The sequence below is a fragment of the Hippopotamus amphibius genome, chromosome 8 (genome assembly GCF_030028045.1).
Source record: "Hippopotamus amphibius kiboko isolate mHipAmp2 chromosome 8, mHipAmp2.hap2, whole genome shotgun sequence".
Lineage (NCBI taxonomy): Eukaryota > Metazoa > Chordata > Mammalia > Artiodactyla > Hippopotamidae > Hippopotamus > Hippopotamus amphibius.
In genome coordinates this window covers 80,389,240-80,533,418 of record NC_080193.1, presented here as the reverse complement: position 1 = coordinate 80,533,418, position 144,179 = coordinate 80,389,240, and the positions used below count along the sequence as shown (strand labels likewise).

Sequence of the window (144,179 nt, the reverse complement as noted above, 5' to 3'; positions counted from 1 at the left end):
AGACCCTGTTAAGAGAATGAAAAGACAAGCAACAGAATGAGGGAAAATATTCACGAACCATATATCTGACAAAGGATTGGTGTCTAGGATATGTAAACAGCTCTCAAAACTCATAAGTAAAACAAACACACAAGCAAAAAGCAATCCAATTGAAGAATAAGCAAAAGACAGGAGGAGACATTTCACACAAGAGGCTATACAGATAGCAAATAAGCATATGCAAAGATGTTCAACATCATTAGTCATTAGTGAAATGCAAATCAAAATCAATGAGAATTAGGAGTTTGGGACTAACATATAGCTCCTACTACACATAAAATAGGTAAACAACAAGGACCTACTGTTATAGCAAAGGGACCTATACTCAATATCTTGTAATCTATAATGGAAAAAAAATCGGAAAAAGAATATATATATTCATGTATAACTGAACCACTTTGCTGTACACTTTAACACAATGTTGTAAATTAGCTATACTTCAATTAAAAAAAACAATGAGATATCACTAAACACCTATAAGTCTAGCTAAACTGCAAAATAGTGACAACTCAAGATGCTGGTGTGAATGCAGAGAAAATTGATCACTCATTCACTAAAGGCAGATATCTAAGATGGTACAGCCTCTCTAGAAAACAATTTGGCAGTTTCTTAAAAAATTAAACATGCAAGTACTATGACCTAGTAATTACAGTCCTGGGCATCTTTCCCCCAAAGAAATAAAGACACATGTTTACACAAAAACCTGTACAAGACTATTTGTAGCAATAATAATAATGTTTATTAGTAATAACCAAAAACTGGGAAAAATCCAGACGTCCTTCAGTGGATGAACGGTTAAGCAAACTGTGGCACGTCCATACCATGGAATACAACTCAGAAATGAAAAGAAATCAACTGCTAACACACACAACAGCTTGGATGAATCTCTGGGGAATTATGCTGAGTGAAAAAGCAAATCCCAAAGACTGCATGCTGTATGATTCAATTTATAAAACATTTATGAAAAAAAAATTTATGAAATGATAGAAGTGTAGAAATGGAGAACAGACTAGTGGTTTCCAGGATTTAATGACAGGGTCCTAGTGGGAGAGAGATTAGTGTGGCTATAATAGGACACTACGAGGGATCCTTGGGGGGATGGAAATGTTCTGTATCTTGGTTGTATGTCAATGTCTTGGTTTGATACTGTATTAGCTACATCTACAAGGTGTTACCATCGGGGAAACTGGGGAAAGACTATAGGGGATCTCTTGGTATTATTACTTTTTAAATTTTGAATTTGTTTTATTTCAGTTAAAGGTATCACATAACTTTAAAACAAGGCATCTTGTAATTTCCAACACTTTCCCTTTACATAGAGACACCCAGCTGGGGGATTGGTATTCTTCACCAATCTTCCTGGTCATTAATATGTAACTTACCCCATCAATCTCTGTATTATTTCTTACAACTGCACATGAATCTACAATTATCTCAAAATTTAAAAATTAATTTTAAAAAATGAGTCTAAAGTAAAAATGGCAACGTTAGTATTTATTTAAAAAGTTTGTTGAGTACACAATGCTTCGTACATAACTTTCTGTATTTTTTAATGTTTGAATTTCCTTTATCAAAAACAAAAAAGCAAAAAAACAAAAACAAAAAACAAAAACGCTTCAAGACTTAGGTCAAATGTCACCTCTGCTCACGGCTATTGTCAGTTAGAATTACATTAACTGCTCTTGCTCCACGATTCTTCGAGGATAGACCCAGAATGAGAACATCTGAAGTGTAGCACCATGTTATTCACCTTTCTTTATACCACTTCCCATAACCCCCATATTTAGTCCAGTGCTTTAAATGCAATTATTATTCTTACTGATACTGATATGTATATACATTTAACTGTGTCCTAGGATTCTAAATTAGAGAGAAACAAAACAAAACCAAGCCACACAACTTGGGTCTTCATTTCATAAAGAAAACAAAACAAAGCAAAGCAGGCCAAAACAAATACATGTTATAGAAATTCAAAAAAACCGTAAGGGTATTAAAAATTACCCACAGTGTGCTTTTATCCAAAGCAGTTACTTTGCCCAAGAGGACAAAATATGGTCTGTGGGGTAGAAATTCTGTTTTTGTTTCTTTGATGCTGGCTTCCCCATTTTTGCATCATTTAGAACACTTTCAGTGTCCGGTAACACATACGGAACTTAACTGGCTTATACAATGAGAAATTGTCTTGGATCGCATAATTGCATCATTGATAGGACCGGTCAGGGCTTACCGAATCCACAGGCTCTAGTTCCGTTCCCCCCCGCTCTGGGCTCCCCTGTGGGCTGAATTCATCTGTAGGCGAATATTGAGAAGTTCTGGAGGAAGAGAAAGACCCTCTATTCCTCTTGCTTTCTCCTTAGAGTGAGGAGACTTTGCAGGATGTTCCAGGAAACCTCTCCTCTCATCTCTTCGGCTCACAAGCCCATCACTGAACCAACTGCTGGCAGAACGGATGGGACTCTGGACAGACCAACCAGGCCCTTCTCCCACCCTGGAGGCTCAGCTGCTCCCAAGGACCTGAGTGTTGTCCTGAGCAAAAGTGGGATCGTTCAGGAGGAGTGATGGGGGCTAATAATAAAGTCCATGCTGATCTCTCTGTCAGCCCTCCCTCATGCTGTGGCTTTTACTTATGCCTCACTCTTTCTGCAAATTTATTGTTTTGTTTCCATTAATGGGGTGGTACCCGGGGTTTAAAATTCTGGGCTGACTTGGATTTAAGCAAAGAAAAGAGAAAAACTTTCTCCCACATGTCTTCTGTCCACAATGATATATACTAAAAGGCCAGATAAGCCAGATGGGACATGTTACCAACTGAAATGTCGCCAGGAGGGATGCACAAGCTTGTGTGGAGATGACCCAGGTGCAGCCCCAATTTCAACGGCAAGGAAAGCCAGAGAGTGCCCTGTAGGTAACAGGAAGACAAGGGTCTGTCACCTTGTGATAGCCCCTTAGTGGCCTGGGGGAAGTTGGTGAGTTTCCCTAAAAGCAGTCTGGAGGCCAGAATGACTCCACAAAGAGGCTGGGGGGCAAACCTAGATACAGTAGTGGTATGTGTTTTAAAAACATGAAAGGTTCAAGATCTATTCAGGGAGAACAGGAAATTAGCCAGGAAGACAGACCAGGGGAGTGATGCATTCCTGTTTTAGGATTTAATAAACGTAGTCAGAGTACAGCATCTTGAAGCAAGATATTTAAGGCTATCAGAGCACCACAGTTGGGTCTGTGGGTCTGCTAATGAATACCCTAGTTCCACACTGTCTTCGTGGACTTGCAGGATCAATGTTAAAGTCTCCACTTAATTTCACTAAATGAGGCCCTTTGTGTAATGAAAAAAAAAGAACAGCTACAAAATTCAAAATGAACTTGGAGACTTGAATTAAAAGCACATAAACAGAGAGAGAAACCATTGAAGGCTGGGGAAAATGTTATTTAATGTCTGCCACTAATATTAAGAAATTATTTTCTTTAATTATATCTCTAATTTATTTAGAATTGCCTGAGATATTTATGGGACTGGCCTAGTAAAGATTTAGTGGTGATATAAAGTGCTGTGAGCTCTGAAAATTTAAAAAAAAAAAAAAAAAAAAGGAATTGGGGCACAGAGAAAAATAATTTTTTCTCTATTCTTTCCTCTGAAAATTTCTAGGAGAGCACATGAGGAACTATTAATAGTGCTTATTTCAGAGCAGTGGTGCTGGAGGTTGGGCAGGTAGAGAAAGGAAATTTTGTTTTCACTACCCTTCTGTGTGGTGGACATTTTTTCATTTATCATAAGCTTATGTGACTATTGTAATTTGTACAAGTTCCATAAAATTAAAGGAAAGGAAAAGAATTTATTAAATGTATTCCTGGTTTATAAAGAAAGTTAGGACTAGATTTACCAGTTCCTAGTTCTGCTATGATCAGTGCTATCCCTGTGAAGAATTCATGTTTGAGATACCCTGGGCGGCCTCATTCAGTAGTGGAGAAGTATGGGTGACTGATTTTAATAACAAGAAAGAATGAAGCTTCTAGACTGCACACTTTGTAAAAATGCTTCAGATACTAAATAGCACCATGCAGTCCCTACTAAACCTTAGCTGCACCATTCTCACAAATACCCCCGGAAATGCCGGAAGATCAGACACAGTTCATTAGGAAATGTAACAGAGTTGAACTGCACACAAGTGACAGATTTTAATTCAAGTTAGCCTAATAGTGCAGAAAGTTTCAACCTTGATTCTGTTTGGGGCAGGGGAGGAGGAAGAATGTCATGGTCAAGGCACAGTTTCAAAAAAGGGATGACTCCACAATAGGCAAAAAGTAAGCGGCTTCCACGTTTCAAATGCACAGGTGGCATTCTGCTATTGAAATTAATGAGCCAAATAAAACCCCATGTACTTAAAAAGGGTTTGCGGTGGATCTGGCTTGCTTCTCACACCTTCAAAGCCTCTGAGCTAACCTGGAATTTGTAACAACTCCTTTGGTCTTTGAAAATATTAACTCTAATTAGATCCTCAAACTAGTAACTCAAAGCAAGCAAAAATATTATGACATGGGATAATCTTAAGCCGATATATTTGTAATACTGCTTATTTTCTTGATGCTAGTATTTTGGTAACAGTTCGTAACTGTTTTAAATGTTTTACCCATTTTTTCCCTTGATAACCTTCCCTGATCTGCAGTATTGAAATCTACATTACAGGTGAGACCAAGACTGGTGCTACATTGCAGAGAAAGTTGGGTGTTGAACAACCCACCTGGAAGTTTCTCTCAGCCAAGGTCTTTTTGAACCTGCAGAAACAAAACCTTGGTTTATCTCTCTCCTTTCTTTTCCTTCCCTTGCCCTTAATCTATCCCTCCATTCTATTTTATATTCTCTCTTCCTTTCTTTACTTCCTAAAAAAGAATGAATTATGGATATGATTTGGGATAAGGGCAGGAGGGTATCTGTTGAGTACTCTGAGATGTTTGTTTGTTACCAAAAGTTTTTCACCTAGGGTTTTGAGTTTAAAGATCTACTCTGCCTATAAAAATTTGAAGAATATGTAGAAACAAAAAATATAAGCTTCTGATGAACAATAAGGCTCTAATGATTTAGGAAAGTGTGATGGTTTCTTTTCCCTAAAGCATGTAATGGTTCCTTTTCCTTAAGTCTCTAGAATGTTATGGAGTGGATCTGGAGTCTTCTGAAATTCAACACAGTCTAACTCCTTTTTTTTTTAAGAACATTATTTTATTTATTATTATTTTTGGCTGCCTTGAGTCGTCGTTGCTGTGCATGGGCTTTCTCTAGTTGTGGTGAGTGGGGACTACTCTTCATTGCAGTGCACACATTGCTATGGCTTCTCTTGTTGCAGAGCACAGGCTCCAGGCGAGTGGGCTTCAATAGTTGTGGCACCTGGGCTCAGTAGTTGTGGCTCACAAGCTCTAGAGTGCAGGCTCAGTAGCTGTGGTGCACATGCTTCGTCACTCCACAGCATGTGGGATCTTCCCTGACCAGTGATGGAACCCGTGTCCCCTGCACTGGCAGGCGGATTCTTAACCACTGCACCACCAGGGGAGTCCCCAGGCTAACTCTTGAGATAACTAGAATAGGTGCTTTTGTTTTCTCTGTATAACTGTTAATACTTGCTTGTGTTCAAAAGAAGCACCAGAATTAGTAGGAATTTTATTTGAAATAGTTTATTTCAGAATAGTGCTCTTTGGTGCCATGTAGTCAAGCGATCGGCTTTGCTTGGAGCTGAGTGGACAGTTAAATTTCAGGAAGAAAGAGTTAGAAAAAGACGTAGGGCTTCCCTGGTGGCACAGTGGTTGAGCATCTGTCGGCCAATGCAGGGGACACTGGTTTGAGCCCTGGTCCAGGAAGAGCCCACATACCATGGAACAACTAAGCCTGTGTGCCACAACTACTGAGCCTGTGCTCTAGAGCCCGCAAGCCACAACTATTGAGCCCATGTGCCACAACTACTGAAGCCTGCATGCCTAGAGCCCATGCTCTGCAACAAGAGAAGCCTCTGCACTGAGAAGCCTGCCAAAAAAAGAAAGAAAGAAAGAAAAAAATACACCTAAACAAGGTTTCTCAACCTGAGTATTATTGACAGTTGAGGCCAGATAATTCTTCATTGTTGGGGGGCTGTATTGTGCAAGGCAGGAAGTTTAGCAGCAATGCTGGCCTCAACCTACTGTATGCCGGCAACAGCCCCCCACCCCCACACGTTGTGACAATGAAAAATTCCTCCAAATATTGCCAAATATCTCCTGGGGGCCACAACTGCCCCCAGTTGAGTGAGAACCACTGACCTAAATTCAGCACAAGCTGCTGTTTGATGAGCAGTCTCTGGGAGTTATTTCAGAAACTTTCAAAAATTAAAAACTGTAGCAGGGTAAAATTTTACATGCCTCTACATTTTCCTTGGTCATCTGCCTAAGATGATGTGTCACAGTCTGTCCCGGGAGACCTAGGCCCGCTGCAGGAATGGACTTTGATGATCTGATAGATCTCTTTCCTGTCGCAGTAATCTGGCTAATGACAGTGTAATCTATGTGCTGATGCCGAAAACATGCTGGGAAAACAGTGGGAACAGGGTCAGATTCTCCTGAAGAAAGACTTGTTTTTTTAGTAGCCTGGGCCACACACAGCATTGCAGTGTACATTTTTCATAAGGTAGAAAATGTTTGAGGTTCAGGATGAAATAAAAAGTCATCTTTTTTATTGTATTCAAGTCCAGTACACGTTTGTGTATAGATGAAGCTAAGATATAGTCACAAAAAGAGAACTCTTGAAATATGTCACCAGGTGGCTTAAAAATCGCAGCCAAATCTATACATTCAATTTGGCAGGAAAACACCTTCTTTCCTTTTTGGGGGAAAGACATCACCCTATGCTTCTTAGATTCAGCTGAATTATGAAATGCAGAAATTGAGACTTGGAGAGAAAAAGGAAACCAATTTTTTTTTCCTCCTCTCTCCCTCTTTATTTCCTTCTTTCCTTCCTTCCTGTTTTTTTTTTTTTTTTTTTTTTTAAATTACAGTGTTCATGCATACTGGAAAAGTTGATTCAACACATCTGGATTGTGAAATCAAGCATGAGGCAGAGATGTGTCAGTACAAGTATTGCACACTGTTAATGTTCAATTGAACATTTAAAAATCAAACAGCTGCCTTAGCAAGTTCTATAAAAAAGGGAGTGTGGGTTTTACAAGCTTCCCTGTAGCTTGCGGAACTTTTCATATTGTAAGAAGCAAGGACAGGTATTTGGTTATAAAAACTAAATATTATTCCATGAAATGCTTCCTAATGGGTGTCTGGCCCACTGGCTGACCCATCCACGTAGCTTTACAGGTCTGAAAACATCTTCTACTAAGGTTGCCAAGAGAGGGTCAAACAAGTGACTGGGCCATTGAGAAGACTTTCACTTTATTGAAAGACAGCCTCATGATGCTTTCTAAGCCTTGTTAGCAGAAATTACTTTTAAAAGAAGTTTGACTTTCATGCATCTTACATCACGGACAAACTAAATTCTCTGTTCTGGGTCTGCCTCTGGTATTTCCTACTTTCAGCCTTAGCCCCTGTTGTTTTCCTCTGCCTGGGATGTCCTTTCTTCCCAGGGCTACGTGTCCTCCATCTCAACTGCCACCTCCTCTGTGAAGTCTCCTTTCCCCTGTCCTCCCAGACGGAGGGAATCACACCTTCCTTTGAACTGCGTTAACACATTATCTCACTGCTCTGGAGACACTTCACTTTCTGTCCTGTTTGGAGGTCATTTATGCTTCCTTTCCTATTATCCAGAAAACCCTGGGAGGGGAGGATCTGCTTCTAGTTTATAGTTGTATTTCCCATACTACGTGGCTTAGGACTTTGTACACTGCGATCGGGTCATGTGTTAAATGCCCTTTTAGATACTGAGTCCACGTCTGATATTTGTTTTACTCCGAGGAAGTCCTTCTGGACAGCAAGATAATGCAGTCAAGCTCCTCTCCAGCCCCATCAGGTTGAAGGAAGCCAAAGTCCAGTTATAGTCCAATTCCCTGGACTAATGTTGCAATCACTCCCTTTGCAAGTGTGTGTCAGCATTTTTGCTTCCATTCTTTCTACCTTTCCGGGGTGCACAAACTCCCTAATAAAACCTGGCGGGCTCCTTGAAATGGGGCACGTTACTAAAGACACAGCCCTTCTTTTTCTTTCACTGTTGTATAACACACCAACCTGCGCTCTCATATTTAGAAGTATAAAAACGGTTACGTCACCGAGCCCAACCCCTTTGTAAGGCTACCACTGCCAGGGACATGTTGAAATGACATGCCTGACCTTCCTGAAAGAAAAGGAAGAATGCTGCATAACTGAATTGTTACCAATGAGAATGTTCAACTTCAGATCTCTTCAAAACCTGCTGGCTTGTTACTTTATATAAATCCATAGCTAGATTAAAGGAGCTATTTGAGCTGAATATTTCTTCCCACAGAATGAAAATTAGAGTTCTTAAATTTGGCCTGGCTCTGGGTCTGCCTGCCTTCTTCCTTCTGAATTATGGCAAAACAGTTTCAGGTTTTCTGCTAATTTGTGGTCATTGCCACTTTTGCAGTATTTGAGATTCATATAAAGTTTCTTTTGCCTCCAAGATCTTGTGCCATTGGTTGGATCTCAGACGGGACTGGGGGGAAGGTAATGGTGTTCTCGTGGACGGCATGTGGACGGACACCTGAACTGGAGTCCTCATTCGGCCACAATCAGCAGTTTGGTTTGAAGAAAGCCAATCAGCTGCTTTGCCTCCCAGTCTTTGACCTGAGAAACGCAGGCAGCAATAACACATATCTTCCAGAATTGTTGTGCGGTCTTGAGGAGATAACGCATGTGAAAATGCACTGGAAAGTGTGCAATGCTATCTAAGTGCCTTTTCTTTTTCTTTCCTTTCTTTTTTTTTTTTTTAACTGCGTCATCAGACTCTGGTATCCAAACCATACGTTCACTTGAAGTCAACAATACTTGGTGATTATGTGCCTCTCCTCCACACGAGGCACAGGGTGAGAAAGTTGAGTAAGAGATGCTGACTTTGCCTTCAGAGAGCATTTAATCTAGAAGTGAAGTTAAGGAGACAAATGAATTTAGTCACATTTGCTTTGTGAATTTGGAAAAATAGCTTATCTTCTGTGAGGGTGGGTTTCCTCATCTGTAAAATACAAGTAGTACTATATACCCTTCAAAAGGAAAGAAGACAATACACATGACAGCCTGAGCTCAGTACCTGACATATCTAGTTACCTAGGAAGTGGAACCTTCCCAAGGGGATAAGAAAAGTGCCAAACTCCTATTACAAGGGTTCAAATAACTAAACAAGAATCACTACATCTGGTTGAAAAAATCTGGAAAGGCTTCACGGAAGATTAAACTCTGGCCTGAGGCTTGAAGGATAAATCAATTTCTGCCTTTGAAGAAAATGGTAGCAAATGGTGAGTACTGAAACCGAGCAGGACCCTGTGGGGCTCCTGGGCACAGAAGCCTTTCTATGCCCCGTTTCTTACAGGCAAGACTCCAGCTCCCATGACCTTGCTTGAGTTCCAAAGGGCAGATTCGAATAGTTGCTAATCAACGGAGGAGCAGCCAAGAATCCACCTGAGGTGAGATTAAAGGGACCAGAGAAGATCATCAAGATCAGGAAACCAACCGCCTGATATGAGATTAAAGGAGTGCAAACCCTGCACATGCCCTAATCTTATCAGCAACGCTGATCTCCAACTATTGCTGTAAAACTCATCAGATCCTCCCGGGTGGGGACACACAGTTTTTCCAGGCAGGAGCCCGCTGTGTCTGCCTTTGCCTGGCAAAGCAAATAAAGCTCTTTTTTTCTCCTTCACCCAAAATTCTGTCTCCAAGATGTGATTCAGTATCAGTGCACAGAAGCAGAGCTTTCAGTACCAGTATGTGTCAATCACTATTCAAAGCACTTGCCATGTATTATCTCATTTAATACCCACCCCGACACGGTTAGTGTTGTCATTTCTATTCTGCAAATGAGAAGATTGAGGCACAGAGGATTGAGGTGATGAACCCAGAATCCCACAGATGGTTGGGGGTGGAGCAGGGACTAGATCCAAGCAGTCTGGTTCCTGAGCTTCAGCTCATAACCTGGGCACACAACAGGTTTTTGTTTGTTTGCTTGTTTGTTTTCCCTGGAGTCAAGAGGTTTTATTGATGCTGATGGGAGTAGAAGGGGCCCGCAGGAGCCGGGAGGTGGTTGGGGGGCTGAGTCACTCAGCAGCTGCATCAGACCTGGGCACATGGTGGTAGGTTAGGGCACATTTATCTTAGGATTCTGTGGCTCCTTCTTTGGGGAAAGGAGAGAGCATCTTGAGGGGGGAGCAGGGTAGGGCGTAAAAGGGATAGGGATGACAGGAAGCATCACAGGAACAGAGAAGTTGAAGGAAAACTTAGGATCTTCCTCTCCTGAGGAGAGGCAGTGTAAAGAAGAGAAAGAGCACAATCAGAGAGAAACCCTGTGTGATGAAAAAGTTTAACAATGAAAGGGCAAGAGGGACAGGTTTGCCCCAGTGGACACAGAGAGGTCACAGAAAACAGCCTGGCACTGAGCCCAGATAATGTCTGTTGATTGTGAAGGCAGCAAGAAGGAAGCTTCCAGATTTTGCAAATCCAGGCTATAATGAAACCCATGGCCTGCATTTAAAACTGAGCAGGACCCTGTGGGGTGTCTGGGCACAGAAGCCTTCCAACAGTTGCTAATCAGGGAAGGGAGGGGACGCAGACACAAGAGAGGAGCGGTCAAGAAACAATAGTGCAGCCTTGGGTCAGGGTCCTGGTTCCGCCACAAGGGATACACATAACAATATCTTTAAGATCTTGGGGACTTGCCTGGTGATGCAGTGGTTAAGACTCTGCACTCCCAGTGCAGAGGGCCCAGGTTCAATCCCTGGTCAGGGAACTAGACTGCACATACATGCCTCAACTAAGAGTTTGCATGCCACAACTAAGGGGCACACATGCCGCAAGTCAGGAGCCTGCCTGCCTGCCTCAACAAAGACCCAGCACAACCAAATAAATTAATTAATTAAATAAATATTAAAAATATATCTTTAAGCTCTTCTGTAGAACTAAAACCCCCTCCAAATGTGCCAGAGAGAAGGGAACAATTTGATGACTTTGAGAAGCTCATTAGGAGACCACCTGATGCCAGGCTAAAGTAGTGTGGGGGCCCTGCACACACCCTGATCCTTATCAAAAACCCTGCATTTGAAACATTGCTATAAAATTCTTCACCAATCCTCTTGGGTTGGGACAGACAGTTTTTTCAGGGCACAAGCCCACTGTATACCCCTTTACCTGGCAAAACAATAAAGCTCTTCTTTTCTACTTCACCCAAAACTCTGTCTCTGAGATTCAATTCAGAACTGGTCCACAGAGACTGAGTTTTCAGCATTAGGTTGTCTTAGGAAGCTATCTTGTCTAAGAAACCAAGGTTAACTCCTTCTCTGTCCACGGAATGCTGGTGACCTTTGAATTCAACCAGAGATTCACCTGAAAAATCTTTCATTTGGTGTCACCTCTCGTTAGGTCTTAGCAATGAAGTGTACTTTTTGGAAATGTTAGCCTTGTAATTTTTCTAAGCTCACACAGTAGAATGTCATTCTATGCATGTCTGATTAATCACATCGGCGTTTAGCTTGTGAAAAGCACTTCTGCAAAATACATTGAAGGAAACAATAAACACCCTTTAGTTTTTAAAACCCAAATTACCATAAAAATGCACATTTTCCTTCTGAAGCATAAAGACTCAGGGTACATTTACTTTGTAATCTTATTTTGCATATTTCCTCTCCTCTCTCAAATTCAGAGTTTTATGGACACAATGTCATTGGGCCTCAAGTGTCAACTTTCTTTTCAATAGAATCAGGCCGTCTTTATACAGCCCAGTATTGTTAACGTTTAGATTCAAGGTTGCTTCCTCTGCAAAAGTTAATTGGATGGGATGATGGTTATTCGATGATGATGCATTATACTGCCTTGGTGTTACCCTTGGGTCTGTCATTTCATTAACAGTCCAGAGAGCATGTCTTACTCAGGCTTTTTGTCTCCTCATCACATGAGCTCACCTCTGCGTGCAAAATTAGAGTCGCTGAAAGGTACTTAGCATAAATTATTCTGTCATTCAACCACAAAAGCATCTTTCTTTTGGCAAAATATTTATGCTTTTTAAGTAACTTCCTTGCACATGCATTTCTACTTTCTGTCCAATGAAGGAAAACCTGAAGTGTTAGTAGAGTCAGTTCGGTCTACCGTTTTTGTTTGTTTATTTTGTTTTGTTTTTTTGCTAGAAAGAACCAGAGAAGTGCTGCAAACTTCTTTTGTAAAGTAAAACAAAACAAAATAAAATATTAAAATTACCACTTTATAAGCAAATTACTGTTAAAATTACCTGCTGGAAGTTGTGTCAGTTTTGCTCCTATAAAAATAAATCAACACCACCAGTGAGTCTGTATTAAGCAGAGAAATAAATGCTCCCGATTATCTGTGCGCAGCCTTTTCCACCATGTTGATTCCACGCACCATCCCCTCCACCTCCCAGTTTAGAAACCTTGTTAGAGGTGGTGTTTCTAAATGTTTGCTGCTAACCAGTAGTCATCCCAGAACAAAGGCTTTATTCATTCATTTATTTATTTATACATTCATTCATTCAACCATTTATTTATCAACTGTAAATTGAGCACCTAAACTACCTAGCACAATTCAAGGCACCTAGAATACACTAGTGAAAAAGAAAATTAATGTAAAACTTTCCTGCCCCCTGGAGCTTACATTCTCATGGGAGATAGATAATAAACAATAAACATGGTGAGGAAGAACAATATAGTATCCAGGAATTTCATAACTGCTCCGGAAAAAATAAAAATAAAGTAATATAAAAATAAAAAGGAGAGCAAGTTTAAGGGGAGGGAGAACTGGGGTGTGTATGTGTGGGAGGCTGGTTGCCACATTATACAGGGGCATCGGGATAGGCCCTGTTGAGAAAATGAAATGGAGAGAGATGAGTGAATTAGGCAAACAAATATCTGGCTTAAAGCAGAGGCAACAGCTAGAGTAAAGGCCCAGGAAGGAGCCCATGTCTTCCAGTGTGGCAAGAAGGTCACAATGGCTGGGCAGAGAGAGGAAGAGAAGGGCCTTATAGAACAGGAGGACAGGGGTGAGGGGGCAGCATTATAGGATTTTGAGTAGCAATGTGATGTGGTACGACTTCCTGTTTAAAAGGACCCCCTCATACCCGGTGGAGAATGGACAGTAGAGGAAGGTGAGTGGAAGTGGGGAGATGAAAGGATTTCTTAAAGTCACATCAGAAAATAGTAAAACCTTCTTGGTTTACATTAGACTTAGAACAAGAAAACCAAACACAGCGCAACACGACCTCCTGTTCAGTCCCTCTCTTGCACAGAGAACTTGACCACCCTCCCATCACAGGCTGCAACATTCCTAGCACGTGGCTTCTTCCACTTCGGAGGAGCATGAGATATAAGCTAACTTGGTCTTTCTCTTTGGGGGCAGTACAGCTGTATCGCAGAAGACAAATCAAGTCAAGGGGCACTGAGATAAACACAAGGTTGGAAAGTTCCAGAAGTAGTTCTGGAATGCTTGGTGATGCAAGCAAAGAACAGAAACAAGAAAGGGTCTCTACCCTCTGTGTATCTAATCAATGTCATGGATACTGTGAGCTCCTATTTGATGTTTAGAGTGACAAGATGTAAAATCCCGCACCACACCTCACTCTGTCGTTATCTTTGAACTTCATCCTGCAGCTTAGATTTGTGTCAGTCTATTTGCTTCTTTTTCAAAATTTGACATTAGGGATGTAGTTGAGAGAGAGAGAGAGAGAGAAAGAGATGGGGGGGAGGTAGAGAGGGAGCATTGATACAAAAGAGGGTTTTGAAATCAAGACACAAGCCCTACGGGCAATAATAATGTTGAACTTGAAACTTTTAAAGAACTGTCTTTGTAGCCTATGTAAACATAAGTAAGTTATAAGCAAGGATTCTTAGGGCGCTCTTAATTATTTCACATGACGGAGAATGTAGGAGTACAGCTATTAGAAGAAATCCCAGGGGAGATTCCTGCCCTAGAACGGGAGGTCCCTAGGCCTCTGCTGAACCAAGTAAAACCATCAGAAAGTTTAAATGGGACTACAGGGAAATCCCTAATCACAAGAGACTAGAAACAACATTGGAAGGTCGTTTAGCCATAGGATGGCATATAGGTCACAGACCTCATTGCCAACTGCGAGGAACGGAGTTATGAAGGATTCCGAGGCCACACCTGGTGTTGGTTTAGAGATAGTATGATGAGGGTGAGTGATGGCCGCTCAGGGCTAAGGAGGAGGAATGGTGTGCCCAGACCACGTGTTTAACATTCCTGACCAGCCTCTCGCCTCCATATCTGTCTACATTCAAATCATCTTAGGTAGATGAGATGCTATTCTATTTTTAAGAGGCCCACAGAGGACATTATATAAACTTCTTTTAGAAATGCAAAGAGAGTTACTTAAAATAAAATTTCCTTGTGTGAGCTAAGGCCTTGGTGCTTTCATGTAAACTTCTTTTCTTTTGTCTTGGCCGTGGTGGAAACTGGAGGAATGCCATGTCCAGGGAACGCACTGGCGTGTCCTGGCCACCATGTGGGAGACCTTGAACTGACTCCCCTGCCTCTGACCATCAGCTCCTTCCATCAGGGTCTTCCCCCCACAATGCCCTCTTCCGCTCCTTTGTTCCCCCTGCTGGCAAACGGATCTTCTGACTGAGATGGAGAATCACAGGGAGATGGTAGTCATGTAGAATCTGGGTTCTTAACCTGGTTCTGCTGCCAGATCCCTCTGAGACCTTTTTTGCTTTATATTTTGGAGGCTGATTTTCTCAGCTGTAAAATGAGGGGAACTTTAATAACCTGGGCACAAGGACTGGCCTGAGATTCTAATTTATACGTTTGGTGCATAGTTCAGGGAAGGGGATTGGCATCTTTATCAGATTCTTAAAAGGGGCTGTAACCCCAAAACTGTTATGAGTTAGGAGATTCCTCATATTCTTTTAACTTGGAACTTTGTATGTGAAGATTCCTTTTTGTGTAATTGATAACTCTGTATCATGCTCACAGCTGGAAAGTGTGGCAAAGCACTCTTCAAATGGCAACTTTCAGTTCTTACAGAGCACAATGGACCCATATTAATCAGATCTGTAGAAGATGACTAAGGGAGAGAAAAATGTAACCTGCATAAGAAAGAGGAAGTAGGGTTGTTAAAATTTTCCCTGAGAGCTCACGTGTTATGAAAAAGGAGACATTGTTCTAGAGGATTCCCTCGTCTTTTAATGATTGTCAGTCAGAGGCAATGCTCGTGGGAGACACAGGAGATGGTCCCTGCGGTCCCCTGGGAGAGGCAGCACAGCAGTCCTCGTCCTGGATGTGGTCCAGCTGCCCGGCTGCAATCAAGACTGTAGAATATAATGAAAATGGTTAGCCACATTTGCCAAATGTCGTTGTCAATTAGATGAGTTATGTTAGTTGTGTGTGTAAGGGCGTGGGAGAAGGTCTGGAAAGGTAACAAAATGATACTCTGCTGGAAGAAGGGACATGGATGGGGGCCGTGTGCCGTTGATGGGGGCCGTGTGCCGTTGATGGGGGAATGCTGGCTTTATCGGCTGTATTCTATTCCTAGCGCTGCTGTAACAGGTGTTCCCAAGCTAGATAGCTGAAAACACCAGGAATTTATTCTCTTACAGCTCTGGAGGCTAAAAGTCCAAAATGGTGGTGTCAGCAGGGCCAGGCTCCCTCCGAAGTCTCTAGAGAAGAATTCTTCCTTGTTCCTTCCATTTCCTGGTGGTCCCAGGTAATCCTTGGCTTGTGGCAGCACCCCTCCAATTTCTGCCACAGTTGTCACATGGCCTTCTTCCCTGTGTGTCTGTGTGTGTCCCCTTGTCTTCTTATAAGGACACCAGTCACTGGACTTAGGGCCCACCATACATTAGGATGATCTCTCCTCGAGATCCTCAACTAATTACATCTTCGAAGACCCTATTTCTAAATAAGGTCACATCTTGAGGTTCTGGGCGAATGGGGGATGTTATTCAACCACAATACTAGCACTGTTTGAAGTACTTTTTTTTAAAAAATGAGGTTATATCTGTGTATTACTTAGGATATTAAAAAACTAAAGAAGGGACTCCCCTAGTGGTTCAGTGGGTAAGACTCCACGCTTCCAATGCAGGAGGCCCAGTTTCAATCCCTGGTCGGGGAATTAGATCCTGCATGCATGCTGCAACTAAAGATCCCATATGCTGCAATGAGGACCTGGCACAGCCTGCCTAAATAAATAAATAAATAAATAAATAAATAAATAAAGTAAAACAAAAGAAAACAACAATAACAAAATGCATTATAAGATATCTCACACACACACACACACACACACACACACACACACTAGCTTGCTTACTCTGGCTGGATTGTAGTGGAGGTGGTTGATGGGAAGAGAGAAGAATATTACCATAGCTAACACGTATAGAGTGCTTACTATCTGCCAGACACTACTTTGAGTGCTTTTTATATACTAAATCACCTAATCCTCATAGAAAACTTATGAAGTAGGTGATACAATTGTTTCCATTTTACAGATGAGAAAACTGAGGCACAGGACACTTAAGTTACTTGCCTAAGCTTCCAGGGGAGATCCAGGACTGGAATCCAAACAGTCTAAAAAAAAAAGGCTCAGAAACTGTGCTCATAACTGCCCTGCTGTACTGTCTCTTCACGTGCAGACAGGCATAGGAGAGAGAGGTCTGATTAAAGACACTTGTCACCATTTCCTAAACACACACAGACCAACATCCTCCCCTCCTTCCTCCGAATACAACAATAATAAAGGACCATGTTGCTTCTATGGTTAGATGCATTTGGAGCACTTCATCTGCAGAATCCACTGAACTGGACACTGTCAGATACATACTTAGAACAAATAAAGACTAGCACGGCCTGAGTGAAATATAGCTGTTCATGAGCATCACTGACTGCCTTGCACATCACTCAGACCACAAGTGCTTTCAACCAATCAGAGTGCAATGTCGCTCTGGTCAAAGTAGTCATGTACCCAAGGGGGTTCACTTACAGTTTTGTAGTATCTTCTAGCAAATTGCAGCTAAACCGCAGTTGCTCGTACATTAGAAGCAATACACACCGAGTGAAGCAAAGGGAATTAGTAGGCATCTTTAAAATAATGATAAGAATGACTGTAATACTTACATTAAAATGTCAGGTGCTGTGCTGAGTATTTTTTCTCATTCTGTCCTTACCATAACCGTCTGAATCATCACCGGCCCCGGGCCTGGGAGGGTGACTGGTAATGAAGTGTAGGTTATCTTTAGGGTAAAAATGGCTACAGGCTTGTTCCTGTAAACGTGCTCCGGGGCTGCCCCACCTCCAAAGTGGACTTTGCTCTGTGGCTCTCTGCACATTCTGCGAGGACAAATCTGTACTGCAACGACTACCTGAATGAATATTTGGGACATTTTCACTGGGAGAAGCTTGACGTGTGTAACTTTTCAGGTAATTTCCCTCATCTGAATACCTTTTGAGTGAAAACAGGTCCTTCAAACGCACAGCCTGAAGCTCTGGGGGCAGGGTTGCATCCTCCCAAAGTAGAAACCTTGGGCTGCACCGTGTCTGGTTGTATTCCACTGTGTTTGTACTCCTGGAGGCCAGATCAAGACCAGGAAAGCACATACCCCTGTCTTTTCCTGCTCTCATGTAGGGCCGAGTTTGACTGACAAGAGCATCTAACAGATAGCGCAGTGCTGACTGTAGACATTAAATGGTGGGCTCTGAAGTCACCCCACTGACCAAATCCCAGGTCCATCACTGCTCAGTCATATGACCCTTGGCAAGGTCCTCAACTCAGGAGCCTTAGTTTCTTTATCTGTAAAATGGGCATATCTGGTAATAAAATCTACTGCTGAAGGCTGGTATGAGGATTAATGGAGTTGCTCTACAGAGGTACTTTGCATAGTGCCTGGTGCTTAGTCCCTGGAAATGTTTGTCATCATTACTGGGCATCAATAGTGGAATCTTGTTTGATCACTTCCCTTCTCAGGGGCTTGGGTGTGATGGCAACGTCAGTCAGCTCAAGAGAGTTGCTCCGTGCTCAGTTCACCCGGTGTCGTGTAGGAGCCATCACCTATCTGCTGGCATTTGGTGAGGAAAAGAAAAGGGGAGGAGATGAGTGTTTTGAGAGACTCACTTTTACAATATCTCCATCTGACCCCTTCAGAAGGGACGGCTGCTGATACTGTCCATTCTCCCCTTGGGCAGCCCCGCAAGCCCTGCTGGTGTTTCTTTTCTGAAACCAGAGCAGGTTTCTCTCCCCACAGGAGCCCCATTCTTTCCCCTGAACCAGAAGGGAAGGTCCCCTTTCTCTTTTCAGTCGTGGGCAAGAACAACGTTCCATTGACGCTGTGAATGGAACGTTTCTTACCCCAGACTCTCTCGCTGCTACAGACGCAGCGACCTTTTCTCTCTCCCTCTGCTTCTTCCGAAGACTCACTTTCTCTATAGGCGACCCGGGCTGCCAGGATTCCTGATTCTGGCACAAACAGACCAAGGTTGGGGGGGGGGGGGAGGGGCGGTGCTCGGTAGCAGGGTCTCGACACCAGGCCATTTGACCTGTGATTTCTTTTTTTTTAATTAATTTTTATTGGAGTACAGTTGATTTACAGTGTTGGGTTCATTTCTGCTGGACAGCAAAGTGAATCAGTTATACACATACGTACATCCACTCGTTTATAGATTCTTTTCCCGTACAGGTCATTACAGAGTATTGAGTAGAGTTCCCTGTGCTACAGTGGATTCTTATGAGTTACCTATTTTATATATAGTAGTGTATGTATGTCAGTCCCAGTCTCTCCATTTATCCCTCTCCTCCCCCTTGGTAACGATAAGTTTGTTTCCTACATCTGTGACTCTAGTTCTGTTTTGTAAATAAGTTCATTTGTACCATTTTTTAAGGTTCCACACATATGATATCTGACCTGTGATTTCTGACAGGGGCACATTCTAGAATCTTCCCTGCTTCCCCGATCTCTCAGCCTGCCCGACCACCTGGCAGCATACGCTCCTTTTACACTTATGTTCCTTTGCCCTGCTGTGTTTTGGGTTAGAGCACATGGCATCATGTGGCCCATTTCTATTAACAGAGATACTGTCTGGTCTCCATCTCACAGGAAAACAAGCTCCAGGAGAGTAGAGACTCTGTCTTAGTCATTACGAAGTCCCCAGTGTCCGGCACTGAGCCTGGCCCACAGTAGGTGCTCAAGAAATGCCCATTGAATGAATGAATGAAGGCTGAAAGCTGCTTCTGGTTTCCCTCTAACATCCAGAAAGCGCCTTTCTGATAAATGGGTAACTGAAGTCTAGTTGCAATTGTTCTGGGCTTCCAGAATGGCCTGAGCTTAGGTCAGTCAGCCAACTGGCACGGTCCTTCTGTGGCTTGGCAAACCAGAGACCCCAAGCTGAGGACCTGGTCCCTGCTCTCTGAGCAGACGCCATTCAGTTGGTGAGACAAAGTTCACAAAGGACAGAGTAAGATGAGTGCAGGCAGAGGAGCGGGGCTTTGATGGCAGTGGGGACAGCTCAGTGGCAGGTCTGTGGGGAGGAAGAGGCCAGGTGGCCGACTGCCTGTCAGCCCCACAGCACTGGCCCTTCAGGTGTGTGGTTTCCCGGGGCTCTGTGCAGAGGGTCCCCGGAAACCACGCTGACATTTCCAGGAAGTACACACCAACTGCTCGTTCTCTGTAGGTTCTTTCCCTCGTCCCTTTCTATCTCGCTGTTTCTTATAAATTAAAAAGCAAGTCAGGAAGCAATGTTAAAAATAATCAAACCACAGCTAAGGGAAGGTGCTCGCAAAAGAAGAAAAGGGGGAAAAATTGAGTTGAGTATTATTCTGCAGTGCTTTATACTCAGGCCCTGTGATTATTCACTCTGTGAAACTGCAGGGGTCTGGGGGAGTTAATGGGCTGAGTGACTTTCCTTTGCCATTACTTTAAATGGACCATAAGAACTAGCATTGGCTCCTTGGCCACAAGACGGAAAAAGTCACGCTCTGGGGAGGGAAGAATGTTAATAAAAGGGGAAAACCCACAGCTCCAGTTTCCTACCTTGGAAATGCTCACGTCTATCAGGTAACTCCTCTCCACAATCAAAATCAGCTTCGGGCATCAAGGGGTCGTGAGGGGAAGGAAGATCTGAAGATCCCAAGCAAGGAGTAATGGGCTCCCCAGCAGCCCATGCTCACTAGCCTAAAACTGGGGGACTTGAGGGAGGACTGTGGAGTTTCTGAGAGTCTCTGTGCTCCAAGGTTTGGGGCTGGGCAGAGGCGGTCGAGGGCCTGGGGGCTTAGAGAGAGAAGGGGGCTTGTTTCAGAGAGGGTTCATGGCCACTTCAAGTTTTTCAAGATTCCCAATATATCGAAACATGGAAAGATGTCAAAACAGGCTCACAAAAACTGTGGCATATTTTTAAATGGTTATACTCAACAAATTAGCCCTTTTAATATACAAGCAAATAAAGCAACTGTGTCATTCACAAGGTAAGTCCAGGACTTATTAAAAGTGTGAATTCAGAGTGCACTGCAGGTGGAGCAGAGGCACACCAGTCATGCGTGTGTCTCTGGCAACATCTTCCTTCTGTTCTGTCAGTGGATCTCCTTGACGTTGCGGGTAACTCAGTGAGGGACATTGTCAATAGTCTAAACTTGAGTCCTTCACATAAAAGTGGTGGGTCTCTGCTTGCCTCACTCCAATCCTCCGAGTGACCAAGCCCCTGTTGTTATGATATTTTTACTGCTTGTCCTGCTTTGCTCCCAAGAAGACTTAGAGGGGCCCTTCTCGGGGCCTCGCCTGCAGGCGCTGAGGGTGGGGCAGCCTAGGATGAGTTGGCAGCTCTGTTGCTGGCTGCGTGGGGCCTCTCCAAACACCAGGGTTTGCTCAGGACATTTTCTCTGAGTCACCCCTGGTGACAAGACAGACAGGAGGCTCTAAGCAAGTCAGGTTTTAGATTCTTACCCTCAGAGGTTTGATTTCAGAATTTGCAAGTTCCTTAACAAAACTATTGTAGCTTTGACAAAACTACAGTCATTCTGGGAGCCAAAGCAGCAGAGACAACAATAAACAGAACATGGAACCCACTGCATAAGAAAGACTGAGGGAAGCTTTATTCTCTGGCTTCCCATTCCTGCATTTATTTATTGATTCAACCAATATTGACTGAGCCCCTTCTAAGTGCCAGGCCCCGTGCTAAGAGCTGGAGAAATAGTGGTGAGCAAACACAGACCTGGTCCCCCTCCTGATGAAGCCCACAGTGTAGTGTGGTGGGAGTGGGCGGGTGGGGTTAGGAAACTTATTTGAAAAACACAAAGCAGCCACAGCAGCCAATGCTCTAAAGGAGAGCACATGGTACTGAAACCGCACAACTCAGATGGGACTTGAACCCAGCCGAAACCTAGACTGGGACTTGAACCCACTGTCTGTTAATTAAAATTGCATACCTGGTCTCAGGATTTAACGAAGCTCGGGTTTTTTATGTCTCAGCACAGAAGGAATGAAGCAAGAGGCAAAGTGACAGGTAAGAAGTGGTATTTAAGAGAGATACATATTCCATAGATAGAATGTGGTCTGTCTCAAAAGGCAAGAGAAAGGACTTCCCTGGTGGTCTAGTGGTTAAGACTTTGCCTTCCAGTGCAGGGCGTGCAGGTTCGATCCCTGGGAGCTAAGATCCCACATGCCTTGTGGCTAAAAGCCAAAACATAAAATAGAAGCAATATTGTAACAAATTCAATAAAGACTGTAAAAGTGGTCCACATCAAAAAGAATCTTTATTTTTTAATTTGTTTTAGATACAGGTATGGTTTTATTTTATTTTATTTTATTTTTGGTTGCGTTGGGTTTTTGTTGCTATGTGCGGGCTTTCTCTAGTTGTGGTGAGCGGGGGCTACTCTTTGTTGTGATGCGTGGGCTTCTCATTGCAGTGGCTTCTCTTCTAGAGCTTGGGCTCTAGGCACGCAGGCTTCAGTGGTTGTGGCATGTGAGCTCAGTAGCTGTGGCACATGGGCTTAGTTGCTCCAAGGCACGTGGGATCTTCCTGGACCAGGGCTCAAACCCTGTCCCTATGTTGGCAGGCAGATTCTTAATCACTGTGCCACCAGGGAAGCCCTCAAAAAGAATCTTAAAAAAAAAAGAAAAAAAAAAGGCAAGAGAGGCCCTGGGAAAAACACACCCCACAGACAGAGTGTGGGTCATCAAAATATGGGGTGGTCAGTTTTTAGGGGCTGGGCAATTTCATAGGCTGATGAGTAGGAGGATTATTCCACCTATTTTGAGGAAGGGGTGGAGATTCCCAGGACTTGGTCCACTGCCCAGTTTCTGACCTTTTATGGTTAGCCTAGGAACTGTCACGGCACCTGTAGGTGTGTCACTTAGATGCTATTGTATAACAGTGAGCGTACAATGAGGCTCATGGTCCACTGGAAGCCAACTCTTCCGCTATCTTGGACCTAGTTAGTTCTAACCAGTTTATGTCATATCCTCAAGGGCTATGTCATTCTTTTAGAGGTTGTGCCCTGCCTCCTTCCCTCCTGTTTCAGTACCATGAGCACATATCATGGGGAATGACTTGGTTAGGCAGGACAGGGAAGGATCTCTGAAAATCAGATATTGAACTGGATCTGAGAAATGAGAAGGGAAAGAAGAGAGGGAAGACTGTTTATGGAAGCATCAATGGCATGTGCAAAGGCCCTGCACTGGGAGAGAATATAAAAAACTGAGAAGGCAGTGAGGCTGGAGCAGACTGGTGGAGACTTAGGCTGATGCTGAGGCATATGGGGCAAGGTGGAGCTGGGGCAGGGTCAGGAAGACTGGCATGGGTGGCAGAAGGAGGCTGCCTGTGCAGGGCTGGAACCGAGTGAGACCCTACGGGGCCCTCCTGGGCACAAAATCCTTTCTTTGTCCCCCATTTCTTGTTTGTAGGAAAAGGGTTTCAGTCTCCTAGACCTTCCCTGAGTTCCAAAGGGCAAATTCGTGCAGGTACTAACTAGAGGAGTGAGGGAATGCAGAAAAAAAGGAAAGGCAGTCAAGAAACAATAGTGCAGTGTTGGGGCAGGGTCCTGATTCCTCCTCAACGGATACACATAACAATCGTATACAAATCTCTGAATTCTTCTACAGGAACTAAGGCCCCCACCCAGGTGAGGATGGTAACTTCAGGCTGAACATAAGCACAGTGGACCCCAGACTGGTAGGAATCAGAAGGCTGATGACTGAGATTCCTGTGACATCACCCTGTTACCTACTCACCAACCAATGAAAGGAAGGTTATGCACCCTGCAGACCTCCCCCCCAAATTTTGCCTGTAAAAACTTTTCCCTGTAAACCATTAGGAGGTCAGGTCTTTTGGGCATGAGCCACCCATTCTCTTTGTGTGGCCCTTGCAATAAACCTTTCTCTGCTCCAAACATCAACTTTTCAGTTTGGCCTTGCTGTGAGTCAGGCACAGGAACTTGGGTTGGGCCACAGGGCTTCTGGGTCTCTTAGGGTCTCTATCTTCCTAGCAGCAATGAGAAGTCTCTGAAAGGCAGGGGGAGGAGACTGAGGATGCTTGAATCATATTTGCATTTGCAAAGAGTACTCTGGCTGCAGAGCTAACTTCTCTGAAGGTAACTTCTGCTTTGCACATCCAATAGGCAGGATCAGTATTCAGTTACTAGAAGCAGAAGCTGGTGCCTTGCTGCCAGATCTGGGTTTGAATTCCAGCTTCATGCTTCATTTCTGGCATGGCCTTGGGCAAGCCAGCACTTCACAGTCTCAGCTTCCTCATATATAAAATGGGGATAATAATACCTCCTCTGTGTTGTCAGGAAGGTTAAGAAAATTCAAGTAAATAAATAGCCTTGCTTGACATACCACAAACTCTCCTTGGGATATGAGAAAGTAGAAAACTACTTTGATATTATATGGGGTGTAAAAAAGCTAAAATTCTGTGCCACAACTACTGAGCCTGTGAGCCATAACTACTGAAGCCCCCATACCCTAGAGCCTGCTTGCCACAACTACTGAGCCTGTGTACTGTAACTACTGAAGCCTTCACATCTAGAGCTCATGCTCTGCAACAAGCCACAACACTGAGAAGCCCGTGTACCTCACCCCGCAAGTAGCCCCCACTTGCCACAACTAGAGAAAGCCTGTGTGCAGCAACAAAGACCCAACACAGCAAAAAATTAAAAATGTAAATAAAAATTAATTAATTAAAAAAAAAGCTAAAATTCAGCAGGTCATATGGACTTTCAGTTTTATTTAGAAAAACATTTTGGACCTCACCTGAACTTCACCTTCCTATAGAATGACAGTCTGGAAATACCTTCTCCTGACTCTTTAAACAACAACGCAATAATATGACAACCATTTATTAAACTGTTTGTACAAGGGGCTGTGGTCACACCTTCTGATTTTGGCATTTATCAGATGATAGACCATGCAGAGATGAACAACCAGAAAGCATACAGGTGACAAGTGAGCATTACAAACATAGAAACAAATAAGCAAGCCATTGGCTGTGGGTTGACTCTATTTGTTGGTGACAAATAAGAGACTGCCGGGTGTCACATTTAGTCAGAGTGGGGCTGAGTAAGCCTTCTGTTTTGATCAGTCCAGGACTGGACATTTCAGTACTCTCCTCTCCTAAACAGTGAGGGACCCTGCTGCAATGACACTAGTTAACGTTAGCTCAAGGGTCTGGTGAAAAAGACTCAGGAGTCAGAGCTTCCCTGGTGGCACAGTGGTTAAGAATCTGCCTGCCAACGCAGGGGACACGGGCTTGATCCCTGGTCCAGAAAGATCCCACATGCCGCAGAGCAACAAAGCCTGTGTGCCACAACTACTGAGCCTGCGCACTAGGGCCTGTGAGCCGCAACTATTGAGCCTGTGTGCCACAACTATTGAAGCCCGTGCACCTACAGCCCATGCTCTGCAATAAGGGAAGCCACTACCATGAGAAGCCAGTGCACCACAACAAAGAGTAGCCCCTGCTCCCCGCAACTAGAGAAAGCTCAAGTGCAGGAATGAAGACCCAATGCAGCCAGAAAATAATAAATAAACAAATAAATTTATATTAAAAGAGAAGACTTGGGAGTCAACCTTAAGAGGCTCCCACTAATGGATGATAAGAAACCGTGAGCACCAAGGATATGAAATACATCACATATATTTTCAAATTCTTGAGTTTGTAATGATGCTGAAAAAATATTGCTCACCATTACAAGGTATTAGGAAACCAATATATTATTTTGAAAATTTGTGAACAAATGAAAGGAATCAAATATTCACCCTGCCTTTCTGATGTGAACTGTGCCAAACAGCAGCTGAGGGCAAGTTTTTCTTTATAGGAAAACTTCTTTCAGCTGATAAATGAAGAAGGAACAATGGAGTTAAAGTATCACCATTTTCTAACCCTTAATGAATGAATGAATCTAGACATTAATCATTAATGGCTGCCAATGTCATAAAAAGACAGAGAGGACGCCCTGTCCTCCCCTCTTCCCCCCCCCCCCCCATTATGTGCCTCCTGATGCAAGAACACAAAGGTAAAATTTGGCCAAAAAACAACAACAAAAAAATGGAATTGGATACAAATGAACTAGATCCAACAACATATTCTTAGGAAACAGGAGAGAGAAAAATGCTAACTAACATGGACTATGGGAAATGACATGACCAAGGGTCCAGTTCTTAAAAGAAATGAATTGCAGGGAAGAAAGGAGATGGAGGGGCAACCACAGACTAAGAGCTTTTATGGGACATATTACCTAATTACAAGTTGGGCGTGCAAACAAAGTGTAAAAGTCTTTTTTAAACATTGATAGTTAGAAACTTGAATGATTGGGATATTTGATGATTTTAAGGAATTACTGTTAATTTTTTAGGTGTGCTAATGGCATAGTGGTTAAGTTAAAAATCCACTGCCCAATCCAAAATCTGTCGATCCCTTTCTTTTAGTATTAAAAACAGTATTATTAATAGTATTGTTGAGTTAAATAAATATTCACAACCTAAAAGTTGAGAGTTATGTTTTATTTGGCGGGAATTTTTAGGGCTTCAAGCCCAGGAGGCAGCATCTCGAGTAATCCTGAGAACTGCTCCGAGGAGGCGAGTGATATACAGAAGTCTTCAGGATATACAGAAGTCTTGCAACAAAGGGCAGGTAGTCTGGATGTCAAAAGATTACTGTTAATTAAAGAAAACCAGATATCCCAAGCTATGGAATTTAGTGCTTTTCTATGTGTGGTAAGATGCAAGAATCTGGGCTCACTGAAATCATTTCTTTGACATGTGCCTCATCTATCTGGTGCCAGTATCCTGTATTTTCTCATCCTGAGTTTCCTCAGGGGTCACCATAAGGAGTGACTGCAGTCTGATGGCTGCTTCACGGCAGGTATTCTCTTCCCTTCTGAGTTCCTTCAGGGTTCACCAGCTCACCATAGGCTGTGGCTGCAATCACTGATGACTGTGACATCCTTTGTTTACTGATATGGCAAGCAATATTACATTTCTCAGTATTATATTAACATGAAGTCTATTTGGTTGATTTATTCAGTCACTTTCATGGGAGATCTGCACGCCAGCCTTGCAATTAGGAACCCTGGATTCTAGTCTTACTTTCCCACTCACCAGCTGGATGACTTTGGCCTCTCCGGGTCTCCCTGTACTCCTTTGGGAAATGAGGGGCAGAGATAATTTTTAATGTCATGCTGGTTGTGGATTCTTGGAGTAATTAAAGGATTTGAGTCCTGATGTCTGACTGTTTGGGCCAAACCACGTGTATCCTAGGGTAAATTTACTTAATCTTCCAGACCTTCGGCTTCCAGATGTGTAAAATGGAAAGACAACTTGTGAAGATTAAATGAGATACTTAATGCATTTGTTCCATAATTACTGAGCACCTAGCCTCCAGCTCTGGGAGGGGCAGAGGGTGCAGTAGTGAAGAAAGCACTGGGGTCCAGGCTGTTTTTGGAGCCTAAAGGGAGATCCCAGGTAAAATGTAAAAGCAGCAGGATTTTAAATAGCTAGAACTATGAAGAAAACACCACACAGCCATTTCATGAAAAGCAACTTTGCAGGAACATGGAAATATTCGCGTGGAAGTATTGCAGACTTTCTAGGCTGCAATATTAGGTAGGTTGCTTGCGCTGAGGGAAATTACCTGCCGTGGATGCATGGATGCCGTGGCCTTCCATGTGTAGCAATGGTTCTCAGCCTGGTTGATTACACGTCCCTCTACCATCGCTCCATATATAGCAATGTCAGGGGATTTCTGGTTGCCATAACTGGGGGTGGGGTGGGGAGGTCCTTCTGGCCTCTAGCGGGTAAAGGCCAGGGTTGATGCTCAATATATCCTAACACTGCACAGGACACCCTCCACAGCAAAAAATTATCTAGTCCCAAATGTCAGCAGTGGCACAGTTGAGAAACCCTGCTATAGAGAGAACAGCAAGGTCCTGAGGCAGGAGGGAGCTTGCTGTGTTCGCGTTACAAATGGAAATCCAGTGCGGCTGAGTAAACCAGCCTGGGCTAGATGATGGAGCGCTGTTTAGGGCACACGATGAGGAAGCTGGAATTATCCCCAAAGCAGTGGACAGCCCTTGGAGACCTTTAAGCAGGGGAGGAAGGTAACCCAAGCAATGCGCTTAGCCCTGCAGCGCGGCCGCAGTAACTCCTCCCGGCTAGCAGAGGGCGCAGGCCGACACTTGGCCTCCGGCCGCCCGGGGCGGGCCTCCTCTTGCCATCCCCCGTCCTCGTCTTTTCCCCTCAGGAGAAGTCGGGAAGGTGGCGACGGCGGCGGCGGCGGTTGTCTCGGCCGGGCCGGTTGGTGTGGCCCCTAAGCCCGCACTCCGCAGCGTCCGCGCCGCGCCCAGCCCAGCCCAGCCCAGTCGAGTGGAGCCGCGGCGGCCGGGTCCGGGCGGGCGGCGCGCGCTGACGGAGGGCGGCGGCCGCGGCCAGGGCGGCCGGTGGGACCGCGGGTCCCCGGCGCAGCGCCGCCCGGCTCCCGGCCCTGCCGGCCTCCTCCCTCGGCGCCGCGGCCATGGCGGCCAGCGCGAAGCGGAAGCAGGAGGAGAAGCACTTGAAGATGCTGCGGGACATGACCGGCCTCCCGCACAACCGAAAGTGCTTCGACTGCGACCAGCGCGGCCCCACCTACGTGAACATGACGGTCGGCTCCTTCGTCTGTACCTCCTGCTCGGGCAGCTTGTGAGTGCGGGGCCGCCCGGCGGGCAGGGGGCCCTCCCCGGAGCTTGCGGAGGGGGCGGCGGCGGGAGGTGGGGTGCGGGGTGCGGGGTGCGGGATCGGGCCGGCGGCGGCCGTTGGGGCGCGTGCTCGCGGGGCGGGGCGGGGCGGTGGAGGCCAGGGGCTGGGATGCGCTGGGCCCGGGCGGCCGGGCTGGGGACGAGCTTTCGATTTCGCCGGGCGAGGGTCCAGGCCAGGGGTAGCCTTTGGGGGTGGGGCGTGGGCGGGGTTGGGGTCGGGAGGGGGTGCCCCGGGTGAGCATCTCTAGTCCCTGCGGAGCCGGCGCCGCCTCCCTCGGGCCTCGGCTCTCCCGGGCGCTGACCCGACCGGGCTGCAGGGGAAAGACGGGCTGGGGAAGGCCGTGCGGGTCCTTTGTGTGCCCCGCCTCTCGGCCGGGGCGCGGCGGTCCCCGAGCGAGGCACCTGCCGGGAGCGGAGGCGGGGAGAACCTGCAGTGGGAGAGAGCAGGGACGCTTAGCCTGAGCATTTTTTCCCTTGGGTTGAGAGTACCTAGGTCATTGAGAGAAAGCTGGCATTTAGAAGTAGTAGCGGGATTAAAATGTCTAGATGGCAGAGATGTGATTCCCAAGGGAAAAGTTACAGACGATTACTTGCGGGAGAGGGAGGCAGAGAAGGCAGACGTGAGGTTGTGGGGCTTTAGCTTTATGGTCCAGAGAGAGTCTTGGGGAGTTGGAGAAAAGTTTTAATGGAAATAAGATATTGACTTGGAGCTGTGTCATTGTAAATATGATGGTGGTATCTGTAAGATTCCTCTGTCAACACCCAAGTGTCCTGGCTGTATACAGAAATGAGGAGAGATGCAAAGACATCATTGTTACAGAAAAAGGGAGACTACCGTCTTGAATTACTGGGATGGTTTGTATTGTTACTCTTTGCTTCATTAAGCTGCATTTTGACAAGACTTTTGTTGCTGTGATTGAAGATTTTTTTTGGAGAGTTTGCAGATGATTTTGGAACCGAATAAGTTGCTTTTATATACTAAATTATTTTGTATTCAAAGTAAGTTATTGACGAAGTGGTAGTTACTAAATGTTCTTAAAACGTCTATTGTATCAAACGTCTACTTAGGTTCTATCACTTGTACCATTCTTTGAAGTAATTTGGTACCCCCTCCCCCCCAAAGAAACTTTGTAAGATTAATACTGAGACAATGTATATAGTATATGAGAGAACTCATTCTTGGAAAATACAAGGCATGCCCAGTAGTCTACGATTTTTTTTTTCTTAAGTTGGGCAAAGAGGCATTATTAGTCTTTCATGACTATTATTTCTTCAACAGACATTTATTGGGTGCCTACTAGATTCTTTGGAAACCCTTGGGGTGTGCTGATGAATAGAGCAAAATCCTTGTTCTCTTGGTGCTTACTTTCTAGTGGGGGAGATGGTAACACATAGTAAGTAATCAAATGAGAAAAATGTCAGGGGCAAGTGTGATAGGAGTGTGATAGGAGACACCTTCTCTGAGAGGTTACTTTTAGATTGTAGAAACAAGAAAGCACTCTGAAAAGCTGATAATTAGTGATGTTATTGAATTACAACAGAATCCTAGAGTTAGGTGGTATTTAGGAGATAGTCTGGTTCATTATTTTCATTTACAAATAAAGAGTTTGTGGGCAACTTTGGTTCTAAAATGAAGGCAGTAGTCCAATTTGTTTTGAGTGTACTTGACTTTTAATATGTGCATAATAAGTATGCTGTGTTTTTACTAAACACAAGGTCCTTTGATACATTTAAAGTATTAGGTTTGAAAAAAGTATATGTATATGTTTACTTTTCTGGATTTCTGACATTTCTGTGTAGACTTTTCCAAATACACATTTGCTGCAATAAAGTAAATTTATAATATGAAGAAATATTTACAAATTTCTACCTAGAGTTCACATTTCAGAACCGTTGTATATGAAAGGATATCTCATTAGACATGACAATTGTTTATTTTAGTAGAACTTAGTCTGTAACAGATAGGACTCCATGTCTCTGTTTAGTGGTGATTCTACAAATATTTATTGCTCTCTTGGCCTGTGCCATGTACTGTGGGAGGCACTGGTCTTACTTGGATCCCACTGTCCTTAAGGAGCTTGCATTCTAAGTATGTAAACATAGTTATGATACATTGTAATATTTCATTTCTTTGAATGAGCTATCCCTGAAATATGTACATTAATAGGGAAAGCTTCACAGAAGATTTGATGCCTGAACAAAGACCTTTAAAGACAAGATCCCCATGGCAGGTGGCTTCATGTAGTTGAAAGAACAAGTACTTATGAGCTAGGTAAACCTGATTTTGAATCCTGGCTCCACTTATTAGCTGTGTGGTATTGAGAATGTCACTCAGTCTCTTTGAGTTTGAATTTTCTCATCTATTAAAAGGTGAGGATAAGGTTTACTGTATGTATTTCGGATGTGGATTAGTTTTCAGTATTAGAGATATTGTATGTTTAACATCTCACATGATGACTGGGATATACGAGGGTAAGTTAAAAATTATCCGCACACTGGCTGTAGAATTTACAGAACTTTTAATGTAACCGGATTGCGGATAATTTTTGACTCACCCTCATATAATACCGATAGCTGCCCAATAGATAAGGGGCATTATGAACAATGGGGGCAGGACATTCCACGAGGAGGGAACAATATGCGAAAGATGTTGAAGTGAGAAGCACCTTTATAAAAAACATCTATCAGTTTGGATTCTTTAGGTGTAACTCAAAACCTGACTCAAGTTGTTTAAAAAATATTAGGGGAATTTATTGTTTGTTTTTAAATAAGACTTTATCCAGTAGCTTAATGATGTTGCCTAGATTTCCCTTATCCAAAAATGGCTGCTCCCAGCTCCTGGGGCTACATACTGCCTTAATTTATATCATTGTTACAACTTTTCCAGAAGTTCTAATTCACTCGGGATTAGTTTAGGTCATATGGCTACGTAGAACCAGTGACCTCATTGGATGTGTTCTGTGATGATGTTACTGGAACAAGAAGGATTCCCAAATAGAGTTCCCAAATCAGAAATCTGGGGTCCTTGTGAAGGAAAGAATGTATACCAGATCAAATGTCTATTGCAGAAATATTGAAAGGACAGTAATTCCTGAGGATTTTTTCTTTGAAAAGCAATAATACAGGAAAATAATTTAAGAATAATAATATAACTATTGAGTTTAATAATAATTATGTCTTTGCTATTTAGATGACATGGTATAATTGAAAGAATATGAATTTTGACGTCAGATTTTGGCATTGCCACTAGCTTTGTGACTTAGGGCAAAGTATTAAGTAAGGCTGCTATCTGTAGGTTGGCCTGGACCCATCCCCTCAGCCTCAGTTCCTTTGTGACAAGAAGATGATAATATATAGCTTAAGGTTGTTCTGAGGATTAAATGGTACAATTCATTGAATGTTTATTGAACGCATATTATTTTTGAGTATGGGCTAAGCAGTGAATATACATATGTGAATTGAGGCATGTTAACTGCCATTCAGAAACCTTGATGTGCCTAGAAAATGCTGATACACAGTAAATGGTATCTACTATCATGAATTTAAAATTTTAGGATAGTCACATGCCTTTTATCACTTATTTAGCAGGATCTTTGTTTAAATAAATTGAACAAATATCTTATTGTTAATATTACTAGACTCAGAGCTGATTTTTTTTTTCAGATGACTGTGCTTTGTGCTTGTATGATACTTATTTAGAATATGTAGCTGACTTCAGATTGTGAAACTTTAAAATAGACTTTAGATTTAGGTGTATTAAACTACTTGTCACTGAGGTAGAATGTGGGTGTTCTAACAGATTGGTTTGTCACTCTTTCTGCTTCAGTCTACAGAATTAATTGGAATTATGAACGGCACTTTATTACAGCCAACATAAAATATTGCCTTCTTGTTAAAGAACTTATAGTTGATTTAAAGACTAGGTTTAGACCAAATTATTTACTTTGTGGAGATTGTTAGCGTTTGTGTAATCAGTAAATAATATAAGAATTGTTCTGTCCTCAAAAAAGGATTAATAAACTTTTCTGAGAGAGTTTAGACACAAATAAAAACTAACATTTGAGAAACACCTTGTACCGCTTAATACCAGCCCTTTTATGTGAACAGTGCATTTAAACTTGGAATTTCACACGTGAATAAATGTAGACAGATAGTAACTTAGACTTTAAACTTTTTTTAGTACTCTGTCATGGCTACATTCAGTGAGATATTTTGACAATGTAGTACAACTTCAGTTTGGTGTAAGTGGGAAAACTATTTGATACTTTTTTCAGTTGTAAAGGGCAGAGTTTTTTTTTTTTTTTTTAAAGCAAATATTCATTAAGTCCAGGCACTAGTACATGTGTTGGGAATATGAAAATTACAGTATTGGAATGAAAAATAAGATAATAATAACAACCACTAGTTAAAATTACTGAGTGCTTACTCTGTGTCAGGCATTATTCTAGTACAAATCATGTAAGGAAAGTACTCTTACCCTCCACAACTTTAAATTGTAAAATTAGCTTACACTCTTAATGCTTATTGTAAATTGTTGTGAATTCTTTATTTGGGGGATTTAAATTGTGGATTTTACTTCATTGAATTTTAAAAGGCAGGACAGGTAGTTTATGGATGTAGCATGCATTTTTGTTTTATACTTATGTCATGCTTTTCTTTAAATAGTAGTTTTACTTAGCTTTAAATGTGTTCTTAACATTGACATTTATTTAGAAACTACTGTTGTATATTGTGAATGTAATAGGATATGGTGTGATAGGATATGATACTGATTTTTTTGAATTTGGCACATCTGTACTGCCATGAGTTAATTATTTTGCTTTTTTTCTGTGTTTGAACTGTAATTAAAACCTTTCATCCTATGCATTCAGGGTTGATAGTGGTTAGGTTTATCAAAAGAGGCAGTGGAAAAAGGCAGTGTTAGGTATATCAAAAAAGGCAGTCGTAAAAAAGATTCATACATACAGATAAAACTTAGGTTTTTAAATATTAACATGTAATTGTTAATTTGCCAGAGCTTTTCTGTAACACCTAGGACTTTTCTTTGAATATGGTTCCACTGATTAGATTTTTGTCCCCTTGATATAACTTACACTCACTTTGTGTTATATAAGATTTTTAGAATTTTAAAGTTACTTTTAAAGCAGTTTGAATGCTGAATTGTTCTAGGTTGCTTTTCAGTTTAGATCTTTTACATTTCTTGTCCACAGTTAAATAATAGCTTTTCATAGTGACTCAGTTTGGTGAAGTCTTTTAAAATACTTCATTTAGTTTTCATGGAAATAGTTCTCACTTGTGTCATTGTTTTAAATAATGTTTAATTGAACTAGATATTTACCAAATACTTTACCAACCAAAGATAGTTTAGTATAATATCAAACAACTCTTCATAAGCATAAAACGCAGTTGGAAGGAGCAAGAGAGAGGGCCTTATAGCATGAATGTTGATTGTGCAATAGGTATTCGCTGTATATTTTTCAGCAAGAAGGACAAACGTGGATTCATCCAGCAAATGGATTTAGAGACTTTTCTGTAGTGCTGCGAGCACCTTCTGTCCTGGGAAGACTTTTCAGCATCCAAGGGGTGGTGACATTATTTGACTTTAACTTGCTACCAAGGCATTTTTATATCAAGTTTGTCTCTGTTCTTCTATTTGTCTGTGAATTTGGATCAATGTGATTGTAAACACTTTGACCTTTAGTCAGTTTCAAAGTAGTGGTTGCACAATTTACCTATAATAGGTTAAATTTGTGTTAAATTTTAAAATATTATTGGTGAGTTGGATTACAAATAAAAAGAATTAAAACGTTCTTTTAAGGAACTTGCTGACCTCTGGCCCTCAACTTAAAAATTACTGCCTCTTGGGCTTCTTAGGTGGGGCAGTGCTTGGGAATCCGCCTGCCAATGTAGGGGACATGGGTTCAAGCCCTGCCCCAGGAAGATACCACATGCCGCGGAGCAACCAAGCCCGTGTGCCACAACTATTGAACCTGCGCTTTAGAGCCTGTGAGCCACAACTATTGAGCCCATGTGCCACAGCTACTGAAGCCCACATGCCTAGAGCCCGTGCTCTGCAACAAGAGAGGCCGCAGCAATAAGCCTGCGCACCCAGCAAAGAGTAGCCCCTGCTCGCCGCAACTAGAGAAAGCCCATGTGCAGCAACGAAGACCCAACACAGCCAATAAATAAATTAATTAAAAAAAAAATCTTTAAAAAATAAAAAAAATAAAAATTACTGCCTCTTTAGAAACCTCTGTATCTAAATTTCAGTACACTTTTTGGAAAATAAGCAAATCCCTAGACTGATAATTTTCAGTCTTTTCTGTGCAAATGCATAGTGCTTACATTCTTGAGAAGCTTCTGTGGAGATATTCAGAACTAGGTGCCATTACCCTTCCTGTTTTTTCCTCCACTCCGTAATGCATTTCCCAATCCACATGGTCAAATCAATGTTGTCTAGGAATATATACACCTTGTGTTCCTCTAATGTATATAAAAAAAGTAAATAATTCATAACTTTGGGTACTTGCGACATACTTTACAGCCTCACACGTGAGAGCTGTTGCCCTAAAGACACCTGATTGGACATGATTAGAATGAAATGTATTTACTTATAGGAGGGATGGGAATCTTATTTAAATTATTCTATGTATGGGGAATGAGTTTTTGTTTGTTTTTAAGTTAGAACATATTTTCCCAAAGACTCCTGAGTAAGACATGGTCTCCATTTGATTGGTACCATGACTGTTTTCTAGAGGGAGGGAAGTCATAATTACACTTTGCTTTTATTCTAGTTGCTTATTTTAAGAGGTGAATTAACAAGCTGGAGCATGGTGTAAGGAAATTAATTAGGGCGATAAGGAGATTTGAAATTCTGTATGAGAGGAATATTTGCAGGGACCAAAAGTGTTACTAGCTTAAAGAGGAAAAAACTAGGGAGTGGGGGTGGGGAGCTGTACATGTGGTCACTATCTTTGGGTAATTTAAGGCCTCGGTGGAAGAGGAAGTAGGTTTATTTTGTAGGGGGAGATGCAAAACCAGGTATGAAAGTTACAGAGAAACATACATGTTTAGAACAGGAAGAGGAGTTTTCCTTGTAGTGTCAGATTCTAAAAATTCTTGATTTTCCCCCATTTTTTGGTTAAATTTTGCAAGATCTTTGATGGGGGAAGTATGAAAATTAGCAGAACTAATAATGTGGAAAGATGTGAAAACTTCCTCATTTTTCTCTTCAAACCTTTATCTCTTACTCAGTGAATCTTGGTGGCTCTAACTTGGAACAGTTGTGTTCAGTAGGTACTTCTATAAAAACATTTCTAGTGTCTAGTAAAGAGATTTGATATTTTTGAAATACGAGGAATTTAAAGTTTAAAAAATTCTTCATGTTTCCTAGGAATGTTTTTTTCATCAGTTAAAGAAAACAGCCTATGTGTATGTCAGTTAAATTTGATTTTGAAGGGAAAGAACCATTTATTTTCCATTCTTTTTTATGTTTACTTTTTAATTCAGTTTTAATTTTATCTGAAGAATACATGTACATAGTTTAAAAAAGGCCAAAGGTTTACAATGAGCAACAGCACTCCCCTCTTCCTTTCCTCTGTTTCTGATTACCGTAGGCAGTCTGTTCCCTGCTTCTTTACTTACCTTAGCATTTCTAACTAACATGCTTATGGCTGTGTTTTTGATTTTTCAATTTTGGCTTTTTATCTATTGACTTCTCCACAAGAGGAAAGATAAGGTTTTGGCCCTCTTAAACACTCCTCTCACTCTCCACCTATACTCTGCATCTACTCCTCCAATATAATATCACAGTTTCTGGTTAAATCACTGTTTAGTATTTACCCTATTGCATTATGCACATATTGTTCTCCACTGAGTCATATAGTATATTACTAGTACATTTTCTGTCTTGTACAACCTTTTCCTCCTGAAGTTTATACTTGTCTAGGTTTCTTCATTTGCTTTGTTTTCCATGTGCATATCATTAATATATCCCCAGATAAATTATCTCTGGCTGAATTATAAAACTGTTTTCAATATGATCAGATGTGTCAGGTACTTTTTCTTTTTTTTCCCTGGGTTCTTCTGTCATTCTCAGGTCTGGAAATACTGCTCTCTAGGCCTGCTGTGCCCCTGTCATCTTGGGACTTTCTTCTACCTTCATTCTGGAAATTCCCTTCATGTCTAACTTGTGTTGAAACCTCTTTATCCAGCACTTCTTGATGCTGATTCCATTAGCTTCCTGATTCAAGGTTAATGGGAGATCATTTTTGAGAGCTACATGGCTGAAAATGTCTTCTTCTCATGTATTAATACTCTCAAAGTATTAATTCTCATGTTAAAATTAATACTTTGTCTACACTCACAAAGGTGAAAATACTTTACCTTTGGAATTTTTAAGGCATTGCCTAAGTGTCTTTAAACCTTCAGTATTGCTGTTGAGAAGTTTGATGCTGTTTTTATTACTTGATCTTTGTGCCTCATTTTCCACTCCCTCTTTGGGAGTATATATGATCTTTTTATTGTTCACTGTCTTAGGCTTTATTTTGGACTTGTTGGTTTGGAAACTCATGTGTTTTTTTAGTTTAGAGATTTTTTTTTTCCTCCAGTCTTATTGGGAAATAAAAAAGCCTGACCGTCATTCTTCTAGGTGCCAAGTTGAGGGAGGGGACTGGGGGCAAAGAATCTATTATCATTCAGTTTGTAGAGTGTCAGATAAGCCTTCAGTTTTTGTCCTAGTAGCCAATAGCAATCCTCAGCTGTGCCTGAGTCCAGAGTCTATTTTGTATAGTCTCTCCAGATTAAATTTTACTTCAGACTTCTACCTAGTGCTTGGTAGGGGTAGTCTTGTAGAAGTAGGGAAACTGGGAATCTATTTTTGACCCTACGTAAATCCCCCAACTTGTGGCTTGATTCTGTTCATGAATCTTTCAGGGATTCTGTGGTGGGAATCATCTTTTAGTTGGCTTCTCCCACCTCAACAGGAGCTTCTGTTTTGGCTTTCTTACTCTGCACAGTCAGTTACTACTGGTAATTTTCTAGATTTTGTTATGCTTTTGGGTTCCTTTTTTGTTCTCTGTTCCTCTCTTTGTGGGTTTTTATTCCTTTGCTATCATTTCAGTGGAGTTTAGGGAGTAAAGACATTCTTGACTTTTGTCCACTTTTAACAGGAAGACCTTAATTAGGTTTAAATTGTTACATGAGTGTTATTTTTTAGATGCTTGCCCTAAACGTTACAAGGACCTTACAGTGTAGTGTTTCTGGCTTTCAAAAATAAAAACCCAAAATAACAGTTATGGTTTGCACCATGGGTGTGTGTGTGTGGCGGTGGTGGGGGGGAGTTGTGTGTGTGTGTGTATGAGGGTGTGTGTTTTCAGTGTTTTAAAGTTGGGTTCTGGATAAACTAATATTCTGGGCTATCTAATACTTCATATCTTGGTATCAAAAGTCTGTAGATTTTTGATAACCTGTTAAAGGTATCTTCCATTTGTTGTAGATTTTAAATGTATAATTTTTATAATATGAAACATTTATATGTAATATTTTTACTAAATAAGATTGGGATAGATCTAAATGTCAAATTAGCTTTATTACTTTATGCCAACATTAACAACCACCCTAAATTTCCATAGCCTAATCAAATATTTTAACCAGCTTTTCCCCCAGCAGGAGAAAAACAATTAATAAAACTAGCTAAATAAGCTTTATTACTTATTCGTCCAGCACACATTGTCATTTGAGTTGAACAAATGGCTATTTGCAAGATTGTTTGAGGCGTGGTTAAGAGTGGCATACTGGTGGACATATGGAATGAGTCACACTATCTGGTTGCAGTCATACTTGAGCAGTGGTCGTTAAAACTAAAACTCCTCGGGATCCGAGTATGACTTAATCATACTGCAGAAACATATTGAGCTCCACCAGTAGATGACTTTGGAATTTCTTGAAACCAATTAAGTGGCAAACATGCTTTCAAAATATCAATACTGCTGTTATTAAATGAGTCTTTTTTTTTTTGCACCAAACTGGAGACTTAAAATGTGTATTTTAGGATATGGAATGGGTGGTACTTCAATATTGGCACTCTAAAAATGATGTGGTTTACTTGCCTAACACTCATCCAATAGTTATGACTAATGTCATTATAGGAAAGTGTTTTGTAAACACTGGATTCACATGATAGCTAAACTTGGCTTAGCAAGAAAGGGGAAGTGGCATCAGCTTCCAGGAATATATCTTGAAAATAACTAAATGAATAATCCAGTTTTGATTAATTGAGGATTTCATTCATTTAAATGATCAAATTTGGTAGATGAAGAAGGTGGTCTTCCAATGAAAAAAACCTAGTTTGTGTAAAAATTGTGGTTATAAATAGTAACATGGAATATTAAGTTGACATACATTAAAACCAGCTTTTTTGTTGTGAAGTTCTAGGAGTCTTAACATCTGTATAGATCCATGTAACTACCACCTCAATCAGAACATGGAAAGAAATGGACCTGTTCAGTTACCCCTCAAGACTCTTCTTAACCCTTGTCTTTCCTTAATCCCTGGCCTCTACTGATCTGTTCTCCAACAAGTGTAGTTTTTCTTTCTGAGAATGTCATTTAAATGGAATCTTACAGTATATAACCTTTTTAGATTGCCTTCTTAAATCAGCATAATATTTTTAAAATTAATTCAGGTTAGTTACATATTCAATAGTCCATTTCTCCTTATTGCTGAGTAGTATTTCATTGCTTGGAAGTTTACCCATTCCTCACTTGAGGGACATTTGGGTTGTTTCCAATTTTTGATGTATATGAAACAGTCCAGTTGTTCTGTGCAGATATTTTATACAGATTTTTTGATGAGCACAAGTTTTCTTCCACCTGGGTAAATACCTGGGAATAGAGTTGTTAGGTCATATGGTAAGTGTATGTTTAATTGTATTTTAAAAATGACAGTGTTTTTGTTTGTTTTGATTTGATTTTCCCTTTATACTGGTTTGGAAGCTATAAATTCTATGTTATTTTGTGGTCATCAGTGAAATTTTATTCTCCATCCTAGCATTCTAGAATTAATCAGTATTTTAACCTTCCCCTAATAATACAGAGTCTTAAAAAATACAGAGTACCCTCATTTAAGTGCTAGTTTTGGCAAAATGTTAAATTTGCCCCCTCTCAAAAGGGAGCACTTTTGCACTGTTGGTGGAAATATAAATTGATACAGCCACTATGGAGAACGGTATGGAGGTTCCTTGCAAAACTAAAAATAGAGTTACCATATGACGCAGCAATCCCACTACTGGGCATATACCCGGAGAACACCAGAATTCAAAAAGACACATGCACTCCAATGTTCATTGCAGCACTATTTACAATAGCCAGGACATGGAAGCAACCTAAATGTCCACCAGCAGATGAATGGATAAAGAAGATGTGGTACATATATACAATGGAATATTACTCAGCTGTAAAAAGGAAAGAAACTGGGACATTTGTAGAGACATGGATGGACCTAGAGACTGTCATACAGAGTGAAGTGAGTCAGAGAAAAACAAATATCGTATATGAACACATATATGTGGAATATAGAGAAATGTTACAAATCAACTGGTTTGCAAGACAGAAATGGAGACACAGATGTAGAGAGCAAATATATGGACACCAAGTGGGGAAAGTGGGGAGGGTTGGGGGGGGATGAATTGGGAGATTACCATATATACATTACTAATAAGAAAAAAAATACCATATTATACACTCTAAATATATGCAGTTTATTGTCTGTTAAAAAAAAATTTGCCCCCCCCTTCCACCATAAATAGGATGTTTTGAAAGCAGATCTTATTTGTTTAGATTTGTCAATGAGTTTCCCAGTTTTTTTTGCTCACCCCTTTGCATCTCGTGACTTTCTTGGGGTTATTTTTCTTTTAGAAGTGTATACAGTCATCCCTTGGTATCAGCCTACACACATCCTCCTGTATGCTTTCAATCATATCTAGTTACTTATAATACCTAGTAAAATTTAAATGATATGTAAATGGTTGTCATGCAATGTAAATGGTATATAAATAGTTGTAAATACAGTGTGAATACTGTGTAAATAGTTGCTGGGCACATGGCAAATTCCCCCAATATTTTTGATCTGCAGTTGGTTGAATTCCTGGATGTAGAATTCAGGAACACAGAGGGCCAACTGTATGTTTCTTTAGTGAAGATCTCCTGGGGGTAAATTCTGGTTTTTGTTTATCTGAAAATGCCATTTTGATCTTACACTTCAAAGATATTTTTGCTGGGTTCATAATTTTTTTTTTAACTATTTAAAGATAATATTCCACTATTTTCTGGTTTCCATTGAGGAGTTTTTCAGTAAGGTTTGTGTCATTTGTCTTTTCTTTCTGATTGTTTTTAAGATGTTCTCTTTATCTTTGAAGTTTCACCCAAATGAATTTTGTCTTGATTTTGATAAGCTGTACTTCTTGTATTTGTAGATGCATGACTTTCATTGGCTCTTAAAAATCTCAGCTGTTAGCTCTTCAAATATTGCCTCTCTTTCATTCTTTCAGTTCTCTCTCTCAAAAGCAAGAATATTGATTACACCTTTTAATGCCTCCCCTGACCTTTTTCCTTTTCTAAAAACCCTTGTCTTTTCTGTCTCCTTATGGGTCTGTGCTGCCTTCTGGGTTATTGTTTCTGTTTTCTAATTCACCAAATCTCTTTTGGTATGTCTAATATGCGCTTGTTGAATTTTTAATGTCAACATTTATAATTTTTTATTTCTAATAGTTCTGACCTTTAAATTTACCTGCTATTCTGATAATTACATATTTCCTGTTTATTTTTATTCCATCTTTGTTTAACATTTCCTGTATGCTATGTTTACTTTATATCTTGTATTCTTAAATCCAGTAGCTAAAGTCTTGGGATGAGGTGGCATAAATCTTTTGTTTGTACTGAATCAAGCTCAGTGATTTGTTGTGTGATGATTTTTATTGTAATCTCATCTTTTATTGAAATTAATATTTCCAAATCCTGATAGCATAATTTATACATTAGAAGGGCATTTCTGTTGAGAGGATTTGCATATTCTTCTGCTTGAATCTAGGGATGCTACTGCCCTGAAGCTGCTTAATTCTCCATTCAGGGTCTTGGATTTGACAGGGATACCTCAGGTTTACTGCTCATCTTGTCTTAGCTGTTGTTGGTATTTGCCTTCTGAGCAACACTGAATTTTTTTGTATAACATGGGTCACTCTTCTGATTTCAGCTCATTCTTTCTTTTTTTCTTTTGGGAAGGGGGAATTCTTTGAGATTCCCCTTACTTTCTAGAAATGTTAACAATTAGGGTTTTTTTTTTTTTTTAAAGTAATTTGTGGAGTATCATTTTAGTAGAGACACCTTTTCAGAATATCTAGTCTGCCATACTATTGTAAGTAGAAATTAATGAAGTTAGATATGCAAAGTGCCAGTCTAGGTTACTTTATAAATATTAATTTCCCTCTGTCTTATTAAATTATATTTTGCCTACCAATTTGTATAAGTGTGCTTGACATCATGTGGTTATTTTTTGTGGACACATTCCTTAATCTTTTCTAAGGATTTCTATTTTCTGTTATTCTGGAAATAGTAAATTTATGGGAAAATATAAGTTTCTTGTTGTATATGAGGTGAATGTGTAGAATGTTTTGTAGAAGATTGAACCTAGGTAGAATTTATATCTCAGTAGTGATCCAGAGGAATTCTGCTTCTTTCTTCACTTGGTAATTAACTCATTTGGTATATTTAGAGCAGTGGTTCTCAAGTAAAAGGACTCTGCCATCCCACCCCACCCCCCACCCTCAGGAGACATTTGGCAGTATCTTGAAACATTTTTCATTATTCCTACTGGTTTGGGAATGCTGCTGGCATTTACTGGGTAGAGGCCAAGGATGCTGCCCTACATCCTACAATGCACAGGACAGCTCCCTCATGATAAAGAATTCTCTGGCCCAAAATGTTAATAGTGCCTGACTTAGAGAAATAAGGTAAATATAAATTGTTGATGCTGGTAGTTATATTTGGGAGGAAAGTTTTCTGTTTTTTCTTTGAAAAACTGAAAGAAAGCCTTAAAAAGGAAAACCGTTCTCTCTTTCATTTTCTTTCTATAATTCTTCAACACAGACATCCATAAAGCCAGGACTAAAAGTCCAAATTTTTGACCATTACTAGTTAATTGAATTATTATTTCCTTCTATTTTTTCTTCGTTTTAAAAATAACTTTATTAATTTAATTATTTATTTTTGACTGTGTTGGGTCTTCGTTGCTGTGCATGGGCTTTCTCTAGTTGTGGAGAGCAGGGGCTACTTGTTGCAGCGCACGGGCTTCTCATTGTGGTGGCTTCTCTTGTTGCGGAGCACGGGCTCTAGGCCCGCGGGCTTCAGTAGTTGCAGCGTGCGGGCTTAGTAGTTGCTGGCTCAGGGGCTGTAGAGTGCAGGCTCAGGAGTTGTAGCTCAGGGGCTTAGTTGCTTAGCGGCATGTGGGATCTTCCTGGACCAGGGCTCAAACCCGTGTCCCCTGCATTGGCGGGTGGGTTCTTAACCACTGCACCACCAGGAAAGTCCCTATTTTTTTTCTATTACAGAATAATACAAATTCATTGTGGAAAACCTGGAGAGAATAGAAAGTTATAAATAGAAAAAAATTATTCAATTCCATAATCTATAAGCAAAGACTGTTAACATTTGGGGGAATTTAGTTTTTTAGTTTGTTTTCTTTGCAGATACTTTTAATATTGTTTTGAGAATACTCTATATAATTTTCGCCTTAAAAAAACAAGCATAAGTATGCATAGTTACACAGTTTTATTGTGACTTAACCACTTCCCCTTTGATAATGAAGTGTTTAGGTTTTTTTTTTCTTAATGAGTGATGTTTGATGAACATCTTGTACCTATTTAAGTTTCAGATTCCTCCTTTAGAATAGATTCCTAAAAGACTATTACTGGGTCAAAAAGCATGAGTAAGGTTCTTCACAGGTTGGTAAATTTCTGCTGCCATCGTCAGTGTATGAGGCTGCGTTTTTCACTGAAGACTGATCAGTCTGCATTCTTCTTAAGAAGTTGATAGAGTCGGCCTTCGATTATTTTACCAAACTATTTTACAAGCACGTAATATCCATGTACAAAGCTTTTGGAGGCTAAAGAAAGGGGAAATTTTTGCACTGAAAATACAGTTAATCTATCAGAATTAATGGAATAATATAAAAGTAATTAGAGAAAGCAGTATGAATAAATATAAAATTTCCTTGGAGTTACTCAATTTATGTAAGTAATCTGGCCTTGCAAAATTGTGTCTACCAGTTTTATAAATTGAATCCTATTCTGAGTGCACTGAGAGAGCTCATTTAAAGAAACTCTGTAGTAAAGTGTTCTTGTTAAGTGGGAAAATATCCTTTCATATTTTGGTTATGAGTATATTACGGTCTTGTTTGTTTCATAAGTGCAAAGTTTTGTTCACTTATTTAAGTAATATGAATACCCTCTTTATGCAAAAATGGACCCTGTAGTGTGGGTAGGGCCCTGAGATGTATGAGGGAATAAGCTATACAGTGTAGTGCTTTCATGAGATTATGTCTGTATAATATAACTTTTAAGAGTCCAGGGGGGATTCCCTCATTTGATGATTTTAGAAGTATAGGGATATAATTCATTGCTCCAAGCTTTCTTATCCAAAACATACACCCTTGTAGCAGTGTTTGACATTTCCTTATTAGAAAGCTATTCCTTTGCTTTTTTATTAAAAGGGTGCTGTAAGGGAGGTGGAAGGACAGAGGTTGGCTGGAACAAGGAGGCGGTATTAGGGAATAAGGAGAGACAACGTTGCTAAATGTGAGGGAGGGGGTGGAAGAATTTGAGAGAACAATAATAAGTTAATTCCTTTTTAAATTTTTTTGGAAAAAGGTAGGACTTAAATACGATAAATGAGTAAGCTGTGAAAATGGTTAGTCTTATTCTCATATGTGGCTGATTAGAAAACAAAATGTCCTGCTTTAAAGGAATAATAATGACTTTACTAAATTTTCATTTTGGAATTTTAGATGACATCTTTAAAGCCTTAATTTGTGATTGCTAGTTGTAAAGGTACTTGAAAGTAATTCATACGGTAGTTGTTCCTTCATAGTTAAGTGTGGAAGTTTTACTAGGATGAAATTGCTGAGTTCAGTTTCTCCTACTGTGCAATATTCATTTCTGTATTTTATGACTTACCAAGAGATGGAAGGAAAATAATTTATTAGTTTAAAACTTAAAGCAAAACAACAAAACCCACCTTAACGTTTCTCTACTTCGAAATGTGAAACAGATGAAGTGCAGCTTGAATTGATTCAAAGCATGAGCTGAAAGGTGTGTCATCTATTTCTGACAGAAGGGAGAGAAAGAAGCAGCAACATATAAAAACTGAGGAGCTTCTGTTAATTCTGAATTATTGTGTTGACTTAAAATATTTTGTATTTCTAGAATATTACATATCATATTTAATTTTTCAAAAATGTGTCCAGAATATTTTTTGAAAGACTTTTGGTTTATTATTTTACATCATTGTTAGTGCTCATTTAGCTAGCATGGATGATTGCAAGATGACTGTGGCAAATGCTATAAAAGTATTAATAATCTACTCTAGAACCTAGATTTCGAGTGAGGTCTTTACCAGAGGATATGACTCCAAACTGATTTGATGAAACTGCATAGATTACTTGTTACTTTGCATAGGTTGTTTAACCCTTAGTCTTGTGGCTGGAGTAAGCCACTTTGTGATAGTTGGACAGAATGTAAGTAGTTCTTAGTCTCTCTGAATGGATTTCTATTTAGTCTTTTTTTTTTTTTTTTTAAGGATTTATTTTGTTATTTATTTTTGGCTACGTTGGGTCTTCGTTGCTGTGCACGGGCTTTCTCTAGTTGTGCATGAGTGGGGGCTACTCTTTGTTGTAGTATGCTTCTCTTGAGGTCGCTTCTCTTGTGGAGCATGGGCTCTAGGTGTGCGGGCTTCAGTAGTTGTGGCGTGTGGGCTCAGTAGTTGTAGCTTGCAGGCTCTAGAGTGCAGGCTTGGTAGTTATGGCACACGGGCTTAGTTGCTCTGCAGCATGTGGAATCTTCCCGGAACAGGGATAGAACCCAGGTCCCCTGCATTTGCAGGTGGATTTTTAACCACTGGGCCATCAGGGAAGCCCTCTATTTAGTTTTTCATGTGCATGATAAAACATCAAGAAGCTTAAAGTCCTCTTAAGGCCATATATACAGAAAAGGTTTCAAGGTGGTAAAGGATCTTAAAAGTAGTTATATATTCATGTATTTCTTGAATCCCTTCATGTCATTGCAGTTTTCTCTTGAACACTTATGGCCTCCTGAGGTGACTGAAAATGTTCTTTATTATTAACCCTTATTTGAATTGGAGAGATGGAACTTTTTTCTTATCGGTTAATAACTTCAGGGTTCCTTGGATTAGTTTTCGGTTTTCTAAATCAGCCTTAAACTTAAAGGTAGTAGCTATTTGATTAGAATATTTGTATAACTCCAAACCTGACATATCATTATCACTTCCTTAGGAAATATGAAAATATTCAAATAATTAATAATTTTTTTGACTTCTTTACCATGGAGCCCATCGTGTGTGTGTGTATTCTCCTCCCATCAGACATACACTAAAGCAATATTTGTGTTTCCAAGAAGCTCATGTGTTATAGGTACTGTTTTTTTTTTAACTAGGTGGTTACTCGAATTTATCTTTAAGTATATTATTTAGTGTGGGTCTGACCAAATTTACCTTGACATATCTATTGTGGGGATTAATACTTAAAAATAAATTTTAAAATACTTTTAGTTTATGGAATGAAAACACTGTTCCAAGTTTAAATGTGCTAATTAAAAGTGTTTTGCATTGATACATAATTTTTAAAACATTATAGTTTGTATTAGTAAATCTGTAAAATATTTTATCTTTTAGGCGAGGGTTAAATCCACCACACAGGGTGAAATCCATCTCCATGACAACATTCACACAACAAGAAATTGAATTCCTTCAAAAACATGGAAATGAAGTAAGTGTTTTTTACAATTTTCAACTTTTTTGCTGGCAGTCATTTTAATGAAATTTAATAAGTTGTTTAGAATGGTGAATTTTCACTATCTACAAAGTTATTTTTGTATTCTATATTTGGATGTTTTAGAATGTACTCATTTAATAATGTATTTAGAATTAATGTCTGCTACATAAATACTTTCCCTTAAATCTGAGATGAAACCTGTATTTAAACTTTGTCAGTATTGAATGTAGAAGGAAACAATAGCAAAGATCAGTAAAATTCAAAGCTGGTTCTTTGAGAAGATAAACAAAATTGATAAATCATTAGCCAGACTCATCAGGAAAAAAAGGGAGAAGACGCAAATCAACAGCACTAGAAATGAAGAAGTAACAATTGACACAGCAGAAATACAAGAGATCATGAGAGACTACTACAAGCAACTATATGCCAATAAATTGGATAACCTGGAAGAAATGGATAAATTCTTAGAAAAGTACAATCCTCCAAGACTGAACCAGGAAGAAACAGAAAATATGAACAGACCAATCACAAGTACGGAAATTGAGACTGTGATTAAAAATCCCCCGACAAACAAAAGCCCAGGGCCAGATGGCTTCACAGGCGAATTCTATCAAACATTTTGAGAAGAGCTAACACCTATCCTTTTCAGACTTTTCCAAAATACAGCAGAAGGAGGAACACTCCCAAACTCATTCTACGAGGCCACCATCACCCTGATACCAAAACCAGGCAAAGATGTCACAAAAAAGAACATTACAGGCCAATATCACTGATGAATATAGATGCAACAATCCTCAACAAAATACTAGCTAACAGAATCCAACAGCACGTTTAAAAAATCATACACCATGATCAAGTGGGGTTTATCCCTGGAATGCAAGGATTCTTCAATATATGCACATCAATCAGTGTGATACATCATATTAACAAACTGAAGGATAAAAACCATATGATCATCTCAATAGACGCAGAAAAAGCTTTTGACAAAATTCGGCATCCATTTATGATAAAAACTCTCCAGAAAATGGGCATAGAAGGAAATTACATCAACATAGTAAAAGCCATATTTGACAAACCAACAGCTAACATTGTTCTAAGTGGTGAAAAACTGAAAGCATTCCCTCTAAGAACAGGAACAAGACAAGGGTGCCCACTCTCACCATTGTTATTCAACATAGTTTTGGAAGTTTTAGCCACAGCAATCAGAGAAGAAAATGAAATAAAAGGAATCCAAATTGGAAAAGAAGAGGTAAAATTGTCACTCTTTGCAGATGACATGATATTACATATAGAAAACAAACCCTAAAGATTCTACCAGGAAACTGATAGCACTAATTGATGAATTTAGTAAAGTAACAGGATACAAAATTAATGCACAGAAATCTCTTGCATTCCTATACACTAACAACGAAAGAGCAGAAAGAGAAGTTAAGGAAACTCTCCCATTTACCATTGCAACAAAAAGAATAAAATGCCTAGGAGTAAACCTGCCTAAGGAGGCGAAAGACCTGTATGCAGAAAACTTTAAGACACTGATGAAGGAAATTAAAGACGATACAAACAGATGGAGAGACATACCATGTTGTTGGATTGGAAGAATCAGCGTTGTGAAAATGACTATACTAAAGCAATTTACAGATTCAATGCAATCCCTATCAGATTACCAATGGCATTTTTCACAGAACTAGAACAGGAATTTTTACGATTTGTATGGAAACACAAAAGACCCCAAATAGTGAAAGCAATCTTGAGAAGGAAAGACGGAGTTGCTGGAATCAGGTTTCCTGACTTCAGACTGTACTACAAGGCCACAGTGATCAAGATAGTATGGTACTGGCACAAAAACAGAAATGTAGATCAATGGAGGACATCCAGTACTGGAGTAACTATTAGTTTTTTTTTTAAAGACGAAAGAGAGGGAGAAAGAGAATTAACATTGTGGTATTGTAGTAAACTTTTGTTAGGCTGCTGTATGATTAGCTTTCACTTGAGGTCCCCTCCTTCCTTTTTACGATTTTAACTTTGGATGTATGTGTAATGTTTAATGTTGAGCAGGTGCTCAGTAGGGAGAAAGTTAATAGTTCTGAGGGGGCAGCCTAGCATCATGAGGAACCCAATAGAGTAAAAATTTGCGGGGGAACATTTTCCTTCTACCCAGCTTTAGTGCGTTTCCAGGAATTCCTTTCTGTTTGTTTTCTTGTTTTAGTTCCATGTTTTGCTATTAGTAAAATTGGTGATCTACTATTTAAAAACAAAACAACAACTATCAAGTTAACAGGGAAAGCAAGCATGGGGCAAGGATGAGCCAATCAACCCAATTTATTAATAATAGCCATTATTGTTTAATAGACAGTTTAATCACTTCCTAGAAAGGAAATATTACTTTAGTTGTACTGCAGTGGTTGCATGTTTTTGTGTTTTTTTTTTTCATGTTTTTGACAGAAAAGAGGTTAAGTCTTAAGATCTTATTAGTTTCAGTCTTCTTTTTCACCCTCAGAAGATGTATGCAAGCATTTTGTACTCTTTTTTTTTTTTTTCCCCTAACACTTTGATAGTAACATCTTAAACTTGCTTGCCTACTTATGATGCATGTGTGTATTTGGTTCTAAAGTAGTAAAGAAGTGTAAATTTAAGATTATGAAATATTTTTAAATACATGATTTAGAGAAGTGAGCACACACTTGGAAGTTTTCAGATTTTTGCCGATAAAAAATTACCTTGACTAATCAAGTTCCAGACTGATGTAGGTACATTACAGGAAAAGCTAAAGCAAGTTGAAAGGGCAGAAAGTGTATAATGACAGTAAGTGTAGAAATGTATTTTTGAATTAAAAGACAATTTGAACTATTTGTGTAAAGTTTGGGATTACCTAGCAGTGCAAACTTTAAATTACTTTCTTATAATTTTGGCCTTGTATACAAAATTTTGGATACCAGAATGGAGTCAGAAATGAAAAAATAGTATCTGTTCTTAGATTAAAAGTCTAATGACAGTAGATAAAGTCAGAGTAGTAGAACTGGAAAGGTAACAAACAATCCATTGGAGAAGTAAGTAAAACATTGAAATCTGTCTGTAGATAAGATTAGGTGGAGACTGGTCCCAAAACACTATGATTAAGGAACCTTTTTTTCCCTGAAATTGTGGTAAGAACAGTTAACATGAGATTTACTCTCTTTAAAATTTTTTAAGTGTAAAATGTAGCATTGTTAACTATAGGCAGTGTTGTAAACAGATCTCTAGAACTTACTCATCTTGCATAATGAAGTTGATACTCATTGAATAGCAACTACCATTCTTCTTTCTGCTTTTGTGAGTTTGACTATTTTAGACACCTCATCTAAATGGACTCTTATAGTGTTTGTTCTTATGTGACTGGCTTATTTCACTTGGCATAATATTCTCAAGGTTCATCCATGTTGTTGCATATGACTATTTCTGAAGGAACAGTTTTTAAGACTAATATCAAAACAAATTTAGAGTATATGAAAGGAAATTTTAGGCAACTCATTATATCACATAATAGGAATAAAATACAAACAGTAGAGATGACTGGAATGGATTAATGAATCTTAAATCCTAAGAAGAGTCAAATAAATTAATAGGCCATTTAAAGCCCTTACCGTGAATGTCACTATACTGGGTATTTGGAAACAGTTACAGAAATGCCACATAGGCTTAGCTGACAGAGCTTATGGTCTAGTTAGGGAGACAGATATGTAACAATTATAACAGTGTGTTAGATAATTAACGGTAAAGAATAAGAAGTTTCAGAAGTAATATGGAAGGGAGGGACTTAATCTGTTGGTGAAAAGGAGAGGATTGGGAAGATCTCACCAAGGGGCCAAAACATTTGTTGGTTTTTGAGGGTGACTAGGACTTAGGCTGGCAGGAAAAGATATTGCAGGCAGAGCAAACAGTGCACAAAGAAAAACAGAAATTTGCAATGGTTTTTACTGCTTGGAAAGTATACCAACCATTTAATTACTTGTTAAGGGAGACAAACATACTTTCTTGTGTCCCTAAGGACATCTTAGAACCAAAATATCAGACTATATTTGATTCTTTACAATATTAGCAGTATCTGTGTTCTTAAAATTTCAAGAGATGTGTAGAAGGTGAGGATTGATACGAAATGCAGGATGATTGGTACAACTTGATGAGAAACTGTATGGACTTGAAGTGCAAGTGCTATATTAACAGGTTATCTTATTTAAACACTTAAATCTTAAGTATAACATGCATAGAGAAAATTATACAGATCTTTATTTTTTATTTCAAATGATGTTGCCATATTTGCACTGTGTCATCTCTCAGTTGTCTGGAAAGGACCATACATACTCAATCATGTAAATTTTGGATTAAAAAGGTCTGTCATACATCTTGTGCATTAATGGGTTCATGCCTGAAGTTAAAAGATCAAAAAGTGTATTAACTGGCAGAAGTCTTGGATCTTCTACCCACACAAGGGAGTTGTAGTGTTGTGAGGGGCATGTTAGTTTGTCACAATTAGGGAGTGTTGCTGGCTTAAGCAAGCAAGTACCATGGTTGCTGGATGACTCACAAGGTGTTGAAAAGAACCTATATTCCACATGCTTTGAATGTTCCTCCAGACATTTATATGTGGGGAAAAACCTTTTTACAGTATGCGTGTATAACTTGAATCTGTTTTACATGCTTTCATTAATAGTTGTGAACAGCTTATTACCAGAGAACATCATGCTGCCAAGTCCAGAATCAAGTGTAGGAGGGGACTTACCAAGTTATAGGCAAAGGACTTGCCATTAATTTAGACCATCAATGCAGTGACGTAACACATTTGTATATCTGGGAAAGATTTCACTTTTCATTCAGAACTTTACTAAGAATTGTTCGCTATTTTTGGCAAATCACAAAACTGATGGCAGCACTACTCATGGTATTTGAGTCATTAATAAAGTACATCTGAATTGGTCTGCATTGGTAGCTGTGGTAAGCATATAATGTTATTAGTATTTATAAGTATGTATAAAGGGCACCCTTAATATTTATAACAACATATCATTAGTATCTACAGATATGGTTTACAAGTTACCTGAGTGTTACTGTAGAATTCTTAGACTCATACAGTGTGTTCCTTGGAGCAGATATGTACATTATCAGGTTATGGAAAATACATACCAGATGTTAGTAAAATATTTTACAGCAAAGCACTTTGCATTTATTATTTATTCAGATGGTTTTGACATTTTGTCCGAAAGTAAAATATTTCACAAGAAGTTTCCACATATTTATCTTGTAAAGCTTTTTTTTGTATCATAATGTTACTTTATAAAAATCTTTAGTGGTTTCCTCCATATGTCCTCTTTTATGATGCTGTGGGTCAATCATGGTCCTCTAGTTAAAAGAATTTCACTATTAGGTTAACTTCTGATTATCAGACTTAATGGAAGGAAGGCTGGCTAACAGTGCTGTAGATGATTCGGTAAAAGGAAAATGTAGAAGTAATTTTATTTTGAACCATACAGTTTTTCTTTTCTAGTGGTAAATAAATCTTCCTAATTATGTTTCAGGACTAAGAGTAAAAAGGTTACTGCTGATGCTCCCCAGGCATGCAGTCTGCATGTAAAAATAAAATCATGTACTGATTGACAGTATTTGATCATCTTTATGCTAGATTAAAAAAACAACCCCCAAACCAGAAACTAAAGCTTTAAAAAGGTCCTTCTTAAACAGTAGACCCATAAGGTAAGGTGTGCTTTTCTCCGGTTAACATTCATGATTGATTCATTCTTCATTCTTGAAGCAGAGATTTATTAATCACCTGCTGTGTGCCAGGGATTGCCCTTGGGTGCTAGGGATATTGCCCATGATTCCTGCCCTCACGTAAAGCTTACAATCTAGTGGGAGAGAGAGAGAGACAAAAAAAAATCATTTTTTTCATTTTCATTTTGGTATAAGAGTGAAAAAGGACTTCAGTTTAGACTTTTAGTTACTTGGGATTATGGAGATACTGTATTTTCAAGAAGTTATACTTATGGCTTAAATAGGCTTTATTTTATGAGACAGCTCATTAGGCCTTTGGGGTAGTTAAATTGCATCTTTGGGAAAGATTGGAGCTATTTTATAATCAGAAACAAGCATTGCCTCAAAGAAAAATATTTTGGTATCTAAAAAATTTAAAATTCCAAGTTCACATGCTGTGATAGTTTTGCTGGAATATTCAGGTATCATTTTATGGCATGTTATACTCAATCTATTATGCTATTAAACAGGACACTAGTGGTTATTACCTAAATCATCCTGTCTTATAAACTATAATAAGCGATGGTCATCCTCAGTACAGAACAGTGGACTCTGTAAAGTGGAAGGTCAATATCAGAAAGCCTGTAGGCCATTACCAGAGTAAAGACAATGAGTTTTTGAATGAATCCTAAATCAGGGCATGGAACTGTCTGTAGTTTCAGAGCGTTGTATTCATTTCTTTTAAGTTTGATTAAAAACCAAACCGTCTAACTCAAGCTACAGTTCTGTAGAGAAACTGATAAAATTTGGGCTGGGCTTGTTAAAATATTACTTGAAGTGCAGTGATCTTGCGCAGAAAGGATCAGATTTGGACTTGGAGGATTGAGAACGTTGGACAAGATGCCTCTGAACCTCAGTTTCTACAAGCTGTAAAATAGTAACAGTATCTTAATAGAGAAAGGCTGGAACGCTTTGAGCTTAAGCAACCTGTGAACGTTCCCAGCATATTTCTTGTAGAATAATATAGATAATTCAGATGTTTATTGAATCAGAATCTAAGATAGTAGAAGTTATAGGAGAAGGATTATCACTATTTTCTTTTTTCTCCTACTTCTTGCTCAGAGTGGTTTTATTAGGGGAATTTTTCAGTTTTCTTGGACTACAGTAGCATCATTTACATTAATATGTAGGTTATGTGTTTAAATTCTTGGAGCATTTTAACTATATACTGAACTTAAATAATATTAGTAAAATTTGGCATTTATTTTAGTAACAGCATATTTTAAATGTCATTATAGAGTGGCAGAGTTAAGTTACATACTTATTGCTCTAAGTTACAATTACCTTGCTGCCTGTGCAGAGGTTGGCAAAACTGTTTCTGTAAATGGCCAGAAGATGAATATTGTAGGTTTTGTAGGCCACCTACATACAGTCTCTGTTGCATATTCTGTTTGAAAAAAAACTTAAAAAAAAAAGTAACCCTTTAAATATGCATAAACCAAATGATCAGGGGCAGTACAAAAACAGGCCAGTGGCCCAATTTGATTTGCAGGTGGTGGAGTGAAGACTCCTGGTCTATGGAATTCCAAAGTTTTCAATTCTCAATATAAATTCTTTTATAACCTTGCTTCTTTTCCTAGTTAATCTTCTTCTTGTTTCATTACCAATAGAAATGTTTAAACGCCGATGGTTTCTGGTTTATTTTCTATATATGGTGTCTATATCACAGTTTTCTTGCCATTTTGTTCAAGCTGTTCATTTATCATGAATCTTTTTTTTCAAGACCCATCAAGTATTTACCCTTCCATCAAGTCTTTCAGGAGTATCTTAGCCCACAGGGACTAAAACCGCCACTCATACATTAAACTTTTTTTTTTTTTTAATATAGCATTGACTGTAAGATTTTACACTTCTTTTTTATCGCTCTCATAGTTTTGTCTGTATTGGTCTTATACCCTCAAAACGTTATAGACATTTGCATGGCATAATCTTATATACGTTTTCATTTACACCTAGAGCAGTGAGAATGTATGAGTGTGTGTATGTGTTTGTGTGTGTCTGTCTGTGTACATATATTTATTTATTTATTTTTGGTAAAAGTTACTGGGCTTTACTCCCAGAGATTCTGACCCTGGGTGTAGGGTGAGGCACAGGAGCGTCTGTCTGCATGTTCAGCCAGAAGCCCCGTGTGATTCTGTTGCTGATGGTCGTAGACCACCTTTTGAGAGAACCAGTATAGTAACTAAAGGCTCCGTTTAGTCTAGACTCAGAATAATCTGTGTCTAGTTTTGGCACCACTAATTGATAAGCTGTGTTATCTTGGGGAAACTGCTTTTCCCTGAGTTTCATTTTCCTTTGTACTCCATGGGAAGTACCTGTCCTGCCTATTTCATGAGGTTGATTTGAAGGTAGTGTATGTGAAAACATTTTGAAAATTGATGTATTATGTGGATGTGAGATGTCAATTTTAAGTGCAGATATACTTTTTCATTGATTTCTAGGCTCCGGGGGAAAAATATCATGCAGGAAAATGGTGTGCTTTGAACTAAATTTAGTTTAGTGTAGGGAGAGTTTTGCAGAATTACAGTCAATATGATGGTATTAATCAGTATGAAAAGTTAATTCAGTAATAATGGTAACATTTCCAAAAATTTTTAACTTTTTACGTTACATGTTTTTATGTAACTTTTTACATTATATATTTTTTAAAAAATCATTTATTTTTTATTTTTAAAACATTTTAAAATTTTTGCCTGTGTTGGGTCTTCGTTGCTGCACGCGGGCTTTCTCTAGTTGCAGTGAGCGGGAGCTACTCTTCGTTGCAGTGCATGGGCTTCTCATTGCAGTGGCTTCTCTTGTTGTGGAACATGGGCTTTAGACATGCGGGCTTCAGTAGCTGTGGCGCGCGGGCTAAGTTGCTCTGTGGCATGTGGGATCTTCTCAGACCAGGGATCGAACAGTGTCCCCTGCATTGGCAGGCGAATTCTTAATCACTGAAGCACCAGGGAAGGCCCCACATTACATATTTTTATGTAATTTTTAAATTACATAAAAATATGTAATTATTTGAGAGGATAGCTTCCTGGTGAGGTATTTGAGGTTTAAAACCATCTAGCTAAAATATTGAAGCACACTGTTATTTAAGAGGCTATTTATTCAATTTCTGCATATTTATGAAGAAAGATATTTTAAAGACTGGCCTCTATTTTGTAAGAAAGGCAAGGTGTTAAGAGTTTCTAAAAATTCTGCTGAATCAAATCAGTAGTGACATAGTAATCTTTAAAATGTTCAGAGTGCATTCTTTGATATTAATTGTTGGCTTTCAGAGAAATAGCTAGTAATACTAATTAACAAAAAGAAAGTTGGAAATGTTACCTTTGTTTTGTGCCTATTGTAACGTGGGTCTTTTTGAATGATGACTCAGAACTCAAGAGTATTGTAGAAGGAGCTGGATAGTAGTTTGTAACTACTTTGAGCATTTAAACTTTTTATTGCATTGGTATCCCAGGTCACATTATTTATTTCCTTCTAACTATTTGCCTCAGCTGTTCTAGTTTCCTCTCATCTCTCAGCTTTTCTAGTTTATTTCTTCTTGCCATTAAGTGTGTAATCTTAAAAAAATCTTACTTGAATCTAATTAAAAATATAAATTATTCATTCTTTGTGTTCTTTTCTAACCTTTTTGTTGTGGAGATGCTCATGTGTCTACACAAGTAGACAATAATATAACAAACTGCTGTCCTTTTTTTATTATGTGAAGCAGATCTGAGACGGTTTCCTCTGTAAATTCATGAACTAGCTGTTACCTCTAAAAAAGGACTTTAAAAAATATATAACTCCATACCATTTTCACATCCATAGAAATTAATAGTAATCTGATTACATAGCCATTCAAATTTCCTTTTATTTCATAAATTTCCTTTTTTTCTTTTCCTTTAAGCATATGTTTGAATAGAGATGCAAGTAAGGCTCACATGTTATGAGTGGTTAATACACGTTTTGAAACTGACAAAGGATTGGAGGCTAGATGGGTCAGAGTTTGGCCTGCATTGGCCTGTCTGGGACCAGACAACTTCCTGGGACCTGTACCACTTGGTCTGTGGGATAGAGCCAGGTTTGTGTCAGGACAGTGGGGGCCTCAGATCAGGTAGTTACTCTGAGGCTGGATACTCTGTAAGGGGTGGTGGGGTGGGGGGGCCTGCCCTGCCCTGCTGGCTCAAGTCCCGGGAAAACACAGCAGTTGAAGTGAATTCCAAGCATTTCAGTCAGACTCATAGTACAGGTTCCCCCAGTACATATCTGAGTTGTAATCTTTCACATGTGTCTTCCATTACTCCAGCATCACTTGCTGCCAAGCTCCTGAAAATCGATGTTGGGTTCTTGCTACAATGCAGGAATGCTAGTTGCTTGCTAGGACAACAACTGGCATTCATCTTGGCAACAGAGGTTGCCATCCGGATGCGGGGTGCTTTCTGAGCTGGTAAGAAGAAACTTGAAACAAGCCCCGGGGCCATAGAATTTTAAGGAATTGGTGATGACATTGAAGGTTTTTTGGTTCTGTTTCATGAAATTCATGCACAGGCAAGATCATCTTTGGGTAGGAGTAGCCATAGGCCATGCCTGGCAGGAACTTCTTGGAGATTTAGATGGTATCTTTCATCAGTTTTCTCCTGGACCATGGACTCTACCACTTCCCCAAGGATGATCTCATTCTGGCCTGTGATGCTAGGAGTTTTCCAAAGATGGGGTGGCTGTGAGCAGTCATCTTCTGGCACCAGAACTTGTCCTGCTTTGTGCCACCTAACTGCAGCATGGTGCCATAAGTCTTACTGAGGGTGAGCAATGTCTCTTGGTAGTGTGAGTGCAGCAGCTGTTCCGCTTGAGAGGACGCTGGTTGGGCTATCTGCTAAGTTGTCTCTCAGAACCCCCTCTCATGGATGACCGTAGCAAGATCTTGTCCCCAATGGAGGCTGCTCAAAGCCACAGCACAATGGCCATATTTGCCTATCTTCTGCCCCCCGCCATCTCCCAACATTTTATTATGAGAAATACATAAAACCCTTAAAAATATGCAGGTGCATTAAACACTGTGCTATATTTGCACTGGCAAATATCTCGTGTGTATCCATTTGTCCATCTATCTTATAGTTTTCTTGCATTTCAAAATAATTTGTAAACATTAGTTCATATCACCCCTAAAATCTTTTGTATATCATTAATTAGAATTCAATATTTCTTACATTTTTTTTTGAGGTATAATTTACGTATAGTGAATGTAGAAGTCTTAAGTGTACCTTTGGAAGAGTTTTGATAAATGTACCCAGTTTGGTAACCCAAAGTCCTGTAAAGATACAGAGCATCACCATTATCCCCAAAAGGTCGCCTAACATCTCTTCCTATTCAGTCCTTCCCCTTTCCAGAGGCAACCACTGTTTTGATTTTTTATTCATATGCGTATAAATTAAATAATTAAGCATGCTTTTTTTGTTCTACAGATAAATAGGAAAGGGTGTGGAGAAAAGGGAACCCTCCTACACTGTTGGTAGAAATGTAAATTGGTGCAGCCACTATGGAAAACAGTATGGAGGTTCCTTGAAAAACTAAAAACAGAGTTGCTGTATGATCCAGCAATTCCACTTTTTGACATATATCCAGACAAAACTATAATTCAAAAAGATACATGCACCCTAGTGTTCGTAGGAACACTATTCACAGTAGCCAAGACGTGGAAACAACCTGTGTCCATCAACAGATGAATGGGTATAGATGTACGTATACACAATGGAATACTGCACAGTCATAAAAAGGAAGGAGATAATGCCATTTGCAGCAACATGGAGGGACCTAGAGATTATTGTACTACGTGAAGTAAGTCAGAAAGACTTATTGTATGATATCACTTATATGTAGAATCTAAAAAAATGATACAAATGAACTTATTTACAAAGCAGAAAGAGACTCATAGACTTAGAAAACAAACTTATGGTTACCAAAGAAGAAAGGGGGTGGGGGAGGATAAATTAGGAGTTTGGGATTAACATATACACACTGCAGTATATAAAATAATCAACAAGGACCTACTGATTGCCTTTTCTTTTGATTATGGATCATGCTTTCTTGTTTTTTGTATATCTAGTGATTTTTGATTATATCTAGAGCATAAGCAAATGGTAGGTTGTAGAGCCTCTGGATTCTGTTTTGTTTGTCCAGAAAGTATTGGTTTTGTTTGTTTGTTTTGTTCACTTTTTACTTTAGCAAACTCTGCCTCTACTGGTGAGAGCCAGTTGAAATCTCTGCTCAGTTCTTTTAGTCCTTAATTGAACTGTTTTGAATCATCCTTGCACATGCCTAGGTCAGGGGTGAGCCAGAGATTTGGGCAAAGTTGTTATGCAAGTTTTGCATCTCTCCCTTCTTGGATGTACCCTTCACTTTCCAGTTGCTGTGCTTGTGAACTCTGTCTTTAAGCTTTAAGATTTGTGGATTTCTGCTTGAGTTTTGGCAGCTCTGCTTGGCAAAGGCCTGCTTTCAAATGATGATCCTTAAAAAAAAGAGCAAATACCTAGTTCTGTTTCTTTCTTACAGTTGTTGACTCTTCTCCAGATTCTGTTTACCAGTAGTTGCTTTCTGGTGTCTTCTGATAATTTTTATAATGTGTGCTGAGTTCATAGTTGTTAATTGCTGGAAGCTGGGTTTTAATTTGAGCTACTCTGACATTATTGGAAGTGGAACCTGCTCTGCTTGCCTTTTTAAAGTCTCTTAGTCTACAAGTTCCCTCTTTAGTTATTTACTCCTCTCCCCCTCCCTTTTCTCCTCTCTCAGCTCAGTCATTTGTTTAGTAGTGTCCCACAGTCAGGATTTTGGTGATTTCATCCATGTAGTGTTAGTGTTCCTCTGTCATCTCAGTTACCTGTAACTCGATAGTCGGATCTAGTAGCTTCATAAGATTCATATTTAATTGAGGGAAGGGGGAAGACTCAGTAGTTCATAGGTTGGGTGTTGTTTTTTGTGGACAGACACATTTTTGTGTTTATGTGTGTCTTGGGGTGCGTGGGTGGCTAATACTCCATGCTTACATCCATTAGTAGGGATTGTAAAATGGTGATAACTTAGTCTGGGAACCTGTGAGGGGATCTTTGAAAGACCTTTACAGGGGTTCTGTGAGGTCAAATCTTTTTTTAAATAATAATTTTAAGACTTGACTTGCTGTGTTTACTCCCAGTCTCATAAGTGTACAGTGGAGTTTTCCAGAAGCTACACAACATAAAAATGCAGAACTTGATGAGAAATCAGCTCTCTTCTATTTAAACAGGTGTTAATTTTAGATTTGTAAAAATGTAAAAGCAGTGCTTTTGTTTTAGAAAATATAGCTATTTGTACAATTAAAAGTTAGTTACATTAATATATAGTAGTTTTGTTGTTGTTAAAAGTACATTAATATTGCCTAAGACGTGGGGGTAGGGGTAATGTAGAGTGACTGCTAATGGATATGAAATTTCTTTAGGTGATAATAAAAATGTCCTAAAATTGAGTTGTGCTGCTGACACAACTCTTATGAATACACTAAAAACATTAAATTGTACACTTTAAATAGGTGAATTATTTTTTTTTGAAGAAATTTATTTATTTATTTATTGGCTGTGTTGGGTCTTCATTGCTGTGTGCAGACTTTCTCTAGTTGCGATGAGTGGGGGCTACTCTTCATTGCAGTGCATGGGCTTCTCACTGCAGTGGCTTCTCTAGAGCACAGGCTGTAGGCGTGTGGGCTTCAGTAGTTGTGGCACGTGGGCTCAGTAGTTGTGGCATACTGGCTTAGTTGCTCCATGGCATGTGGGATCTTCCTGGACCAGGGATTGAACCCCTGTCCCCTGCATTGGCAGGCAAATTCTTAACCACTGTGCCACCAGGGAAGTCCCTAAGTAGGTGAATTATATGATATACCAATAATATCTCAATAAAGCTAAAAAATTTTTTTAAAAAGTACATTAAAATTGTTTCTTATAAATATCAGTAGATATGGTGCACATAAAGTCATTTGTGGTCCTCAGTATTTAACTGTTTTCAAAATGAGTTCTGTAGCACGTTCCAACAGTGACCAATAAGGTGGGGGTGTGTGTGTACACTAAATTGGTCATATATATATATCACAGTGAAATTATTTATTTGATTTATTTTAGTAACAGTTATTCTTGTTGATGTTCAGTTGTCCCCTTTGGACAGTTAGATGAATCTGTTTTGGAAACCTACTTGTAACTTACCACTTCTGCAAATCTTTTTTACTTAGAAGAGCTTTGCCTAAATATTCCTTTTCCTCTTTTTATATTAACCTGTGAGCCATCTGTGTATTTGCAAATATTCAAAGAAAACTAAATGTTTCTTCTCATGATTGATTTCTGTAGAATATGGTACGGATCAAGTTTACTTCAGAGACTTGTTTTATATTTGGGCCAGTTAATCTTTCTGTTCCTTTGCCAAGGGCTACATTCCCAACCTTAGTCAGCTGCTTGGTGAATGCATGCCTTCAGTCACCAGGACAACCAGACAATAGAGTGTCAGTCCAAATCAGTCACTATCATTGAGCCTTAGATGAAGCTAAACAATGGATGAGCAGTGTTCATGCTAGAGATGGTGCTCTGGTGTTGACACTGTCCCTAAACCATTGATAATCTGCAAACAGTTCATACTTCACATCAAGACAAGTAAATAAAACTTCCTAATATTCAGTGCTAAATGAAGTATCAGACCAACTTGCCTTTTCTCCTCCCTTGCTCACCTTTGTGTTTGTTCTTGTTATATTCTGAAAAATGTAAAAAATGTAAAACTTGCCCTGTAAGGAGAGAGAAACATAAACCTTTGGTAATTTTTCCTTCTTGGCAAGCTTGCTTATCAGATTCATACTATCTTAGGGAATGAGAGTGCCTTGCTTTAAGAGATTTCACAAATTAAATTTAGAACAAATGGAACCAAAACATTGGTGGGAATTTTTTTTTTAACCTTTTTTAGAAAATGGTTCTAAAGTTTATCCAAAAGCTCAAAAAAGTAAAACTAGCTGGAAAGAATTTATAAAGCAAAGAGTAAATAAGATTGGCTCTAGTACATACTAAATATATCTGTATAAGCAGTAGTTTGCAATAAACTTGAAGTAATTAATTACAACTTTCAGAAACTAGTGCAGGGCCTAGTAGACTAGATCCTGAGATATACTGTAATCTTTATGTATATTAAATACACATATGAAATTATAAAATAAAGTTCAGCAGTCTAGTGTGGAAAGAATTGGTTATTCAGTAAATGGAGAGTCAGAATGTTAACTGACATGGTATGCCAAAATAAATTTCAGAAAAATTTTAGAGTTAAGAAGCCATAAAGGAAGCCATAAAAATATAGAAAATAGTGTCACAGTATTTCCCTACAAGATACTTATTAATCTTAAAGAGAAAAATAGTGACTTTACTATGGAGAAATCTGGCCTGTATTGTTTTAACCAGGTGATTAAAGTTAACGTCACGGGGAATGGGACAAATTGACATCATGTGCTTCCTGATATGATGCACTGGGAAAGATACAACATCACTTATGTGGTATTCCTTTCCAAAATGCATAACATAAATTTAATTATGAGGAAACCTAAGTTAAGGAACATAATGTAAAATAACTGGCTTGTACTCTTCAGAGATGTCATGGTCATTAAAGACAAATAGACTAAGGAACCATTCGTGATAGACAAGACAATTATGGATACTGTACCTGAAGAACTTTTTCCATTTGCTATCAAGGATACTGTTAAGATAATTGGTTAGTTTGTGGATTAGATAGTAATAATAAAAAGTGTTAATTTCCTGATTTTGATAATTGTGTTATGGTTATATAAAAGAATGTCCTTATTTTTAGGAGATACACATTTAGGGGTTTGTGTCTGTAATTTAAATGGTTCCAAAATGTTTTTTGGAAAGAGAATGATAAAGCAAATGTTACTCTTAGAGACTCTGGGCAAACAGTATATGGGCCTTCTTTCCACTACAATTGCAACTTTTCTGTAAAACAGATTATTTCATAACCAAAAGCAGGCAAAACTAAATGGTAGTGTTTAATAAGGATGTATACACTTGGGGGTGAACATAAAAAAACACAAAGAAGTGATTACCATAAAATTAATAGAAAATAGCTGACTACATGTTTAACATTTAAATGTGTGAGGACTTTATAGACTAAAAGCAACAGAAGAAATCAAAAAAGTAAAAATTGATAGATTTAACTATGTAAAACATGGAAACTTAAGACATATACAAAATTAAAAGGCAGAGCAGTTGTTTTGTTACATGTACAGGGTAATTTACATATGCCATCTTAGTTTAATAAAATAGGGCAGTTGATAATCTTTTTCCAAACTGCTGTCCCTTTGCTAATATAATCTTACATTTATAAGGATGTTTAAAGTTTACAAAGCACATTCTTGAATAAACATCTGTTTAGGAGATGGGGCTGCTTACCAAGCTCATGCTCCTTACTGAAAGAAGAGAGGAGGGAAGGCTCCCTCTCCTGGAAAAACCACAAAACACACACAACACACAGCTGATTGGACCAGGAATGGATGCCTAACTCAAGGGGCCAGGGACTAATCAGATCCTTTCTCTTGTATGAAATTGAATTAAGGTTCACAGAGGCTGGACTGAAAAGATGAATCACTTAACCGAAAAAGCAGTATGTAGTTGGGCTATGCGCAGTCTTAACAAGTAAACAGGAAAAAAAATGTACTGAGATAAGCAAGAGCAGGGATTAGATATGGTATGAGAAGCAAAAGTGATAAACTATGTGTTTGCAGGGGCTGGGGGTGTGGAGAAGAGCTTAGGAAACAGGTAGTCAGACTGCCTAGGTCCCAGATGGCTTCCTGTTTGCATCACAGGTTCCCATAAAATTTTTGTTTTAAGTGTTACTGTTCACTTTGCATCAACTTGTTTTATCTGATCAAATGTGGCTGGGTTTTGGTTCTTTGCAACCTACCTGGAATGCAATTCTATCTGACATTAGAGACACTAAATGAAACAAGGCATGGGTGTGTGCTATGAGTTGTGTATATACTAAGTCTTCTCTATAGGTGTCTGAATTAGAGCTGCTGGTCTCCTTCACAACCCACAAAAACTTGCAATTAAGTTTTATTGCTATTTCCACTTCATTTAGTTTCTCTCTCCTGTCCTAAATATTTGCTTCTTTTATCTTTTCTGTTTCTTTGTAATTATCAGTTATTTTGAAAACAAGTGTTAAATGTCTGTTACTCTCTCCCTGAAACTTAACCTCTGGTACTTTTCTCCTTTATTCTCAAGTGAATGGGTATGTATAATAAATTGGCCCTTATATAGTCTTCACTCTTGGAAAGTTCTTCCCCCAGGGAAAGGCTTCTTTCATTTTATGTTCATTTCTCTGTTATTCACCATGCACATTATCACACATACCTCAACAACAGGCTTTTATTTTATTATCCTATTTAAATCATTGTTGTAATTAAATGCTGGGATGGTATCATAGTAAGTCCATGTTGCAGGTAAGTCAGGGGTCAGCAAACTTTTTCTATAAAGAGCCAGATAGTAAATACTAGGCTTTTGTATCATACAGTCTCTGTTGCAACTATCCAGCAATGCAGCCCTAGACAGTAGATAAACAAGCAAACATGGCTGTGTTCCAGTGAAACTTCAGCTATGAACACAGGCTGTAGGCCAGATTTAGCTTGGGAGGTGTAATTTGCTAACCTTTGGCCTAAATTTGATTTCAGAATTTGGATCAGTGAATTTATTACTTCTGCATAAGTTGGTAAGCTAAATGTTCTAGGTCAGCATGTATATTTTAGATGGAACAAAGGGAAAAAAACATAATTTCTACCGTACATATTATTCAGGGCTGTTAGGAAGTTGCTTTCACTCATGCAGCAAATGAGTGTCTATATGTTTGGCAGGCACTGAGAATACAAATAGTGGCAAATCAGAGAGAAGGTTCCTGCCACGTGAAATTTTCATTTAGAAGTTGTGAGATGAAGGGCTGTGAAAATAAATAATACATTATAACGTGTATATGAGTTTTGGTGTGAGGAATGTTGCCCCTTTGGAATGGGTGGTCAGGGGAGACTTTACGAAGGGACCTTTGTGGCTGGAAAGAGTGATGATGTAAGATGAGTTTGGAGAGTTAATCAGGGATTTGATCCTATGGGGCCTAAATAGGTGGTGGTAATGAATTTGATTCGTATGCTAAGGAAGCCATTATAATGTAGTTCGTGCTTAAATTAAAAAACAGGAGCAACAAACTGGGATTAAATAAATTGAATTTGATGTCTCATACATCTAATACTCCCTCACATACCCATTTGTGTGTCTGGTTCACAAAGGTTCTGGTGTCTCAGTGGTCTGCACATAGAGCTTGTGTGTGCCTGTTTTCAGTGACTCAGTTGCATATGTTCTAATTCTTGCTAAAACATTTAAAACCAAATTTTAAGGTGGAATATACCATACAGTCCTAAAAAGATGTATATAAATGCGAGACTATCTCTTTCTTTGCATAAGGCATATGAATAGTGTTTTTATTTCTTTAAGCATTATTAATGAGTATAAATCCTTTATAGATAGGCCATCACTGAGAAATACCTGTTGGCTGTTGACCTAGAAGTATTTGCAGTGTCATGCTTGTGTAGACTGGGTGAATATAGAAAATTTTAATAATGTACTTTTTTTTCGGTATGTAACTTAAATTATGACATATATTTGAGATATTTTTTCTGATCGTAAGTTTTTAAGACAAAATAAGGCAAAAAATCCCCCTTATTTTCCCTTTTAGGGCAAAATGGTATGTTGCTGGTAGAATTTGTATAAGTCCATGGTAACTCTCCAGAGAGCTTCAAATGTTATTTCCTGTTAAATTTTTCTCTCTGCTTCCAAAAAGTGGGTATTAGTTACTTGCTCATGAATATTTCAGTTAAGTCTCCTGTTATTTGTTCCTATATTTTATGGGCAGTATTGTTAACTGCTGTAATTATATCTTACAGAAGAAGGCAGTAATCCTCCATCTCTTTGCTGAGGAGAGAAAGGGCAAAGAAAAGCCTGAACTCTAGTTGATAGGTATAGATTGGCTTAATGAAAAAAGTTTTCTCTAATTTCAGAATATCTTTCTGTCCTTTCCTTATTTTTATATCTTTGGACCTAGAGGTTGCAAGCAGAGTCATGTCACATTGTTTATTCTTTATATCTCTTTTATGAAAATAAGGGGTTGTCTGAATAAAGGTAAGTATCCATTCCAGCAAGTTTCCACTCTATTTTGTTGTCCCTTAGAGGATTATGAAACTGTAACATGCTCCAGTTGAATGACGGATGATACCTTAGCCTTAGAGGACTGGAACAGGGAGGGTGGGGTGGGGGGGAGTCGAGGGAGGGAGGGAATACGGGAATATGTGTATAAATACAGATGATTGAACTTGGTGTATCTCAAAAAAATAATAATAAATAAAGCAGTTAAAAAAAAACTGTAACATGTTACCTCTATTCATATCCATTTGCCTGATGCAACCCTGCTTTCTTACTCTTCCTTTTATATGTGAGTGATTGAAAATTAGTATGGATGTTCCCTATTTTTGGTGTTCCCTATAATTGAGTTTGTTAATTGCTTGCACTGCATGTATTTATTAACATGATTTAGGTGCAGTGCTGCATAGCTTTCATCTGTCTCTCTAGCCCTAGTTTTTACCCTGTTCTGTCTCCAAGCACCTGGTTTGTCTGAATATGCAAATAGACTTTCTTGCCCCCTGGCTTCTGGTGGGGTTCAGCTGATGCAGAACACTGTCAGCAGATCACAGAAAGGAAGGAGGAAAAGGTTAGGATATTTACTTTCTTAATTTCTTTCATGTGGGATTTCTGTAGCCTGGCTATCTCCTTTCATTGAAGGTCAAAGCTCCCATCACGTCCCTGCCTTTGTTTTAAGGTTGCTGGCCACTTCCTTTCCTTCTGCCTTCACCCTGGGACACTATTCTCTCACTTGTGATTTCTTTACAGCTTACCTACGCTTTAAACAGTCTCCATTAAACTTCTCAAATTACCCAAATTGAGTGTGTCATCTGTTTCCTAAGGCAACCCTGACTGATAAATATACTTTAAAATATTTTAGATTCTGTCAGTGTTTATTGTGATTGCAATTCTAAAGTGAATTAGCACTAGAAAAAGGGAAAAAATTATTCTGACAATTTCATGAATTTATTCTGTTGCTTGATGTGTGATTTTATTTTTAATTCCTCTATAAGATCTGGTTTTGAGTAGTATCAGCCTGGTTACTGAACACTTAATGTGGCATAACCCTTTGTTTTAAGCATTGTGGGGAATTGAGAAGTAGGCGAGACACATGCTTAGTAATTCTAATACAAGGCAGTTTGTGGTAAGTTTAATGTGAGGGTTACAAAGTCCTGTAGAAGTTCAGAGAGGGTGATTTTTCCATTAAGACCACTTTGATCCTGTGTGCAGTAGGAATGAAGAGAGACCCACAGTTTCCTGTGTTTCTGGTAAAACGTCTACTTCCCAGTCTTTGCTTATTACTTCATCACTGCATACATAACACACCACTGCAAACCGCATAAGATACCAGGCCCCAAAGCAGTAATAACTAATACTATTTAAAATTCACTTATATATACCTGTTCTGAGTGGAAAACATATTAACTCATTTAACCCTTCCAGCATCTCAATGAAGCAGGTTCTCTTACCAGAGTTGAAATTCGCATTAAGGCAGTCTGGTTGCCTAGTCTAGGCTCCTAACCACCACACTTAACTGTATTATTCTGTAATTAAAACTAATTATCCACCTCCCCAAAGAAATCATCAAAATGAATTCCATCATATATGGCAGCCCTTTCAGATGACGGCTTTTAGGTATCCTCCTTGCTCCTCAGTGATGTTTCAAGGCCCCCAGCCCCATATTCCTCTTGTCAGTAGAATTTATCACCTGCTCTGTCATCCTGTTGCAGTCATACCAGTCAGCCCCCCTCGTTCCATATAGACTTTGGCACATATTGAATGTCTTTTTTCCACTAGTGTTAATCATTTCTGCCAATCCCAGTGTCCACATAGATAACTCAGCCTCCTGAATTCTTTAATTACTTATGTCGAGTAATCCTTCATTCTATTTTGGACTTTATCTGTAACTCTGTTAATTCTCATATTTCAAGTGTAAGCATCCTATTCTCTGACCACCACTGCTTCTCTCTTCCCAGCTCATTCCCTCTAATTTCTGATTCCAACAGTTTTGGGACAACCATTAAGACCTTCAGTCCACTGACGCTAAATTTCTTGGTTGTGGATCAGCCTTACCGTGTTTTCATTTTTTTTAACCTAGCTTTGATTCTGTGGTCTGTTGTTATAACCACTCATTTTAACTCCTGTTGTATTTTACCTGATTAAAGCCAATACTCTACCTACTTTGTACCTAAACAGCCAGATGAGACTGGAGGAAAACACATAACTGTCTTGACTAGTTTCACTTAAAACCTTAGTGCTGCCTGCAGTTTTAGTTGATTCACTCATCCGTTTTCCTTCAACTCTGAAAAACCCTGCCTTTTCAGTTGATGGTGTTTATTATTTTACTTAAAAAAACAAAAACAAAAAAACAACGTGGGGAAAAGAGAACTTTATACTTTCCTATCAGCAGATCTACAAACCTGAAAGAGCAGTTTCAGGAGAATGGTAGGAGCAGAAGCCAACTTTTCCGGGACTAAAATGTGAATGGATCAAAAGGAGATAGACACTGTGACATTTTCCTAGATGTATTTCTGGAACACTGTCTTTGTTTAATGAATCTTGCCCAAGAAGAGGTTTAGTGGCTAAGTAAATTTGAGAAATGCTGAAAACTATATATAGTATTTATATGGAAAGGAAGTTTCCATCTGCCGGGCTAGATTTTACTAAAGCATTGGTTTTCAAACTTTGGCCTATTTCACAATCACCTGAAGGTACCAGATTGATGGGTACCACCTCCAGAAGTTCTGATTTCATAGGTCTTGGGTGGCTTCTAAAAATCTGCATTTGCAACAGGTTTTGAGGTTACACTGCTGCTGCCAGTCCAGGAAATTTGGGGAATCCCATTTTGAGAGCCACTTCACTTGAGTAAGAAGAGTTCAGCTGCCAAGAGTGGCAAGTATAGTTAGGATTTTGAGCAATATAGAAAATAGCTATTGTGGGGTAGCATAGTCAGAAATAAGAGCTAACAACATCATAGTAAGATAGCATGAATTTGTAGTGGACCCAAGCAGTGAGTTTTAATGATTTTCCCTAGCAGTTTAACCTGTCAGAGAGAAGGAGCAGAACCAACCAGCAGTTAGTACAGAATTTTGAGTGACTCCTACAGGCTGTTAATGTCAAATATCTATAAAGTTTATCATCAAGCACTCTATCTCTGCTTTGTATTTCCATGATGAGTGCCAAGATAGTAATTTTTTGATCTCTTTAACACATCTCCTTTTTATGTTTGTATCAGTGTTTATTATTTACTATTCATTAATTGTTTTTAGTTTAAAAATTGTATATGTTAGTTAGTAGAGGTTTGGGAATGCAAAGACTAAATGTCATGAAGTGCCCTAAACTAATTCTGTCAATTACAGTTAATAAGTCTTTGAGCAAATGTCTCTTGTTTTCTCACTTGGGAAATTTTAAGTTAAAATAATTAGAAACTACCAGTTCTCCCTGTATGAATGTAATTGTAAAGCCACAAAGTCTTTTAAAATTACATTTTGGGATAATCATTTGTCAGGTGTCTGCCTGAGGAGAGTCTCATGTGAGTTTTTTTTGTGTGTGTGTGGTTTTTTTTTTTTTTTAGTATTTTAATTTTATTGGCGTATAGTTGATTTAGTGTTGTGTTAGTTTCAGGCATACAGCAAAGTGATTCAATTATACATATACATATATTCATTCTTTTTTACATTCTTTTCTCATATAGTTTCTCATAGAATACTGAATACAGTTCCCTGTGCTATGCAATAGGTCCTTGTTGGTTATCTGTCTTATATATGGTAGTGTGTTTGTTCATCCCAAGCTCCTGATTTATCCCCCACCCACCTTCACGTTTCTGCTTTGGTAACCATAAGTTTGTTTTTAGTAGCTGTTAAGTCTGTTTCTATTTTATAAATAAGTTCATTTGTATATTTTTTTAAAAATTAGACTCCACATATGAGTGATATAATATGATATTTGTCTGACTTACTTCACTTAGTATGGTAATCTCTAGGTCCATGCTTGTTGTTGCAAATAGCATTATTTCATCCTTTTTTATGGCTGAGTAGTATTCCATTGTATATATATACCACATCTTTATCCATTCTTCTATTGATGGACATTTAGGTTGCTTCCATGTCTTGACTATTGTAAATAGTGCTGCAATGAACATTGGGGGTGCATGTGTCCTTTCAGATAATGTGGTTTTTTGAAAGTAGCTAAATATTTATTGGAGAAGCTGGCCCTCTCCAGGGTTTATATAGCATTTCTGGTGTGAGTTGCATTATCATTCCTGGGTATCTGCACTTCTTGGGCTTTGCCACTGAAATGTTTTTATGATGAGATTGTGCCTTCATCTAGGCCTCATTTGTGTTAGTTGTACTGCCTTAATGACTTTATAGTACCTGTACTGAGCCTGGAGGAGGAAGGAGCCACAAGGAAATGCTGTTTTGAAACTTGCTCGAGGTACATGATAAGAGAGGAAAAGGGTGAATCCTTTTTTCCTGTCTTTATTTCTCCCTTACCTACTTCAGTGAGCAGGTTAAGCTTGAGAAGGATGCTGCTTTTCCACCTCTGATTTCTCACATCTTTGTCAGGTTTTTCAAGTTAGATACTGTGTTCTTTTCACAGTGTTATGACTGGTTATTCTTCCAAGTAATATAATTCTGGAAATTTGTGGACTTGTTTTTTACCTTTACTGAGGAGCAATTTATAATAAATTGTGTATATTTAGTGTACGATTTAATGAGTTTTGACATATGTGAAACCATCATTACAGTAACAAGATAACATGTATTTTCATCATCCCCAAGAGTTTTTTTGTGCCCCTTTGTAATGCATCCCCTGATCTGCTTTCCATCACCATAGATAAATTTACATTTTCTAAAATTTTAAATGGAATTACATAGTATGTACTTTGTGTGCATGGGGGGGGAGGTTCTGACGTCTCTCAGTCAGCTTAATTATCTTGAGGTTTACTTACATAGTTTGTGTCAATAATTTGTTCATTTTTATTGCTGAATAGTATATTCCAAAATTAATCCATTTACCTGTTGATGGACTTTTGGATTGTTTTCCATTTGGAGTTAATATCAGTAACGCTGCTGTGAACATTTGTGTACAAATCTGAGTATGGACATGTGCCTTTATATTTCTTGAGTAAATACTTAGAAGTGGGGTGGCTGGGTCATATGGTAGGTATGTGTTTAACTTTTAAGAAACTGCCAACTGTCTTCCAAACTAGTTGTACCATTTGTACATTCTTCAGAGTTCTGATTGTTCCACATTTTCATCAGCATATGATATGATCACTCTTTTTAATCCCCTGGTTAGAGTATTTATTTCTGGATTACTGTAATAAATATTTGTCAGACACCAGCTATCTCAGTAATCATACACTTATTTCATTCTGAAGAACTTCCAAAAATAACTCTTCTGTATCAAAAAAACTTACAAATGGCACAAGAGAGTTAAATAATGGTCTGTAGAGGAGAGAAGGAAAATTCTTCCAGGGGAAATTCTAATGAAGCATTTTCTTTGTTACATTTCTGATTAATATAGTTCATGAAAAAGCCTCACTTTGTCTTCCTTTAGTCTTTTTGTTTTTGGCCATTGTAGTGGTATGTATGGGTGTCTATGTAGTGGGGTCTACGTGTTGTTTTAATTTGCATTTTCTACATGACTAATGATGTAGGACTGCTTGTTTGCCATCTATATATATTCTTTGGTGAAGTGTCTGTTCAAATTTTCTGCGCACTCTTTAAAAAGAAATACTGGTTTTTGGTCTGTTTTATCACTGAGTTTTAAGAATTCAAGTTCTTATACATTTTGTAACTACCTTTTATCAGTTGGTGGCTTGCCTTTTCACTCTAAGTTTTTTGAAGAGCAGAAGGTTTTTTTTTTTTTTAAGAACTTTTATTGAGGTACAGTTAACGTACAATAAACTGCATATACTTAGAATGTACAGTTTGGTATCCCAGTCTCCCAGTTCATTCCCCCCAACCCTCCCTGCTTTCCCCACTTGGTGTCCATATGTTTGTTCTCTACATCTGTGCCTCTATTTCTGCCTTGCAAACTGGTTGATTTGTACCATTTTTCTATATTCCACATATACGTGTTAATATACGATATTTGTTTTTCTCTTTCTGACTCACTTTACTCTGTATGACAGTCTCTAGGTCCATCCATGTCTCTACAAATGTCCCAGTTAAAGAGTAACATTTTTAAATTTTTATGAAGCCCACTTTATAAATTTTTTCTTTATAGTTCTCTTTATGCTTTGTGTCTTATTTGAATTCCATATCATTTCATTTCTTTGATTTTACTAAAAACTTAATCTCAGATTCTCATTTTTTAGCCCTTAGGGGAAAAAAGCATAGGAGGTAATTATGAAGCTACAGTTGTATCTGCCTTGTATTTTTGTTACGTTATACTTTAATAGCAAATTGTTTATGATTCTGGTACTTTTTATGTGTTCTTTTTGGTTGATTTTTAAACCTCAAGGATTCACGAAATTGCCACTGGTCTAATTCCTTTGTTTTATTGAGTGAAGGAACTGAGATTCATAAAGGTTACATGACCTTGCTAATGGTTTACAGTTTATGATTATTCTAAGACCAAACACTCTGAGGTCCTCTTAAATCCCATTTCACTATTTGTTTCCCTTTGAGGAGTTGTTCTTTGTGATGCTGTTAAGATTTTATTGCATGCTGTAGCATTAAAGTAAATTTAGTGCCTTCGTTACTTCATTGCTCATTGTGATAAATATCCTCATTGAAAGCAATATTATTAAAATTAAATAGGTTAGCTTTCTGAAAGAATCTTAATTATCTCTTAACATTTCATTAAGATGTTGAATTTTAACACTTTTGTTTTTTCACAATTCTTTTCAAAGGTTTGTAAACAGATTTGGCTAGGATTATTTGATGATAGATCTTCAGCAATTCCAGACTTCAGGGATCCACAAAAAGTGAAAGAGTTCCTTCAAGAAAAATATGAAAAGAAAAGATGGTGAGTGAATAGTTGTATTTAGAGCAAAGCCTCCTCCAATCACATTAATTACGGGTAAGATTAGTGTAATAAGAAGGAAGGGAGGAAATAGGTAGGTAGGTAGATAGGAAATAAGGAAATAGGTAGATATTCATTATACTTTCATTTTTTATTGGATTTGGTTTCCACAAACCTTTACTTCTGCTTTATCTTAACTCATCTTTGCCTAGCATCTACCTGTTTCTTATCACCAGGCCTCCTGCCCATTTTGGGGAAGTTAGGGATTCTTCCTTCTAAACCTGTTAGCTTCTCTAGACATTTTAGTCTTATAAAGCATCCTTTCTTAAAATCTTCCTTCATTTAGCAAGTGTTTATTTAATATCTTTTATATACTAGGCACTATGCTAAAGCACTGATGAAGCAATCTATTCACTTAATTGCATGTTACAGTAATTCTTTGCTCAAAATATCCCTCACTGCCCATCCAAGAAGTCATTTTACTACCTGGTTAAGAAAGAAGATTTTATACATTTTTAACTAAATCTGTCAGATATTAATTTCTAAAAAGGAATTAAAACAGGTGTGCATATGGCTAGTAAGCCTTTTAAAGCAGAGCAGGGGGTATATTCGTAGAACTAGTAGTGTTCAACTACTTTGAGCTCTTCATTTTTAGCTCTGTGAGTATAATTTAAGTCCGTTTACTAAGACATATTAATGATGAATTCTTGGTTGTTTATTTACTTTATTCAATAGTATATATTTATTAACTTTAGTAGTGTATATTTTCATTCTTGGGGGGTTAAGAAGATGAGAAAGGGAGTCACAAATAGAGGGACTAGACAGTGAGAAAGTACATGGCCTCTTGTTTCCCTGAGGAGGTATATTTTAACCCAAAGAATATCTTCAAGAGCCTGTTTTGGTTGAGGGAATACTTGGTGTGGCTATGAGTGAGATAGCTCTATTTTCATTAGATGAAAGTAGTAGAAAGAATTGGCTCTGATTTGTATGTTCTGTGAACTTTGTATTCTTACTGTTCTCTAGAGGAGACTAATTTTTGCCAGGGACATATTCAGCATTGCTAGAAACATTAGGTGCAAATATAGAAGAAAACATACCAGTAAGATTTTAGTTCAAGAAAGAAAAAAACTTAGAAGATGGGGTGATGGTGAAAACATGGGGCCATAAATGGTTCTCTTGAAGTGTATAATTACCTTTTTATCATTTTAGTTCTTAACTTCCTAGACCTTTTATCTTGTAGTTAAGACCTTTCTCCTTGATAGCCTTGGCCTAAGTTTTGATTTTTCCCAACAGTTTTGCTTTTACCAGCTCAGAGTTAGTTTGAATAGGACTTAGCTGGGATTTCAGATAGTTTAGCTTTGAAAAGTCTGTGTGAGTAAGAGTTAATAGAATTAAAACCAGGAGCCCCCCCCCCCCACATTAATAATAATAATAACAAAATAAAAATAACAATACCTATTCATTCAAACCATAAACAAATAATTGCAAACCTCATATAATTATAATTTGTGTTATCTTCCCCATCCTGAGAAACAAACTTCAGTTGGTGGGTAGGGGAGAGGGAGTGACCAACATTCTGGTAGGCTGGGACCTGTGCATTTTAAATTCAGCCTCCTGCGTACCTGTGACATGAAACTAGAGAGTGGTGCAGTGGGTTTTTAACCTGATGTAAGCGCAATCCAAATGCAGTCTCCCTAAAAATCCTCACCATGAGCACCTGCACTTAAAACATCGAGGGTGTTGCTGTCATCTAAAGAGATTTTAAAATTGTTCTTTTAACCAGTTTTCAGACTCACTTCCTATGCTATACATGCTTAGCTTTTTTACTTTTAGTTAACCAAGCCTTTGAGCCAAAGACCATTATCTGATTTTATCCTTTAATAACACTTGGCTATACTCAGAAATTGGCATTATCACTGATAGGCCCAATTATGGGAAAGCATAAATTCCTGTTCTCATCTCTCCCATATACAGGAAAATACAGGGCACGTTATTGTTTGTGATTATTATATAATTTGATAATGGCGAACACTTGTGTAGCTAACAATTGTTCCGAGTACTTTATAAATGTTAACTTGTTTATACCTCATAGCAACCATATTTCAGTATTTTAGAAGAAAATTTGGAGGCACAGAGAGTTGAAGTAGTTTGCCCTAGGTTTCACAGCTATTGAGTGATGGAGCTGGGAGTTGAACTTTGATTCTGGAGCAGAATAGAAAAACAGTTTTTCTGTTTCTCCAGCCTGTGTGATATGGGGAAGGAGGGTAGGTAGAACAAAACCCAGAAATACAGAGAGCAAAAGCTCTTACATAATCCCAGCCCTGGAGATTAGCATTGCCAATATCTGGGCATTATATTCTTACTACCTCTCTTTCCTTCCTTTACTCCCTTCATCCCATGAGTCCTTACATGACTGGGATCAAACATGAAAGACCTGTAAAATGTTATGGACATCTTTCCAAGTCAAGACAGAGTAGCTATGTATTATTATCATTTATAGATGTTAGCATAATCCTCTTAAACATTTTTCTCCTGATGGATTTTGATTTCTTGCCCAGTTTTTTAAAATTTTAAAAGAGTGATGTAGTAACCTACACATACATTTATTTGTGTACACTTAGCCAATTATTTCCTAAGGATAAGTTACTGGAAATGGCACTTCGGGGGCACAGAGTATACCTATTTATGTATTTTAATAGAGAGTAACAAAATTTGTAAAGTTTGTACTCAGATCAAATGTGAATGTCATTTTAAGTGTTTATTAGGTTACAAGTATTTTCATTTCTATGTCTCCCTTGGTGAATTGCTTCTGTCCATTTAAAAATTGGGTTATTAATCTTTGGGCTATTAACTGTAACATAATAAACATTTTTGCTTCCTTCTGCTTTGTATTCACATGTTATTTATGATTTTACAATACTTTGGTTTTTAAAAATTAGAGCTGTTAACTGTCATCATGATTAACTACAAGTCCTCTTTTGAAAAAAAGCAGTTATTTAATATATTGTATTTATTATCTTAGAAAAACTGTAAGTAAATAATTGAAACAAGTTTTGTGGTTAGTCTTTATTTTTCTCTGAATATCTTAAATGTAGTCTAACTAAGTTATCAATTCTAAGAGAGTTTTGAAATAAGATTAATATTGAAATAGTCTTGTACAAAATTAGAATTAAACTTACTGTTTTTGATCTTAGTATTCCCTGCGTCTTACTTAGTTAACTGACTGTTCATCTTTTCATATGTTTTAGGTATGTCCCAGCAGAACAAGCCAAAGTGGTGGCATCAGTTCATGCATCCATTTCAGGATCCTCTGCCAGTAGCACAAGCAGCACACCTGAGGTCAAACCACTGAAATCTCTTTTAGGAGATTCAGCACCAGCACTGCACTTAAATAAGGGCACACCTAGTCAGGTGAGTAGTTTTTTTTTAAGTCTTTGTAGAGGCTTCTACTTAAGGAGGATTGAGTACCATGCATTTGGGAATTCATTAAGACAGTTGTATAACCTTGTATACCAATAGCATTATGTGCTAATGGTTTATGATACATTAAAAGATATTTGGTTAAGTGGTTGGAGTGTGTCTATTTTTATTCTTTTTGCTATTGTGAATACGAGTTTGTAAAGGTATACAGGAGCATTGTTACAGCTATCTATTAATATCATAAAACATACAGTGGTAAAACATGAATCTCTGGTGACCATCAGAGTTAGAACAGTATAGCCTCTGTGATATATTTTTACAGGAAAGGCTTTCTCAAGCATAGAATTTTTTCCCCATCCTGATTGTGAAGTGTATTTATCATTGAAACGCAGCAGATGCCTTTGCATTACATAACTTATTCTAAAAAACTGAATAGACTGTAGTCTTTTCAGAAGTTGCTGTCTAGAGTTTATGGTTCTATACTTCATGACAGTCAGCTGAGCTGTAACAAATCTGTTACTGTGTGGCATTATAATGTCTGTCCTACACAAGAATGATTCTGAGGCATAGTACTATTTGAATTAAATTCCACTTTTTAATAATGCGTATACTAGGGCATCTAGATAAATTGCTCCATTTTCATCAAAGGTGGATTAAAAAGAAGAGAAGCGTAAAGTTAGTGTAATGTAACTCTTCCCATGGATAAAAGATTTGTTCTATGAAAGCCTTATCATACTGTCTTAGCAGTAAGTTTGTCTTGTGTCATGAGGTGTAACAACTGTTGTAATTATATTTCATTGCTTTTGACTCTGTACTTAAAAAAAAATCGAAAGATAATATGGGAATAGATGTTGAAAATTTGTGCTTTTCAGAAAACATCAAAGTACTCAAAACTCTACAAATAGAAGATTATGTAATCTTTAAACTGTGTTTTAAGCTAAATTTCTGTAGAAATTTAGCAGATCTGACTGGAAGCTCTTTATAATTAATATGTGGTTTATAGTCCCCTGTTGTAGGTCGCTCTCAAGGGCAGCAGCAGGAAAAGAAACAGTTTGACCTTTTAAGTGATCTTGGCTCAGACATCTTTGCTGCTCCAGCACCTCAGTCAACAGCTACAGCCAATTTTGCTAACTTTGCACATTTCAACAGTCATGCAGGTAAGTGTTTTTTCCCAACAGCTTTTGTCAGAGTGATTTAATAATCATCAAATTAAATGTAGAGCACTAATTTAAGAATTGCTTTGGTCATTTTGAAGCAGTTTTATTTGATAATTTGAAACTTTGCTTTATATTTTTACATGTATATATTTCACTGATTTATAATATAACAGAAACCAGCGCTTACTGAATTGATTTCCTATTTGTATTTTGTGATTTATTTTACCTTCTTTTATTCACCTATGAAATTGTGATGATATCCTCCCCCCCCCCCTTTTTTTTCCCCTTTCAGTTTCACATCTTGGCTTATAGTTGGATAATAATGGTACAAAGTATATCATGTAAATATGCATCCAAAAATATGCTGTTTGAGATAGTTTGGAAAATTATAGAAAACCTACTCTTCAGCCACATGTCTTTCTATCAAGCATTAAAGGAATTTTTTTGTTTTAAATACCAATAGAAACATTTTCTAAGAATATGCTACAGAAGGAAGTTATGGTGTGATTTATGTGTGTTTGTGTGTGTGTGTTTGCTTTAAAAAGGGATCCTAGTATGAAGAGTTGTTTCAAGAGAGATTATACTGAAAAGGGTAAGAAATAAGGAAGTTTAAGTTGTTGGGGCTATGGTAGGTTTTCCATCTTTTTATATGAGCTGAGCAGCGAAAGTTCAGAAAGAAACCGAAGAGATTCTTCTTTCTTCATCCACCAGGTAGGAAGGCAGTTCCCTCTCTGAGCAGACAGGAGCCCCAGCTCTCTGTTCCCACCTCTTGCTTTTTGAATGGTGGCTGAAAGAGTTGATGGAAGACTCAGTGAATAGAGAGTGAACCTTCTGTAACTTATGGATATTCTGTGTTTATATCAGTTTTAGCTTTATGGAAATATAATTCGAAATGATGGATAAGTAACTGCCAGACTTTTGTAAAGTTTCAACTTATTTCATGTTTCCTGTGTGTGTGTTTATTGTTTTGTTTTGTTTTTTTGATCTCTGAATGCAATTTGTGAATATTCGCAGGTCAGGGAATTAATGTTACACATTTCTGTGTAACCATATTAGCCAAAAATAGACAAGTCAGTGCAGCACCACAGACTAATTTGTACCATGATTAACTTCATTATTTCAATAACTCCCTTAAAATGCTTTTTGAAAATAATTGTCATTATTTAACTTTAGAAAATGTTAAGAGAGAGAGAAATGTATGGTTTCATCAGATTGATAGAAGGTCGTAAATCTTAACTATTTTGTCTCTTTTCCAGATATGGTAGAAATGGTAGGACAGATGTGTCTGTGAGGAAGTAGTTTAGTAACCATGTATGTTAGGTCAGATTACCTGAGAGTAATAGTTTTTTTAGCCTGAAGTTCTTTCATATTTACAAATGACTACTTAGATCACTTTTCTTGCTTCATTCGACTCCAGGAGCATAAAATATATATGGATATTGCAAGAGTAAGCTAATAAAATTACTCATTTATTTTCCCTTTTAGTATGGTTGATGCTACCTCTTACATTTTACCTTAAGTAGTTTTTAAGTGTAAATCAGTGTCATGGTTCAGTCTGATAAGTCTTTTTCCAGAGCCTTTGCAAGCACTGAATTTTTACTTTTCCGTACGTGGTTCACAGATACAAAGTCATTGATAGCTGAGTTCTTGCCCTGAAATTATCATTTTAAAAAAAATAGGTGAAAATTTCTCCTGAACAGATTGATGCGACAAATGGAACCTTTAATAGCAAGCAGTGATTATTCAGATATGCTAATCTGGCCAGCATTGTTTTATAGGGAAACCTGTTCTTTTGCAGATAGCTTGAAAACCAGAAGTCTTTACCCTTCTTTATTTGAACGTTCTGGCTAAGTTGGTGTGTGTGGATGTGTGTCAGTGGTAGGGTCAGTATTATGTTCAGGAAAAGTCATGCTCTGCAGAAATATGCATGCAGTTAGAAACATAATTTACTACAGAATGTAGTAGTTATTTTGCCCAGTAATAAACATATCACAAAAGTTGTGAACTGTAAACTGTAATTCATTTTTTAAATTAATTAATTTATTTATTGGCTGTGTTGAGTCTGTTGCTGCCTATGGGTTTATTCTAGTTGCAGCAAGCGGGGACTGCTCTTCATTGTGATGCTTGGGCTCCTCATTGTGGTGGCTTCTTTTGTTGCGGAGCAGGGGCTCTAGGTGCTCGGGCTTCAGTAGTCATGGCTCACGGGCTCTAGAGAGCAGACTCAATAGTTGTGGCACACAAGCTTAGTTGCTCCGCAGCATGTGGTATCTTCCTGGGGCAGGGATTGAACCCGTGTCCCCTGCATTGGCAGGTGAATTCTTCACCACTGCGCCACCTAGGAAGTCCCTGTAATTGATTTTTTCCACACCTTATATGAGGGATGTCAAACTCAATTGCCTTGCTACCTGCTTAACACAAATGATGAATATAATGCAGTGTGGAAGGAACCACGGTGCCCCTTTCAGAGGGAGATGGTCTATAATCTCCTGTTGCCACATGGAAATACAGGCTCAGGATTACTAAATACATTGATTTTCTCTTAAGAGAAGGATGAAATCTTGTTATGTAATATGTGAAATGCTCTCTTTTTAAATGTTAGGAATTAATAAAAATAATCTAAAATTTTGTATAGGTGAAGCAAAGTCTCTTTGTTAGTTGAATTTGGTGAGGGTTGTCAGTTTCCATCCTCTGGTCTCTACATTTTTTGTTTTTTTTTCCTCCCTTTCTCATGAGTATCTGTTTCTCACTGAAGAATAAAGACAACTCTTGGCAATATTCAGGCCCATTAACTTGGTGCCTTAAATTCTAAGCTGAATTTACTCCTTTGTACTCTTTGAATAAGATTATGTAAAAAGCATCTTTACTATTTTGTCACATTCTTTTTAGTTTGAATTTATTAGTGTAGGGATTGTTTGACTCCAGATAGTAATTTTTGTTTATTGAATTTGTTAGTGTGTAATTTCCAAAGTTGTTTATCCAAGTTTCATTCCATAACACTTTATAAATTTTAAAAGTTACTATAATCAGTTTTTGAAGACAGTAGATTCAGTGTCTACAAATAAAATCTGGTAGAAGTATTATAAAACCCTGTCTTGCTATAATGAATAGGTATTTGATTAGTGTGTTTGGTGCTCTGGTTGGAAAACATTGGGAAAATATAAATGGGATAAAATAGGCTTGACTAACAAAATGGATTGCATTGAACTGATTTTATTTCCTGGTGATGTTTCAAGCATGTTAAATGTAAATTATTCCCATATAATGTTCTAAATATAAGTTAAATGTAGAATATATATTATTATTATAGACTATATAGTCATGTATGTTCGAGGTTATAAGTCACAAACTAGCTTAGGGACCCAATTCCTGTTTCTACAAGGAGCAGATGTATTTCATTTGTTGTTCTCAACTGTACAGCTTATTGTTCAAAAAACTTGGAAACTTGCCTTTTGGAATATAACCCATTCTAAATTTGAGAATTTCCTATATCGTGTTCTCTATTCATTTGGTTTATAGTTGTATTATCTATTTATTTATTTTGGCCTTAATAAACTTATTCTGTCTTTTAGTAAAATTTTCTTCTCTTTGGCTTCGTATTTCAAAGCTCTTAAAAAATTTATTTCTGTTGTTTCATAAGTTGTAGAATCATAGTGTTGGTTTGGCCAGTAGAGACCGTGTAGTGAATCTTCTCATTTTGTTAGTGAGAATACTGATAAAGCCAGAACAAATGAGGGACTCATCCAGCGGTTTATAGTTACTTATGTTAAGATGGCATTCTCTGATTTTTATCTTAGATTCTCTTTTCACTAAACTGTGCTTGCTTACTGGTGTTCTCAGCATGCTAAATGGTAACTGTGTTTAAACTTATATTTAAACTGGTATAGGTAATTCTTTCAAAATATTTTTTAGGAAATTAATTTTTAAAATTTATTTTTTACCTGTTAATATTTCTTCCATTATATATTTTTTTAAAGTTTTTTTTCCATTATATTTTGATGAAAGTAAAATTTCAGCCTGTAAAGAAGTTGAATTTTATCATATTAAGTAAAAACAGACAAAATATTGTAGGGAGTCTAGAAAATACAAAGTTTATATTGTTAAGCAGTAAGCAGCCTCTTAATTTAGGTACTTCTGTGTAGTATTTGAGGGCTAGGACAAACGTGTTTTAAGAAGGTTTTCAAGAACAAAGTGTGAGCATTGACATGTGGGTACAGCATTCCACACGTCAGAAGTGGTGGGTGTGAAGACGGTAGAAGGGAAGTGGCACAGGTGTGTAGGAAAAGGGGGTCTACTTTAGATACATTTCCCCCCATTCTGTCATACCCATTTAGATATACAAAACAGCAGTTACATGAAATGCTGTAAGTTTTCCTGATTTTCTTCCTAGAATAATGTTTTACTTTGTTGACGGAAAATTATTTGCTTAGTGACCTTTTTGTTTTATTTGCAAGTGAAGTACATATTCATTGGAAAAGCTTGGCAGACTCAGGCAAACAAAGAAGGAAATGATACCTACCTGAAATCTCACTACTCAGATTTAACTAAAATGCAGATTTTCTATGCACATAATACCATGTTTAATGAAATTAGGTGAAAATGTATCTGAAAATTATTAACCTTTTTATCTTATTTACTTTGCTATAAGCATTTTTGTATAGGGTTAAATATTCTTTTACATGATTTTTTTAAATGGCTGCATTGTATTCCATCATATGATGTTCCATAATATATTTAAGTGATCCCTCATTGCTGGCCATCTGAGTTTCTAATTTTTTCATTATTACTAAAAAACACATTGTTTAGCTGTTAGATTCAGCCATGCTCATTTGTAGTATTATCTCTTTACAAAAACTACCCGGAAGTAGAATTGCCTGCAAAGGATTTAAAGTGGCTCACTCACTTTGTTGGTGACATATAACCTTTCTCCATGCTTTTCATTCTTACTGCTTAGCATTCCCTTTCCTGCGTACCAATCACTTATTATTCTTACCTTATCCTCTATAAAAATCTTATCCAGCATCTGTTTTGGTCTTAAAAAAAGTGTTGTGAATTATTTTGTTTTCCTTACATAATTTAACTTTAGGGAAGCCTAGAATTTTGTTCTTAGGTTGGTGACCAGTTGGAAAATGCCAGTTGGTCTTTTTCACTGGTGGGGGGGGAGGGGTGGCGGCGCGGAGGTATGAGATGCACTTATGCTATAATTTTTACTAGTTTTTATCATTTCTTAAGTTTTAATATATGTTTTAAAATGGCAGGCTCCTAATAAAATATGAGTATCTTCAATTTATTTGGTGATCATGTCCTTTTTATACACTCAGGTTTTCTTTTTTAAAATATGCTATGATGTGACATAGTAGTAAACTTCGTCAAAAACAACCGAAAAAAAAAAAACGAAAAAATTCGATGTAATTAAGCCATCTTTGCATCATTATTTTAGATTCATATAACTGATGAATCACTCATCACTATTTTAAATCTGAATTTTCCAAATGTGTTCTGTATCCTGCATCTCTGCTTTACTGTAACTAAGTATTTAGTGCTCTTAATTCAGAGTTTCCTTTAATAGAGTCACTTTACAGTACTATTCCTGAGGTCACTCAAAGGCTATTGTGTATAAATTTATCATTGTACAAAGTGTTTTTGGAAATTCCTGGATACCCTTTAATAAATTGCTTGAAGTTTGGTGAAATAAACACTGGTAGAATTTAAAGTCTGATTTCTAAATGAATTCTCTTCAAAATAAGTTGTGAGACATAGAAACTTTCATAAAATTCTTAAATTCATTTATCATGTTTTTCATTTATAATTTTCATGTTCATTAACATATATTGTTCCTTACCATTTACAGCTCAGAATTCTGCCAATGCAGATTTTGCAAACTTTGATGCATTTGGACATTCTAGTGGTTCGAGTAATTTTGGAGGTTTCCCCACAGCAAGTCACTCTTCTTTTCAGCCCCAAACTACAGGTAGAGCTTCTCCAGCATTATGCTTAAATGTTTACTTAAAAAAATAAAGTAAAACTCTCTAGATGTAGTTTTGGAAAATTAAACTTAAATTTTGTGATTATCTGGTTTTAAAATAGTGCTGTCTTACAAAGCTCTGGGGAAACCTGAAATCTTTATATTTTTCTTTGTTTGTTTTTCTGAACACTAGTATTTTATCTAATTCACATCTGTTCTCCTTTTCCTGCACATGAATCTTCCTTAAATTTCTTACGCACAGTCATTAAAGTACTAAAAGTTCTTTAGGTTCACAAAACACATTTATGATTTATGCTCTGAATAAAGGAAGCTAGTTGATTGCTTCCATAGAACTAAAAACATAGGTAATTTTCAGGGCAAGAAGCTTTAGAAAATAAATATTATTAGTTGAGTAGGCTATTTAACAATCACTTTAATAAACTTTAAATAGTTTTCTGTGCAGGAATTGGTCTTTAAACATTGAGTACTCTCCCATAAACTGTATTATTTTCAGAAACTCATTGAACCCTTGTTTAGATCTTTGGCTGATTACTTTCCTTTCAAATTTTAACTCTTTGTATTGTCTTAAAGTCTTTTCTTTTAATTTTCTTTTTTTTTTTTCTTTAAATTTCATCATTTACATAATTTCTGGCTGTCCAGCATTTAGAATGCTTTCATCTAGTTGCAGTTTTGGTGAATTTACTTCAGCTTTTCCTCTCCAGGCTTCCAACAGTAAGTTCTGTTGTCAAGTAGGCATCTTTTACTAATTTGTATGTTTTATGCTATATTTTATAGGTTTTTCAATTATAGAAGTTAATCATCTTTTAATGATAATCCTTCATAAATTCTCACTTTTACTCTCTGTTCACTGTTGTTTAACTCAGAGAACACAATAGTATACAATAACAGAGTTAGTTGACTCAATAATTCAGTTTTTATTAATTTGAAATAAATTTCTTCATACAGATTTTGAAAGCTTGGTATGCACTTTGTTCAACAGCTCCTTGTAACAGATCACAATCTTTTAAATACAAAGATTACTTAATTTTAATCAAAAACAGCTAGAGTTTTATTCCTGAAAGAAAAATATTTGTTTTAGAATGTATAAAAAAATTGTTGGAAAGTGTTTGTGGTTTTTTAAAAAATAGGGTGTAACCTTTCTGTTTCTGAAATACCTATAAAGTGTGCTTTGCTCTCACTTTAATATATAACTATATCTATATATTTTTATATATCTGTATCTATATCTCCTGTCTTGATTGCTGCAACCAATGTTTAGGCATAAAGAATCAACATCAGAAGTGTAGCACCAAAAGTGTAGAATGAATGTATACTGATTTTAGTATTTTGGTAGTATGTTAGGGAAAACTCTAGAATACAGAACAGTCTTTAAAGTCTTAGTAGGATAAAGTTGATGTAATATTTATATTATTTATATATTATGTGCTATAATTTTTCCTTGAACTATAATATATATTGGGGCATAATTTTACTGAAAACATTGTGGTGTTGTGTGTACATTAAATTACTATGTGGAATTAAGTAATAGCTCTTCAAGTAAAATAAGTCCAAAGCTCAAAGACCATCTTTTAAGAAATTCGGATCAAAATAGTACGTCTTAAAACATTTTAAATCTCTACCCTGGGATTTGTTTCAACCAGGTCTCCACTGGAACTACAAAAGCTTTTGTAGTGCAAGATATTTTGCATTTCACCTGTGTAGTTTGTTTAGGGAGAACTAGTAGGAGGTCATAGTATATATAGCTGAATGTTCTATGAAGTAACAGTTTCAAACTAGGTAGTATGGAGACACTCTTCACAGAATTATATTCTTCATTCCAGGTTAGAAAATTACGCATAGAAACTTGTTGCCCTATATGTTGCCAGGGCCTTTGAAAATCTAGTTTTGTAGATTATGAAAAGTCATGTGTAGATGATTAAAGTTGAATGCCAATTGCCAGTTTTTAATTTTGAGAATTTAGGATTGCTTATAGAACACTTAATTGAGGAAGAAATGATCATATCAAAGGATATTGGGAAAAGTCTAGTGATTTCAAGTTTCTGTCTATTCTGTTACAGGTGGAAGTGCTGGATCAGTAAATGCTAATTTTGCTCATTTTGATAACTTCCCCAAATCCTCCAGTGCTGACTTTGGAACCTTCAGTACTTCCCAGAGTCATCAAACAGCATCAGCTGTTACTAAAGTTTCAGCAAACAAAGCTGGTCTACAGACTACAGACAAATATGCGGCACTTGCCAATTTAGACAATATCTTCAGTGCTGGTCAAGGTATCAAGCTTTAAACAAACGAATACAAATTTGTATATTAAGCAGTCCTCTAAATTTGGTTGCATTTATTAAAATCTGAGGATGTTATACTTTTCTTAGTTGTACAGAAGTTTTGTCTACACTAAATTTTCTTGACTCTTTGGCACATTTTGGATCTGAAATAACTACACAATGGAAGGCCTAGAAACTAATTTGTAAACTTCTAGATTTAAAAGAAAATAATTGACAAAAATTTAATTTTGTCTTAGCATGCTTTATTGTACAAAGGCCATAAAGGGCCAATAAATCCTATTAATAGAGCTGACTAGGGTATTATTTCGTGGTTTCTGTGATATATTCATTTTTAACTATTTTCTATTACTATTTTGGTACTTATAAAAAAAAACAAATTTACAGTGTATTTTTATACCTAGTTTTGGTCTTAAGGCTAGTATTTTTGCCTCTCAAAGTGCGTAGCATAGTGGGGGTCTGCTTTCAGACTGGATTCTGCATCCTGATCTCTGAGCCTGATTTCTCCTCTCCCCTCCAAAATGAGGATAGTAGTAACAGCATTGAACTTACAGAGTTATATTATGTGTGTTGTTGCACGGGAGGCATTTAGAACAGTGCCTGGCACATCGTAGGTGCTCTGTGGACAACCTGGGGAAAATGATATTATTAATCGATTGTTCACATAGTTCCAGCATAAGAGTGTGTATGTTCACTCGAATGAGATGTCCTCATCTTGCAGATTTAACGTAGCACTTTGAGAATTTCTTCATGTGTTATCTAAACATGTTATTGGTACTGGGTCTTAGTTTTTGTTACAGAAACAGTATTTTGTCTTTATCAGAGTAGTGTGTATAGCACTAATCTTGTCCAATACTTTCTGGATTATTTATTAGATAAGATTCTAGAATCATGTCCATTTATTTGCCAAGCTCCAAATAGGTTTTAAATTTACACGTGTTTCATGGCAAATGTGGTCAGTAAGTTGAAAGCATAAGTTAAGCATAAGTTAAAATTTTTGATGTAATATGTTTTTGTTTCCTTACAGGTGGTGATCAGGGTAGTGGGTTTGGGACCACAGGTAAAGCTCCTGTTAGTTCTGTGGTTTCAGTTCCCAGTCAGTCAAGTGCATCTTCAGACAAGTATGCAGCCCTGGCAGAACTGGACAGCGTTTTCAGCTCCTCAGCCACTTCCAGTAATGCATATACTTCCACAAGTAATGCTAGCAGGTAGCTTGTCTTAGTCTGTCTTAGCCTGCTTTGTGTTTTATCTTTTAACTTTATCTTTTAAACTTTTTTTCAACTCTGAATAATAATGCTGTTAAGTAATGATGATTTGGGGCTTAATTTAAAGATTCTTGAATGTTTTTGTAAGTTTGAGGAAACAGAGTTTAAATTTTCTAATTAAATATAATCCTTGAGTAAGTGCTATAGTTTTATTTTTTTAGTTAATTGCAGGCTTTGTTACTTTTTTCCCTTGAACACTAAAATGTAATTTATAGAGTATATACACATCTTGAAATGGATAGTCATATACAGATTTAATTGTACTCAGCAGAGAATCCATTTAACAGAGTTACTTACTTTTAAGGTACAGTTCTAAGTCATGAAGATTAAACACTGAAAGTAACATGTTGCAAGTAAGCAGTTTTAGAAATGTTTGCACCAGAACCCAAGACCAACTCTATCTCTTCGGTCATAGTGGTATTTATAAAAAGGCATATCTGTTGCTGTGTTCGGATACATCTAGTGTAAGGAATTCTTGGCAGCAGAAAGTCTACTGTATTTTAACAACATTTGATCTTTAAAAACTCTTCTAGTTTTGACTTCTTCATTTTTGGGTCAAGGAAGCAGACCCAGAAGTACAGGTGACTTACCTGTACAGTGTTTTAGCCATCTCTTAGTTTTCCGTTCCTGTAGATTGTCTCTTCTTTTTTGTTATCTGAGTAGCTTTTTATTTTCCTTTAGCACCTTTTCCAGAGAGAAGTGGTAGGATTGTAACACTAACTAGTTAGGCTCACTTTCTGGTAAGAAATTTTCTGTATGGCACGTGGGAAGAATTGAATCCAAAGAGTAAAATTTATATTTTTTGCTTTATTAATGTTGCTACATTAGACATATGTAATAGTGGACTATAGCAATGTGGCCATAAAGTCTGGAAACATAGACAGGTATATGTAATGAAATGGTTTATTTTTATTACATTGTAATCACAAGTGGTCCCCAGAGTGTAACCCATGGAATGTTTGAAGTACCTGAGACCCATTCAAAAGGTCTGTGAAGGTAAAACTAAATTCCTAATAATTCTGAGGGGTAATCTGTGTTTTCAGTAATTGACATTTGTATTGATGGTGCAAAAACTGTGACAGGTAAAACTTGCTGGTGCCTTAGCATTGAAGTACAGCTTTGGCACCAAGCTGTACAAGTAGTCATCTAATAGTCATTATATTCCTTACCACCACATATTCATTTTTACTTAGGAATATTTTTGATGCAGTTTTTATTATGAATATGCTTTATGAAGCAGTAAAGGAATTAAGTCTTTACCCTTAAATTTGTTTTCTTAATTTTCTGTGTGAAGTAAGGTATGCATCAAGTTATTCTGCTACATACTGAGGTATAAAGCTGCTTGAGTAAAATCAATTTGTATGGTTGTTTGAGTTGTGGAATGAAGCAGCCACTTGTTATATGGAACACCATTTTTCCTTGAAAGTGTGATTGATAGACAAACCATGGTTATTCGGATTTGGAAATTTGGTAGACATTTTATCAAAAATGAAATTTTAAGTCTGTCACTTTAAGGAGAATAACTCCTTAAAATACATACTCTTAAGCAGATAGTAGAATTTTGGAAAATGTATTGGCCACCATGAACTTAAAATTAAGCTTCCCATTACTTTTCTGATGAGATGGATGGTCATATTAATGATCGTAACTTTTTATTTTGCATAAGGAAATATGTTGACATTTTGAAGATTGGCATGAAGTATTTTCCAAATGATATAAAATTAGTAAAAGATTTACTTAAAGTGTAAGATAGACTAGTGGATGTTACTTTAAGAGAGTACATAAAAGTTCATTGATAATGGTTTTAAACTCCATATTGCAACTAACCTTTAGGAAACTATTGCTGGTGTTTTTGGTGTGATATCAAGGAAAATATCCACAGCTAACTGGAAAAGATGTTAAAATTCTCCTGTTTTGTTCAACTGTGGTACCATATGAGGCCAGTTTTTCTTCATATGCATCCACCTGAACAACATATCACAACAGACTGATCTTATATTAAGCCAGCCATTGAAGAGATTTGTAAAACTATTGAACATTGTTACTCTTCTCATTAAGTTCCTTTTTTTTAAGAAATACTTATAAAAGTGCTACTTATGTTAGCATGTGATGGCTTTGTTATTTTTAAATGAATAAATCTTTTAAAATTTCTGTTTTAATTGATGTACAGTATATATTGGTAAACATAGCAACTTGAAGCTCTTTGGGGTTCTGAATAAATTTTTAGAACGTAAATGAATTCTGAAACTTAAAATTTGAGAACTGATGTGACGCATATGTTCAGTATTATTTGTTTCCATATTTTATGGCAACCCTGTAGATTACCCATGCTTTTTCCCCCCTCAAAACATGAATTCTTTCAATACTTGTTTTCAGTAATGTTTTTGGAACAGTGCCAGTGGGTGCTTCTGCACAGACACAGCCTGCTTCTTCAAGTGTGCCTGCTCCGTTTGGAGGTACGTGTTTCTGGTATATATACTGGTTTTTATAAAGAACCCTAATATATATTGTATCGCATTTTCTCAGGGATACCAGAAGACAATCAAAGCACCAATTTGTTATCAGAAAGCGCTAGTTTTCTATCTTCATAAATATATAAACAAATACTTTAAATAACTGAATACAAATACATTAGGATTTTATAGTGTATTTTATAATTTTTTAAAGCTACACCTTCCACAAATCCATTTGTTGCTGCTGCTGGTCCTTCTGTGGCATCTTCTACAAATCCATTTCAGACCAATGCCAGAGGAGCAACAGGTAAGAAATAAATATAAATTATAGAACAGTAACTTTTAAAAGATATATGTTGCAAAGACACCATGTGAAGAACGTCAGAAAATAAGGGTCCTTTCTTATTGAAGTAACTGTAAAGTGGATTAGTTTTGTCCATAAAGACATATACTAGCTGAAAGTTTATAAAATCCTTGAATTTAATATTTAAAAATGGACCATAGAAGTTATTTAGCACCCGCCACTCAAAGCTTTCATTTTTAAGGTGCTGAAGCCCAGGCATGGAGATGAGAGTTAAAGCCTTAAAGCCACACAGCCAATTTATGACAGAGATGGCACTTGAACGTTGTAATTCTGACTTATTTGTTGGTTTGGTTTCACAATTATTGGTTGTAACTCAATCTTAAAAGAAAAAAATGTATAAGTTTTTTTCCTTTTCATGGGATTGTGAGGAATGGATGGGCTTTATTACATGAGATCTTAATGAGGTCTTTTTCTAGTGCATATCTCTTAGGTGTTAACATTGTTTTAAGTCATGGGAAACTGATTTAATTTCGGGTATAACATTTGAATATTTTCTCTTTTGATAATTTAAAAATCCTTTTTATCCCTCCCCCCTTTTTTTCTTTTTGGTTCACAGTGTAAGCCAGCTGCATATTTCTTGTACCTCTTTGATTTTTGTCTTATTACCCTGAACACCAGAGTTATTTGCCAGTACCTTGGAGTATGAGCAAGTGCATGTGGTATGATCTAATACCCATCAAACTGAATTTGTCAGCTTTGCTTTTAGATTTAGATAATTTTACAACTAAAGCCTTGAACTTCAGTTATAGCACTATGTTGATGTGATATTTTGAGAGACTAAGGTGCTTGTAACATCACGATAAATTTGCACCATTAAGAATTAGTAATTACTAGCTCATCTTTTTGTCTTTGGCAAGGTTGAGAATTGTAATATTGGGAGTTTGAACCATAACTTTCCTTTTCATATAAATGTCTTCAGTCATAATCTGTTGATATCTCACATAATAGATGTTTAAAAAGTACTTGAATTTTGCACGTAATTTTTTAAAATGGTGTATTTTAATTCAAATATAATCACTGATTGTTTCAAATTTCTATTGTGTTTTGGACAAAATATTTATACTGTTCATCCCTTGTGATATATGTAATATTTCTGTTTCTAAGCATATTATTTTGACTTTGTGGAATGAATTTGTAAAGTGTCTCATGACACAGGTTTTATACATGGTCTCATTTAGTCCTCTTAACTCTCATTTAAATAAATATTTTAATCCTTCTTTGACAGCTGAGGTAACTGAGGCCCTGAAAAGTTAAGCGCATATGTTTTTGGGTATAGCCAGATTTGTGTTCAAACTTGATTTAGATTTACTTGCTAGGTAATCCTAAAAATACTTTCTGTATATTATTTTTTCAATGAATGGAGGAAAAGTGATAGGAAGATACATTATTTGCAAGATACTATTGAGATGTTTATAGCTATTATAACTCCATTTGACAACTGAGGGATGGAAACTCAAGTTATACCTTCACCAAGGTTATGTTGATGTAACTCCTCTGAACCTTATTGCTCTTTTCTGTAGAATGTGAACAATATTCTATGGCAGGGATGTTGTGAGAATTAGATGATGCAGATCACTGTGCATGGTCCTTGCATTATTGTATATACTTGGTAAAGCATTCCTGTTATCTTCCTTTCATGACTATACCTCCAGACTGGTTATGTGGCCTAAGACCTTTCTTATTTTAGGATTCTGTACTATTCAGCATTCTGTTTTTCCAGAGCCTTTGAGCCCTTAAATCTAATGAATAAAGTTAATATAATTTTCAGTTATTAGGAAATTCTCTTACAGCTCTTACATCTCTCCTTTGCCCCCAAATGAGTACCCTTTATTTTCTAACATTCATTTAGTGAAAAAATGAATGATTTTAAACGTCCCCCCTCCCCCCCCCAAGGAGATAAACTTGTAGAAATGTAGAGCCGAAAGAATCATAGTAGCATTTAGCCAAGCGTCCTTATTTTATTACTTAGGTAGAAACCAATTTGATGGATTTGCCTTAAGGGTCCAGAATTAATCAATGACTAATCTGGTGTTAGTATGCAGAGTGCTTCTAAACCAGCACTGTTTCCATTGGCTCCACTCATTCCACTCATAGAAAGTAAATGAAACATATATCCACACAAAAACTTGCATACAAATATTCACAGTGGCATTATTCCTAATAGCCAGAAAGTGGTAACAACCCAGGTGTCCATCCAGTGATGAATGGATAAACCGAATGTGGTATAGCCAGACAGTGGAATTTGATAATAAAAAGTAATGACGGGTACTGATGCATGGTACAACATAGAAAAACCTAGAAAACATTAGGCTAAAGAAATAAAGTTAGTCACAAAATGCCATGTAATGTAAGGTTCCATTTATAATTTGTCCTGGATGGGCAAATCTACAGAGACAGAAAGTAGGTGGGGCAAAATGGAGAGCTGATAGTTATGGAGTTTCTTTTAGTGAGGCGGTATGAAAATGTTCCAAAATTAGATGGTGATGATGGTTGTACACCCAGTGAATATGTTAAAAAAACACAGAATTCTACCCTTTAAGTGGACAAATTGTATGATATGTGAATTATATCTTAAAAATCTTGTTAAAACAAGTCTAAAATATTTTTATAGCAGCCCAGGACTAGGCATCATTGTTGCAGATTGAGGTACAGTAATTATTACTGGTTAACAATCACTCTTGACTAAATGTCAATTTTTGCCAAAGTGTATTTTGTAGAACATGTCTCCTGAGATGATGTTATCAATGCTTCACGGAAAGGGGTTCTATTTCCAAATACATATGGGAAATGCTGAGTTAAACAAAATTTAACCACTATAATTAATGCAGGGTTTCTCAAGAGCTTATACTGTGCTCTAAGAAAGGAGATAAAGTGACCAAACTTGTTTATCACAGAACCCTTCCCCCTCAATCAACCTTTTGTTGAATTTAGAGTACGCTATAAACAACATCTTTTTAAGTTAGCAAGAAAAAGTAACATTCACTGAATATTTACCCTAACACTTTTCATCACAGCAGCTTTGTAATATTATTGATATTATCCCTGACCTTCCACCCCCAGTTTGCAAATGAGTAAACCGAGGCTTAAATAAGTTGTGGTATCCTGTAATTAGAAAACAACAGAACCAAGACTGAAAACCACTCTAATCTCTCAATTGCTTTGTTTCCCCAGATTTAGTAGATTAAGTATGCTAATTTTAAATGCATGGACATGTATTTTAGAAACAACCCCACTCCAGGTGGTTAAAACAGCAGTTCTAGTACTTAACAACCTTAATTTGTTTTCTGTTGATTACAATTATTTATATGTAACCTATCTGACCTCAGTCATGCCAGGTAAGATCTGCACAAGATATATTTTTCTTTTCTTTCTTTTTAGCCATTGTGTTTTAAACTGAAAGTGCTGCTTACCTTTCTAATGAACTACATTGAAAAATTTTCCCTGCGTAATATGTAATTAGTTCACTTGAGTTATTAATTACACTTTTCTAGTTAATGTATGGAGTCATAAATAAAAGTCAAACATTATTCAAGTGCTTTCTCCAAGATTTGACTTTTTAGATGCTAAAAGTAGTTGCTAGATCATCTTAGATGATTCTATGAAGAGCATTTTTGGGTGTAACTGGTGAGGCCTAGAAAGTCTTTTTATGGATATTGTTGTATCTTCACATGAAAAAAATGTGAGCATATATTTAAAAGATGGATTTTGTAAGTGTTTCTTCATTTGATATTTGTTTTTCTGGTATTATTCTAATCTCCCCTTTATTTCAAACAGTATAAATACTAGTATCATGAATATAGTTGAAATAAAAAGACTCTTTGAGGATGTGTTTTTATTATGTATTCCTATGCTGCCTAGTTTGTAACATTATATTCTAATTTTAGAATTTTTTAATGAAACAAGTTTACTTTTATTTTGACTATAGTTATTCATAAGTTAATTGATATTGGTCTCTTTATGGCTTTCCATAAGGCCTTTCTGGAGCAATGCATTCTCAAGTGTTTCCTCACGCTCATTTTGGTAGGTGGCCACAACTAATATCTAAATTTGTGTGGCAATTTGTCTACCTGCTTGTGGAAGCTTTTGCTAGTGTTCTGGATCCCTGCATGTGGAATTAAGTTTTTTCCATGTTTTAAAATGGAGTGGTCATGGATGTGTGGCATTGGGAATACATTATATTTAAAGTTACATGAAAATCTTCTGTGGTGATTTACGTTTTAATACTGAAAAGTGTATTGCTTACCTCCATGGTCACATTAGAATGTTAATAGCTTTCTCGATTGTTTTTCTTAAGTTTGAATTCGTGGTACTTTGAGTGACACACCTTTGCGATATACCAAACCATTTTACCACATTATTCCATGGAGTTTGGTTTTGCTTAACTGTATCCAACTTTTGCTTTATACTGCTTTCTTAAAAAGTGATTTGTCAAAGTTATGTCAATGCATTGTTGTCTGTTCTGAAACCCTCCTGTTCCCTTGCAGTGTGCTTATTATTCTTTAATTCACTTGCTTCCTAGTGGCTTAGTTCCCCTTTTTTCGTATCAGTAATTAAAAGTAGTATTTAAAATTTGAGACTCTAATTAGGTTCATTGAGGAGAATTGCAGTTATAAAAATTAGGATTATGAGATTACTTTGGGCAACATCCATAACATGGTTTTTAGGTTGTTTTTTAATAGAAGATAATTCTGTGTAGCAATTTTAGTATTAATTTCTGGGCCTTAAGTCAGCAGTCAAGTTCTTAATTTTTCTTAAAATCAGGAAATTCAGTGAATTACGTTTTTTGCTAGCATCATGCTGAAAATATTTCAGTATGTAATTACTAGTGTTCTGTATTAAAAGCAACATTATTGGCACTTATTTCACTTAGACCTTTCCTACAACATATAGTTGGAAGATTCTGTTTTGAATCCTCACTAGCAAAAAGTAATTTGTTATTCTGCTACTCTGTGTGTTTATATAAATAATGTAATAATGTGAATTAATTCATGAGTAATTTGTAAATGGGGGAGTAATGGTAGCATACCACATGTTTAGCTGTAGTTCACACACAAATTTTCCCAACCTGTGAATGAATGCTTCATTCCATCAAATTACAGTAGCTAGACTTGGCAAGCCATGGAGCAGTTATTGGACACAGTGTCATTCACCCTACATTCTTTGTCTCTCTTAAGAATGCTTATTTCACTTTCTGTTCAACTTTTATGTACTTTGCCCCAATTTCTATAACTCATCAGTCCTACTCTAAGCTTCTTTATACCCCTTATCCAAAGCAGTCTTCATTTACTTTCCAGAAAAGGAATGGGAGTCCATATGTTTTCATTTTAATTGTGTTAGTGTTTTTATTAGGACCACCCCCACCCCCTTTTTTTGACTTTGCTTACAAAGCTGCACAGGTTTTGAGTGGCCTACCCCTGACCCTATTTCTCCTGTGAGTTTTATTTTTAGTGAACTATTTTGCAGAGGTTTTAAATATTTTTCCAGAAACACATTTATTACATTATAGCAGAAGTTCACTAGATACAATTAAATGTTTGACTATTTTACTGTGTATAGCAAAGCAAAACTTAAAACAAAAATATATGTACTAGTGTACATGTGAATTACTTGATGATGGACTTTAAAAGGAGAATGCTGTGTAGACTCAAACTGTATATAATTACTTTGAGAAGTTTTCTGTGATTTCAAATGATAGCTTTATTAGTTTCATTCTGGTCGTTGGTTTCAGGAGAACAAAAATTGATAGATTATGTTAAACTGTATGATGCTAAAGCTTACTATTGAGTTTGTTGGAGTTTTGGAATTTAAAGTATGTCTTACTATTTTAAAGTAAATGATGTCTGTTTTATAATGTTGAGTATGAGTGTATGAAAACCTAGCCTTTCGTTTGTAACTGATCAGCCTTTTTTTTTCTCCTGGTAGCGGCGACCTTTGGTACTGCATCCATGAGCATGCCTGCGGGGTTCGGGACTCCTGCTCCTTATAGTCTTCCCACCAGCTTTAGTGGCAGCTTCCAGCAGCCAGCCTTCCCAGCCCAAGCAGCTTTCCCTCAACAGACAGCTTTTTCTCAACAGCCCAATGGTAAGATCTGACACTTGGCTAGCTGTAAGTCCACTGCAGGTATCCTTTATGTATCATAATGTGACTGTTTGGACAAAAAGACTTATCTAGAGAATGCTGTAGCATTATCTACTGAATGTTTACTACACAAATATAGAAACCTTTGGTGATTTGGGCCACAGAAAATTGAGTGATTTAGTAAGTTTTTGTGACCAGATTACAGATTTAGGAGAAATCAGGGACTAAAAGAGTACTTCTTCTTTCTCAGAATCTCCAGTGTCTTTCTTATATCTTCTGTGTTCTGCCTCTTGATTTTAAAAGGAAACTTTATGGACCTAGAATGTTTTTGTTTGTTTTGCATTGGAGAACTGTCGTTTTTGTTCCATTTTGTATATGTTTTTTGTTGTTTTGTGTGTGTGTGTGACATAGACTAATTTTCTAAATAGGTAACTGTATTATGGTTAGAGTTTGTTACTTGTTTTCAGGAAGATTCACTAGAGAACAGTTTTTATTTCTGTTTTTGTTGTTACGGTCATATGTGTCGTGTTCTCGCCCCCTCCTCATTTTGCTTATTTGCTAAAGTTTGAAATCCCTGGATCACAGCCTCTCTAAAATAGTCACAAGCTCATCTCTTGATTAAATCCTTTGTCAACAGTTTACATGACAAAACTGGAATTAACCTTTTCTGGAGAGTTGATCAAGCTCTTTAAGACATGCCAGTGGAAGTTTAACTGCTATTTGAAAGAACATGAGACTCAGCAATTTAACATTGATTTTTTTATTATTGTTGCTCTGGTAGGAATTTTTCAGAAACTCATTATGAAGCTTTATAAACATCAGATTGTCTCTCAAAGGTATTGTTATAATTGGTGGGTTTTTTTTTTTTTAACAAGGTGCAGGTTTTGCAGCATTTGGACAAACAAAGCCAGTGGTAACTCCTTTTGGTCAAGTTGCAGCTGCTGGAGTATCTAGTAATCCTTTTATGGTAAGTGAGATGCAGTTTTATACGTTGTTGCATTGTTTTCAAATTGGGAAAAGCAGGATTTGATTCCTCCTAGATGCTCTTTGGTATTCTGCAAGATTGTACAAATTGAGGCAGCTGTTTGTGCACGATCCCTTTTTGATTTAAGAAAACACATTAATCAGTTGCAAATCAAAGCATTGACAGTAAATAAACTGCTTTAGACATGAAGTTTGTCTGCTTTCTTGTCAGAATAATGTTTTATAAGAGGCTGTAGATATAATGAACAATGTGGAAAAAGAATCCTGGAGTCAGATTTGGTTTGAATCATAAATGCATTTTTTTAGAGCCAGGTCCCTTCTTAGAATCTTATGAGAATTATATGAAATAATGGATATAAGAGGAACAACACAATGCCTGATAACCTATAGTTTTATTACAGTTTGTTGCTAATAATAATGATGAATAAATATGATTGCCAATAATTATAAAATAATTCCTAATCTAAATACTATTAAATAATATTAAATATTTTCATATTTTCCCCACACACTCGCATTTATTTATTTATTTTGTTTTATGTTTTCTTTTAGACTGGTGCACCAACAGGACAATTTCCAACAGGAAGCTCATCAACCAATCCTTTCTTATAGCCTTATATAGACACTTTACTGGAACGAACTTTTACATGGTCACATTACATCTCTCCGCCTCTTGCACTGTTGTCTTGTTTCACTGATCTTAGCTTTAAATACAAGAGAAGTCTTTAAAAAGCCTGCATTGTGTATTAAACACCAGGTAATATGTGCAAAACAGAGGGCTCCAGTAACAACTTTTAACCTGTGAATTGGCAAAAAAAGTAGCAGTATCATGTATATTAAAAATTGGCTAATATTAAGTTATTGCAGATACCACATTCATTATGCTGCAGTACTGTACATATTTTTCTTAGAAATTAGCTATTTGTGCATATCAGTATTTGTAACTTTAACACATTGTTATGTAAGAAATGTTACTGGGGAACTAGATCAGCCACTTTTAAGGTGCTGTCATATATCTTGGAATGAATGACCTAAAATCACTTTAACCATTGCTACTAGAGAGTTACAAAGTCAAAATTGGAAGGTTTTATTCATTCTTGAATTTTTCCTTTCTAAAGAGCTCTTCTATTTATACATGCCTAAATTCTTTAAAAATGTAGAGGGATACCTGTCTGCATAATAAAGCTGATCATGTTTTGCTACAGTTTGCAGGTGAAAAAAAATAAATACTAGAAAATATGCTATTGTTTTTGTGTTCTTGCTGCAATGCCTTTACCAAAGTGGCCTTAAATATCAGTAGTGAATTGAGAACATCTTGAATTCTTAAATTAGAATTTCAGAAGACTTCTAGTGACTAGCTTTTATGTCTAAAATAGAGAAAATTTTATAAAAAGGCCATGTAGAAAATTTATTAAAACTACTATGACTGCTATGTTCAGGAATATGTCAGTGGTAAAGCATTTAGATGTAGCTTGTTAGATTCACCATAATCCTTCTAATTTCTTTGCAACTTCTTAATTTTGTGAAAATTTGTATATATGAAGAATTTGCATGTATGTGTATTTACAAATTTTTTTAAGTATCTTGAATTCTCAGACTGCAAAAGGCTTATTTTAACTATTGATTTTTAAAAAAAAAATATTGTCTTTGAATGTATTGGAAGCAGACATGCATTAACTGTGACATGATTGCACCTCATTTTTTTTTTCTTTATTTGGACAAACTGATATTAATAGGACATTTGTTTATGTTTATTTCTAGGGGGGAAGAAACTGGAACCTAGTGTTACCTTAAAGTTATAGAATGCTTTGTTTAAAAAGGCAACAATACTAATGTTTTAGTTATAGCTTTATGTTAATATTCAAATGAACTTGTTTATTTATATAATGCCTCATTCATCCAGTGATATTCTGGCAATCTCATCAAAACAGAACATAGCTGAGAAACTTGTAATAGTTTTTTTTTTAAATGCCTTTGAGCAGCCCACATAAGTCACAGAATCTGTATGTTAGAGCTCATGCATTTGTTTTTATGTGAAATTTTGATTAATAGATTTCCCAGACCATAGCATATTAACAGTTCAGAAGTGATGACTTGAAAGGAAGGAGATAGAAAAATCTATGAAGAACAAAAATCTATGAAGAGCATACACTGTCAAAAACCAGTTAGTGTAGGGACAGCCAGCCCAGCTTAGAGGGCATCAGTATATTGCATCATTTTCTGATAATTGTTTATTACTGTGACTCTGTGTCGTCAAGAAAAGGTGAGATTACATGTATAAATATGTGATACATGTTTGAAAAGTTTTCTTATAATGATTAAAATTGTTTTTAAAGCTTTGGTATTAAAAGAGGTGAACATCAGTTTCCTCAAACATTATTTATTCATGTGGAAAACCTTTTCGAATGGTGACTACAGGAGTTGTTTTCATGTACTATATCAAAGTCTGTGTAGAGTTTTAGACTTCTTGAAACATTGCTGTCCAGTGCATATCTAGCTGAATGTATGGTTATCTGAACTATTTTGATAAGCCAGAAGACTGGGAAATCTCAGTCCCTTTTCTGAGCAGTATGCCTCTTCTCTTAGAATTAAACGGATGCTGCAAAAGTCTGGGTGTGCATTGGTGTATACTTGAAATGTCTCTACACTTCTGGGGTCTCCCCGCAGCCCCCTTCTCATGGAGGGAACACTTAAGAAATGTCTTTGAATTCCTATGTTTTAGATTGTATTGGATCCCAATCAACTCATGTACAAAGTTATGCTATACAATTGTAGGCCATTATTCAATTAAACTTACAGGGTTTCCATCTAAGAAATAAGTAAATTAAACAGTTGTTACTAAAATAATTTTAAAGACTATTTTTTTCTGGGTAAATCTTGAGGTTTGTAAATAAGTGGGAGCTCTTGTTTACTTTGAATGCTTACTTATAAAGTCGAAATGCTTAGTGTAAGAAGTGATCCAGGTTTCATGTGGATTAAAATCTTCGGTTAGACTTTCATATTCAGATTTGCTTCCGGTTTTGTATAGACCATCAATATTGTGTTGATTATTGAAGAGGAGGAAATACTCAGAGGTGGCAAGGATGAAGACTCAAGTTTCCTCAGTTACTAGTTGAATCAGATTTTCTCTTCTGTGTTTGCTCAGGAAAGAAAATTCTCTTTTCTTTTAGGGTGACAAACTTTATTGATAAATTTTCAGGCATATTTTACTCCCGTTTTTGTGAAAATAGAGATTAGGTGTTCACTTTCCTCCATAGAATAATTCTTTCTGTAAATCTGAAGAAGCATATCAGTACTTTCTTTACTTGTGAGTTGTCCCTGATCCCAGCACACATCCTCGTTGGTACAGTTCCTATAAACTGGTAAAATGGAAAGAGTAACCAACTGGCTGCTTTCCTGTCACAGTACCAACAGTTCTGAAACATTTTGGTCTCAGGGCTATAAACTCTTATGTTATTGAAGAACCCCAAAGAGCTTTCATTTATGTAATTTGTATCGCTCAGAATTTGCTGTATTAGAAATTAATACTGAGATATTTTTAAAACATGTTTATTCATTTAAATATGACAATAATAAACCCATTACGTGTTAACATAAATACTACTTTTGATGCCAAGTAACTATTTTCGACAAACAATTAGAAGACAATTGTTTTACATTTTGCACATCTCTGTAATATCTGGCCTAATAGAAACAATGGGATTCTCATACTACTTCCACGTTGCAGTTTGTATGACATGGCATGTGGGCACTGGAAAACCGTGCTGTGCACGTATGAAACAGACATATATCGTTTTAGTATTAGGAAAATAGTTTTGACCTTGGGTTTTGGGGGGGACCCTCAAGGGTCCTCAGACCACACTTTGAGAACCAGTGCACTACACTGTAGATTTGTATTTTCTGGAATAACAATGTTTAATTGTAGGGTAAATATACTCCTCCCTGAACTTCTAGGTGTTTTTGTTGGCTTGGTGGGGAAAATTGAAATTTCAGTTGAAATTGCAAACTTTTTAAATATTGTTTTCTGGGTTTTCTTCCTTCTGTTTTTATTTGAATGTATTCCAATAATGATAAAATTGGTGAATATCTCCTTTCTAAAAGGGATATTACAAGTTTTGACTCATGGTTGTTAGTGTTTAGTTTGGAATTATTTGCTATTCTGACCACTTTGAAATTGTGTAATTGTTTTGGGGGAATACCATATAGCTATTTAAAAATTTAAAAAAAACACCATGCTAAAGAAAGTTCAAAATGAAGAATAATTTTTTCTCTCTCCTATGCTTATAGTTAACAAAGAATTTTAGCTTTGTGTATGTATGTATGTATGTATGTATGTATATATATATAAATTTTTTTTTAATGAAATTTGGATTTCTCTAACGAAAATCACTACCCTCCAGGAAGTCGGCTACAATTAAAGGAATGTGTTTACTTAAGAAAGAGGTTTGCTATGGGTCTTTTTCCCCCAATGGTTTTTTTATACCTTGTCCATTTTTAGAGAGAGCACTTGTTGCTTCTTATTTAAAGAGTATTTTTAAATTCTTTTGAAGACATAGTGACTTTGTAAAAGGTAGTTTACAATACATAGTCATCGAGCTCTGGCTCTGTTGCTGTTGTTGTCGGCAAACTGTAAAGCCTGCTGCCATCCCCTGCCCCGCCTCTGCCTTGCTTCTTGGGCCTCTTTGTCCATATATTTGTGCTCCTCTACCGAACTCATGTTCAGAAAGGCTCACCTCATCTTTGGCCTCCACTTGCAGTCTCAGACTTACATCAGAAAATTAATCTCTAGGGGAACTTATAAAAATATGTTTCTTTAAAAAATGACTTGAAAATAACCTGGTGGTTGTATTACGGAGTGTGGTTTATTAAGCTCTTTCAGTCTATCAGAAACTTGCTAAATGCTTTTCATGTATTATCTCCTACAGCCCTTAAAGTGGACTCATATGTTAAGGATGAAAGAAGCAAGGCACAGGCTAATGACAGAGCTTTGGCTCTGGAGAGCAAATAGTTTATTTTTGGATTAAAATGCTGTCACATTTATGTGTACGAAGATCTTTTAACAAATATTCTGAAATTCCAAGAGAATTGCTTTCTATATCCTATATACCTAATTAAACTTCATCATTTTTAATTTCGGTTCCATTCATAATTTGCTGAAATCGGTACAGTTATTCTCTAGGGTTTTATTTAAACTTTACAAGTAAATTAATGGGGGTAATTAGTGGATCAGGTTTTAAACTAAAGAGGCATCTGAAGTATCACAGTGACTCCTATTTTGTGAAACATTCCAGCTTTATTCGTAAAGTCTGTCCCCTAGACAGTAGTAAAATTTACTTTTGAAAGGATGCTGTTACTAAAATTTATGTTAAATTAGTCTGTTGTATTGAATTTATCTTCATTAGTTAAAATTTTTTCTTTGTATATTTTAAAACTCATTAAAATTTTTATATGGTATATTTGAACAAATTGAATATATGACCAAGGTGTACTGGTCATATATTGTGCTGGTGAATGCTTTGCTCTCGTGAAAAAAGTGCCCTGTTTTGTAGTATTTACTGACATTTGTGGTATAAATACTCTTACCATGGCTGATTTCACCTACCAATCTGATATCATTAAACTTGGAGTTAGAGAGACGAGACACAGTCTTTCTTTGCAGGTCAGCTCTAGCACACAACTGATGTGTAATTCCACAACCCAGTTCATTAAATTATTGGTTATTTGGTGATTGTATCCAATATTTGAAGAGCCTTTTGTTTTATGTTGTTAATTCAGAAAGCATTTGAACACTAGTTTAGTTTACTTCTAGACGTGTACTGGGCACTGAAATACTTAATCTGGAAAGACCCAAGTGTTGTGAACCCTGGTTTTGAAAAGTCCAATTATTGTGCTAATGTAGAGGTTGCACATTCATGGCATATACTCTGAATTCTATCTGCAGTTTTGTTTGACCATTACAGTGTTTTTAAAACTTGGATTTTTTATAGTTTGAAAGGTATTCATATTCTTAAGGTGGCCACTAGCCTACCACTCACAGTTTTCTGAGTCTCAGACGGTTCAAATGTGTCAAGGCCTTTGAATTGGTAAATCCTGAGTAGACATAAAAGCGCTGTTCTTACGCTGCCTCTAAACTGTTCTGATTTTGAAGTCAGTCCTGTAGGATTTGAACTTATGTTACGATGGTATTTTCTGGCGAAGACTCTTGCCAGAAGTGCATTTACTTTGAAACTTGATAGCCTGTATGTATTTTGCTTATTTTACACCAGTGGATAAAAATTCTACATATATTTATGTATTTGAAATCTGTGCTTGTCCAACTCACAGGGCTTATGGAGTTTAATGAAAACAGTGCAATGATTCAGGCTTCTGTAACAAGGAAAAGTGATCTGATATAAAATATTTTAATTGGTGATTCAGATGTCCATTGATTAGTTTTTTAATTGGTTCTCTGGAATCTTGAATAGGTATTTTCCAAATTACAGTTTAAGCAATGAGAGTTAAAACTTAAACTAAATTCTCAACATTTTCCCTCAATCTTGAGTGGAGGGACAAAGAAAGCAAACACCCCAGGAGCCTTCTAATTTTGACTAAATAACCATTAAAAAAGGCAGCAGAGGATTGTGAATTGATGTTATACAGTGTTTCATAGAATGCTGTGGGTACAATCAGGTTTTTTAAAGACTTTAAAGGTTTTTATATGTTACCGTAAAATAATATGTTCATGATGTTTAAAAATTATGCAGTATACAAAGGGTATAAAGTGAGAAAGTATGTCTCCTTCCAGTGACTTCATTCCCACATCCCGGGGAAATATAGTTTCTTGTGTCTTTGTATAGTCTTTCAGGAATGTTAACATTTATTTTATATGCCCCTTTATGTGTGCCTCTCACTGTCCTCCCTTATTTTAAATGTATGGTTTTATAACTTGGTACTCTTTGTTTAACTTGGTTATTTTTCCATATTACCACATCCAGCTCTAACTCATTATCTGTTAGTGGCACCAAGATTCCATTATATGGATGCCCCTTTTGAAGAATATTTGTTTATAGAGTTTTTCTACTAAAAACGTTGTTAAAATGAGAATGTCCTTATGCATATATGAAAGTTAGTCATGAATCTGCCTGACCCAAAACTCAATAAAATAGACATCATTCAATTTTGAGTCTCACCTGCTGATTCAGTATGACTATCTTAAGGTGTTTGAAAAATCCCATATTTTTTAATTGAACTGTGAAGGCATTCATTTAGTTCATTGAAGATTGTGTAAGTTCACATCTATTTGGCACCTTAATTTTTCCATGACCCTTGTAGTTTCTAAAAGTGTGGTTTGGGGCTATTTTCTATTACTACTTGTTGGTATTGTGCCTTTTCTTACCTACATTAGCTTATAACATACCTTATTTTTGAGATGAGAACATTAATTTGGCAAAGTCAGTTTTGGCACAACCACATGTTTTATTCATTATTTTTTCAAAATTAGCTCCCTTTGCCTTAGAAAAAGATTTGGGTTATAACTGGAAGTTCTGATTCTCATTCCTCACAAGATTAGAGTCCTGAGAATTTCTTAACATGTATTTACCATTAGTCAAGGACAGAACTTGGTTTCTGGAATAGTTTATGAGAAATAATATCAGCCCTAAGAGCTGATAGAAAAAGTGTCACTTAAAGCTAAGAATAGGTAGTGAGAGAACTTACTGAGAAATCTGAAAGAATTTACTCAGCAGGGCATGTCTTGGAAGATATGTTAATATGACAAGATTTATGAAGACCAATTTTAAATGCAAGAGGTGGTCTTAGGTATTTTTGTCCAATACCTAAGGTTGATTTCAATTTTCATTTCAAACTTATGGTAGATAAATTTGGTTTATTGTTCATTGTGAAATATTGTTGGGAGGATTTTTTTCAAAATAAAGACTCCTGAATTTGTGTACCATTTGAAAATAGTAGCCTCTTTCCTTTGTTGCATAATATAACAAGACATCTGGAACATTGAAAGAATAACATTTTTCCTTTTGTCGTGTACATTATTCCTGCCAAGCAAATGATGCATCTACTTCCAGCCTTTCTTTGTTCCATTAGTTATACATTAATAACGACTCGTCCCTTTTTGTTTGCTTTTTAAATTACAAAACATCTGTATTTTTTAAAAGCACACGTTTATTGCTGAACTTCCAATATTGACACCACCCCCCTGCCAAAGGATGACAATTTTTCTTGAAATCCATGTTGGTCTAACTTGGTTTTAAGACAGTATTTTTTGTAATTGGATTTTAGTTTACTACCTATTGAAATTTAAAAGGAAAATAGTGAACTTAGTTCTTCACACCCTTAATCTTATTTCCTGGTAGTAGTCACCATTATTTTTTGTGTATCTATCTCAATTATTCTGTACTTTTTTGTTGTTTAAATCATCAGTCCCCAACCTTTTTGGCACCAGGGACCAGTTTCGTGGAAGACAGTTTTTCCACGGATGCGGAGCGGAGCGGGGCGGGGGTGGGGGGCTGTGTGGTTCAGGCGGTATTGCAAGCGATGGGGAGGAGCAGCTGAAGCTTTGATTGCTCACCCACTGCTCACCTGCTTTGCGGCCCGGTTCCTAACCGGGTGGAGACCCTTGGTTTAAATTATTCTCATTAATCATCACCAGAACCCAGGAGAAAATTTATTTAGAGTCAGTAATTCCACTACCACCACTATTTCCTCCCCTCCCTGTAGGGGGAAACTATTGTTTATTTTAGTCTCATTTAATAAGGAAAGGTTCAAATTCTTTTTTTCTTAAGTAATATGCTGATAGTTGGTTTTCTTGTGTGTGTGTGTTTTTTTTTAACTGAAATTGAGGATTGGGGCTCTGAAAAGTACTAACCCAGAGTCAGGTTTCCTGTGTTTCAGTCTTAAATTCTGCCATTAACTGGCATTCAAGTAGGTAATTTAGATGCCAATTCCCCGGCTTTAAAGTGAGATCTCTTCCAAATGGTAAAACATGATTCCCGTCAGCCATTTGGAATACATGTTTAGGGAATAATTAGCTTTGGAGTTTGGAATTAGATATTTCAGAATAACAGCTGTTAGGTTGAACATAAACTAGTGTTTTTATAGTTTGAAAGTACCAGGTATCAACAACATCATATAGTTTAACATTATGGCCACTATTTATTCATTACCAACTTTGTAAGATGCACCTCGTATAATATAATTTAACGTCCACAACAACTTCCAGGCAGTATTTGTCACAAGAAAATTGGCATTTAGGTGTTCACTTGGCGAAGATTATACAGGTATTTAGCAAGTGGCAGGAGTAGAAGTCTGCCTGACTTTGGTTCATCCTCTCATGTTGTATTCCTACCTTGAAGCTCTTAGTTCGAGCAGTTTTAATAAGAGTGTGAGTTTAGGGGGAAAAACAAAAAACTACTTTCACAAACATTTAATGGAACTCAAACTCAGCTTTCTTATCCCCAATGATCTAATTTTGGGTTTTTTTCCCCTCCGTATTTGCTTTTTGCCCACATGAAATTTTGCACTGTGATCATAGCCAGTTAACTTTTTTTTTTTTTTAATCTTTTTTTTTTTGGCTGTTCATTTATTTATTCATTTGTTCATCTGACCACACAGCTTGTGGGATCTTTTTTTTTTTTTTTTTTTGGGGGGGGGGGGGTACACCAGGTTCAATCATATGTTTTTATACACATATCCCCATATGTCCTCCCTTCCTTGACTCCCCCCCCTCAAGTCCCCCCAACCCTCCCTGCCCCAGTCCTCTAGGGCATCTTCCATCATCGAGTTGGACTCCCTTTGTTATACAACAACTTCCCACTGACTATTTTACAGTTGGTAGTATATATATGTCTGTGCTACTCTCTCGCTTCGTCTCAGTTTCCCCTTCACCCCCCGCCCCCTCCCATACCTCGAGTTCTCCAGTCCATTCTCTGTATCTGCATCCTTATTGTTGTCACTGAGTTCATCAGTACCATTTTTAGATTCCGTATATGCGATTTAGCATACAATATTTGTCCTTCTCTTTCTGACTTACTTCACTCTGTATGACAGATTGTAGTTCTATCCACCTCATTACATATAGCTCCATCTCATCCCTTTTTATAGCTGAGTAATATTCCATTGTATATATATGCCACATCTTCTGTATCCATTCATTTGTTGATGGGCATTTCAGTTGCTTCCATGTCCTGGCTATTGTAAATAGTGCTGCAATAAACATGATGGTACAAGTTTCTTTTGGGATTATGGTTTTCTTTGGGTATATGCCCAGTAGTGGGATTACTGGATCATATGGTAGTTCTATTTGTAGTTTTTTAAGGAACCTCCAAATTGTTTTCCATAGTGGCTGTACCAACTTACATTCCCACCAACAGTGCAGGAGAGTTCCCTTCTCTCCACATTTGTGGTTTCCAGATTTTGTGATGATGGCCATTCTGACTGGTGTGAGGTGATACCTCATTGTGGCTTTGACTTGCATTTCTCTGATGATTAGTGATGTTGAGCATCTTTTCGTGTGTTTGTTGGCCATCTGTATGTCTTCTTTGGAGAAATGTCTATTTAGGTCTTCCGCCCATTTGTGGATTGGGTTATTTGCTTTTTTGGTATTAAGCTGCATGAGCTGCTTGTATATTTTGGAGGTTAATCCTTTGTCCGTTGTTTCATAGGCAACTATTTTTTCCCATTCTGAGGGTTGCCTTTTAGTCTTGTTTATGGTTTCCTTTACTGTGCAAAAGCTTTTAAGTTTCATGAGGTCCCATTTGTTTATTCTTGATTTTATTTCCATGATTCTAGGAGGTGGGTCAAAAAGGATATTGCTTTGATGGATGTCATAGAGTGTTCTGCCTAGGTTTTCCTCTAGGAGTTTTATAGTGTCTGGCCTTACATGTAGGTCTTTAATCCATTTGGAGTTTCTTTTTGTGTATGGTGTTAGGAAGTGTTCTAATTTCATTCTTTTACATGTTGCTGTCCAATTTTCCCAGCACCACTTATTGAAGAGGCTGTCTTTTTTCCATTGTATACTCGTGCCTCCTTTGTCAAAGATAAGGTGCCCATATGTGTTTGGGCTTACTTCTGAGTTCTCTGTTCTATTCCATTGATCGTCCTTTCTATTTTTGTGCCAGTACCATACTGTCTTGATCACTATGGCCTTGTAGTATAGTATGAAGTCAGGAAGCCTGATTCCACCAACTCCATTTTTCCTTCTCAAGATTGCTTTGGCTATTCGGGGTCTTTTGCGTTTCCATACAGATCGTAAGATTTCTTGCTCTAGTTCTGTGAAAAATGCCATTGGTAATTTGATCGGGATTGCATTGAATCTGTAAATTGCTTTGGGTAGTACAGACATTTTCACAATGTTGATTCTTCCAATCCAGGAACATGGTATGTCCCTCCATCTGTTTGTGTCGTCTTTGATTTCTTTCATCAATGTCTTAAAGTTTTCTGCATACAGATCTTTTGCCTCCTTAGGCAGGTTTATTCCTAGGTATTTTATTCTTTTTGTTGCAATGGTGAATGGGAGAGTTTCCTTAATTTCTCTTTCTGCTCTTCCGTTGTTAGTGTATAGGAATGCAAGAGATTTCTGTGCATTAATTTTGTATCCTGCTACTTTACTAAACTCATCAATTACTGCTAGCAGTTTTCTGGTAGAGTCTTTAGGGTTTTCTATATATAATATCATGTCATCTGCAAAGAGTGACAATTTTACTTCTTCTTTTCCAATTTGGATTCCTTTGATTTCTTTTTCTTCTCTGATTGCTGTGGCTAAAACTTCCAAAACTATGTTGAATAATAGTGGTGAGAGTGGACACCCTTGTCTTGTTCCTGTTCTTAGAGGGAATTCTTCTAGTTTTTCCCCATTGAGAACGATGTTGGCTTTTCGTTTTTCATATATGGCTTTTATTATGTTGAGGTAATTTCCTTCTGTGCCCATTTTCTGGAGAGCTTTTATCATAAATGGATGTTGAACTTTGTCAAAAGCTTTTTCCGCATCTGTTGAAATGATCATATGGTTTTTATCCTTCAATTTGTTGATATGATGTATCACGTTGATTGATTTGCGTATATTGAAGAATCCTTGCATCCCAGGGATAAACCCCACTTGATCATGGTGTATGATTTTTTTAATGTGCTGTTGCAGTCTGTTAGCTAGTATTTTGTTGAGGATTTTTGCATCTATATTCATCAGTGATATTGGTCTGTAGTTTTCTTTTTTGTGACATCTTTGCCTGGTTTTGGTATCAGGGTGATGGTGGCCTCGTAGAATGAGTTTGGGAGTGCTCCGCCTTCTGCAATATTTTGGAAGAGTTTGAGAAGGATAGGTGTTAACTCTTCTCGAAATGTTTGATAGAATTCGCCCGTGAACCCTTCTGGTCCTGGGCTTTTGTGTGTTGGGAGATTTTTAATCACTGCCTCAATTTCCGTACTTGTGATTGGTCTGTTCATGGTTTCTATTTCTTCCTGGTTCAGTCTTGGAAGATTGTATTTTTCTAAGAATGTATCCATTTCTTCCAGGTTATCCAATTGATTGGCATATAGTTGCTTGTAGTAGTCTCTCATGATGTTTTGTATTTCTGAGGTGTCCGTTGTGACTTCTCCTTTTTCATTTCTAATTCTGTTGATTTGCATCTTCTCCCTTTTTTTCTTGATGAGTCTGGCTAATGGTTTATCAATGTTGTTAATCTTCTCAAAGAACCAGCTTTTAGTTTTATTTATTTTTCTTATGGTTTCTTTCCTTTCTTTTTCATTTATTTCTGCTCTGATCTTTATGATTTCTTTCCTTCTGCTCACTTTGGGGTTTCTTTGTTCTTCTTTCTCTAGTTGTTTTAGGTGTAAGGTTAGGTTGTTTATTCGATCATTTTCTTGTTTCTTAAGGTAGGACTGTATTGCTATAAACTTCCCTCTTAGAACTGCTTTTGCTGCATCCCATAGGTTTTGGGTTGTTGTGTTTTCATTGTCATTTGTTTCTAGATATTTTTTGATTTCCTCTTTGATTTCTTTAGTGATTCCTTGGTTGTTTAAGAGTGAATTGTTTAGCCTCCATGTGTTTGTATTTTTTGCAGTTTTTTTTCCTGTAATTGATATCTAGTCTCATGGCGTTGTGGTCTGAGAAGATGCTTGATATGATTTCAATTTTCTTGAATTTGCTGAGGTTTGATTTGTGCCCCAAGATGTGATCTATCCTGGAAAATGTTCCATGTGCACTTGAGAAGAAAGTGTAGTCTGTCGTTTTTGGATGGAATGTCCTATAAATATCAATTAAGTCGAGATGGTCTAATGTGTCATTTAAAGCTTGTGTGTCTTTATTTATTTTCTGTTTGGATGATCTGTCCATTGATGTAAGTGGGGTGTTCAAGTCTCCCCCTATTATTGTGTTACTGTCGATGTCCCCTTTTATAGCTGTTAGCATTTGCCTTATATATTGAGGTGCTCCTATGTTGGGGGCATAGATATTTACCATTGTGATATGTTCTTCTTGAATGGATCCCTTGATCATTATGTAGTGTCCTTCCTTGTCTCTTTTAATAGTCTTTACTTTCAAGTCTAATTTGCCTGATATGAGTATTGCTACTCCAGCTTTCTTTTGACTTCCATTTGCATGGAATATCTTTTTCCATCCCTTTCCTTTCAGTCTATATGTATCCCTTGGTCTGAAGTGGGTTTCTTGTAGGCAGCGTATAGAAGGGTCTTGTTTTTGTATCCATTCAGCCAGTCTGTGTCTTTTGGTTGGAGCATTTAATCCATTTATATTTAAAGTGATTATTGACATGTGTGTTCCAATTACCATTTTCTTAATTGTTTTGGGTTTGTATTTGTAGGTGTTTTCCTTTTCTTGTGTTTCCTCCTTAGAGAAGTTCCTTTAGCACTTGTTGTGAGGCTCGTTTGGTGGTGCTGAATTCTCTTAACTTTTGCTTGTCTGGAAAGCTTTTGATTTCTCCCTCAAATCTGAATGAGATTCTTGCTGGGTAGAGTATTCTTGGCTGTAGGTTTCTCTCTTTCAGGACTTTCAGTATATCCTGCCATTCCCTTCTGGCCTGCAGAGTTTCTGTAGAAAGGTCAGCTGTTATCCTTATGGGTTTTCCCTTATATGTTGTTTGTTGCTTTTCTCTTGCTGCTTTCAATATTTTTTCTTTGTGTTTAATTGTCGTTAGTTTGATTAATATGTGTCTTGGTGTATTTCTCCTTGGGTTTATTCTGTATGGGACTCTCTGTGCTTCTTGGACTTGGTTCATTATTTCCTTTCCCATGTTGGGGAATTTTTCCACTAGAACCTCTTCAAATATTTTCTCAGACCCTTTCTTGTTTTCTTCTTCTTCTGGGATGCCTATAATTCAAATGTTGGTATGTTTAAGGTTATCACTGAGGTCTCTGAGACTGTCTTCTAATCTTTTTATTCTTTTTTCTTTTTCCTGCTCTGTGGCAGTTATTTCCCCCATTCTATCTTCCAACTCACTTATTCGTTCTTCTGCCTCAGTCATTCTGCTGGTTATAGCATCTAGAGTATTTTTAATTTCAGTTATTTTGTTATCCATTGCTGTTTGTTTTTCTGAGTTCTTATGAACTGTTTCTTGTACTTTCTCTATTTTGTTATCGAGATTTTGTATCATTTTTACTATCATTACTCTAAATTCTTATTCAGGCATTTTTCCTATTTCCTCCTCATTTATTTGGTCTTGTGGGTTTTTTTCTTGCTCCTTTGCCTGCATGGTGTTTCTTTGTTTCCTCATGGTTGTCCAAACTTTTGGGGTTGCTTGTCCTGGCGATAGAGGTGTTTATAGAAGACTGTCCAAGCCTCAGAGTAATGTCCAAGTATTGGATTAAACGAATATTAAGTCTAGGAAACACATACATGTATAAGACACACAGTTACTGAAACCGTTAGGACATAAGGCTCTAGAGAGACCTGACAGAACCCCAGTGTGCTATCAGATATTCAAAGAGAAACCCAGCAGAAATTGACAACTGAAACAGAACAAATCAGAGACAAAAGCAAAAGCAAACAAACAAACAAATAACACCCTACACATACAAACATCAATCCAGGGAGATTTTGTAAGCTAGGATCAAATATAGAAAAGAGCCTAAGTACCACCAGAGAGAATGGAGATTCTCAGAATGTAATTAGACAACTGTACTAAGAACTAAGAGAAAGACAAAAGCCTAATATTAAATACCAAGGCAGTGCGTCATCTGGAGAATAGAGCAAGGAGTCTGAGCAGACCGATAGTGTTGCTTATAAGTATGTTAAGATAAAATAAACTTAAAAAGGCTGGAAGAAAGGGGAACAGAAGAGCGTAATGTGGTTGGAAATATGCAAATAAAAAGAACGGAATAGAAATGTATAAAAGATAGGGATGAAAGGAAAGTATGAGAGCTATTTTGTCTGTACTACTAAAAACTTAGCTAGATATAGAAGTATATAAAAAGGCAAAAAAAATAAAAATTAAAAAAATAAAAAATATAATTAAAAAATTATAAAACTTGTAGATCCCTTAGGGCTAAGATCGTTTTTAATAAATCAAAAAAAAAAAAAAAATCCAGAACTGATCCCAGAATGGACCAGTTCAATAGATATTGATACTACTATTTCTGTTTCCTTACTGTCTCAGCTGTAAGTGTCCTTCTCCTTGCCTTGGGTTTTTTTTTTTTTTCTTTTTTTGCGTTATTCTCTGACCAGCAGAGGTTCCTTTATTGTTCGTCTGTAAGCGTCGGTGTGTGGGGAGGGAGAGGGTACAATAGTGGCTCCTTCCCCTGGGAGTGAGTGAGCAGTGGCGCACTGTTGTTTCAGTCAGGCTTGGAGGTGCCTGTTGCAGAGGGTGCTGGTGGCTCAGGCGTACACAGAAAGTCTTAGAGTTGGGCCTCTCTCGCGGTTTTTTTCTTTTTGATGCTGTTGTTTTTCTTTTTTTTTCTCTCGGCAGCCTCCCTGCTGCTGGCGTTGCAAGGGGTTTTAATCTAGCCCCGCCCGAGTGCCTGAGGGTGCTTGTTATCCCTGAGCGCCTTAGGTGGCCCGCAGGGCGTCTCTCCACTGCCTGTTGCAGAGGCCCCGAAAGAGAGAGAGAGAGGCTATGCGCGTGGCTCCTCCCCCTCGCCCATGAGCCTGCAGCCTCCAGCCGCCATCATGGCCGGGCAGCTCTCAGGGACGGGCACTCCTCTCCGCGGACCTCCTCCCTCCTGTCCTCTCGGTCCGTCACCCTACCGGCAACAATGATTCTCACCCTGAACCAGCTCTCCGGTTCCTGGACCCTCCGTTCAGCCGCGGATCGATGTCTCGGTCCGGGAATGCTGAGCTGCGCTGCGGACCCTCCGTATGTTTCTCACTCCCTCCCATCTGCCACAGCCCCGCCGCTTCACCCTCTTTGAGCCCTCGTAGATGCCTCCCTACCGGCTATGTCGGGCTCCCCGCAGCCCTTTCTGGTGTCCGAGGCCGTCTGCTGGTGTTCAGCTGGTTCTCTGTGGGAATGACTGCGTCCTTCCGTGCATTCCCAATGCATCTGTGGAGAGGGATGCACTCCACGTCTCTCTACTTCGCCGCCATCTTTTCTCTTCCGCCAGTTAACTTTTAATACTGTACCTTTCCCACATAATTTTCTTCCAAATTGGAACTATATTTATTATTTTTCCTGATTGTAAAAGTAATATGTGCTCACTGTAAAAAATCTGAAAATACAGAAAGTTATTTTTTAAAAAACTATAATCCTGTGCAGGTGTATTGTACGTACTTCTGGATTTTGTTCCATGTATAAGTGAATATAAAGGCTTCTTCCAGAATGGAATCATGCTGTGCTTACTATTTTGTAACATTTTCCTCAATATATCATGGGTTTCTTTCTGTTTCAGATATAGATCTGCATTCTCTTCCAATGATGTTTCATCCCTATGATAAACGTTTAGATTGTTTCCAATTTTTCAACATCAGAAAATTTACCTGAACTTTTGCACACTTGAGGTTTGGTGTCGTGCTTCTTAGAAATGGACTTGCTGAGTGAAGAATGTACATCTTAAGAACTTGGGTACCTCCCAGACATTTTCTATGTAGTCTTCATGGTCACTTATCATTTTTCATAGTTTAGTGTTAATTGAATACCTTACTGTGTATAACCTTTCATTTGTGTTATTTCTTGGAATAAACGCTAAAAAAATCACACTGATGGCTTATAAGGATTAACGTTTTTTCCTCTCAACTAAGTTACTATTTAAAGGGATTATTTTAATTTTTACAAATACCAAAAGACGTGGGCCATTCTTTTTTCAATCTCCAGTTGTCAGAGGGAATTCCTTTAAATGATTGTTAATTTAAGGCATATGAAATAATGCCTTATCTTTCCTTCATTGGTGGGGTTGATTTTCCCTTGGTTTACTAGCTGCATTTTTCTCATTTATGAATTGTGTTAAAAGTTAACTTAGAAATATTAATTGGACCACTTAAATTTGTATTTTTATTTGTTACATTCTATATAGTTTTGAAATCAGAGACACAATCAAGGACTTTTCTATTAATGTCATTTAATTTTAGGCTGAATAACCTCATGTATAATGGAATTTCAAACCTAGAAATTTCCTTTTAGTTCCATAATTTTTTTTTTCCTTTCAGTCAGAGAAGGATTAAATGTATTCACATTCTCTAGTTGAATGGATCATTATTCAGGCTCACAAGCTCACCTTTTCTCCCTACCCTGTATTTGCTACACATAACAGCCTAGTAATGGCTAATGGGGGGGGGAGGTTGGGGGGTGGACAGGGTATTAGTCTCACTCTGATGTGTCTGGATGTGGGTATTTATTTTTACTTTGTGCTTGGAATTTGATGGGCTTCTTGAGTCTGGACTGCTCTTTTTACCAGTTCTGCAAGTTTCTTGACTGTTCTATCTTCAAATGTTATCTCTACAGTATGCTCTGCTCAAAAACCTTTAAGGTTTTTAAGAGAGAAAAATTTTGTTGAGGGAACTAAATAAAATTTTGTGGAATCATAGAATTTCAAACATTTAAATGCCTATGGTTATAAATAACAATTCAGTCTAAATTTCCATAAAGTTATCACTGAAGAATATTGTAAACTTATAGAATACATTAGTTACAATTTTAGAAGTGTACGGTTCCTTTAAAGCCTTATTGTTCTTTTCAGTTACTAAATATATTTGGGTAGCTCCCTCAAATAAAGAGAGAAGAGAGGAATTACCAGGCTTTCTAGATGTCCAACGTCCTAAACTGCGAATTTTAGATTAGAGGAGCTTGAAAATCCTAGTGGGCCTCTCAGAGACTTGTGATATTTTGAGTTTCTCCTATTCAAAAATAATATCTTTTGACGTTTTAAGTACTGTTTGAGAATTTCTCATGTGAAAGAAATTATACTGGATGCTGTATGTCATTGTCATAGTAGCTTCCATGTAGCGATGTTAATTTGGTGCCACTTTGCTGAATGTTCTTTAAATTATTTCCTATAATCCTCACAACCTCGTATGACTTCTATTGTACCAGACGAAAAAGGCTAAGAGGTTTACTTGCTTAAGGAAAGTAGGTGGCAGAACTGAATTTTGAGTCCAGCTCTCGAAGCAGATGTTCAGAATCTCTCCACCACGGTGCCCTGGAGAAACTGATCATCTAGATGGGGGAAGGCTGATGTGTAAATACATACGTGAAAACCAAGGGCAGGGAAAAAGGCCTGGAGAGTAGAAGAGATCTCAGTCTGGCCTAATGCAGGCTTATAAAGGAGTAGCAGCCTTGAAAGAACAGTGGAATATAAGACAGGGGTAAGGATAAGCGGAAGCTGAAGGACGCAGGAGAGAGGAGTTTATGTGTTGTGGGGACTTCATGTTGATGGCAAAGCAGCTGTTTGCAGCACTTTGGACAGGTTTGTCCTCACAGCATTTGAATAAAGGATGGGGTGTGTGTGTGTGTGTGGAGTACTGTTTGCAAATACTTCGGGTTCCTAGGGCATGAAAAACATGGAAAGCAGTGTAAGAGTCAATAATAACAATTGTATTTAAAGTTAGTGTAAAATAGTATTTGGAATTCTCTAAAGCATGTATATTGCACCTATTGCCTTAAAGATGATTATGACCGCTTGTTACACAGAGTGCGGTCTGAGGACCTACAGCCTGGATGTTGCCCGAGACCACGTTAGCCACATAAATTCTCATCCCAGGATAGTAATCAGAATCTGCATTTTATGCAAACTAGTCTATATAGGATGGATAAACAACAAGGTCCTACTGTACAGCACAGGGAGCTATATATTCACTGTCCTGTGATAAACCATAATGGAAAAGAATATAAAAAAAGAATGTATATGTATAACCAAATCATTTTGCTGTACAGCAGAAATTAACACAACATTGGAAATCAACTATGTCAATTAAAAAAACCCGATAAAAAGAATCTGCATTTTAATAAATCTTAGGTGACTTGTATGCATATTCAAGATCAAGAAGCACTGATTTAGGTACTATCTGTATTAGATAAATCATTTGTGTACTTAGTTTTTTACCTTTATAAATGTCAATTTGTTATGCAAAAATTGCTCTAGAGAATCTTAAAAGGTAGGTTAAGAAAAACTCATCAAAAGAAATTGTGTATTTCATTACTCTAGGCGGAAGATCAAAAAAGATCTTGCTGTGATTTATGTCAAAGAGTGTTCTTCCTATGTTTTCCTCTAAGAGTTTTATAGTGTCTGGCCTTACATTTAGGTCTTTAAAAGCACATTTGGATTAAGTTCCCTCTTAAGAATGTTCAGTGTGTTTCTAGGAATTAGGAGTCCGTGTGGAGGTTATTTTTATTTATTAAAAAGGATTAGTAAAGAAATATGCCAGTATTGACCTCGAGGAACATAAAGACATTGGGAACTGCTGTAAGATGAAAGTTTGTGTGATGAGGTGAATTCAAAGAGCACAGGTTTCACTGTCACCATGAAACCAGTCACTGGTAAAGGGGAGGAGGCTGTAGACAGAACAGAAGCATCCAGGGGCACCAGAAGTGTCTCTTGGTGGCGGTAGTTGAACCATGTCACTCCGCCGTGGAGTGGTTGGCTCAGAAGAATGGTGGCTCAGAGGACGAAGATACATGTGTGTCACATCCCCTGCTGGCCAAGGTATGGCCCAGGTGCAGGAAACTAGCTGAAGAGGGCCAATGGTTCCTATGGTGATTTTAAAGAACTGGTGTTTAAAATTGTTTTTCTTACACCCTAACCATTTTAAAAGCAATTACTCCACAGTTTGTTGTCTTGCGTTTTTACAGAAATAAAGATATATTTACTGAAGAAAACCTGTTTTTCCACCGTAGAAAGCTTTTAAGGAGAGCCTCTTCCCCTGCCCTCCCCCCTTCCTCCCCTCCCCCTCCCCCTCCCCTTCCTCCCCTCCACCTCCCCTCCTCCTCCCCTTCCCCCCTCCCCTCCCCCTCCCCTCCCCCTCCCCTCCCCCTCCCCTTCCCTCCCTCCCGCTCCCCCCTCCCCTCCTCCTCCCCTTCCCTCCCTCCCGCTCCCCCCTCCCCCTCCCCTTCCCCCCCTCCCCCCCATTGTCTCAGATCACCAATATCAAAATTTTGGTGTAGATTTTTTCCTAGCTCTAATCGTTGCTTTTTTTTTTTTTGTATACAATTTTTGTGAGTATTATATCATTTGCTTTTAAATTTTAAGAATTGACAAGTGCATTTTAAATGGTGTGTAAAGTCATTTTTAATGGCTGTAATCAATACCTATCTCTTTTTGGTCAGGTCATATATTTCTTTGCGAGTCCTATAGATTAGGAGTTTGTAAGCCTTTTTTTTAATGGCAGATAGTATTTATTTAAGACTTTGCAGGCCATGGGGTCTCTGTCCCGACTACTGGACACCACCTTAGAACCAAAGCAGCCCTAAGGTATATGTAAATGAGCAGACTCCATTCTGTCCTAGTGAAACTGCAAAACCAGGCTTGCAGGCTATAAGTTGTTTGCATTCTCTGTAATCATGAACTATACTTTCAGCATCTTTGCACAATTTTAATTCCATCAATTAATCCTTGGAATGAATATTTCTGAGTCAAAAGGTATGCAAAACTTTAACTTGTCATGTTATAATTCTCCAATTTGTAGTTCGCACAAGTTTTCTAGGGTTTATTCCTCTGGAACATTGATAACGCTGGTTATCTTTAAAAAAAAATCTGTCAATTTGATAAGCCAAAGATGTTGTCTAATATTTCATTTTTTCTTGTATTGCTAGTGAGGTTGATCATCTTTTCATGTTTTGTGAAATACTGTTTCATGAGATTTATCCCTCTTGTCTAGTAGGTGCATCTTTTAAAAATTGTTTTGTTAGATCTTTATATATATTGATATTAATTAAAGTCACTTAGTTATTTTGCAAATATTTCTCCTAAGTTTTATGTTTTTATAATGTCAAATCTATTGATATTTTATATAATTTCTAATTTTGAATTCATGCTCAAATCCTTAATCAAACCAATGTTATATAAATAATCACATGACAGGTCATTAAATACTGTGAAAACAAGATTTTTAATATCTATGTAGTGTTCTGTAACATAAATATGCAGTAATTTATTAAACATTACCCCATTTAATTTCTTTCATATTTGCATTACTACAAATACTATTTTAAAAATTCTTATACATAAATAATGTTACTACTTGAAAAATAGATTTCTGGGGGTAGGTTTTTTGGGGATTGATCTTTTCAAGGTATTTCATATTGCCAAATTGCCTTCCAAAGGGATTTTAACACGTTTATACTCCCACCACCAGGATGTGAATGTTTATGTTGCTTGATCCTTACTGATGTGGGACTTTTAAGAAGTCTTAGGCATTATTATAAGCAAAAGACGGTATCTCATTTTGTAAATTGCAGTTAAATTACCAGAGAAGCTGACTATTTCCTCAAGTGTTATTTGCTTGTTCTGCTTACTTTTTTTTTAGTGATTGCTTATTCATGTCCTTAGCCTGTTTCTTAATTGCTTAGTAAATGCAACATTTTACTACTTGGAAACTATCCTCCAAGGCTCACTCCAAATGTCACTTTAATACTGTCAGCAGTGTTTCTAATGCAGCTTATGAATCCTTCTGCTTTAGCATGACATTTATAATTCATTTATTCACTTGCTTCCCCACTAGGCAGTGAACTCTTCCCTAGCAGTAGCTCTGTCTCAGTTACCTCTGGATAACTATAATCACCACTGGGCTGGGCACATGCTAAACATTCAATAAATGTTGCTTGCGTAAATGAGGGTTTCTTGGACCAACTTGTGGAAAAGTAAGAGTTGGCACTGGTGAGGTAACAGTCCTTTAAAAAGATACCACTCCATACCTTTTGAAAATTTTGTTATTTTCATCAACACAAATACCAAGTATGGAGTATGAGCCAGGAATCAAGTTAGGTACTGGGATTTAACAGTAAATAACATATAGTACCTGTCCTGAAATTTAGAGGAAAACTTGGAATTAGTGTGATATAAGTTACAGTGTAGTGGAGGGTATAGATACAAGTGTGCAATGAAATAAGAACTAGGATAGAGTCTCAGGTGCTATGGATACAGGTAGGAGACACACCTAACTCAAATTAGAGCATTGAGAAAGGCTTCTATAAAAATAAACATTCAGCTGAGACCTGAAGAATAAGTAAGGACGAATTATCTAGTTTTGTGCCTAAAGAAATGCAGGCACTGACATCACCTAGTGCAAAAATCTGGGGCAACAGGAAGCTTGAGGCTTTTAGGAGAATCTCAAAGTATAGGGAGTGCAGAGACTGCAGGCGAAATGATGAGAGATCATGTTGAATAGAGAGAAGCCAGGTCTTGAAGGGCTTCCTATGCCCTTTTAGGAGTTTTGACTTGTTTTAGGGTAGAAGCTGGAGACGAGTGATTCAACATTAAGAGATTTAAGGAGATGAGTGATATGATTAGACTTGCTTAGAAATATGGCTTAGGCTGCAGTGTGAAGAATGAATTTACTGAAGAGACGAAAGTGGAGGCAGGGAGAGAAAAGGTTTTTAGAGATTTATGTGACAAGTGGTGATGACTTGAGCCAACGTAAGGGGGAGATGGAGTTAAATTTTAGAGGTAATAGAGACCAATCGCACATGACTCCCAGACTTCTGGCTCAGCCAGTTGGATGAATGGGAGTGACATTTGCTGAGAGAGAGAAGCAGTTGGATGAAAAGATGTTGAGTTCAGTCTTAGATTTGTTCCTGAAAGTCCAATATGCAGACATAACCAATAGGTTGTTACAGAGACTCAAGTGAAAGGTCTCATCTGGAGATACACACTTGAGTCTGGACACTGATAGGATTTCGAAGTAAATTGAATGTATGAGAGAAATTCCTTTTTTCAGTAATTCCTGTGTGACCAGCCGTACCACAAATAACTATGAATTCTGCAAAAATACTGAAAACAGTTATCTGAAGGCATTGGAGAGCAACAAATACCTAGCAGGTAGAAACTGCTGCCTACTGAGAGAAGCCGACAGTTGGAAGACGGGAACACTGAATTTCCTGCTTTTGTAGCTCTTTGCCTGGGCTATAAAATATTTAAATTATGTACACACAAGGCTGACGGCAAGCAGCCCAGCTCTGTCCTGTAGCATGAAAGCAGCCATAGATAATATGTAAACAATGCACCTAGTTATATTCCTATACAACTTTATTAAACAAGCTATATCCCACATTTGACCAGCAGCTCATAGTTTGCCAACCCCTGAAATATATAAAGAAGTAGGAAAATTTGACCCATACTCAAGAGAAACGTTGACTACATGTTGACTGTAGGAAAGCTGGTAGTGGTTCTTTCAAATGTAGATTTGTGTTCAGTGATGGACTGTTTATGCCCCACTCATTATGTAGTTTCTGCTTGCACAGATGTCAGCACACGTGGACTGGGCTCTTGGCCACCTCTCCCCTGGACCCTCAGTGCACACAGGGGAGAACTGTCTGTTCTTTCAGCCCACCCTCCACCCCCAAACTCCAGGCTCCTAACTTTACGTTCATTCATTCATTAAGCAAATACTGACTGATTATCCACCATGTGCCTACATCATGCTACATGCGGAGGTAGACGAAATGCAGGACCCCAGTCTTCCTGGATCTTATTCTAGTGAGAGAAGGGCTTTCCGTCCACTCTCCATCTTCACTTGGCCCTTGTAGTTGGGCACATGATGCACTCTTGGCTTTGATCTTGCCTTCCATCCAGATATGTTGTCTTTGGTTTAGTGCATCTCCAAGAATTCTTGGGATGACCCCTCTCCCATCTGGCTGGACCCTGAAAAGAATCTCCCTGTTCACCCCAGTGGGCAGCCCCTGCCTTACCAATTGTCTGAACTCACTTGGGAACCAGGACCTGGGTAGTAGATATAATGCAGAAAAACTCAACCATTTTGGGTAATTAAGAATCACCTATGGACTAAGATACATATATTAAAAAACCCTATTTGAGTTGATTGAGAAAAAAGTACCATCTTAAAACTTATTTTTAAGTTTTAAAGTCTTAAAAATTATTTCCACTAAGATTCTAAGGTAGGACAATATCTCAAGTATAAGAAAATTATATGGAAGGAAGATGTTCTATTTTCCTAGAAAAGGAATTGTCACATCCCTGATGAGGCATTTTAACACTATGAAATATAATAAATACCCATGACATTTGTCTTGGAATCTTGAGATAAGATAGTGTTACTGAATTTGACTTTAAAGAACAGCGTGTGGTTCAAAGTAGGTGAAGAAGTAATCAATTATTAATGGACATCTTGCAACCATTGGTAATTTTGCTTATCACTGGCAAAAGTCATATGGCCACTCTACAAATGAAGAGCTTAATAGATGACTTAATAGTATATAAAGTAGAGAAATTATTTTCCTGTAATAAAATCTAAATTTATTTGGCACATTTTTGTTACTGTCTATGTTAAGAGTTGGTAGAGCTTTTAACACTTCTTATATTTTCCTTTTTATTACAACTGGATAGAACTTAAATTTCTAAGTATGAATTCATAAAAATTATTCAGATTGCAAGTCAAAATATTATGCCCACATATAAGTTTTAAATATGTATTTAAAACTTGGTATAACATAAGTGTAATACATTCCTTTTTGTACTTTTAACTGTTTGGAGCAACTCTTAACAATAAAAAAGACAAATGACCCAATTGAAAAATGCGCAAAGGATCCGAATAGACATTTTTCTATTAAAAAAAATATACAAATGGCCAATAAGCACATAAAAAATGTTCAACATCATTAGTCATTAGCAATATACAAATCAAAACCACAGTGAGGTATCACTTTACACCTATTGGGATGGCTGTAAGAAAAAAGATAGACAATAACACGAGGCTTCAGTTGGAACCCTCATACATTGCTGATGTGAATTTAAAATGGTGCGGTTGCTTTGGAGAACAGCTTGGCAATTCCTCAAAAAGTTCAACATAGTTACCATATGTCGCAGCAATTCCACTGCTAGGTATATACCCAAGAGAAAAAAGACATATGCGTACATAAAAACTGTACACGTAAACAAATGGGACCTCATGAAACTTAAAAGCTTTTGCACAGTGAAAGAAACCATAAACAAGACTAAAAGACAACCCTCAGAATGGGAAAAAATAGTTGCCTATGAAACAATGGACAAAGGATTAACCTCCAAAATATATAAGCAGCTCATGCAGCTTAATACCAAAAAAGCAAATAACCCAATCCACAAATGGGCAGAAGACCTAAATAGACACTTCTCCAAAGAAGACATACAGATGGCCAACAAACACATGAAAAGATGCTCAACATCACTAATCATCAGAGAAATGCAAGTCAAAGCCTACAATGAGGTATCACCTCACACCAATCAGAATGGCCATCATCACAAAATCTGGAAACAACAAATGTTGGAGAAGGTGTGGAGAAAAGGGAACTCTCCTGCACTGTTGGTGGGAATGTAAGTTGGTACAGCCACTGTGGAAAACAATTTGGAGGTTCCTTAAAAAACTACAAATAGGACTACCATATGATCCAGTAATCCCACTACTGGGCATATACCCAAAGAAAACCATAATCCCAAAAGAAACATGTACCATAATGTTTATTGCAGCACTATTTATAATAGCCAGGACATGGAAGCAACTGAAATGCCCATCAACAAATGAATGGATAAAGAAGATGTGGCATATATATACAATGGAATACTACTCAGCTATAAAAAGAATGAGATGGAGCTATATGTCATGAGGTGGATAGACCTAGAGTCTGTCATACAGAGTGAAGTAAGTCAGAAAGAGAAAGACAAATATTGTATGCTAACTCACATATACGGAATCTAAAACTGGTACTGATGAACTCAGTGACAAGAACAAGGACGCAGATGCAGAGAATGGACTGGAGAACTCGAGGTTTGGGAGGGGAAGCTGAGACGAAGCGAGAGAGTAGCACAGACATATATATACTACCAACTGTAAAATAGATAGCCGGTGGGAAGTTGTTGTATAACAAAGGGTGTCCAACTCGAGGATGGAAGATGCCTTAGAGGACTGGGACGGAGAGGGTGGGGGGGACTCGAGGGAGGGTGGGGGGGGGAGTCAAGGGAGGGAGGGAATATGGGGATATGTGTATAAAAACAGATGATTGAACTTGGTGTATCCCCCCCAAAAATAATAAATAAATAAAATTAAAAAAAAAAGAAAAAAAAAGAAAAAACAGAGAAGCTATAAAAAAAAAAAAACAAAAAACTGTACACGAATGTTCACTGCAGTATTATTCATAATAGACAAAAAGTGGAAACAACCCAGCTGTCCAGCAACTGGTAAGTGGATAAATAAAATGTGATGTGACCATACAATGGAACAATTTTCAGCCATAAAAAGGAATGAAGCACCGATTCATGCTGTAGCATGGATGAACCTTGAAAACATGCTAAGTGAAATAAGCCAGATACAAAAGGCCACATATGTATGATTCCATTTATATGGAATGTTCAAAACAGGCAAGTCCATTGAGACAGAAAGTAGAAAAGTGGGTTCCAGGGCTTGTGGGGATGGAGGAATAGCAAATGACTGCTAGTGAGTACAGCATTTCTTTTGGGGGAGGGTGATAAAAATATTCTAAAATAGTGAATTTTGTGAATATACCAAAAACCATAGAATTGTACACTTTAAAAAGGAAAAATGTATGGTATGTGAATGATATTGCAATTAAAAATGCAAAAATAAAATAAAAGAACTGTGTGCACGGGTAAGTCATTCAAATATTTAATCTCCCCTAACTGGATTATAGGGACGTCCTCTGAATCCCTAGCACCAAACCAGTGCTAGCAAGTTGTAGGCACTCATTTTTTTTTTTTTTTTTGGAGCAATTCAACAAGTGAACTAAATACATATCCTAAATTGAATTCCTTTGACTCATTTCCCAGGGGTGAGGAAATGGGTCCCAGTGACTCATTTTCCCGTGATGATGTGGCTGGTAGTTCCACTTCTTCTCTTCCTGGAATGGCTTTTGCTGTCAGCCACTTACCAAATATTATCCACTTGCTCAAGTGATGTGATGAGCAGTCTGGTCATAGTTGTTTCACCACTTTATTGATGAGTATTCTCAGATTGCATATAAGATGCTATGATAACATGGATGCAGACACCAAGTGGGTTGTGTCTGTGATGAAAAAATCCGATGTCTTTTACCACATCACTTATGGGCCGAGGCAGCATCACTTATGCACTGAGGTGGCATGGGAGGCGAAAGAGAAGCTACAAGTGGCAGTGAGAAAAGCAAGGAATGGACTAGCTAAGACCCAAAGGGAAGATCATCCTGTCCTTGGCTTAGAAAGAACGTGCTATCCATGTTTCTCTGCTGCTTTTAATGTGATAGAGTTCTGACACAGCTCAAATCAAGAAAGGATTTAGTTGTCCTTAAATATTTCCCGACAAATTGATTGTCCTTATGCAGAGAGAATGAACAGTGCCAGTAGTTACTGCTAAAATACATGGAGGCATCTAGTCATCCCCACCATTTGCCCTAGTTTATCCAGCAACCACTGCTTCCGTGACTCAGCTGGTGTTTACAGTGCAGTACCTAAGAACACGGGCTGTAAAACTCATGATACTGGTCTTTCAGGATTATCATCAGAATTAAGTTAGGTGGATGTATGCGTGCCTTCCCTAAGTGGTGATTATTATCATTATTACCATCATAGGTTTTTAAAAATTTAATTTAATTTATTTATTTATTTTTGTCTGTATTGGGTCTTCATTGCTGCGCACAGGCTTTCTCTAATTGTGACAAGCGGGGGCTACTCTTCATTGTGGTGCTCGGGCTCCTCATTGTGGTGGCTTCTCTCGTTGCAGAGTGTGGGCTCTAGCCGCATAGGCTTCAGTAGTTGTGGCACGTGGGCCAGTAATTTTGGCTTGTGGGCACTAGAGCGCAGCCTCAGTAGTTGTGGCACACGGGCTTAGTTGCTTCTCGGCATGTGGGATCTTCCTGGCCCAAGGATCGAACTCGTGTCCTCTGCATTGGCAGGCAGATTCTTAACCACTGCTCTACCAGGGAAGTCCCTCATCATAGGTTTTATTTTAAAGTTTTTACTTGTTCGGAGTCTAAATTTCTTTTAAATCTGGCCTAATTTTTAAGAATAAAATTTTGGTCTATATGCTTATATTAACTTAAGTGACAATTTTAGCGTTATCTGTTTAACCTCTCATCATGAAAATAAATTTGACTGAAATAATTTCACAATTATGTAGTTATATACATCAGGTTAAAAAAAAATGCAACCATCGATGCAGATCAAATAAAAATAACTTCTGCCCTCTTTAGATAAATCAGCAGTTCCCTTTAATAAGCATATATCTAGAGAATACTTTTTAGTTAAAATGGATCATTCTGTATTATCATTCAACTCACTGAAGAATTAAGGGCTGGCACGACCCTTGCGAGAGCCTGAGCTGAATGTTTGCAAGGGAAGAAATGGCTGTTTAGAGAGGTTTAGTGACTTATGGATAGGCAGACAGCTGCACTGTGAAATGGACAAAGCCAGGTGGCACTGCCTGCCATTCCCACTCAATGCTTGTTCTAAGGCACCAATTCCTATATTAAGAAAAAGACAAACAGTGATACTGGTCACTTGCCCTTAATGTCTTTATGTTATCCCTTCAATTTCCTGTTTGAACTCCCCAATGTACATCTTCCATCTCTCACAGGCTCCTGACTCATCCTAGCCCATCAATCTTACAACACTCAGGCTCTTTTCTGACCTCAGGTTTAAAAGGCATCATAGAGCCACCAGTGATAATTACAGCCTCCCACCCTGTATTCCCAAAGCCTTATGAACAATTACAGAGCTGATTATTCCTGGGTAAAATTACTTAGCCCCATATCCTATGGTCTTGTTGAGAAGTGTTTGATTAAGATTTGGGTTCTACCTGCTGGTTCCTGGTGGGTTAGTGATGTGTCCTAGACACCTCTTTTTATGTTCCCTTCAGTGGCTCTTAGTTTCTAATTCTTTACTCTGCTCTGGGTCAGAATATCTCAAAAGGAAAAGAATACCCATGAACACCCTCCTTGAAAAACAGTCAAAAGCCATTTTGAAGAGCTTGGGTCCCAGGGAATTAGGCACATCTCTTGGTTCTTGCCTTGGTTCTGCGGGCAGATCTTTTTACCCCAGGATCAAGAGGCTGGTGATTGAATTGAGCAAAGGCCCTGCCCCTGGGCCTTTGTGCCTGTCGGGAGGCAACCGGGGGTCAGTCTTCTCTCTGGAAGTTGAGCTTCTGGCCTGTTGAAAACCTGTTGAGACACTTAGATGGAGGATGTTAAGAAGTATCCACATAGGGACGTCCCTCGTTGTGCAGTGGTTAAGAATCCACCTGTCAATGCAGGGGACATGGGCTAGAGCCCTGGTCCGGGAAGACCCCACGTGCCACAGAGCAACTAAGCCCATGTGCCACAACTACTGAGCCTGTATTCTAGAGCCCAGTGAGCCACACTGTTGAGACCCAACTCAGCCAATAAATAAATACACTTATTTTTTAAAAAAGTATCCACATAGATTAGACATTTTAGGTACCTCATTCCAAAGGTTTTCTTTTTATTGTCCAACTATTGGGCCTGTATTTTTTTTTTTTTTGGTAGCTCAATTTTGCTTGTATCTAATTACTACACTTTTTTTGTAACAAGCCTCAAAAACCACAATAACAACAAAACTCTAGATGAATTGGGAAATTGTTTTAATGTCTTTTAAAAAGGGCATTAGCATGATCTTATATTAGTGCAGATTAAGAAAAAGGAATACTTGCTTTTAAGATGACTTTATTCCCTGAGTTTCCATCATCTGCTCTGTGACCTCCCAGAAGCAAGGTCACTTGGGCATCCCTTATGAAAACCACTGATTTAATTTTGAATGCAATTTGTGGTATTGCTATTATGGGGCTTTTCCTTTCCCTGGTGTTTAGATGATGTGCTTTTTAAAAAAGCGTTCCAATTTAAAATCTCTCTAGAAGACATTGTGCTTCTGGTTTTCAGATTTGCTCCTTTATTTTGTGAGTTTTCTGTGAAGAATGTCTCTGGCCAGAAGCTGAAGGACATGGCTGAGTTGCATACTTTAATGAGAAGGGAAGCATCAGGTCGTCTGTGTCTGACCCTTACGCCTCACGTGAAACACTGTACAATACCCATCATTGCTGGCCTCTCGTAAATGGCTTTAAATGGATTCTTGGAGACGTGACCGCCTGGTGTCATCCCCTGGAAAGAGGGTGAAGTCATTCATTCATCAAATATTAATCGATGATATGGAATCTAAAAAGAAAAATGTTACTGCTGAACCCAGTGACAGGACAAAAATAAAGATGCAGATGTAGAGAACGGACTTGAGCACACAGGGTGGGGTGGGGGGCAGAGGGGAAGTTGGGACGAAGTGAGAGAGTAGCATTGACATATATACACTACCAAATGTAAGATAGATAGCTAGTGGGAAGTTCCTGCATAACATAGGGAGATAAACTCAATAATGAGTGATGACTTAGAGGGCCAGGATAGGGAGAGTGGGAGGGAGTCATGGGAGGGAGGGGATATGGGGATATATGTATAAATATAGCTGATTCACTTTGGTGTACCTCAAAAATTGGCACAAGAGTGTAAAGCAATTATTTTCCAGTAAAGAGCTTTAAAAAAAAATTAATCGATGCCTTATACTGTGAAAGGACATGGGAATTCAATACCAAAACATGTGGCTCCTGCCCTCTAGAACTGCAAGTTCTTGTAAACAAGCGCATGCAGGATTGTGTCAATGTACCAGTAAGATCATGTACAATGCAGCTGCTCGCACAAGTAAGGGAGTAATTGACTCCATGAACAGTGGAGAGGAGGACAGCTGATCCTTTAAGTAAGTGTTTACTGAGAGTCTGCCTGACACTGTTTCGGGCACCAGGCACACAACACTGAGGAGACAGGCAGGTAGGACACAATTCTCCTGGAGGGAGAGAGAAAAACGATAAATAAGGGCCAAGGGAGAAGCAAAATTCCACTGTTTACAAACACCTTACCTAAGGGCGACTTCAGATCGAGTGATCAGAAAAGACCATTCTAAGGAGGTGATATTTAATTTTAGACCTGAAAGTTAAGCAGGAATCAATTGTGCAAAGACTTGGAAAACTTCTTTCCAGACATAGAAAGCAGCTAGGGCACAAGTGTGCAAGTTGGAACATGCTTTATGTATTTGAGAAATGATAAGAAGGCAAGTGTGGCTGGAGGGTGAGACTGATGAGGGGATTGGGCAGGAGTCAATCATGCAGAGCCTTGTGGGCTGGGGTAAGGGATTAAAACAAACAGAGATACAGAGAATGGACTGGAGAACTCGAGGTATGGGAGGGGGCGGGGCGTGAAGGGGAAACTGAGACGAAGCGAGAGAGTAGCACAGACATATATATACTACCAACTGTAAAATAGTCAGTGGGAAGTTGTTGTATAACAAAGGGAGTCCAACTGGAGGATGGAAGATGCCTTAGAGGACTGGGGCAGGGAGGGTTGGGGGGACTCGAGGTGGGGGAGTCAAGGAAGGGAGGGAATACGGGGATATGTGTATAAAAACAGATGATTGAACCTGGTGTACCCCCCAAAAAATAAAAAATTAAAAAAAGAAAAAAAGATACAAGTCATTGGATTTAGGGCCCTCCTAATCAAGGATGACCTCATCTTAAATAATTACATCTGCAAAGACCCTCTTCCCAATAAGATCACATTCTGAGATTCTGAGAGGACATGAATGGGGGAGGGGGGGCACTATTCAACCCAGTGCAAGTAGTAGTGCTATTGTGCTATTTTTTTAATGTCTTTAAATAAATCTTAAAGGAGAAAAAAATAATACGGTTTTCTGTTACGGAAATAATATGGAAACAGAATATACTGTATTCAAAATGGACATATCCCAAAGTACACGCAACTGAATCTTTTTTAATTTATTTTTATCATATTTTACTTTTACTATTTTCATATTCATGTATTTATACCTTGCCTTGTTCTGTAATGGTTTTAAGCTATTTTATAATAACATTTAGATAGTAATGTGCACAACATAAAATATATATGGTTCACCGTTAAAAAACAAACAAACAAACAGAGAGTGAAGGGAAGCCATTGGTGGGATGTCAGCTCAGGCATGATGTGGTCCAATCTCTAGCTGCTGTGTGGAAAACGGAATTTATCAGGGATAAAGGTGAAGCGTGGAGAGTAATAGGGAGAGACAGTGGCTAGGACCAGGGTTGGTGGCACTGAAGAAAGAATTGGGTGTTTTTGAGGGATGAAAGGAATTCACCAAGTATACAAGGTGAAGGTAGAGCAGTCCAGACACGGGAGTAAGTATGGGAGGATCATCTTCTTCACAGTCTGGACTGAGAGTGGACAAATGGAGTTGCTAGAAAGGAGGTTTGGGGTCTCAGTCAGCCCACGTGCCATATATGTGGTCTTTGTAGCTTATTTTTGATTTATATTTTTAACTTTTTATTTGGAGTTAGTTGTAGATTCACATGAACTAGTAAGAAATAATGCAGAGAGGTCCTGCACACCCTTCACCCAGTTTCCCCTAATAGTAACATCTTACACAGGTATAGCACAAAATCACAGCTGAGAAACTGACACGACATTGACTGTGTTCAGATTTCACCAGTTTTACAGGCACTCATTTGTGTGTACTTACTTCTATGCAATTTTATTTCATGTGTAGGTGTGTGTGACCATAGCACTGAAGACACAACAGTTCCATCACCAGGACCCCTCACATCACCCTTTTACAGTCACACTCTCTCCCTTCCCTCTCTACTCCTCTAACCCCTAGTAACCACTAATCTGTTCTCCATCTCCATGCTTTTGTTATCTGAAGAATGTCATATACATGGAATTACACCTTATGCACCTTTTGAGCTAGCCTTTCACTCAGCATCATTCCATCGAGGTCATCTGCGTTTTGCATGTAGCAGTGGTTCGGTCCTCTTTGTGGCTGAGTGGTGTTCCAGGGATGGATATACCATAGCTTGTTTAACCCTTCACCTGTTGAAAGACTTCTGAGCTGTTTCCATTTTGGGGCTATTATGAATAAAGCTGCTATAGACATTTATGTATAGGTTTTTTTGTGAACATTAAGTTTTCATTTCTCTGGGATAAAAGTCTGAGAGTACAATTGCTAAATTGTATTATAAACACATATTTGGTGTTGTAAGAAACTGCCATATAGTTTTCCAGAATGCCTATACCACTTTATATTCTTGCTAATAGTGTATGAGTGACTCAGTTTCTCTACATCCTTGCCAGCTTTGAGGTTGTCACTATTTTTTATTTTGGTCTTTCTGGTAGGTGTATAGTGATATCCCATTTTGGTTTTAATGTGCATTTCTCTAATTGGTAATGATGTTGAACACCTTTCCATGTGCTTATCTGCCATCTGTACATCCTCTTCAGTGAATGGTCTGTTCATGTGGTTTGCCCATTTTCTAATTGGTTGGTTGTTTTCTAACAGTGCAGTTTTGAGAGTTATTCATATATTCTAGATACAAGTCCTTTGCCGGATGTGTGGCTTATAAATATTTTCTCCAAGTCTATAGCTTGTCTTATCCTCTCAACAAGGTCTTTAACAGAGCAAACATTTTTACTTTCGATGAGGTCCAATTTGTCAAGTTTTTATTTTACTGTTCGTACTTTCAGTGTCGTCTAAGAACTCTTCATCTAGCTTTAGTTTCCAAAGATTATCTTCTCTATTAAAAAAAACATCTTCACTGGAAAAATGAGAAATAGTTAACTAGATACCTATTATAATGAGATTGTTCTCCAAATCTAGATGGAAAAAAGCTTCTTCCTCTACGTTCATACAGTCCAAAGGCCTCAAACTTGAGCATGCATCAGAATCACACGGAGGACTTATTAGAGCACAGATTACTGGCTTCTCTCTGGGAATCTGCATTTCTAATGAGCTCCCAGGTGATGCCAATGCTGCTGGCTCCAGGGGCTACACTTTGAGATAGACTAATATATTCTATTTCTAACTCTACTGAAGGCTAAAAAATTGGGGTTGTTGGTTATTGCAAGAAAAAAAAAAGACTGAAAACTATCCTCGGATCTATAAAGAGTTTTGATGAGCAGACTCCTAGATGTTACTGTTAGGTCTACAGTGGACCAGGAGAAACAGGAAAGCAGGGCAGATTCCAATTGTACATTTGGAAGATGTGAAGTACCGGGGTGAAGGTGCATTGGGATGGGCCCACAATGGAGGGCATGGATTTTCGATATCTAGAGTCCTTCAAAAGAAGAGGTCAGTGGCCATCCTTCGCTCTGAATGGTTTAGAAAGTCTCCTGTTTAATGGTAAATGATTAAGTTTCTTAAAATGTAGGAGATAACACAAGGTCAGTGTAGATGAAGCCTTCCCAATTTCTAAACCTAAATACAGGCATTGAATCCTTCAATTTTATAGACATTTTCTTTGTATGTTAGACTTGCATTCACTTAGTTACACACAAGGAGAATTTTCCTGTGTCTTGACAATCAGATACTCATGGTATATTCCTGGCGTGGCTTGGCTGAGTCATTGTAGTCCTTATCCCTGTGTCACACAGAGATTTCAAAAATCTTCATCCTCTTGCACATTAATGTGCATAGAGTTGGGGGGGGAGTTGTTGATCAACATCTTAGATTCGTCTTGTCCGTTTATCCGTTCTTCTCATAAGAATGGGTTGGAGAATCACTCTCAGAAACTGGCAAGTGCAAAATGAAAATATCTTCATTTTACCAGAATGAAAACAAAGAGATTGGGACCTAAATCTTCAGATGCAGGCCTAACCTGGGGTCAGTGAACTTTGATAGCACCTGCACAGACCCCGGCTCCCAGCCCATCTCAGCCCACCCTGGCTCCCGAGGCTTTGCTGCCCAAGAGCCAGATGCCTGCTGGTCTGACCTGGTCACGACCTCTTCCAAAATCACTCCCTGTGATAACCATTTTGGGTCGAAGGCATATACTTCCAACTGAGATTTAAAAAGAAAAGATTTGAAAATGTATTACCTTTGTGTTAAGAATAACCTTCCCGGGGATGGGGTGGACTGATCTGGGTACAATGCCAGCCATTCCTCTAGAGAGACAGCGATCCAAGCTGGGTTCCTGTTCCTTCAAACCAAGGTGAGATGTAGGCATTTTTGGAAAGAATAATAACATTCCTATTGACTTCAAAGAAATGAGAGTCACAGTGAGATAAGGAGATGGGACATGGGTAAATCAGGCTGCTCTGAGACCTGCTTGTGTTTATGCCGTAACTCATCTCAAGGCAACTGTGATCGTAAAAGAAATGAATCTGACAACTGGGGAAATTCTTTCCAACTAGGGTTTCTTTATTTAGCTGTCCTGAATTTAGCAACCACAGAAGGTCCTTTCATAGCAAGACAATTAATAAAAGTGGAAAAAATAAATAAAAAGAGAGATCTTCAGCCATCAATGTATGGTGTCTTACCCTAAGATTTCATTTTCAGCAGTGCAGCACTGCTGGACAGGAGAATACAGCAGAAATGGCATGTAATGTATGGGCACAATGAAAACAAGTGCGGGCACTGAAGTTGTGTAAAAGCATTTCAGAAAAGCAAAAGAGTTAGTAACTATGATTCGATTTTTGGTTTGTTCAGTATGTGAATGGTCTCCAGCATCTAGGCTGTCTTGTTTGCAGAGTTCTTGTCGTTCATCTCAACAGCAGGATCTCTTGAAATGTTCAACTTGTGATGTGACAGAGAGGAGAATATCCAATTACAGCCCTTGAGTGCACATATATGACTTCCAGGTCAACAGAAGGAGAGACTGGGAGGGCTGTAGGAAAGACTCACCAACAGACAAGCCCAATCCCTGCAAATGCCACCAGCAGCTGGGCCGGCCCACCTAGTAGCAGCATTGCTTCTTGCAGAAGCTCTTCTGCTGGCAACAGCCCTTCCCACGGCCGCAGCCACAGGAGTTGCAGCTACTTGTGTGGCAGCAGCAGCAGCCGTAGCAGCAGGGGCAGCAGCTGGTGCAGCAGCCGAACCGGTAGCATCTGCACGTGGTGCAGCTGCCACAGCCACCACCACAGCTGCCACCGCAGCCACCACCACAGCCACCACCACAGCTGCCACCACTACAGCCACCACCGCAGCTGCCACAACTTCCACAACCACAGCAGCCCATGGTGTCGGTAGAGAGGAGTCAGGAGAGGTGAGGAGGGAGACTCAGGAGGGGAGGGATGTCTGCTGCTTGCCTCTGCCAAGCGCCCCTAAATACTCCATCTGAGGGCTTGGCACACGGCATGTAGCCACTTCTGTGTTGCTGTTTTGACCAGTTCCTGTGGCAGATGCTTCTTTCCTGTTTGCTAATACCTCGCGGGCTCACGCAACTTGATTTTTTTCAAGCTTAGTAAAATCCACTCTACTTCAAACATGGAATCAGAACTGAAATACTTAATAAAACACTGTGTTTTTCTAGCATGACTGCCTGAGAGTGCAGTTCTCTTGATTAGTTTTGGATGGTCTAAGCTGAAGACAGCCAGCTTCTCCTCTTCTCTCACAGATCAGTTATAGCCTCAGGGAAGAAAGAGAAGCTGGCTCTAATTTTATCCATCTTTTATTCTATTTAGAGACATTTTATGTACATTATGTCATCTACTCACCCTTAACAAACAATAAATTAGATATATGGAGTCTATTAAAATGGATTTTACAGTCAAAGAAGCCTAGAAAATGCTATATATTATGCCTCCATTTGGGAAATTGACACTAACATGGCAGAAGTAACAAGAAATCCTGGAGGGAAAAAAAAACCTTTAAAAGCATCAGTATTCAGCAATAAAGAAATTTCTTACTCATCAAATAAGAAATGCAATTTAAAAAAGAACACCTTCAAAAGAGCAACAAAAATTGTAATATAACAGTGAATAAATCTAACGACAGGCAAGATCTTTATGGAGAAAATTATTAAATTTTGTTGAAGGAAATAAAGAGAAAAACATATGAGGTTTATAAATGGCAAATCAATATCTAAAAGATGTTGTAAGTATCTTGTGTGGTCTAAGGGATGCCCAGATATCTGGTAAAACATTATTTCTGAGGGTATTTCCAGCATAGAATTGTATTCGAATCTGTAGACTGGGTAAAGAAGATCCATCCGTGTGTGTGTATGTGTGTGTGCGTGTGTGTATGTGTGTGTATACACATATGCAGAGAGAGATAGATAGTAACTATAGATATAGATATTTTAGGGGAAGCAATAGGTAAATAGATAGATGGATGATGATAGATGATAGATGATAGATATATAGATGATAGATGATAGATAGATGATAGATGATAGATAGATTAGATAGATAGATAGATAGATAGATAGATAGATAGATGATAGATAAAGCACAAGGAGGACATAAATTGAGGAGTTACAGAGAACAAAACTTGACATATGATAAGAAGCTCAACCCTACAAGTAATCATAAAGGTACCAAGTAAAACCACAACGTGGTACATTTTATACCCACCTGATTACCAAAATGTTCACGCAGATGATACCAAATATTGGTGAGGATGCTGAGTGATTGGAATCTTCATGCACTCTTGGGTGGGAGTGTAAACTGCTATGACCACTTTGCAGAACAATTCAGCCACATCTGGCCAGGTGGAAGATGTGCGTTCTCCCATTTATTCATTTGTATTAGTGTGGGTTAATGGAGAGAATAATCCTATTCTATTCAATGAATTATAATCTGTTACTATCATTATTTTGAGGCTCAAGTTGTCCCAGATTTTCCCTGCAGCCACACCTTCAAGCTGGCTCCTGTAGCTTTTAAAAATATCTCCATCGTTTTTTGAGCACTGACTTAGTCTGGTACAAGATGTTCAAGGTCTATTCCATCCTTCCCCAGCCCCAGATTTGGAATTAGTCTTTTCTCCAAGGAGTCTGGTTCTTTTATTGGCAACTGGTATTTAGAGTCCAAGATCTGGGTGCCAGGTTTGCTCACTGCTGAGGTTGTTTTCTGAACCCACAGTCATTTCTGCTATGACAACATGTCTTTTTAAAAATTATGATACTCTACAAAATCGTGCAGTAAAAACCAGAGGACTATGGGGTTGGAGAAGAGCACTTAAAAACCTCATCAGTGACTTGTTTAAAAAAATAGAAACAATAAAAATTGTGCACAATTTTACACATGTTATATGTTTAAAAACACATGAATCCTGTAATAAATATGGTACTTTACCTTGAAAAAGACCTGAAGTGTGCTTTTGGCAGTGAGTCTGAGAGCTTGTGTTTTTGTCGAGTGCTGAAAGGGGGTGCGTATCTGAAATGGGAGGGAAAGGTGAATTGCAGGTGTGGGTGAGCAAAGCTCTTAACGCATAGGACACACAGGCAGCTGGTAGGTGTTTGAAGTGTGTGTGTGTGCGTGTGTGTGTGTGTTAGCTGGGTGCAGCTTTCTGCATTTACCTGGTGTTTCTTATGGACAGAATCCCTCATAAGCAAACATAAAATTTGCATTATGCTCAAATCATTCCCTAACATATCAATCTCCTTGGAACAGATTTTTTTCCAGCTTTATTGAGGTATAATTAAAAAATAAAAATTGTATATATTTAAGGTATGTAATGTGATGATTTGATGTATGTATACATTATGAAATGGTTCCCATAATTAAGTTAATTAACATATCCATCACCTTGCATAATCATCGTGTGTGTGTGTGTGGTGAGAACACTTATGATCTACTCTCTTAAGCACATTTCAAGTATCCAATACGGTGTTACAAACTATATTCACCATGTGGTACATTAGATCCCTAGAATTTATTCATGTTATAACTGCAGCTTTGTACCCTTTGAGCAACATCTCCCCATTTCCCCCACCTACCAGCTCCCCGCCCACCCCCAGCAACCACCATTCTACTTTGGTTCTAAGATTTTGACTTTTTAAGATTCTACATATAAGCGAGAACATATAGTATTTGTCTTCTATGTCTGGCTTATTTCACTTAGCATAATGTCCTCCTTGGAACAAATTTGCATTTTCGAAACAAGTGTTATAGCAAAGCTGACTGTAGTATACATCAGAAATTAGGCTAGGTGTTAAGAATTCAATTAATTGATCTTCTGTATGTTTTCCTTTTGGCCTTTTTGTTGTAGGACTTTTCATGTTACATTATTATAACTGGCTTCTGTGTCTTTTTTGATGGACTTTATATGTTTCTTTAGGGCCAGTTTCATCTCCCATTCATCTTACTCTTCCAAGTGCTACACAGTATCTGGAATGTAATAGATGATTATTAAACTTTTGATGAATTGACAAAGAAGAATGAGGCGTGGTCCCTCTTTTCAAGGTGCTGTCAGTCCAGAGCTGTGCTCTCCAATATGGTAGCCACTCACCACATATGGCTATTTAACTGTTAATTAATCAAAATTATATAAGTAAAAAATCTTCAGCCTCATTAGTTACATTTTAAGTATTCAACAGTCATGTGTTGCAAGTGGCAACCACATTGGCCTGCTCAGAATAGAATATCTCCATCATTGCACAAAGCTCTGTGGCATAGTGCTGGTCCAGACTCCAGTGCATGGAGAGTTATTGCTCTCTCATTATCCATGTCATTCTCAGAAGACCTTCCTCCCACCTCTCCACAAAAAGAGAAAAAAGTATCCCACATTTAGAAAAATATTATTGAAAATATTTGAAAGTCTTCTTTAGACAAATTCGATTCTAAAACAAGGTAGATCCATGTAATAAAGTCTACAATATTCAACAAAGGAGTCAGTAAGATACACGGAAAGTGAACTTTTCCCAAAGAGAACAGCAAGCACGACGACATACCAAGACTCAAGCCTCCCGGACAGAGTCATTTTTTTGCAACATAGACTGAAGAGGAACGAACAGAAAAACCACTAAGAGAAAAACAGAACCTTGTCTAATCAAAGCCAAGGGATGAGAATGCATCATGAAAGAGACTTACCAACTGCAAAGTGCTGAGAAGTCATCTGGCCAGTTGCCCAAAGAACATTGGGTTTAGCCACATGGAGGCCATTAGAGATTTGAGTTCAAGCAGTTCAGGAAAACTGGTTGTTTGGGTTTTTGAGTGGTGTATTTTGGGGGGTTTTTGGTGAAGATGTTTATTAATTATATTAAGTGAATAAAACAGTAACACCCAGGCTATATACTATCATCTCTAATTTTGTATTAAATTAACGCACACGTCTACACAAATTCTGGAAGAAAATGACAACGTGAACACAGGGGTTATTTCAGTAAGGTGTGATTGGGGATAACATTTATTTTCTTTGTTTTCTGTGTATTTTTCAAATTTTCTACAATGAATATGTATAACTTTCATTATCAGAAAGCAAAATTTATATTAAATATGCATATGTGTGTTACCAGGTTATCAGTAATTAAATAGTGAAATTTTGGGTAATATTTTGTTTTCTCATATTTTTCTGTATATTAAAAGGTTTACCAGTACATTCTATTACATATATTCTTGTGCCTACTTTGCTGACTGCTCTTTCCCACATTCATGATACCCCACTCAATCCCTATTTTATTTTATTTTTCCCCAGCTACATTGAGGTTTAACGGACAAATTATAAGATTGTAAGATGTAAGTGTACATCATGAAGGCCTGATATATGTATACCGTGTGAAATGTCACCATTCGCATGTCTGTCATCTAGAGGGAGGTGGTTTCAGGACAAACTTTTTCAAAGTGTCTCTGTCTAGGGGAGGAGAGACAAGAGGCAGTAGCAGGGTTGGGCGGGTTGGGATTGGGGCAGATTGGGCCCAGTAGAGGGGCTTTCTTCTTTACAGATAGGAGAAAGGCCATCTGAAAGGCTTTGATGCTGTTGAGAAGGTACCAAAAAGCCGCAGGAATTCATTGCTGCATCTGCAGTGCCTGCAACAGGTGATAAAAACCTGGGGCTAAGGGGACGGAGAGGAAGAAGATGCTTGAGAAAGGAGATTTAAGAGGCCAGAGGGGCTGTTCTGAGAGCACAGCTGGAAGGGCTGGCTTTTGATGGGAGGAGGGGGTGGGGCAACTCCTAGGTTGTGACCAGAGGCAAAAAGGAGACAGAGGAAGGGTGCAGATTCAGGCAGGTTTATAGAAAGGCTTGGTGGCAGAAAGTGCCTTCTCAGAGGGAAGGGGTTGGAAGAGGCATTGAACATATGAAGAAAGATGACAAGATTGAAAGCGGTCATGGTAGAGAGAAGGAGAGCCAGCAGATGACAGAAGATGAGTGACCAAGGCTCATGACTTCCGTGAGCACCACTCACAGTGGTGGTGGTGCTAACAGATCTCAGCTCCCTGTCTCTCCTTTATTCTCCTACGTCAGCACCATTTCCTCCTGTTTTCCCTGCCCCTTGTTCCTCCCCTCATTTATTAGAATGTAAAAACAATAAATAAATAAAAAAATAAAAAGAATGTAATGGAGAGACAACCAAAACAGAAGGGAAGAAAAGGGCATCTTTAAAAGTGAGTAAAATTTTGATGGTGGAAGAGGGCATTTTCAGCTAAAAGCACAGACACAAGGGAGATCCAGGAGTATAAAAGTTCAAAGTGTGGCCCTGCGGCTGGTTTAAGAAAGAAAAAAGGTCTGCATTACAGGCTTGATCTGGCGCTGCCCTGCATTCACCACCTTCGCTCTGCTGACACTCTTCCTTCTTGTGTCTTGTGCACTCTTCCTGAAGTTCTGCATGTTCCATTGCTTCTGCCTTTGACTCATTTCTGTTACCAGCTGGAGCCGGACTTGAACTCAGACCTCTCTTTGCTCAAAAGTCAATGTTCAAGAGACAAGGGTTGGTGAAAAAAGAGATGCTTTACTCAGGAAGCAGGCAACCTGGGGAGATGTCAGACTAGTGTCCCCCAAACCATCTTCAAATTGCTGATTAGAGGGAAAAAGGAAAATCAGGAAGTTTCAGGGATGTGTGGGGAGGAGGGTTTGCTATGTGTAGAGCAGCAGGGTCAGCTCCAACAGTCATCTCGAAACAGGTCATTGCTGTGGTCTGGTCAGCATAGTCTTGATTGTTTTAAGTGCAGTTAATCTTTAACTCCAGGAACGGTCTGTTCCCATTTCCTCGAGGCCAGCTCGTGGATTGAAGCAAGCCACAGATTCAGTACTGCTCAGGATGGAGCAGCTTGTGTCATTGCTACAGTCTGGTCAACATGCAGTTAGCTTTTTCCCTCTGGTGGCGCTTTTTGTATTTACAGAACTCGGGAATGTGCATCAGACCCTGTTATCCACGTCCTTCAGGGAGGAACTAAAGATTCTGTGACTCTGCTCTATGGCTGATCTGTTGTTTAAATTGTCACCAGGTCTCCTGGCCCAACTGCTGTCTTTTGTTACAACATGTTCACATCCTTCCAGTCATTAACTCTTGGAGGCCTGGGAGACTAAAGCTTTTCTATAAACAAGAGACAGGTAGAGGACATGGGGGGGGTGGGGGGAGGTGGGTGTGTCTCGGGAAGGGCCCTAGAATCCTGCTTGGTTACATTTCTAATGCTTAGTACTATGTTCAGCGCATAAGACTTGTACCATGAAGATTAACCACGGCTCCAGTAGTGATGGTATTAATTACCAGCTTCTCTCTTCTCATATGGTCTTGGGTTCCCCTAGAGCCCTGGACAGAGGATTGGGTGTAAAGGTCAGTTGAAGCCAGATTGCTGAGGGCATTGAACGCCCTTCTGGTGAGTCTGAGCCTTATTTTAAAGACAAAGGCAGGAGGCAGGAATTTCCCTGGTAGCACAGTGGTTAAGAATCTGCTTGCCAACGCAGGAGACATGGGTTCAATCCCTGATCCAGGAAGATCCCACGTGCCGTGGAGCAACTAAGCCTGCGAGCCACAACTACTGAGCCCTTGTGCTGCAACTATTGAAGCCCGTGCACCTAGAGCCCGTGCTCTGCAACAAGAGAAGCCACCGCAATGAGAAGCCTGCATACTGCAACGAAGAGTAGTCCCTGCTCACCACAACTAGAGAAAGCCTGTGCACAGCAACGAAGATGCAACACAGCCAAAAAAAATTAATTAAGTAAATAATGAAATAAATCTTAAAAAAAAGACAAAGGCAATCACAGGATTGTTTAATAGGAAAAAAATGTGCACGGTTGGAAAACATAATAGCATGAGGTAACTCTTTTAATATGGAAACATTAAATTCCATAAAGTGGCATAGAGATTTATATCAATACTTGATGAAGTGAAAGTCAATAGTTGGGAACATTTTTAAATAGTTTGTTTCCTCAGGGACCTAAATTTTCTGAATCTTTGCCCTAGCAAGTCCTCGAAGTATGGTCTAGGGTCCCTGAATTACCTTCTTTTGTCAACTGCCTGTCTGCGTGAGGCTAGGTTTTCTTTATTTTCTTCGACGAAAACAATATAGTATGAGAATCAACACAGAGGTAGATGTGACCGTCCAGCTGTCCCTAAACCATCTTTTAAGCCAGACATTGAAGAGGTTAGCAAAATGTAAAACAATGCTACTGTTGGGAAAAATTCTGAAATTTTTTTCTGTTTGTTTTGAAAAGTGTTTTTGTCCCCAGAATGTGTTATTTATGTGAGCCTGTAATGAGATTATATTGTTAATTTAAAATGAATTCATGAATAAGTATTAAGAATGTCAGTGTTAATTTCTAACGCAGTAAATAGCAATAGATAGCAAGGCATACAACAAGAGCTCTGCCGGGTCCTCAATGCTTTTTAAGAGCATAAGGGGTCCCGAGGCCAAAGTGTTTGAGAACCACTGTTCTACCCTTTCTATTCTCTGTGGTCAGTGTGCTTTTCTAAATCCACCACCAGAATCTGAACTTGGGACTGTACTGGAAGCTCTCTCACCTGAGGAGTGAAAGAGAGCAGTGCTTTCTCGTGTGAAAGTAGGCTCAGTGGTCTAGTAGGTTTGCCCCATTGAGAGTCAAATGACCAACTGAAGCTCTGAGAAGATCTGCAGTCAAAAAGCCTGGTTAGCTTTATTTAAATGTATTACTTTTCAATCATATCTGTGTATTTTTTGTGTTGTAGGTTTTAACTTCCTGTGGAACCAATGTTCTACCAAACACATTTGGGGAAGCCCAACATTGAGTATAGCCCTTCTGCAGCAAAGGATCTAATGAGAGGCATGAGCTTTCACTGCAGAAGGCAGCCATCAGAGGACGGAGTCTCTTGGAAATCAGAGGAGTTTCCTAGGGCTTCTGAAACCTCATTTCGTGGTTGCCTCGTCATCTGCCCTATGATTAAGGCTGCACCTACAAGCATGACTCATGCAAGAAGAATTAATTACTAGGCAGAAATTTGAGAGTGAGGAGGTCCTGAAGATGGATCTGAGACTGTGGGCTTCCCCCCAGTGAGGGTGATTTTCGTAATTTGCTGAGTGAGTTCACCATGTGCAATCAGGGCATCTATCCCAGGTGAAAGAAACGGACATAGTTGATATACATGTGGCCTCTTTGATCTGTGACTTTCAGACCAGTGATGGCAACAGCCATGTTGAAAGCTACCTTCTTTATTTAAGGCTTTGTGCTCTCTTTCTCCTACTGGAAGGCCCCCTAGGAATTTTCCCTGGAGAGGTGTCAAGGGAAATACATGGTACCCCTGGAGAAGTATAGTGAGCCAATGCCAATGAGCAGGATGGAATTCCCAGCTCATCTGTGCCAAAATTGGCTGTATTTGAAAATAGGGACCGGTCCTTTGCTAAACATTCCCATTGGGTGAAACAAAGGTAAATTTAACTAAACTGAAAAGATGTGACTTAATGAGACTAAAGGTATCTAGTAGGGAAGTGAGCAGGAGGAGGCTGAGGTTTTCCTATAGAAACTGAAGCAAACAATTCCAAGGAAGTGGTCTTGTGTCTTCCCTCTCCTGTCCCCAGAGTTGGTATATAAGGGCCTCTCCCAGCAGAAGGTGGTATCAGACCTCCCTCGCCTCCTAAGTCTCCCTCCTCCCCTCTCCTGAGTCCTCTCTACCGACACCATGGGCTGCTGTGGTTGTGGAAGTTGTGGCGGCTGCGGTGGCGGCTGCGGTGGCGGCTGTGGCAGCTGCACCACGGGCAGATGCTACCGGGTCGGCTGCGGCACCAGCTGCTGCCCCTGCTGCTATGGCTGCTGTGGGGGCTGCTGCAGCGTCCCCGTGGTCTGCTGCTGCCGCCGCACCCGAAGCAGCAACTCGTGTGGCTGCGGCTGCAGGAAGGGCTGTTGCCAGCAGAAGGGCTGCTGCCAGAAGCAGTGCTGCTGCTAGGTGGGCTGGCCCCACCCTGCCCAGGAGCTGCGGAGGCCACACTCTTTCCTGCTGGTAAGACTGCTTCACCCCTTCGGTCTACTTTCCCTTAAGCCCTCTGTCACCAGCTTTTCTTCTCCTGCCTCCTATGCCCCATGCTTTGTCCTTCTGAGATCTTCCTTAGCCCACACTCGGCACAAATTTACTCAACACACGCAACATCACAGGAAGCAAATATGCAACAAAAAACTGATGATAAGCTAGCTGGGCAAAACCAAAGTTTACCAAGAACCCTAATTTATGAATAAACCCTGGTTTATTCAATTGTATTGTTTAATCTTTTATAAATATTCAGCCCTGGATTTGGGTCATTTTTGTAGTTTTCTGCCTGTGTGCAGCCTTTTCTGCTGCTCTGTCTACATTTGCTGTTTTAAATCGTCTAATAAAATGACTTAACACACAGTGAAACCTCTTCATTAGTCACTTGTTTCATCAGTTCCTTTGCTGGTGCCCGTCCCCTGCACTGGGAATCCAGTTCTGGCTCTCACGCTCCTACATCCTCCCACAGCGGGCCGGGGATGGGACCCTGCTTGCACAGCCATTTATCAGAGGGATGCACAGCTCCCTTTGCATCCTTTTGCTGCTGCCCTGTAATGACAGTTTTCCTGGGGGTCTCTGTACTCAGATTTGCCCAAGGATTTTTCCAGGGTGGGAGCTGGTGATGGTGGTGGGTCTTTGTTTCTTTTGTAAAATCTGGGAAATGAAAAGAGCCCCCAAGGAAGGCAGAAAGCATGTAGCCCCTACCTTGTGGAGCCCAGTGGTTTCTGAAGCACTGGCCAGGGAGGCAAGCTTGAGTGCTCTAGATGGGTCTGCAAGGTCTTGTTCTTGCTGGGGTCCTTGGCCTTGCCTCCCATGGCTGTGTATTTTCTCCCTGCTTCTGTCAATTTTGTGCAGTAAACTAACTGGGCGGGACCTTGGGGAGGGGAGCCTACACTCCCCAGCTTCTGACTGGGTGGGTTCATTCACTCATTAGGTGAGAGTGGGGGCTCCACTGTGATGTCAGTTCCCCCAGCAGCACAGCAGGGGGCTCCTCTCCTTCCATTTGCACCCTGCTCCGCTCCCAAGTCCATTCAGGAAAGAAGTGGTGGTGGTGAGCTCACCTGGACCCCTCTCTATATACATGGCAACTTCTGTTCCAACCCTTCCAGGGGAGTCGTATTAGACCCATTTTACAGGTAAAGAGACTGAGGCCAAGGGGAGGGCAGTTAAGAAACTCACCCAAAGAAATTCAACTAAGAAATCCTGATTTCATCCCAGGTTTCTCTGACACCAAGCCTGACACTCCCTTTTCTATATCTTATTGATTCTAGAAGTTTGGGCCTATTGCCTCGTTCATTTCTTCTTTTCCCGTTTTATCTCCCTAAGTTCAGGCACACACATGCTGTTATCTGATTGGTTCTCACGATGCCAGGCAGTCCTTGAATCCCCCTCCCTGAATGAGAGCTCCATTCCAGCTAGTTCTTTTTCGGCCTTCCCCAGGATGCTTCTGGGCTGTGCAAGGGCAAACTCTCTGCCTACCCTGGTGATGGCTACTTTATCCACTCACTACTGATGGGGTGTAAATGTCTACTGATGCTTAACATTGGAATGAAGATGAGCCTCTTAAGAGTCTGCAGAATGGTCTTGAAATTGCTACATTCATTCTGGGTTCCACGATAAATGGTGTAGGAGGCATCCCTATACCGTCTATACCGAGGAGATACGCATCCTGGGCTGGTGGGACTTTATTTTTTGTCTTATTACCTTAGGCCTCTTGATCCATTTAGAAGTGGCACGCTTTCAGCTTAAATCCCATCTTCCCCATTGTGTCCCCCACCTCTATCCCAGGGAAGTTATCTCTCTCTGAGCTCTCATTTCTTTCTTTAGAATCAGATAATATACTCTGAATTTTACTGTTATTATTTATAAGCAGGAGGTTATAGAGATTCTTTTCTTCATAAAAATGTGTGTGCATATATATAGATATAAAATATATATATTATCTTGTATCTATCTATCTATTATCTATCTATCTATTATCTATCTATCTACCTATCTACCTATCTGTCTATCATCTATCTATCTATCTATCTATCTATCTATCTATCT

General features: G+C 38.1%; 1 protein-coding gene across 9 annotated transcripts; it reads left to right on the top strand.

Moving 5' to 3' along the window:
- The first annotated feature begins 27,888 nt into the window (after positions 1-27,888).
- On the top strand, positions 27,889-97,624 carry AGFG1 (ArfGAP with FG repeats 1). Of its 9 annotated transcripts, none has more exons than XM_057744958.1 (15): positions 27,889-28,340; positions 46,354-46,447; positions 72,293-72,408; positions 75,654-75,816; positions 76,829-76,982; positions 82,831-82,950; positions 83,605-83,676; positions 85,023-85,232; positions 86,269-86,449; positions 88,883-88,962; positions 89,174-89,266; positions 93,296-93,343; positions 95,246-95,404; positions 96,283-96,368; positions 96,938-97,624. In XM_057744958.1, the coding sequence occupies exons 1-15, from the start codon at positions 28,174-28,176 to the stop codon at positions 96,995-96,997; spliced, it is 1,803 nt and encodes a 600-aa protein (XP_057600941.1). In that variant the 5' UTR covers positions 27,889-28,173; the 3' UTR covers positions 96,998-97,624. The 9 variants fall into 9 exon arrangements, with proteins under 9 accessions (XP_057600941.1, XP_057600940.1, XP_057600943.1 ...); XM_057744957.1 differs by having other exon boundaries at positions 27,890-28,340; positions 96,277-96,368; XM_057744960.1 differs by lacking the exon at positions 93,296-93,343 and having other exon boundaries at positions 27,890-28,340.
- Positions 97,625-144,179: the final 46,555 nt, after the last annotated feature.

Coding starts and splice junctions, on each gene's coding strand:
- AGFG1 (XM_057744957.1), top strand. CDS start 28,174: ATGGCGGCCAGCGCGAAGCGGAAGCAGGAGGAGAAGCACTTGAAGATG. Junction 72,409..75,653: donor AAATATGAAAAGAAAAGATG/GTGAGTGAATAG, acceptor CATATGTTTTAG/GTATGTCCCAGCAGAACAAG. Junction 75,817..76,828: donor ATAAGGGCACACCTAGTCAG/GTGAGTAGTTTT, acceptor TGTGGTTTATAG/TCCCCTGTTGTAGGTCGCTC.